Source organism: Delphinus delphis, chromosome 1 (genome assembly GCF_949987515.2).
Source record: "Delphinus delphis chromosome 1, mDelDel1.2, whole genome shotgun sequence".
NCBI classification, from domain to species: Eukaryota; Metazoa; Chordata; class Mammalia; order Artiodactyla; family Delphinidae; genus Delphinus; species Delphinus delphis.
Window position 1 is genome coordinate 118,098,027 of NC_082683.1, and position 144,179 is coordinate 118,242,205.

Sequence of the window (144,179 nt, forward strand, 5' to 3'; positions counted from 1 at the left end):
AATTAATTTTTTGGATGGTATTTTTAAAATGTTTTGCCAGTTATCTTTACTACACAGCTTTTTTGTAAAAAAATCTGTATGCACCATTTTTTGTAACATTGACAAGTTGCTGCCTCTTTCACATGATAAGACTCAACTATTCAATCCATCTTCCCTGTGGAACAGAACAAAACCACTCATGACTTTACACTTATGCCTTTTTTGGATGAAGAAACACAGTTGCTATAGGATGTCCCCTGGAAGATATCATCACTTGGCACTTATTTCACTGCAGAGGGAAGAAATTTGGGGCCTAGATCAGAGCACAATCAATATCTTTCTACATGTTCTCTCCTATAAATTATAATATTAAACAAAATCATTATTTAAGACTAATATTCATATATATATATGCTGATTAGCATTGTGAATCTATAAAATGAGAATCCTCTATGAAATGTTTCCTGAGCATTCTTGTTCACTGGGACTTTTTTTTTTTTTTTCTATGTTTGCTTTACTAGACATCTCCTTCCCCGGATTAATATCACCCCATACAATTCACTTTGGGAAATAATGCTGGGAGAGGTGCGAGAGGTGCAGAGAACCTGGAACCTTGATGACATCATGGAGCCACTGATGGAAATAATTCTGAACCTGAATTCTACCATTGTTTGAGACTTCTTATGTGTGATTAATTAATTCTTATTGCTTAAAACTGCTTGAATCAGGGCTTATGTTATTTGTAATGCAAATCAACGGGTACAAAAATTGGTACTCAGAGTACGGTGCTATGAATAACAAATCCTAAAATGCAGAATCGAGTGTAAGAGGTTGGACATGGGGCAAGGAGGAACACACTATTTATAATGGTGGTTTGTGTTGACCATTTATTGTAGATCTGCACAAGATTAAGAAAAGCTGACTCTAAAAGTGTCCAATCTAAAGAGTGAGGTGGGAAACGTGACTTAACTATAGTCTGCAGACCAGGTGGACTTAAAGTCTGGTAATTTGGAGCTATGCAAAACTGGTTAGAAAAATTGAATCTGACCCATTAGTTCTTAATCTGATCTCCATATATCTTAGGTGCTTTGAGGCTCTGTTAACAAAATTCAGAGCATATATGTATTTGGATGGAGAAAAGAAATTACATCTTTCTTTTCACTAACCTCTAAATGAAATTTAGCATTTCCTTTAATTATAAATGTAGACCAAACAAACAAACCAACTCACAGGTGGGTCTGTGTGATTTCATTTGTTATCCATAGAATTCACAGATACTTTCATATCATATTATAGTTATTACAGATGTCTCAAAATATTATTTAGTTAACTACTTTGAAATTTCAGTAGACTCACTGCTAGATATTAAATTAATTTTGAGTATCCTAAGTATTAAATTTCATGAATTAGTAAACAAATATTTATCAGAAATATGTTTTTAATATTTTCATGTCTATATTTCAATCTCATTTTTCTTGTAACCCTATGCATTTTATTTTATGAACTTAAACACAAACACATTATTCCATGTCTGTAAGTGTCACCGAAGTTCCAAAGGAGTTAGTGGCATAAAAAAGGTTAAGAACAATTACCCACAGTAAAATTAGTGAGAGAGGAGATGGGGAAATAGGAAATTTAGGAATGGGATTGTGGTAAAAGACAAACATTGCCTCAGGCTACTCCCTAATAAATGTTCTCCACCCTACAAAAGGGACAAAGGTATTTATTGTGAAGATGCATCTGGGAAAGAGCTGGGGACCAAGAAGTGGATTATGGCGGTGCTTCCACACCCAAAAGTATTGTTTATAATCCCTCAGACTGAGGTCATTCATGCGAAGGCCAGAGGTCATGGGCTGAAGTCAAAAGCTTGTTGCCGGGAGCCTGGAATTCTCAGACTCTATCTGGACAGACTTTATGACTCTGAGTGGTAAATAGACTTGCAGCTTAATAAGTTTTTATAATATTTTTGATTATTTGTTTTGTTCTTTATTGAAGTGTAATAAGTATAAAGAAAAGTGTTACAAGGCTACAGATCTATAAATTTTCAAACTGAACACACCTATATAACCAGCGTCCAGATTAGGAAACAAAGCGCTAAGAGCACCCCAGCAGTGCCCCCTTCAGTTCCCTTCCAGTCATACTCCCCTATTGTCACTTTTAATAGCATAGTTTAGTTTGCCTGCTCCTGTACTTTCTATATAAATGGGATCATACAGTATGTACTCTTGTGTCAGTCTTCTTCATTAAGTTTGGGAAATTAATCCACATTTTTGCATGTTTGTTAAATTGCATTGTTGCGTAAGCAGAGATTTTCAAAGTGTTTTCTAGGGATTCCGGGGGTTTCTGGGACCTCTTCAGGGTTCCCATAATGCCAAAAGCTCAGCCTCTGTGCACCGGTGCCGAATCAAAACTCGGAGACAGAATTTTGGGTGAAGTAGAAAAGAATAGCTTTATTGCTTTGCCAGGCAAAAGGGGACACAGCAGGCTCCTGCCCTCGAAAACTGTGTGTCCCAACCTGGAAGGATTTGGTGAGGAGTTTTATAGCAATAGTTCAAGGGTGGGGTTGCTGATAAGATTAGGGTTATGCCGGGCCTGCATTCCTTTAATCTGGCCTCAGGTAATGTCTTGATGAGCTTATCTGGTTACTTTAATGTGGCCTCAGGTGGTCTTCTCTGGAATGAAGAATGCTACATCTTCTATTTGGGAGATTTCAGTTCCATAAAGAGCTCAAAGGTATTGTTATGTGTATCCCTTGAGATGGAACAGGACCCTGCCCCAAGGTTGCACTATTGTTTCTTGACTGCTCCTCCCTTGTCTGTGCATTCCCTCCCTTCCTTGATTAGCAACTATTTGAACCTGTCCTTTGGAACTCAGGGAAGGTCTTGGAGGCTGAACAGAAAGGCTTCCTTGCTCAGGAGCCCCACAGCGTCCTGCTCAGTTTCATCCACAAAGTCTCAATCACTTTTTTAGTAAAACTAAAATATCATTTGCCTTTTCACTCACATTCTCTCAGGAGTGTACTGTGGAGTTTCCTAGAGGCTACATGACATGTAAAGGTACTTACGTACTCCCATCTTTTAAAATTTCTGAGTCTTAATTTCCAATAATGTAAAGACTGATAGATATAACCCACATAAACAAAAACTCCTTGGGTTTTGCAGTAATTTTTAAGAATTTAAAGAGGTTCTGAGACCAAAAAGCTTGAGAACCATGACTGTAATTGTGAGATTATACCATAATTTATTTTTTCATTTAGTGTTGATGAGCATTTGGGTTGTTTCCTGTTTTTAGCTGTTATGAATATTGCTTCTATGAACATGACTTTTGGTGAATATATGGACTCATTTCTGTTGGATATATATACCTGGGAGTAGGATTGCTGGAACATAGAGTATATATTTAGTTTCTAGTAGATACCATCAGTTTTCCAGAATGTCTATATCCACTCCCACCACCAGTTTATGAGTTTCAATTCTATATTCTCACCAGCAGTAAGTACTGTTTATCTTTATCATTTAAATTATTCTGTTGGTCATGTGGTGGTAGTATATCAAGGTTTTAACATGCATTTCTCTGATGACAAATGAAGTCAGGCACCTTTATATGTATGTTGACTATTTAAATATTGTTTTGTAAATTGTTCAATTATGCTACTGGGTTGTGTGTCTTTTCTTATTGATTTGTAGGAATTCTTAACATTTTAAATGTTTTTTCTGTACCTATTGAAATAATCATATGTTCCTCTGTCCCTTTTTTTTTTGTCAATGTACATTACACTTATTAATTTTTTAAAATTAAACTACCCTTGAAAAATTGGGTGAATTCTACTTGGTTATGATGTATGTCTATTTCTGTATATTGCTGGATTTGATATGCTAATTTTTCAAAAGGCTTTTGCATCTATGTTCATGAGAGAATTTCATCTACAATTTTCCAGTTTTGAAATGTCCTTTTCAATAAGGTTAGGTTGGATTCTAAAAATGATTGTAAAATGTTCCTTCTTTTCTTATTCTCAGGAAAATGTTGTGCAACATTGGTGTTATTTCTTCCTTAAACATCAGAAAGAATTAACCCATTAAATCATCCAGGTTTGGGGTTTTCCTCTCCCCCTCCAGTTTTATTGAGATATAATTGACAAGTTAACATTTTATTAGTTTCAGAAGTACAGTATAATGAATATATATGTATATTATATATAGAAATGATCACCACAATAAGTTTAGTTAACATCCATCACCTCACATAGTTGCAATCTTTTTTCCTTGTGATGAGAACTTTTAAGATTTACTCTCTTAGCAACTTTCAAATATACAATACAGTATTATTCACTACAATCACTATGTTGCACTTTACATTCCCCAGAAGTTATTTATAATATAATTGGAAGTTTGTCCCCTTTGACAACCTTCACCCATCACCACCTGTGGCAACCATCAATCTGTTCTCTGTTTTATGAGTTCACTGTTTTTAGATTCTACATATAAGTGAGAGTATACAGTATTTTTCTTTCTTTATCTGACTTATTTCACTTAGCATAATACCTTCAGGGTCCGTCCATGTTGTCCAAAATGGCAGAATTTCCTTCTTTTTATGACTGAATAATATTCCATCATATATATATATATATATATATATATATATATATATATATATATATATATATATATATATATATATATATATATATATATATACACCACATTTTCTTTATCCATTCACCTAACCTAAGCTACTTAGGTTGCTTCCATATCTTGGCTATTGTAAATAATGCTGCAATGAACATAGGGGTGCATATATCTTTTCTAATTAGCATTTTTATTTTCTTCAGATAAATACAGGGGATGGAATTGCTGGATCATATGTTAGTTTTAATTTTAATTTTTTTGAGGAATCTCTATACTGTTTTCCATAGTGGCTATACCAATTTAAATTTCCACCAACAGGCACAAGGGTACCCTTTTCGTCATGTCCTGGCCAACACTTGTTATATCTTGTCTTTTTGATGATAGCCATTCTAACAGGTGTGAGGTAACATCTCATTGTGATTTTGATTTGCATTTCCTAGATGATTAATGATGTTAAGTGCATTTTCATATACCTGTTGGCCAACTGTATGTCTTTCTCGGAAAAATGTCTATTCAGATCTTCTGCCCATTTTTTAAAAAATTGGACTGTTTGGGGCTTCCCTGGTGGCACAGTGGCTGAGAGTCCGTCAGCCGATGCAGGGGACATGGGTTCGTGCCCCGGTCCGGGAAGATCCCACATGCCGCAGAGCAGCTGTGCCCGTGAGCCATGGCTGCTGAGCCTGCGCGTCTGGAGCCTGTGCTCCGCAATGGGAGAGGCCACAACAGTGAGAGGCCCTCATATCGAAAAAAAAAAAAAAAAAAAAAAAAAAATTGGACTGTTTGTTTTTTGCTATTGAGTTGTATGAGTTCTTTATATATTTGGATATTAGCCCCTTATCAGATGTATGATTTGCAAATATTTTGTGATTTTCTTTATAGCAGATCTTATTTTATTTTATTTATTTATTTTTAATTTTTTCTTTACTTTTTTGGCTGTGTCGGGTCTTTGTTGCACCACACGGGATCTTTCATTGCAGCACTTGGGCTTTTCTCTATTGTGGCACGTGAGGGTTCTCTCTCTAGTTGTGGTGCGTGGGCTCCAGGGCACGTGGGCTCTGTAGTTGTGGTGCGCAGGTTCCAGATCATGTGGGCTCTGTAATTTGCGGCACATGGGCTCTCAATAATTATAGCACGTAGGTTTAGTTGCCCATGGCATGGGGGATCTTAGATCCCTGACCAGGGATTGAACCCACGTGCCCTGCATTGGAAGGCAGATTCTTTACCACTGAACCACCAGAGAAGTCCCTATAGCAGGATTTTAAATGACAGATTTAATGTTTTAGTAGATATCAGTCTTCAGATTCTACTTCTTTTTTTTTTTTTTTTTTTGTGGTACACGGGCCTCCCACTGCCACGGCATCTCCCGTTGCGGAGCACAGGCTCCGGATGTGCAGGCCCAGTGGCCATGGCCCACGGGCCCAACCGCTCCACAGCACATGGGATCCTCCTGGACCGGGGCACGAACCCGCGTCCCCTGAATTGGCAGATGGACTCTCAACAACTGCGCCACCAGGGAAGCCCCTCTACTTCTTTATTTGTCTGTTTTAATAAATTGCCTTTTTGTGGAAGTTATTTTATCAAAATTTTCACAGGTATTTGTATAAAGTTCTTCACAGTATCCTCTTTTCATCCTTTTGATGTTCATAGGATCTATGGGAATATTGCATTTTTTATTACTGTTATTGTTAAATTTTTTACCTTAAAATAATTTTATTTCAAAACAGTTTCAAGCCTACAAAGTTACAATAATAATAAAAGAATTCCCATATTCCTTAATCCAGATTCCCTAATTGTTATTTTTTTTCACATTTGCCCTCCATTCTCTCCCTCTACACACACACACACACACACACACACACACACACACACACACAACTTTTCTCTGCAATGATTTCCCATCAATGTAAATACTTCAGTATGAGACCAACCAAAATAAGGACACTTACCGACTTCATCACCCTCCTAATCAGGAAATCAATTTTAACATAACACCATTAACCAATCCACACACTCTATTCAAATTTTACTAATTATCTAAACAATGTCTTTTTTCTTTTTGTTACAGAATCCTTTGTGTCAAATTTAATCGTGTCTTATTGATTTCCTTTAATCTGCAACAGTTCCTCGTTTCCTCTTCTCATGTATTTGACAATCTTAAAGAGTTCAGCTCTTTCATTCTATAAGATGCCTTTCAAACTTAGTCGATCTGATATTTTCACATGGTCAATGCTATGGAAAACCATAGAATTAATGCTGTGCTCTTGTGTGTAGTCTGAATAATGTACCCTCAAAGATGTCCATACCCCAACTCCCTGTGAACCTGTAGCTTTACATGGGACTTTTCAGATGTGTAGCAGACATTTGGTATCCTGAGGCACTTGCCTCAGTAGGTGCATCAATCCAATCAATCACAGGCAATAATTTAAGTGTGATATCATTGCATTCTATACATTACTAGCATTCCATTTATCATGGTCAGAAGCTCAGCACTGAGTTCAAGCCCAAAGACATGACCAAACCAATCTCAAAATTCTATCTTTGAGCAATTGTTTCTGGGGACAATCAGTTTCAGTTTCTGAGTCAATTAGGATTCAGTTAGGAGGTAAGAATCATATGTAATTTTTAAAGAATGCAATATGAAAAACTGTTAAACAAGTTTAAAACTGTTCACAAGGTATATTTAGAGACAAGAAAAAGCAAACAAAATTATCACTGAGGTAGAAACTGCAGGAAACAGCTACCAACTCTAGGAGGACAAAGAGGTAAGGCTGGAAAGACTAAACTGAACAGCTTAGAGGAGTAGTCTATAACTGGAACCCACACATCTGAGGAGGGAACACTGCTCAATTGGTGTTTGTGTCTCTGAGCTCCACAGAGGGGCACTTAGGACTCAGACCAAGACCTCTGAGGAGCAAGCCCGTTCCATGAATCTATCATGGTTTCTGAGATGTCCCTCAACTCTACTAAACATGCTCAATATGTTGGCCACGGAATGTTCTGTGACTTGATTTTGCCCATGAAACAAACACCAATCATGTGTACAAAGAACAGCTAAACAGCAGGATTACTCTCTTCTAATCAACAATAGAAAAATGATTACAAATGGTGCTGAGTTTTATGTGACGTGAGTCTTTGAAGATGATTGCTGTCATATCCAGCTGAAAATAGGGTTTTATTGTTATCTGTGCTTAATTCTCCTAAGAAAGAAAACTAAATAAGCTTCTTGCTTATTCCATAATGGCCCTTCAAGGCCAAAAGTTATTTTGCTTTTCTCATCCGCTTCAGTTGTTTTGAAAAATCATCATTATAAACACTGGTCATTCACTTAAGTGATGTGAGTGACAAGACAGCAGGAGTGATAGTCCTAAGTGATAACCAGAATACACCACTGTCACTCTTTCCACTGCTAGCAGCCTGGTCCAAGACACCAGCATCTCACATATGAATTAGTAACTTAGCCTCCTAGATGTTCGCCATTTCTACACACTTCTAAGTGTCCCTTTCAATCTGTTCTTGACACAGCCACCAGGGCGATCATGCTGTGTTAAAAGCTAGGTCAGAGTATGGTTATTCCTCTGTTAAAAACATCCTGATGACTTCCTATAATGCTATAGAAAAGGCAATGCTGGGGTCACAGTAGCCTTTAAGGTCTCACGAGACTTGCAGATCTCCCCTCCATTCCCTGGCTCAGTGACTGCTACCTGTCTGACCTCGCTTTCCACTCTTCTCTCCTCACTCACCTGTCCTAGCCACACTACCCTCCTTGCTGCACACTGTCCACAGAGGCAGGCATGTGTGAACCTCAGAGCACGTGACCTCGCAATGCCCTCTCCTGGAAAACTCTCCCCAGATATCTGCATGGCTTTCCTCCACATCCTCCTTCGGAATTTTACTCAGATATATTTTCTAAGTGAGACTTTCTCTGTGATTCTAATTAAGAATTTAACACACACAGACCTTCTGTTCTTATCCTCTTCCTGCTTTATTGCCTGACTTCTCCCCAAAAGATCTAAGTTCCACAAGGTCAGGGATTTCCACCTCTCTCTCTCTTTTTTTTTTTTTCATCACTGAATTCCCAGTATCTTCCAGATACCTGGCTCATAGTATGGCATTAACAAATATTTACCAAATTAATAATTAGATGAGCGAATGATATATAATAAACTAACAATTATTGGCTGGTTGGAAGCAAGCCTCTTCCATCTCTCTCTGTTTAAACATTAAATCATAACAGGTGGTACTGAAGAAATTTACCTCTTAGGGGGCCCTGACAACCATATAATCCTGTGCATTTGTACAGTGTCTTAAGAGTTGTAAAATACCTTTACATATATTTATGTAACTAGAGTCGCAATAACTAGAGCAGTTACGATTATTTTTCTCATTTTCCAGGAAAGAAGATAGAAGCACGGCTATGAGGGGGCTTGCTGAAGTTTGTGTACTAATAAAAGACAAAGCCTGAGTTCATATTATGAGGAACTGGGAGGGAAGGATGACTTCTGGGAATGAGGGAAGGAAAACCTCAGATTTTGTGATCCCCAAATGTAATCTCTTGGGAAAAAACACTTTGCCTGGAGTACTTAACAATAGTAAAGCAAACAATGTTCCAGGAATAAACATTGGGTCTAATTTTAGTCCAGTGGTATGCACAAGGCTACAGTAAGTCTGAAGGAATGTGTTTTGTATGATGAAGAATAAACTGAACTTATTTGGTACTGTTTCCTTTTATCCACTCCCTCAGCCTTGAGTCCCGAAGACCATTTATGCTTATTAAGGTTCTGTTATCTTATGCACTGGGAATAAACAAATGGTAAAATGAGACAAAGGCTGAATGGGAAATCTCTTTGGTGTTAAAATTGGTGACTTAAAATACATGGAGAATATCAGAACTTCCACCTTCCCTTGCTATTACTACATGTGCAGAAGTAGAGTATTTCCACAACTATAGTAGTTGATAGAAACTAAAAGATGTATTTTTCATATTTAAGGGCAAAAATCAGAGAAGTTGAAATGCAGAGAAAATTTTAAAAATAAGTTATGAGACCTAGATTCTAGACCCATCTTTCCTGATAATTGTGTACCTTGAGTAATTAATTTACTCTTACTAGACTTCCATTTGTTTTGTTTTGTTTTGTCTTGTTATACTTCGCTTTGTTTTGTTTTCCTGTAAAATGGGGTGGGGATGGGGGGACAGCGAACTAAGTGTCACTTAGTTTGATTTAAGATGTACCACTATAATTCTTTGATAGGTTGTTTTATGGAAAAACTATGGGATGGAGACTGGTCAATTTGTCTAAAGTTTAAAGTAGGCACACAGCTTTGGTATCTCTTCATTCATTGTTCATACTTAGTGATATCTTCCTGTACCTTTTGAAGGAAATATGTCTGATATAGTTCTGGTATTGTTTTCTCCAGACTCTTAAAGATCAGTAAAAACTGGTTATGGGACACCTAGTTTTGTACTCAGTAAGTCTGGGTACAATATTGGCTGTGATTGGAAGTTTGCCATGTGTATTAGTATAGATAGGTATATGCCTCTTGAGAGATTGGGGGTCAGTGGGCAACAAGGGAGTCCACTAGAACAAAGTGAAGCAACATGTAAGAGTGAAAGTTATTAAACAGAAGACATGCCCAGGCACTGAATCTCTTCAGTCTCCTGGTATGCTGTGACTTCCAGTTGATCAACTAACCAGTCAATACAATAATGTATTGCACACAATTGATACTACAAGAGTTCTGAGGAGGGAGAGATGATTATGGACTGAAGTCATTAGAAAAGATTTCAGAGAAGAGGTAGAATTTAAGAAGGAACTTGAAGAAACAGGAGAAAATGCATAGATAGAGAAAATAATAATAATGTTTCTGATGTGAAGGACAGCATAAGCCCAGATGGAAAGAACAGAAATGTCTCTGGGAGTACTGGGGCAGATCAGATTAACTAGTATCAAAGATTAAGAGTGGAAAGCAAGAGGGAGGAGATATGGGGATGTATGTATACGTATAGCTGATTCACTTTGTTATACAGCAGAAACTAACACACCATTGTAAAGCAATTATACTCCAATAAAGATGTTAAAAAGAAAAAAAAAGAGTGGGAAGCAGTGAAGACATGTCTGTAAAGATAAATTAGGTTGAGACTGAGGATGGTTTAGAAAAGAAGTCTGAACTTGAGATTGTAGAGTTTAAGAGGTTGCAACATCGTGACCCACGACTTGGAACTGACTTTCTGATATCATTTCTTCCTTCCTCCCCTCCTTCCTTCCTTCCTTCCTTCCTTTCTTTTGCTTTCTTTCTTTCTTTTTTATTTTCATAGGATTTTTAAAAACAGGATTTGAATGCAGTACGCTAAGCATGTGTTATCCTGTTTATGATAGTTTCCACCATTTTTTAGAAACATTTTTTATTTTGAAATTATTTGAAAGTTATGTAAGAGTTATAGGAACAATAAGGCACTTCTTCATATCCTCCATCTGTACACACACATAGAGACATCTACTTTATTCTGAATCATCTGAGGGTACATTACAAATATAATAACCCTTTATGTCCTAAGAATTCAATATGCATTTCCTAATAACAAGGACATTCTCCTATAAAACCACTGTACATTGATCAAATTCAGAAAATTTAGCATCAATATAATAACATGATTTATTATACTGCCTATATTCAAATTTTATGTTCTCTATATCACTTTTTCCTTAATTCAGGAGCCAATTCAAGAGCTCTATTTTTTTTTTTCATTGTCATGACTCTTTAATCTTTTAGCCCATTATGACCTTGACATTTTGGGAGAGTAAGGGTCAGTTTTTAGAATGTTACTCAATTTTTAAAAATATTTCTTCATGGTTACATTCAGGTTAGGCATCTTGGACAAAAATACTACATGAGTGATGTTTTGTTCTTTATGGTACCTCATATCAAGAGGCACATGTTTGGTGACATTAACCTTCTCCCATTATGTGCCCCATTATTGGTGATATTAGCTTTGATCACTTGATTAAAATGATGTCTGTGAGGTTTCTCTGTAGTAAATTTAACCATTGCTTAGCTTTGTAATTGATAAGTGATATGTGGGGAGATGTTTTGAAATTCTGTAAGTATCCTGTTCCTCTTTAAACTTTCACCAAATAGCTTTGCTATCTATTGATGATACATGAGCAGGTTATTTCTTTGCTTGAGTGGTGGCAGGATTCTTTGGAAATTTCTATGTGAATAATCATGTTATTAAAAATATATATATTTAAATCAATCAATATTTATTCATTTCCCACCCCAAACCTTTTATTTATGTTTCTTGACCTACTATTTACTAGGACCTCAAGTACAATGTTGAATAGAAGGGATAAGAGCAAATATCCTTGTTTTTTTTTTGGATCTTAGGGACAAAATATTCTGTCTGTTCATTGTAGGATTTTAATAGATGTTCTTTATCAGAGGACGTTCTTTTCTATTACTATTTTTCTCAGTGTTTCTTAATCATAAAAAGGCATCAATTTTCAAATTTTTATGCATTGATTGAGATGACCATATTTTCCCCCTTTATTCTACTAAGATGGCAAATTATTGGTTGATTATCATTAGACCAAACTTGCATTCCTGAGATAAAACTCACTTGGAACTAATGGATTTTTCATTTTATAAATTTTCTGATTCAATTTTCCAATATTTTCTTAGGGATATTAGCAGGTACGTTCAAGAGGGATATTGACCTAACACTTGTAATAAATATACTTTGTTACATCAGTTTTGCTGACATCAAAAAACTAGATGTGAAATGTTCCTTCCTCCTTTATTTTAGGAAGAGTTTGTGTAGAATGGCTTTATTTATTTAATAAATATTTTATAATTTACTTGTGAAGACATCTAAGCCAGGGGTTTTCTTTGGGAGAAAAATTTTGATAAAATCAATTTCTGCTTTAGTTGTCTATTGCTGTGTAATAAAGCACACATGCATTTACGGGCTTAAAACGATGACAATTTATCGTTTCTCAAATTTCTGTGAATTGTCTGACTTTGTCTGGGCTCACTCATAGGTTTGTGCTAGGAGTCCCAAGATGGCTTCACCCCAAGTATGTTGGTTGGGGCTGGCTGATGGTTCAGCCTTTTCCTTCATGTTTTCTTTCATCCTGAGACGTCTCAGAAGGATGTTCCAAAAGATTAAAGGTGGAAGCTTCATGACATCACATTCTGGAATTCTGCCAGGCCTCAGTAGTTACACACCATCACTTCTGCACATTTTATTGATCAAAGCAAGTCACAGGGCCATTCAAGATCAGGAGCAGGGGAAGAGACTCTGCTTCTGAATGGAAAGAGTAAAAGGACATACAGAATATAAAGAGTTGTTGCAGCTAGCTTTGCAAATAACCTACCACAGTCAATTAAGGCCAGAATCATCCATACCCCTTCCACATGCAAAGCATACTCACACCTCTTTCAGACCCCAAAATTTCATCCAATCAGAGCATCAAGCTTAAAGTCCCTGATCTCATCACGTAAATCTTGTCCAGATATAGATGAAATATTTTGGATGTAGTTTGTCATGTAGTTCCTCCATACTCTTAATGCAGAGACCTGTGAACTAAAAATAACATTATCTCCTCCCACTCACACAAGATATAGTGTTGAAGGAGGGGTAGGATATTGGCTATAGATACTCCATTAAAAAGTCACAGGAAACTCATGGAACTGCTGGTCTGTAGCAATTCTCACCTCTAACCATATATGTGTTAATTCTACCTTCTACAGGCGTAAAGAATGTTTCTTGATTAGGGCCCAGTACTAATCCCTGAGAGGAGTCCCCTAACTCATAGTTCTTCTCAGCTCTTGGTTTTTCTCTCTGGGTGTCAGTACTGTGCTCTAGATATCTTTCTTTTTTCATAGGAAATGGCTGTGCTTGTAGCTGACTAACCTTTCCAGCTTGCTTTCAGCCTGAAGAAAGTTAGGGTCCCAGAGATCTCTTTCATTTTCCATTGTCTTTGACCCTTCTTAGTATAATCTAATAACCTTTCCTTAAAAACTTTTTGTGATTTCTATGTATCAGGTTCTAGTTCATTCCACAAGATAAAATCCGTTTACACAATCTACTTTCAGACAGACTTCCCTCTACTTGGAGCAGCATGTCAGGACAGTGCCTTTGAGGTTCTTAGATGCTCTTTTGCTTAGCTGAGAGAGTATAGCAAATATCACCTTAAATCTTTCAAAGAATTTTTAAAAAGGGTTTTACACTCTTGCCCTTGATTTTATCTGTATCCTGGGGTGATTTCTTACTTTGAGAAACTTACACTAATTATAGAGACTCGAAATGTAAAAAGTTTCATTTTCTAACCTTATGTATCCTTGGTCCATATTTCCTCTGAATTGTTTGGAAACTATTACTGCTCTAGATTGTTTCTCTTTTCTCATACCTTATGCAACTTAAAAAAAATGGATACTTTCAAACTTCTGCTCGAGAAACTTCTTATCCTTGCTTTGCTACAATCTATTTTTCACACAAAATACAGAACGATCCTTGTGAAAGTTCATGACAGTGGTCCACCTCTAACACAAATAGTGTTTTTGAGTGAGTTTTAAAAAGCTGTCTCTTCCTGAAGACATTTGCTGGTATCTTATGGAGAATTGTAATGGATATACATATCTATGATGTCTACAAATGTGAATGGCAGCCTCTGAAGTTGTACAGTGCAAAATCTGTATATCTCTATGACTGGTTCTGCATTATTCCATGCTCAAAACCTTCTGATGCCTTCCCTTCACAGTCAGAAAGCAATAAAGTTGAAAGTCCCATGTACACAGAATATATAAATAATTCCTACAAACTAATAATGTAATTGGTAAAACACTTGGATAGACTCTCTACAAAGAAAGATATAAAAATCGTCAATATGCACAAAGTATTCAACATCATTAGATGTCAGAGAAATGCACATTAAAACTCCAATGAGATAGTTCTATGCACCCACTAGAATGGCGAAAATGAAAAAAGGCTGACAATACCAAATGTTGGAGAGGATATGGAAGAACCAGGACTCTAATGTTGCTGAAGGGAATAAAGAAGGATACAACTCTTTTAGAAAGCCATTTAGCAGTTTTGTTTCATTTAAAGTCAAAAATACACTTACCCTATGACCTAGCAATTTCAGTTTAAAATATTTACCCAAGGGAAATGAAAAGATATGTCAACACAATGACTTGTACGCAGTAACGGCCAGAGGAAATAATTCAAATAAATACTAATGAAAATAGATAAATAATTTTGGTATGTTCATACATTGGAATACTAATTAATTAGAAGTAAAAAATAGGCTAATCATACATGCAAGAACCTGGATAAATTTCAAAAAACATATTGAGCAAACAAAGACTTACCAAAAGAATGTATACTCTGTGATTCCATTCATATGAAGTTATAGGATGGGTGAAACTAATCCATGATAGAAAAAAATTAGACTGTATGCTTCAGGAGGCAGTGTGGAGACTGACTGGAAGTGGATATGAAAGAACTTTCAAGGGTGATGGAAACATTCTATACCGTGTTTGAGATGGGGTTACAAGGGTGAATATAATTATCAAAATGTATCTAATTCTCTACCTAAGATCTGTGCATTTCACTGTATACTAATTTTATTTAAAAAAGAATCAGGGGCTTCCCTGGTTGCACAGTGGTTAAGAATCTGCCTGCCAATGTAGGGGACATGGGTTCAAGCCCTGGTCCGGGAAGATCCCACATGCTGCGGAGCAACTAAGCGCATGCACCACAACTACTGAGCCTGTGCTCTAGAGCCCCCCAAGCCACAACTACTGAGCCCGCGTGCCACAACTACTGAAGCCCACGTACCTAGAGCCCATGCTCTGCAACAAGAGAAGCCACTGCAATGAGAAGCCCATGCACTGCAATAAAGAGTAGTCCCTGCTCACCACAACTAGAGAAAGACTGCGCTCAGCAACAAAGTCCCAATGCAGCCATAAATGAATAAATTTTTAAAAATTTAAAAAATAAAAAAGAATCAGTGCCTGGGTCCAACACGATCCTTCTCCTGGCTGCTTCCCCCGTCTCATATCCTACCACTCTACTCCTAACTTACAGTGCCCCAGGCACTATGCCCTGCTTGTTCCTCAAACCTACCAAATACACTCGCTCATTCTCTTTTTTTTGTGTGTGTCTGTTCAGTTCTTCTGCCCATTTAAAAAAAATAATTAATTAATTAATTTTTGGTAGGCTTTCTCTAGTTGTGGCAAGTGTGGGCTACCCTTCATTGCGGTGAGCGGGCTTCTCATTATGGTGGCTTATCTTGTTTCAGAGCATGGGCTCTAGGCACACAGGCTTCAGTAGTTGTGGCACACAGGCTCAGTTGTTGTGGCTCACGGGCTCTAGAGCACAGGCCCACTAGCTGAGGCACATGGGCTTTGTTGCTCTGCAGCATGTGGGATCTTCCCGGACCAGGGATCGAACCCATGTCCCTTGCATTGGCAGGTGGATTCTTAACCACTGGTGATAGTATTTACCAGAAGAAACTTGATGTCTACAGTCAGGAAGATAAAGCCCATGTGCTCCATGACAATGGTTTTACAGTTTTAACAAATTAATATCCATACACAGAACACAGAATCCTCCAAAGTCTGTTTCAGGTTTAATTCCCAGAAATTACTTCAATGAGTAAATACTTTCTAGCTCACTTGCAGCTTCACTATGTCCTGCTAATTCATTGTGCTGCTCTTGCTCAGGAATGATCTTCAAAGCATTTAACCTAACAAAGTTAGGTTAAATATTTTTCCCCAACTGCTTGAAGCTTATCCTACAACAGCTTCTATGACTCATGGAGAAAGCAAGCTATAAGGATTACAAGTGATTTTTTAACCTTTTAAAATAACAACAACAAAAACTTTAGTAGAAACAGTAACATTTATAAGAAGTAAAAAATAAAGCAAATTAAAGAACTCAGAAACTAAAATGAGCGCAGTTTTTCCTCAACTCTAGTTTTGACTCACTGCATTCTTGGTGCCAAAAAGCAAGCAACAAAATATATTCATGGAAAAGAGTAATCCATGAGAGCAGGACTGAAGACTGAAGAATCACAGGACTCCGTATAACAGAATCATCCAGGGGGTTTAATTAATTGAAGGCTTTCAGGAGAAAAGGGAACCCTCTTGCACTGTTGGTGGGAATGTAAATTGATACAGCCACTGTGGAGAACAATATGGAGGTTCCTTAAAAAACTACAAATAGAACTACCACATGACCCAGCAGTCCCACTACTGGGCATATACCCTGAGAAAACCATAATTCAAAAAGAGTCATGTACCAAAATGTTCATTGCAGCTCTATTTACAATAGCCCGGAGATGGAAACAACCTAAGTGTCCATCATCGGATGAATGGATAAAGAAGATGTGGCACATATATACAATAGAGTATTACTCAGTCATAAAAAGAAACGAAATTGAGCTATTTGTAATGAGGTGGATGGACCTAGAGTCTGTCATACAGAGTGAAGTAAGTCAGAAAGAGAAAGACAAATACTGTATGTTAACACATATATATGGAATTTAAGAAAAAAAATGTCATGAAGAACCTAGGGGTAAGACGGGAATAAAGACACAGACCTACTAGAGAATGGACTTGAGGATATGGGGAGGGGGATGGGTAAGCTGTGACAAAGCAAGAGAGTGGCATGGACATATATACACTACCAAACGAAAAATAGATAGCTAGTGGGAAGCAGCTGCATAGCACAGGGAGATCAGCTCGGTGCTTTGTGATCACCTAGAGGGGTAGGATAGGGAAGGTGGGAGGGAGGGAGACGCAAGAGGGAAGAGATATGGGAACATATGTATATGTATAACTGATTCACTTTGTTATAAAGCAGAAACTAGCACACCATTGTAAAGCAATTATACTCCAATAAAGATGTAAAAAAAAATAGAAGGCTTTCATTATAATAGTTCATGTGTAACAAGTTCAATGACATGGACACTAAAGAATCATTGTCCCAGGCTTCATTGTCATTGGGGAAGGCTTGGTTCCATAACACCCATCTAGAGTTCCACCTCCTGACTATTCTCTCTCTTTTTGTACCCCATAAAGGCACACAGACCTTAGATTCATTTCCTTCTCCCTGACTCCCCTATTATCTAGGCAGATGGGGGTGAGAGAGTACTGGAGAGAGATGATCTGAGAAATAAAACCTTAGATGATGACATTATTGAATGTACTCTGCTGAATAGATTTCCTCCAAATAGCAACAGTGAAAAAGATGTATTCCTGAAATATATCAGCAATTTTATAGCTTTAAATCTCTTCCAATATTTTTCTTGGGAAATAATCTATGGTCTTGCTCTTTTCACCCACCTCTACCTTTCAAGCCTTATTCTCTCTGATAATCACTCGTGTACCCTGAACTCTATTCATTAATCTACCTATTGACTTCCAAGCATACCCTATATACTTGTTCAAGAACCCTTGCCCAGAATTCTCTTCTTCCTCCATGATAACTTGTAGGAATAGTTCTTTTGAAGTTTCACAAAGCTCTCATCTCTTCAAAAGAGGCTTCACAGTTGTCTCTTTTTCTTTTAAAATACTACTGTAAGACTTTCTGCTTCTAACAAGTTAGCACTGATGTCATTTTGCTTTCATAAATGTCTGATTCCTCAAACATTGTAATACCCTAGAAATCAGTAACCACAACTTTTATATTTTTGCATCTCCTGAAATTCCTGACATAATATTTATTGAATCAGTATTGGGAAGGCAAAATCAAATCCTAGCTTTTACCACTGACTACCCATGAAAATTTAAGAACAGTATTTTGCCTCTTGGAAACTCTGATTCCTCTTCTGTAAAAATGATTACAAAAATGTAAATTTCAAAGAGGTGCTGTAAAGACTCACTATGACAGTATATGTAAAGCACTTGGAATGGTACTTGACCCATTGCGTGTGTTCAACAAATGATAGCTTAAACAACTTCTGTGTTCTGTACGGTTGAGGTGTAGTAATTATATTCTCCAGATAACTCATTCAGATAATGTCCTCAATTTGGCCTGCAATTAAAAGCAGGACAGCCACCTGTGAGAAAGAATACCTAAGTACTTAATGACAGCTCTAATCTACAAGAAGAACAGCTCTTCTTAAGGTGACTTATTGTCACCAAACCCACTTGTCTCTATGAACAATTTACTCTGCAACTAGTCTAGTATTAGCTGCCAATTCCTCTGGGATTTGTTGCAATGATAAACTTCCCAAACAATGGAAAGTCTTCCCAAGGGACATTAAATAGCTATCTGGATAATTTAAAGAAAAACTTTGATGGGAAAATGCGAGTTTTGTTCTAGTCAAGTGAATTGGTGGGGTTTCAGGGCTCTTCACAGCCTTGCAGTATGGTACCATTCTTAAGCCATGTCTTTCCAACCATATTGTCTGTGACATGGGTGAATTTCTATTTCAGATCAATTTAATATGTAATCAGTAACTATTAGGATTGACTATCAGGCAAATATGTTCAATTAAATTACATTTAACTGTACCGTAACGTTTCAAATCATCTATATACTTCTTTAGTTTTTGAAATTATATTGCAATTGGATTGAAGTATGTACATATTTCCTTTCCTGGAAAAATGGCTACTCCTTCCTGGCTGATCCCATTGTATATTACACAAAGTTCTTTCACAGCACTACCAATACATTATTGCTCCTGGGGAGCAGGCAGCAACTAATATTTACTCATCTTTTAATCCTACTCTTAGAGTCTAGCACAAAGCTGGTCCATGGTAGAGGATCAACAGCTTATTCTTTCAGTCAATTCATACGCTTTCTCAGTTGCTCCTACTCCATCACTAAGTTTCTCTGTGATGTCGAGTAGATCATTTCTCTGGGTAATGCCTCTGTTTCCTCCATGGAAAAGGAAGGACTTGAATCTCTGAAATTCTATAATTTTATGAAAACAAGAAAACAGAATGAAAAGAGACATTCAATACAACAGGTTTATCCCTAGGGCACTCACAGATATGTGGGCAAGACAGTCCTGGTGCTCAGCTTTCCAGATCTCATTTTCTTCCTACCCATATTATCTCCCTCAGGACAGAGAGTGACAGTGTTAGTAAGAGCAGAGATAAAACCACCTTCTTTATTAGATCTGCGTGAGACCAACAGGCCTCCCATACATGTAGAGAGTCAGATCTTCCTTGGCTTTAATATGGTTAGAGAGCGTTGCTGGACCTCACCCTTTAATTTTTTAATGAACTGATTACCAGGCCCAGGGATCAAAGACTCCTGTTGTTTATCTTTACTCTTTTAGCTTAATGATTGCTGACACTCGATCAGGGTGTCCTAAAGACCCAGATGAAGTTTGATTGCCATTCAAGATCAAATAATAAAAAAACTCACCAAGCTCTATAATGTCCTACTATGAACCTAAGGGGTGATGGACAATAGCATTGCCCATGTTTAAAATGAGCTATCCCTGATCCTTATTTGACAGATAAGGAACCTAAGGCTCAGAGACAAACTGATTTCCTTGTTCTGGGCACTAGTCAAGCAGGGAAGCAGGGTTTCCTCAAAATATTAGGAAAGGATTTTCCTAGAAAAACACTGCTTGATGAATACAAATCTTTTATTTTTATCCCCACTGATGCTCCTCTTGGAATCCCAGGTGTTAATGCTTCCTCTAGGATTATAGCAGGTATATAGAGATAAAAGGTGGAAGGAATCAGCTTTACTGATGGCTGTTCAGTAAACACAAAATTCAGAACTTCTTGATTAGTTGGATTTGAAATTGCTGCTAGGATCTTGGGCCAAACTAGGACCATCTTAACACTTAGCCCTAAATGTAGACGTTGACATCAGTGGGAATGGTAGGGTTTGATTTACTCATTCAAATGGCAAGGAAGAAACTGGAAAATGGTCCACCTTCAACAAATGGAGGAACATCTGCCCTGTTTATCTGCTTCATGATGGGAGGAAGAGTTGTCTCCTCTTATAAAACCAGGGGCAGAAAGTACATGAGAGAAGGAGAATGAGAAAAGTACTTACAATGCCATTCAATTTAGTAAACATACTGCAAGTGAAGTTACCCCACTGAGCATGAGGTTCTCAAATTTCAAATCATCTGCACCTGCTCCTTGAGTTGGAACAAAAATGGGTGGAAAGAGACAGGAAGTGTCCACTCCAATAATCTACTTTATGGAGAGTAGAGTAAAAGTGTCTCTTCTATGGAAATGTAAGTAAGGAAGAATCAGTTCCTCCTTCTGGAAGCTTTTAATTTAGGTCTTCATTTCTCTCCTGTAGTATGGCCAATAAGCCTCTTAGTATGTTTATCAAGATTCTTCTAATTTATGTTTTTCATGACATGAAGGAAGGTCTTCTTTATAGAAGATTAAATAATACCTCCAACTTTCTACCAAACCTTCAATATTTCCTTGAGAAAGTCTTCCACTCTTTCCTCAGATTCCTATTAAATGGGGGAATGATGGTAATTTCTGTGCAAGGTTTTTGTGAAGGTTAAATGAGTTAATATCATAAATCACTAGTTAGTACTAGTTATTAGTTTCCTCATTATATTTACCTTCCACTGCCTTCTCTCAGCTACCCCTGGCTCAGTACATGTTATTCCAATCAGTAGGTACAATACTACCATTGTTCCTAGGGAAACATGGGCTTGAGCCTGGAAGTACTTAGCTCATTCATTTAATTTAACAACACCTTATAGATCTCGGCTGACCCAGGACACAAGGCCCCAAAGACATCCATTGGGTTCTCCAGTTGAGTCCTAAGTCTTTCTGCAAACATGGGTTAGGCTATGGTGTTGCAGAGCTAACTGCTGATCATCTAGAACTGAGGCACTAGTAGACAACATGACTAGAGACACAGCTGTGAATTTAATATTTTGGAAACAATCACTACAGCTATGAAATTATCATAAACTGAGTGCAAAGAAAAAAAAGAAAGCCAAAGACAAATATGTAAAGAATATCTATTTTTAGAGCAATGACCTTTAACCATCTATGTGTCTTGAACCAATCATGAATATTGTCTCAAATGTTCCCACAGCAAATTTAAAAGGTGGTTAGTGTGAGTCGTTATAGCTTCAAGATTAAATGGCTTGTCCAAAGTCATACCGTGAGCTAGTTGCATAGCTACGAATAGAACCTAGGTTTCCTAAACCCCTGCTAAAGAAAAGCTGCTAAAGTCAGGTATGGTGGGACTGGAGAAAGCCTTACTTTTGCTGATGCTAGGGTGAACTTTCAAGATTTGGTCTTTGGAGCAGAAATGCCTTTCCCTACTCACCTCACTACTTTTAAACTCTTGGCAGAGAGAAACTGAAAACATAGAAAATATTATTAGTGTTAGAAAAGTGCCAATCTCAGCTAAGCTCTGTTGAGTCAGTAATTCAACATAAGAGGATTGGTAGAGAGGGTAAGAATAAATAACTTCTAAGGTTCTCTGAGCATTTGAATTTATGATCTATAAAATTCCATCCATAAAAGGGAAAAAATTTGGACATGTAAAATTATAGACCAGTTCTGCCCAGGGCTTAGTCATTAGCAAGGGAGTTTTTCATAAATAAAAGGTTAGGGGTGTTTCTGGGTTTTTAACAGACCTAAATGTCTCAGATGTTATGGAAACTTGCTAAGTGGAAGGCACTGTGCAAAAAACTTGATAGGTACTATCCCTCACCTTATGAAGCTTAGAATCAAGAGGAGAAAAAATTCAGTGCTAAAAGTTGTCCAGTAATGCATTCAGATTGTTTTCTTTTTTCCTCAAGTTACATTTATGTAAGACAACATAACACATACCCAGAGGAACTCAATTCTCTGTCATGCCTATTAAACATCTTAGCCAATATATTCCTTGATTTAACAAGTTCTTTGAGAAGATGTTGGTTTCTCAGTGGAGCCAGAGTATATATAAGGATCACTGAGCAAGCAGTAGATTTTTTTTCTTTTGTCTTTAAGGAGATTAGAAACATAACAAAAAAGTTTTAGTTGTACTTTTTTCATTTTTGAAGGAATAAAGCTACACTGAGAAAAATATGAGAAAGAAAAAAAAATGTCACCCCATAATCCCACTATTCTAACACTCTCTGGTCACATCTTAGTTTCTTTTGCTGATCTCTCCTTTTCTCAAGGATTCTTAACTATCTTGAGACCTAGGACTTGGTCCTTGAACTTTTCATCTTTTCTATCTTAACTTTCTCCAAAGTGATCTCACTTAATCTCCTGGCTTTGTGTGCCATCTGTATGTTGATGACTCCCAAATGTATAACTCCAGCCTAGATTTCCAGCTAACTCCTTTATAGTTATACCCATCTCCCTCCTTAGGCTCCAGCAACCAATAGTATGTTCACTACCTCTATAATTTGGTAATTTTGAGAATGTTACTTAAATAGTATCATACAGCATGTAACCTTTTGGGATTAGCTTTTTTTTTTTTTTTTTTTTTTTTTTTTTGCGGTTATGTGAGCCTCTCACTGATGTGGCCTCTCCCGTTGTGGAGCACAGACTCTGGACCCACAGGCTCAGCGGCCATGGCTCACAGGCCCAGCCGCTCCGTGGCATGTGGGATCTTCCCGGACCGGGGCACGAACCCGTGTCCCCTGCATTGGCAGGCGGACTCTCAACCACTGCGCCACCAGGGAAGCCCCTGAGATTAACTTTTTTTGTTCAGCATAATTCCCTCGAAATACTTTCAAGTTGCTACATATATCAATTGTCCATTCATTTTCTCATTATGTATGTACCACAGTTTATTTAAACACTCATCCATTGAAAGATACTTGAATTGTTTATAATTTTTGGCTATTACAAATAAAGCTTACAAATAATGTTCTATGAACACTCATATACATTTTTGTGTGGACATTTCATTTCTCTGCAATAAACCCCCAGGAATGTGATTGCTGAATTGTATGTTAAGCATATATTTAGTCTTCTAGGAAGCTGCCAAATTATTTTCCAGAGTAGCCGTACCATTTTACATTCCCATCAGCAACGTAGGAGAGATCTAGTTTCTCCACACGCTTGTCAACACCTATTATTGTTTGTCTGTTAGATTATAGCCATTCTAGCGGGTGTATAGTGGTATCTTGTGGGGTTTTCTTTTCCTTAGTGTTTAATGATGTTGAACATCTTTTCATGCATTTACTTGCCATCTATATACTCTTCTTGATGAAATATCTTTTTCATGTCTTTTGCCCATTTTTCCAGTTGTAATTTTTTTGGGAGTTCTTTATATATACTTGATAAATCTTTTGTCAAATATGCGGTTTGCAAATATTTTCTGCCTGTAGCTTGTGTTTTCATTCTCTTTACAGAGTATTTTGCAGAGTAAAAGTTAAAAATTTCACTTAACTGTGTTTATTCCAGTATTTCTCAATTGATTTTACCATGATTACCTTTTTTGGCCCATAATTAGCATCTTAAGATAATGAGCATCTGCAAAACACAGATTTAGAAATGCTGTTTCAGCCATTTCCTTACTCTACCTCTGACATCCAAGTGTACCTGTCTGATGCACCCAATTCTCTCAGGGTGGGGGCCAGGAGCTAATCTGAAATCCAAATTTATGGCAGTGAGCGCTATGAGAATGCACCATATCCCCAGTTTCATATTGTATTCTGTCAGGGGCTTTCTAGAGGCAAACTCAAAGCAAGTAGGAAGTGATTTGGAAGGTGAAAATTTTAGTCTCCATGGAAGCTGGCAGGGAAAAGACTTCAGATTGCTAAAAGAGAAGCACTAGATATGGATTCTAATCCTAGATTTTTCACTAATTGTCTGTGTAACATTAAATAAGCCACTCCATTCTGGGCCTCAGTTAGTTCATCTGTAAAAGTGAAAGGGCTAGCTACAGCAAATTTAATATTCTATCATTCTAAATTACACCAATACACCAGCTGATTGCAAATATGAATCTCATCTTTGATGAAGTTATTTCATGATTCTACTTGGAAACTCTTAAAGGGGGATAATTTGAGCATTGGGTGTGTTTAAATAAGCCCTTAGACCCCTCCAGGGTGAGTCAATTTTCTGTACCACTTTTCTAATAAAGACATAAGGTTTTCACTCTGCTTCTTCTAGGATCAAAGTGTTGAAGCAAGCCTCCACTTCTACAGGTTGCCCATGTCAAGATACTCTGAAATCTACACTCTGGTTCTTTGATGTTTTATTTCTAATCTAAATCAACATTGAAAATCAGTGATCAGGAATAAATTAGGACAGAATGAAACCATCTTTTCTAAAGTTAAATGGAGCTTGAGGATAGAGAGGGTACAAGAATGGGAGAAGAGGAAGAGGAAGTTGGTGAAAAGACTAGGATGATGATTAATTAGCCAGTAGGCAGATACACATCCATCCAATAAAAAAGTGTCATTAAGATTGGTTTATAATTAATTGCAACAGCATCTTTGCTTAAAAGGAACTTCACACAAAAACAGTACATCACTTAAACAATTTGGTAATCAGTTTCAAAAGATGCTTTTTTCCCAACCTGTCATCCCAAGACAGGGGAACAAAGAATACTGTCCATATATGGAGGGGAAAGAAGGATGAAAGTAACTGTCAGTCTAACAATGCTGATATCCTGGTGCGGGAGTAGAGAAAGGCAGAAATGTTAAGTGCAAGAAACAGGTACATAGAAGTCTAAGAAAACAGACAGTGAGGGTTGATGCGGAAGAACATCATCACAAAATCATGCTGATATTTAGAAAAATAGTAGTTAGATCAATAAAAGTTTAACAATCTCAGATCTGAAAGGATTTGGAAGGTAATGTTGTCAGCCACCTTTCCCTTTTTCGTGTGTTCACATTTCTTTTCAACACAATCATTCATTCATTCTTCCATTTAGCACTTATTTTTTTGAAGTCCTACTATGCACCAAGTACTACCATGAATCCTGAGAACACTGAAGTGATTAAGACACAATCTTTTTCATCAAGGAGCTGTCATTCTAGTCCATTCTAGTCTAGGTTCGACAACCAAAGAAATATTTATGAAATTATGTGATGTGTTTTTTGGCAATACCGACTGGGGGCTATTGAAAGCAGAAAGGAAGAATTCTGCCTGGGTGAGTGGGAAACCCACAGGAAGGGGATTTGTGGTTTGGGAGGGTAAGATTGGAAAAGGATTCTTAGGATTATTTAAATCTAGAATTCCCTTTAGGAATCTAACAGCATGAGTTTTGTTCTCTCTTAAGTATTCAACTGGTGAATGTGAGGTGGGGAGGATGGGGGATCTTCAAATTACCAGCCTGCCACCAAATGGCAAAATATTACCCTCTTTCTGTTCTTGAGAGCAGCACCATAGAATGTTAGCACTAGAAAGTATCTCGCAGAAAGTGACATTTCCAGAAGGAAACTGAGGTCCAGAGAAAGATAGCAACACACACACTCGAAAGTCTAACAGAGTTGGGACTAAACTCCTAATCCAGTTTTTTTTTTCCATTACCCCTCTCTCCCCCACCCCATGCCCCTTTTCTCTTTTTCAGGCTATACTTATAACCTCCCTAGGGTGCTAGATAATACTTGCATATTCTAGCTATTTTTATTTTCACGTATTTTTCCCATGAAGATTTTGTTGTTTCCTCTTTCAGACATGGCCCAAGACCACAGACTGGCCTCATTAACTGATCCCTGTGGCACCTTAAAGGACAGTCCTCCCTAGGGAGACACATGGATGGGGATTACTAGTTCCCAGTTACTGCATTCCCACCAGCCCTGGCCCTTTCTGCAGAGCTAAGATGCAAGCAATTTGCAATCCATGTTGAGGAAAATATTTATGCTTGCAGCCAGTTTGGCTTCTTCCAATGTCGTTTACAACCTTTGTGGTTTGAATCTGTTCACAGAAGAATTAATTGGTGGTTTTGAATGTTATTAGGGAAGAAACCCAACTAGTTCTCAGGATACTCATCTGGGAAATTTTCAGCTTCAGGAAGAATCGTCAGATGGTTTCAAAAAAATAACTTGACAAATTAATGCCCTTTACAGAAGTTAGCTGTGGGTGGGTGGGAGATGGATATAAATCTGGAGTAAAGAGAGATGGCTTAATAATGGCAAAGCTCTTTTCCCTTCTGTATCTTTGTCTTTCTACAGTGACATTCAGAATCCTAAAGCCAAAGCCCATATTACACAGAGGAAGAAAAATGCAGCTATATTTACATGAGATTTGGGAAAGCTAAAAGCCCTCATCTGCTAAAAGTTTCTCTCTCCACTGACCCTCCCTCTGGTTTGGCCTGATACATTTCCCTTTTAGATGCACACACTTTGAGTTATTTAAACCAAACTCACAACCTTATCTTCAGAAGGAGAATACTAAAATGTATACTTTACTACATGTAACATCACCAGCATCATGCTAGGCATGGAGCCAAAGTGTTCTATGCATGTTAAATAATGATGATGGTTTATTCCTTCATTTGCTAAATTAAATATCTGAACTCCCAGTTTACATCCAGCACTGTGGTTAAAGATAAACTAAGACAATTTCAGCCTTAAAGCGCTTACAGCCCCTGAGGAGAGAGAGATCTATAAACAGATGATTGCAATACAGTGCAGCAAATAATTATAATGGAGGGAGCCACAAGTATGATGGAAGATCATTGGTACAGCTGGAGACAGGGAATGGCCTGTGATATCTGACTCCTAAAAGCCAGTGGGAGTTATTATTATGTGAATCCTGGCAGTTGCAGAAGTTCTCCATCACTCATAGAATTATAGTCTGGAAAGGGAGAGAGAACATGGCATCAGCAAATCTAGAGTGGCCAGCAGGGGGACAGGGGCTTGCTTGGGAGGAATGCATGAGGGGCAGGGCAGGAGCCCTGAGCACTGGGTACTCAGGTAACAGACTGACTATACCCTCTACCAGGAAAGGAGGTCACCTAGATAAATGTTGGGGAATGGAGGTCAAGTGCAAATTCCAAAAAAGAACACTGAAGGCATCCTCTGGTTGCTTCAAAATATCCCCGTGTTCCACTCTGCTCTTAAACCAGTGACATATTACCAGTATACATTCTTTCTGTTCCCACTTCTGTATGTCATCCACACATATCTGTGAGGGGCTACATGGAAGGGAGCTAATTTTTTTTAATAATTATCATTTATTGGGTGCTTACAGTATTTTACAATTATAATTTATAATCTTCCCAACAGCAAATCAGTGAGTTTGGAATTACTAATCTCCTTTTATGTTATAAGACTGAAAAAAAAAGTTAAGAAAAGTTAAGTAACTTGCCGAGGTAATATAACTGAAACAGGAATTCAGATCCAAAGCCTATGTTTTTTGTTCATGATACGGTCACACTTCACAAGTTTTGGAATCAGGCATGTTTGGATTTAAATTAATAAAAATATATTTGTTCCTCGTGTGATTTTTACTTTTATTTCCCTTTATTTTATTAATAGGGTCTTTGGCTGGTTTGTTTTATTTAAGAATCCTACATAAATATTTGCTTCTCTCATTTGCCTATTTTGGCTTCCTTGAGAAAATGTTCTTAGCTTATTGAAATGATTGTCAGTGCTCCAAAAATCGTGAGTTCCAGTCAAGTCAGTTTAACAGCTTCACTGGGCAAGTATCATGTATTCAAAACTGGTGAATACTCTAGATACCTCTCTTGCGCTGATTTATAATTTTCACGTCCCTAATCACCACCTAAAACGTCATATAGTTGTTCATTTGAATATTGTTCATCTCTTTTTTTCAGGCTGTGCAGACTCTTTTATATTCTGCTTTTAAAATATTCCTTAATCTTAATACGTGGAATTTAATATGTGCGTTAATTCCCTTACATAATGCGTGGTACACTTTCACAGTTGAACAGACCACATAGTTGCCATTTTTAATGTTTTAAATGTTTAATAACTTATTAAATATAATAAATTATTATATTTATTGTAATATTTAATAATTTATTAAATATAATCTTCCCAACAGCAAATAATAATTAGAACTTCTGCAACTGCCAGGATTCACATAATAATAACTCCCACTGGCTTTTAGGAGTCAGATATCACATGCCCTTCCCTGTCTCCAGATGTACCAATGTTCTTCCATAATGTTTGTGTGCTTCACTGATTTCCATGCCACCAGAAGCAGAACATCCAAGGACAGAGGAGATGAAGCAGTCTGGTTCTGAGCCCAGACCAGAAGAATTTCTGTGATCTTGAGTCCTTGAATGGGGTGGATTGTACATTCCTCTGAGGGCCAACAGAATGTTGTCCATCTCTTGCACTAGACTGTGAACTCCATGAAACCAGGAACATCCCCAGTTTTGTTCAAAGATATACCCTCAGGAACTAAGCAGTCCTGGAAACCCATCGGTGCTTTACAAATATGTTAAATGATTGAGTGACTATTAAATACTGAAGGAAATATAAGGACGTGTAAGACACATTTTGGTCTCAATATGTGCGCCTGGTAGGGGACCCAAGACATAAATGCACGAAGTTGCCAACTGACATAAGTGGCAGTTTACCTATTATAAATCTGAGGCCTCATATTCAGATGTGAAGTAAATTTAACATTTCTGTTTAATAACTCAGCCTAAACTGGATTTCTAGCCTCTATTCTGCTAGTGTGGCAGAGACTTTATGTGTTTCCTCTCCTTTCCCCAATTTGTGTCTAGGACTTGATGAGAGCTTGTGCAGGCCAAGCCCCAGGGGTGAGGATGCTGTCTGGAACTCATTTATCTATGCACACCAGTCATCAATGTGATGACCTTTGGTCCTCTCTCTGTGGCTCCTCCAGGACTGGAGTTCTCTCTGTCCCTTCTTTTCTTGTGCATAAAGGCACAGAAATCCTTGTCCTGTTTTTCAGCTATCTCTTAAAGTCTGCCTTTGGACCTCTCTGCATCCATACCCTCTCTGAGGTTTTGTCACCTTTCCTGGGCTCTGTCTACAGAACTGGGTCCATTCTCTGCTCTTGAGAGTGCCACAGCCTTCATACCACCTCCTGGGATTATGTCAGAGAAGAAAGGTATAGGGCCATTCTCTCTCTCAGGCCCACAGAACTCTGTTCTCATAAACTCCCCTGCATTGCTGCTTCCTTTCCCAAGCCTGGAAGAGTATTTTTCTAGTGTAGGAGGGGGGGAACACCTCATTTTTCTCAATCCATATGTTTTCCAAACATTTTTGTCTCTCCTCTAACCCCTTCCTGTAAGGTTTTAGGAAAACAAAGCCAGGATCAAGAGACTTACAAGCTTTGTGCTCTTTCCTGGAATGATGAACACAGATAACTAATATCTTGTATAGAAAGAAGAGAAATGGGGAAATATCAGGGGGGAAAAAAAGTTAATATTTCAAAAACATTATTTTACTATATTATTCTCCTAGTAAACCTCTGCATTCCTGTGAAAAACAGGTATTTTTCATCCAGTCGTTTTATCTCTACTCCCTCCCCAAAAGGTTAGGACCTGGGTCTGTCCTAAATTGGGCTCTCCAGGGCAATAATATCATAATCAAAACAACCTACTCAAAAGAAAATAACCTAGTCTGTATAATGGAGCTAACAATCTATAGGTCACAAATCAATAGCCAGACTGGCCAACGTGACTAACACTGGAATTGAGAAGCCAGTTCACATTCTGGGACAAGAGGTGAGCACTCTGTGTTTAATTAGATTTTACTCAAGTACATTGCCTTCTCCTCATAAGGCATTTACTCAGAACATCCATTAGTGTCAGTATTTTAGTAGTTATTTTAGTAATAGGACATGATTTCTTGAGGGTTGGCATGCCCATCGGTGTCCATTCTTGCTCTTGGATGGCACGTTGCTAGAAAGTCTAAGACATCATCTATTTCAATGGTTCTATGTAGGGCCAGTTTTCTAGGCAGTTGTCTCTGTGCTGCAGACACCATGGGACTGGATTGGGAGGGCATGGTCCTCGGATGGCAAACATATTGCTTTATGCTGCTATCACCCTCATTTTCTACATCCGCCACTGTGTGCGAGGTAGTCCCCTTTCCCGTTGATTAGAGGGTCCCCCGCCTCTTTATTCAGTCCCCCAGTGATTGCTCCCACTGTACCTAGAAGAAGCCCTCTCTCCGAGTCACACAGATTGTTGAGCCTTTTTCCATCACTGCTACCAACATCAAAGTTCTTTCTCACCTTAGACATCTACATGGGCTGGCGATTCCTGTGTCTCTTAGAGTAGGAGTGAATTCCTTGCTGGGAGGAAGAACTTGATTTCACAAAGTGGTCTAGGTGGTATCCTGTGCAGCTCACCTCTCAGGTCAGCTTGTCCCCTACTCCCCACTCACACCCACACCTTATGCGGTAAAGAACCTCAGGGACTTCATTACCTGAATTTTACAACTCAAGCTCTTTTCATAAAGTGTCATCTGAAAAATAGCTTGCTTAACATTTGTGGATCTTACTATTTCTATAATTTTAATTTGCTTTTATCTTGCCATCTGTAGGTTCACTCCATCCAAATTCATGGCAATCTGACCATTATGCATTTCCCTAAATGAGGGACCCTTTCTTGAGTCCTCCAAATATTCACTCTAACCTATAGTCAAGAAAGAGATTACTTCCTCAGATTCCCGAATTCAGTTCTTTTACCTTTCTAACCTCTATAGAAGTGGTTTTGAGTATATGTACCTCCCACTGTTGAAATGTTTTTTCTCCTGATGGACAGTCCCCTGACTTAGTTACTAGGTTAAATGTAACTTAGTTACCATTTCTTGAGTGTCTCCCATATTCCAGGTACTACTATTGGGTAGGGAAGGAGTGCCAAGGACTCCCCCAAACCTCATTCCTTCACGGATAAATGCTGGATGCAAAAATCAAAGGAAAGTGGTAAAGAGAAATTAATTCTTTTTTTCGTTTTTAATTTTCTGCCTTCATAGTTATGGTGAGTCAAACAGCAGGAATACATGGTCATAATGTTGTCCAAAAGAACGGAGTGTGATTCTTCCTCCCAGAAAGCTTGGTGTTTCAAAAACATTTTGTTTAAATAATTATCAGTACTTTTATCTTTGAGAGGAAATTGAGAGTCATTAGAGAGAGATAAACAACAAGATCTGAGCCATCCACTTTTTTTTTTAAATCCACTTTTTTATGTTGTTGTTTTTAAGCAGAAATACTTTAAGTAGCATATTGGATGCTCCATCCCTTAGTTTGTGACCTCTTCATCTGACAACTTAAAGGTGTAATCAAGCTGAGTTCAACATCAAGTAGCATGTGTGACGTGGCAGAGGGTCAGTTCCACTCTACCTCAGGCATCTGAGGAAGGGTTATGCCTCCTGTGTATACATAAGCCTTTTTCCTTGGTACAAACTGGCAGAAACACTCTTCTCTTCAACCAGAGGCTTCTAGGAAACCACCTTTTACTTAAACCAATGTGCTTTAACTTACATATTTTTGTATTTTTGGTTTGGATTAAGGCCTTATATCTTTAGAGTACCTCTGTGAAATGTGTGCCGGAAGGGGTAAAATTTTATGTTTGTTAAGGCAGTATCTTACCCTGGAAAGAAAAAAGGATGTGTAGTCAAAAAATGTGGACTTGAATTCTAGCTTTATCACTTACTGGCTGAGTGGTTTTTGTTTGGGGCGCTCCAACTTAAATCTCTATCTGTAAAGTGAGACTAATAGTCATGTCTGTGTCATATGTTGTAAAGATTAAGTAAAATAATACCTGAGTAACATGGTGTAAACTCTGAGTTGAATAAATGATCATCTGTTCATTATTTATCCCATATTACATCCCACATCTCTTGTCATTAAGCATTCTGGTATGACTCACAATCTTCATTTTCGCCCCACCTCCTGCCAAGATCACCTATGATTGCATCGTGCATGTGGATGCTCAACCAACAACATGGTCTTAAGCTCCTTGACCTCAAAATTATTCCACTTCAATAACCCAAGCACATGACTGAACTTGGACCTTGGAATGCCCTCATCTCTGGAATGGTAAATTGCAGTATTCCAAGATCTGACTATTATATCCTATCCTTATAGCCATTTTACTCCCTTACGTCAACCTATTCTTCAACCTCCTTGAGACTTTTTTGCTTACATTCTTCCTTTTTGTTCCCAATTCATCATTTTCTTTATGCTTTCCCTTCTTTTCCTGCTCAATCTAAAGCTCTAGTAAGTCTCCTAAATTACTCTCACTAGTACTTCAATGGCCACAGACTCAAACCTCTATATCCTCCCTGTCAATTCATAGCCATGGGTAAACCCAGACATGTACCCTCACCACTCATACACTTGAACTGCTGAGCGTTACAAAAGGCTATTACATACGTATGTGTATTGTTACCACTAGAAATGTGTGGACTCCATCTCAGTGGTACCCCCTGTACTCTGTGACAAACCTTTTACCTGTCTCTGTTCAGTCTCTCTTCCATCCCTCAGAGGAGCTGGCTAGTTCATGCTTTCTTTACACTCCACAGATCCTTACTCCATCTCTCTCGCAACTTCAGCAGATTTTTATAGGGAAAAAATGAGGTTATCAGAAGCTAAACCCCTTACCATCTTACCTCTGACCCTACAAACCTACAACTTATTTAAGTGTATATTCGCCCTTGCTGTTTCTGCTTCTATATCAAAGGAAGCAGTTTCTCTTCTCCAGTTTAGTACTATTTTCTTCACATTTTCTACATCTGATTGCCTATTCCTATAAGTGAGCTTATACCTTCATTATCCTCTTCTATCATGTATTTACTATCCTTTCTGTTTCTAACTCCTTTCAAATAGGATATAAACATGATCAAGCTCCTTTAACCATAATTTTTAAAACATCTTCTCCTTAAACCTTGCATCCTTCTCTATCTGCACCCTATATCTATCCTTCCTTTTACAACTCAAGGCAAGACCCAGTCATTTAACTGAGAGTCACTCTAGTCTCCTCCCTTTTGTTGATCTGCTCACATTTACTCACCCATTAAATTATATGGATATTCCTTATTTTATATTTCTTGTATTCATCCCCACATGCAACTCACTGCCATCATCATCTCATCATCTCTGTTTTCATTCTTACAATTGTCACCTAACTTGACTTGCATCCCTCAAATAACCACCAGAATGATGTTTCCAAAGCATAGTGTTTTTCTTCCATGGTTCCCTACATTTTATAGGCTAAAGTTCAAACCCTTTAGAAGGTGATAAAGGGCTTTCAGTGACCTATCTCCATACCTTGCCTCAAAGTTTAATGTCCACATCACTCAAATCTTTCAATCAAATACTTTATACTTGAATATTTAGCTAAAAATTACTTCTCTCTGTGAATTCTTACTCTACTCTTGATGCCCCACAGGCATCAGCTCCTTCTGGTAGAATGAGTCATTTTCTCTTTTGTACAACTAATTTTCTTTGTCTAGACTTATATCTCTGTGTCTTAGATACTTTATTATATTTAGCATTTACTCATCTAATAGATTGCAAGGCAAGAGAAAGCAGGGACATATCTCATTTGTTGTTGTATTTCCAATACCTACTACAGTGCCTGGAAAATACCTAGTTCTCAAGTTTTTGTGTTTTTTTTTGCAGTACATGGGCCTTTCACTGTTGTGGCCTCTCCTGTTGCAGAGCACAGGCTCCGGACCCACAGGCTCCACGGCCATGGCTCACGGGCCCAGCCGCTGCACGGCACATGGGATCTTCCCGGACCAGGGCACGAACCCATGTCCCCTGCATCCGCAGGTGGACTCTCAACCACTGCGCCACCAGGGAAGTCCTCAAGTATTTTTAAAGAAATAAGTGGAGGAGTTGGAACCCTAAGTGGGCTTTGGAAGATGAGTGGAATAAAGTGATATAGTAAAAAACAAAGTTGAAAGATGCTCCAGAGAGAGAAAGAGACAATAGTTGTGAAAATTATGCACTTTATGATTCTAGGAAGTGCTATTCACATGGTGTTGTGGAATAAATGTTTGTGTTCCCAAAACATTCATATGTTGAAGCCCTAATTCTTGATGTGATAGTATGTGGAGGTGGAGCCTTTGGAAGGTAATTAGGTTAGATGAGGTCAGGAGGTAAAACCCTCATGATGAGATTAGTGCCCTTGTAAGAAGAGCCACTAGAAAGCTTTCTCTTTCTCTCTCTTTCTCTGAGGATACAGAGAGAAGGTGGCCACCTATAGGCCAGGAAAAGAGCTCTCACTGAAAACTGAATTGGCCAGCACCTTGATCTTGGACTTCCCAGCTTCCAGAATTGTGAAAAAATAAAAATCTGTTGTTTAAGCCACCTGTATGGTGGTATTTTGCTATTTTGTTATGTCAGCTTGAGCAGACTAAGACACATGGTGATTATTGTTGGCATGTAGAGCTTCTCTGGTCAACCAAACCAGAGGTTATTTATCTATCTTATGAGACTCTGAAGTGCCTTTCCCCTCACAGTTTCTTACACTTACATGTTGCAAGATGTACATCTGATCTAAATTGAAAGCATCTGGAAAGCCAGGATTAAGTCTGATTATGAACCATGGCCCCCTAGATTTGTATAGCCCACAATCCGCACAACCACACGTGGCACTTCTATTCTAAATCTATTCCAAAGTTATAATGTATGCAGCCAGGTGAGCGTTACTGGGGAGTTATGTGAGTTGTGTAAAGGTTAGGGAGGGAGAATAAAGATTTAAGATCATAGATCATAAACAAAAACCATGAAATGAAAATTACATCTTCTGAACTTCTAAACTTTTAATTTATGTGTTATAGAAAATAATCTGAAAATAATACTTCTAAAATTACCTGAGCGGTGCCTGGCCTCTGTAAGTTTCACAGATAGACATGTGACCATATTTGGCAAATGAATCAAGGAGTTGAATATTAATTTTGTCCAACTAAAAGATTAATTTCATTCCTAGTGATTTATATATAAATAATATACCGTATCTGATCCAACTCATCCTCTAATAAAATTTGCATGAGATTTGTCTGACACTTTCCCCCACTTCCTAAGGTTTCTGTGGTTTTACTAGATAACTCAAAATCTTTACCTGCTCCGTTCCTATTGAGGACAAAAATGTGTAAATGAGACACTAAATATTTTGGTGCTAGAGTTGTTAGGCTTATCTCCAAAAAATATAGTTATTCAAACGTAAACAATACCTTCTAGTGAAATAGAGCCACAGTTTTAACTGTAAGAAACTATTGACATAAGAAAAAGCTTGAAGTACGTAACCCAGAGCCAAGGGGTTTTTCCTCATTATCAGAGAATACTAGAAATGCATTAGAGGCCACTTCTTTCAATACCTTCATTTTACAGACAAGGAAACTGAGGTCCTGAATGTTGAAGCAGCTCAAATAAGGTCTGTATTGACTATATTTTCTCATTTTCTATATCCTTGATGCTCTTGCAAATGAGGCCTTGATACTGGAGACACTGCCCCTCCTAGGGCTGGCTAATTCTTAAGAGATAGCAAATGACTCCCCTGTGTGTATGCTTTTGACACACAAATCAATCAATCCAGAGCCCCCAATCCCAACTATCTCCTTTATAAAACTCTCACACACCAAGTCAATATTCCCTCTGCCCTAAATTACTCCATGGTGCTGGGACTGTGACTGTAAACTTCTTCCTTCGTGACAATCATTTCCGTGTCTGCTGTCTTATACATACCTGATTAAAACAAATCCTAGGTACATTTTTATTTTATTTATTTATTTACTTATTTTTATTTTTGACTGCACTGGGTCTTTGTTGCTGTGCGCGGGCTTTCTCTAGCTGCGGCAAGCGGGGGCTACTCTTCGTTGCGGTGCATGGGCATCTCATTGCAGTGGCTTCTCTTGTTGTGGAGCATGGGCTCTAGGCATGCGGGCTTCAGTAGTTGTGGCACGTGGGCTCAGTAGTTGTGACGCATGGGCTTAGTTGCTCCACGGCATGTGAGATCTTCCCGGACCAGGGCTCGAACCTGTGTCCCCTGCATTGGCAGGCGGATTCTTAACCACTGTGCCACCAGGGAAGTCCACCAGGTACATATTTAGAAGAAAGTCACTTACACTAATAGTAAAAGATCTGTGACTAGGACTGGAGTCTCCAGACTTCCAGACTCTGTGCTTTGTACTAGCCCCCTGGAGCACCTTCTGCAGTTCTAAAAGAGATGAAGACACCAGAGATGTATCTCCGGAGGAGAGGAGCAAAAGAGGACATAAAGATACATTGCTCTTGGAAAATAAAATATTTTAAAAAGTTCTATACAAGTGTACTGCATTACTACAGTTTCTGGGAATATCTAAAGAAATCTAGGAAATATTTATGTGTGGGCGTACTTGTGCTTACATGTGAAAAAGCGTTATTATGAAATTGGGCTGGTGCTGGAGTAGGGCATCAAGTTTGCTCATTTGTGTTTGTATCTATGCAAGGTTCTGTGCTAGGCATAGTGGTAAATTAGAAGATCAAGGGGTCCAATCCTTGCCTCCAGTAGTTTTCAGTCCAGATAATACCTAAACATCTTTTTAACATATCAGGGTCAGAGGGATGTGAGAGAAAAGGCACTAAAGGATTACAGAGGAAGGAGAAATCCATTCTGGTTGGGATAATTCAAGAAGGTTCTATGTCCAAACAGTAACTTCACGTATTTCATATAAACATTGTTTACCGTATGACAGGGTCACACTTAAACTTACCCTAGAAATCAGTTTGGTTGTTTTGTATACATATGGGAACGAAGATATCCAAGTATCCTCCTGCATGTGTTGATATGCATGGGGTAAAAGAGTCTTGAAGTTTTTGTGCTCCATTCCTGAGACAATTAAAAGATGCTGTGTATTTCTAACCAGGCCCAGGAAGAAGATCTGACACCCGTTAGAGATAAAAGGACAAGGAAAGCGCTAAAAAGGCTGTCTTTATGAGGAACACTGGAATTTGAGGCCCATGAAGTACTGCTTCAGGCCTCAGGTAACAATGTGATGCAGAGATGGGAAAAAGAACTACCGATTGCTCTGAAGAAGCTGGCATGTTTCTAGGAACACCATGAAAACTAAAGGGAACAGAGCTTTCAAGCACATGAAGGGTTTGTGATGTTGAAAGTACAGAAAATTAGTAGTCAAGGCAGTAATGAGGGGTCCCACACAAGTGACAGACAATAAGAATGAGGTGAGGACAGAAAAAAGATGAGAAAACTTATTCCTGAGCATTCATGAGATCAAGATTCCTCGACTGGGGTTGGAGCCTTATGGTCCTGAATCATTTTGGGATTTTAAGGCAGGTAAATTTAGGTTATTAATATTAATATTACTTCATTTGTATGTACCCTAGGGCTATAGGACCTGGAGATGTGTTGGTTAAGTTAGGTTACACATTAAGCTTTTCATTTTATCATCACAGTAGCACCATACAACTATTATGTTATTATTAATTCCCTTTAATATATGGAGAAAAAAGAGAATTGAAGATTTTAAATGCCAGAATCACAGTTATTAGTAACAAAATGGAAAATAGCCTCACAGTTTTTTGACTTCTGGTCTACCATTGGCTTCTGTTTCATGTTGTTTCTGAACTATCATAGTCAGCCCTCTGTATCTGTGGATTCTATACCCGTGGATTCTACATTCATGGATTTGAACCGCAGATCAAAAATACTTGAAAATTTTTTTCAGAAATTTCCAAAAAGCAAAATTTGAATTTGCCTTGTGTGGGCAACTGCTTACATAGCATTTATGTTACATTTACAAATATTTACATGTTCATTCGTATGTTGAATTCACATTGTTTAAGGTATTATAAGTAATCTAGAGTTGATTTAAAGTATATGGGAGGATCTGCATGGTTTATATGCAAATTCTATGCCTTTTTTTTTTTCTTTTTTTTTTGCGGTACGCGGGCCTCTCACTGTTGTGGCCTCTCTCGTTGCGGAGCACAGGCTCCGGACACGCAGGCTCAGCGGCCATGGCTCATGGGCCCAGCCACTCTGTGGCATGTGGGATCTTCCTGGACCGGGTCATGAACCCGTGTCCCCTGCATCGGCAGGTGGACTCTCAACCACTGCGCCACCAGGGAAGCCCCCTATGCCATTTTTTTTATAAGGGACTTCAGCATCCATAAATTTTGGTATCCACAGGTGGTCCTGGAAAGAATTCCCATTGGATATTGAGGGATAACTGTATTTGGAACATAAAAATTATTATTTAAGCTCCAATCTGCATGCATGTAAAACTGACTTGACTGCTTTACTTCCCTAGAATGATTTTTCTTTTCCCCTTAATGAATTCAGTGAATGAGCCATTTATTTTTGACATATTTGCCTCTATCAATTCTAATTGGAAAAGGGGACATAATCTCAAATATAGCAATAAAATAGGAGATCTATATTATTAAAGTCTACAGAGTAACTATTTATCAATATATAACTACTTACTATTTTGTGAATGCATAAAGTTATCATGTATGTGCTTAGGGTTACTCTCCCTAACCACTCAGAGATCTTTGAATTCTTGACACAATTCTTTTTCCTTGCCTAAAGAATTCACAAGGACATTATAGCCTGCTATAATTTTGTGTGCCCCCAAAATTCATATCTTGAAGCCCTAATCCCCAATGTGATGGTATTTGGAGATGGAACCTTTGAGAAGTAGTTAGGTCATGGAAGAACCCTCAATAATAGGATTAGTTCTCTTATACCAAGAGGCACCAGAGCAATGATCCCTCTGCCATGTGAGGATATAGCAAGAAGGTGACCACCTACAAACCAGTAGGAGGGCTCTGAGCAGGAACTGAATCAGCCTGCATCTTGATCTTGGACTTCCCAGCCTCCAGAACAGTAGGAAATAAATGGTTTTTTTTGCTTAAGCCACCTGGTGGTTATTTGTTATAGCAGCCCAAACTGGCTAAGACATAGCCTTATAGTTAATTTAGTCTGTGGGGGTTTCAGAAAGTGAATTTACCTGTTGAGAAGAGAGATTACTGGGCAAATAAACAGAACTACTGGTGCTCTGTCTTAAATTTAAAAAAAAAATTCTACAGTTTTCATCATTAATGAAATTTGTGCCTCTGTTATTTGGATGTTTCTCCTCTGAAGACAACAGAAAAGCCAGAAGTCCTCTAGGGAATTAAGCAATTAAATTTCCCATAAACTTTTAATATTGAAAGCAGAGTTAATCAAGTCAGACAAGAAGGAAAAAATAATCTTTTGCAACCCAGTCTTTTTCTAAATATACAAAGCCAGACTTGCTCAGAGATCTTGGTCTTTGTCATTCCTCATGGGTTTTTAAAACTTTTTTTGGAATAGCTATATTGAAGTATAATTTAAATGCTATGAAACTGTAAGTATACAATTAGATGATTTTTAGTGCATTTATAGAGACTTTCAACCCTCACCACTCACCAGCCTTAGACCTTTTTTATTACGCCCAAATTTTCCTGCAAGGTCATTTGCAATCTACTTTTTCACTACAGTTCTCACTAGCCCCAAGCAACCACTCCTTTCTGTCTCTGTAAGTTTCCTTTTTTGACTATTTCATATAAATGGAACCATGGAATGTGTAGTCTTTTGTATGTGGCTTCTTTCACATATCATATTTTAAGGTTAATCTATGATGTGGCATGCATCATTATCTTTTTCTTTTACAGCTGAGTAGTATTTTATTGTACAGATGTACCAGACTTTAATCATTCACCAGTTGATGGACATTTGGCTTGTTTCCAGGTTTAAGCTATTATGACTAATGCTTCTGTGAACATTTTCAAATGACTTCTTTTGTGGGCATATGCTTTTATTTCTCTTGGATAGATTCCTACCAATGGAATTGCTAGGTCATATGGTAAATTTAAGTTTTTAAAGAAACTAAGTAGCAAATGCTCTCTAAATTGACTATAGCACTTTACTTTCTCACCAGCAATGTATGATGGATCCATTTGCTCCATTTCCTAACCAATGCTTCATATTGTCTTTTTGACAATAGACATTCTTTTGGGTGTGTAGTAGCATCTTATTGTGGTTTAAATTTTTATTTTCCTGACAACCAATAATGTTGAATACATTTTCCTTCATATGTCTTCCTTGGTAAAATGCATATTCCTGTATTTTGCCCTTTTTTTTTTTTTTTTTTTTTTTTTTTGTGGTACGTGGGCCTCTCACTGTTGTGGCCTCTCTTGTTGCGGAGCACAGGCTCCGGACGCGCAGGCTCAGCGGCCATGGCTCACGGGCCCAGCCGCTCCGCGGCATGTGGGATCTTCCCAGACCAGGGTATGAACCTGTGTCCCCTGCATCGGCAGGCGGACTCCCAACCACTGCGCCACCAGGGAAGCCCTTGCCCATTTTTAATTGGATTATTTCTTCTTACTATTGAATTATAAGAGTGTATATCGTGGAAAAATGTCCTTTACCAGATATATAATTTGCAAATTTTTCTCCCAGTCTGAGGCTTTCCTTTTTGTTTTCTTGATAGTGTCTTTTTTGAAACACAGAAGTTTTGATTTAATGAAATCAAATTTATCATTTTTTTCTTTTAAAACTTGTGCCTTTATTCTATTATGTAAGACATTTTTGGCTAACCCAAGGTCACAAATATGTTCTCCTGTATTTTCCATTAGAATTTTATAGTTTCAGCTTTTATATTTAGGCCTATGATCTATTGTGAGTTAATTTTTACATGGGGTGTGAGGTAGGGTATAATAATAATTAAACCATGAAGTATAATTTTAGGTGTAGGTACTTTGGAGATGCCCTTAAACAGGTTGAGGAATTTTCCATCTATTCTTACTTGTTGAGAGGTTTTATCATCAGTAGGTATTGGATATTGTCAAATGCTTTTTCTGTATTTATTGAAGTGGTCTTGCATTTTGGGTCCTTTATTCTATTAATGTGTTATAATACATTAATTGATTTTTTTCTAATGTTAAACAAACCTTTGATTTCTGGGATAAATTCCATTTGGTCATGGTGTATAGTGCATTTTATATGTTGCAAATTTGGTTTGCTAACATTTAATTAGGGAATTTTGTGTCTTTGTTCATGAGATATTTGGTCTGTAGTTTTCTTTTCTCATGATATCTTTGTCTGGCTTCAGTACTGCAGTAATATTGTCTCACAGGCAGGCTGGAAAATGTTCCCTCTTACCCTGTTTTCTGAAATAATTTATTATAGATTGATATCATTTCCTATTTAAACATTTGATAGAGCTCAACGGAATTCACCAGATAGAAGTCATCTGGTTCTGAGTTTTACTTTGTGGGAAAAATTTTACTAATTCAACTTCTTTACATGGTAGAGATCTATTAAGATTTTCTAATTTATGCTTTTCTAGAAATTGTCCATGTCACCTAAGTTGTTTAATTTGTTGGCATGAAGTTGTTCATAATAGTCCATTATAATGCTTTAAATTTATTTAGGGTCAGAAGTAATATCTCCTCTTTCACTTGATTTTGGTAAATGGTGCTCTTATTTTTTTGGTACAATCTAGCTAAGAATTTGTCTTTTTTTGTTTGTTTGTTTTTTCAAAAAAACTTTTGATTTCATTAATTTTCTTTACTTTTTTTTTTTCTTCTATTTATTGACTTTTGCTCTGACTCTCATTATTTCCTTTGGGTTAGATTCCACCTTTTTAATTTTTTAAAGGGGGAAGCTTAGTTTTTTAATGTGATACTTTGCTTCTTTTTTGATATAGTTGTCAAAAGCTATACATTCTCTTTAAGCATTGTTTGAGCTGCATCCTAAAGATTTCGATGTTTTAGGTTTTTGTTTTCACTCATTGAAAACAAAAACTGTTTTTTTTTTTTTTTTTTTGGTGGTACGCGGGCCTCTCACTGCTGTGGCCTCTCCCGTTGCAGAGCACAGGCTCCGGACGTGCAGGCCCAGCGGCCATGGCTCACGGGCCCAGCCGCTCTGCAGGATGTGGGATCCTCCCGGACCGGGGCATGAACCCGTGTCCCCTGCATTGGCAGGGGGACTCTCAACGACTGTGCCACCAGGGAAGCCCGAAAATAAAACTTTTTATCAGTATGAAATATCATAGTAACATTTTGACTACAGGATTTTCACTTGGTTCTTTTCTATAATTTCTATCACTTTGTTGAAATTCTCTATTCATTGAATCATTTCTATCATACTTTCTTTTAATTCTTGAAACATGGTGGTCTTTAGTTCTTTGAACATATATATAATAGTTGCTCTGACGACTTTGTCTGCTAAATCCAACATATGGGGACACTCAGAGACAGTTTATATTGACTGCTATTTTTCCCTAAGTGTGGCCACACTTTCCTGTTTCTTTGTAGCTCTTTCAATTTTGTTGTTGTTGAATATTAGGCTTTTTAAATAATATATTGTAGGTAGTATCTCTGAATTCTGATTTTCCCCTCTGATGTTTGTCATTGTTTTGCTTGCTCAGTAACTTGCCTGGAAAGTTTTGTGGAGCCTGATTCTCTGAAATGCTGGTCACTGATGTCTTTGTTTTTATCTTTTTCTTTTTCTTTTTTTTTTTTTTTTTGTGGTACGCGGGCCTCTCACTGTTGTGGCCTCTCCCGTTGCAGAGCACAGGCTCCAGACGTGCAGGCTTAGCGGCCATGGCTCACGGGCCCAGCCACTCCGCGGCATGTGGGATCTTCCCGGACCGGGGCACGAACCCGTGTCCCCTGCATCGGCAGGCGGACTCTCAACCACTGCGCCACCAGGGAAAGCCCTATCTTTTTCTTTTTATATTTGAGTTTGGATTCCTAGTGGTCATACCTGTATCTGCATAGTTCAGTGTTTAGCCAAAGATTTAGTCAGATATTGTGCTCAAACACCTCACTCCAAAAAAGCATTCAGTCTCTGCTGATGGATTGTGTGTTTGCTGGTGTCAATCTTCATTTTTTCCTCTGAGATAAATAGAAAATTAATATCGTTCACAGTGAAATTGCTTATGTCACAGGTTCCCTGAGGAGAGGTTTACAGGTTTTGGTCCACAGCTGCAAGGTGGTTGCTTTTTCCCTTCTCACCTTTACTCCACTTCACCTCTAGGCAGTTTCTCTGTGTAGAAGGCTAGGTCAAAGGATATATAAGAATGGCTCCTCTTTCAGCTTTATTCTCCTTGTAGTCTTTATCTGGAACCTGGTCTTTATAGAGAGGTTCCCCAACCTCCCCCGTCTCCCCAACCCCACTGCCAGTTATACTACTTTCATACTACCCACACTACTGGGTCTCATCGGTTCAATTAAAGAATCACTGATGAGCTGTCAGGACCATGCCCTGTACTACTTAAGTTCATTTATACCCTGGCAGATGTCTAAAATAATGGTTATACACTGGTCCATGCCATTGGATTACATGTTATAGCTGGTGGCTACAAGCGTGAAGTTTCTGAGAAGTTATTAGGGGGCCAAAGATCCACCCACCAAATTCCTTCCACATGCCTTCTGAATAGACAAGACATCAAGTACCTCTTTAATAGGATTCCTCCAATATAGCCTCCAATGCATAAACCTCATTACTTTCCACCATAGCTTTCTCATTAATTTGTCCAAATGCTATAAAATTGAGTGGACTGCCTTCATATTTTAAATCTTCCTCATGTCCTTCTTTCAGTTTATTAAAGATGGAGTTTTATTCTAAATTTTTGATTGTTTGTTATATTCACTGCATTTTCTGAAGGCAGACCTTCAGGGTGTCATTGTAACTTGAAGTCCCCAAATCTATTAACAATCCTTTCTGAACATCCTGATAATTGAGCATCTTGTAAGCCATAAAGACAGAAACTAGATTAAAATTTTCCTTTATAAATTAGATAAATTTAAAAGCAGAGTTTCTATCAGCCCTTTCCTCCTGACGCTAATGCATTTTATTTTCTTTTCAACTAATAGGCACAGTAGAAACTGTAAATTTAGGTCCAAGAAAGAACTCACTGAACCTATTAGCTCTGAAGTTATATGCAACAGTTCTATATTTAGGCAAAAATGCATAGCAATAATAATCATCTGTAAATGGATTTTGAGTCCTTGGGAGAGAATAGAAATGAGAGAGAGAGTTTAAAGTTTTATAACGATATTGTATAGTGGGAAGAGCTCTGGACTGGGAGTTACTTCAATCATTTGTTGTTCCACTGTGTAATCTGATTTCCAACACCATGGTTTTGGCAAAGATCTCCAAACATGACCCAATAGCCAAATCCAGTGATGCTTTTCAAGCCTTATCTTTCTAGCCTTCGCTGCAACATTTGATATTGTTAACCACTTACTTCATGAGATTCAATTCTCTCCTTTAGCATCTATAATCTATTCTATTGATTCTCCCTTTTTCTTCTCTGGTCATTTCTTGATAGTTGTGTTTATGCTTTACAGATTTTTTAAACAGGGTCCAATAGTCTTCATTATTTATGCAGTCTCTAGTTATCTCATCCACTCTCATCATTTTAACTAAGATCTATAGGTTGATGATTCTTGCATATATCCCCCTAATCTGATTATCCTGAACTGGAGACTGACATATTCTTTTGGGCATATCAACTTGGATGCCCCACAAGCACCTCACACTCTATGTTCAAAACTGAATTCATTTTTTCTTCCAAACACAAACTTTTCCTGTTCCAATACTTAGACACCATCATCTATGCAGTCACTCAAATTGGAAACCTGAAAGCAATCATAGACTCCTTACCCTTGACAATTTTACCTCCTCATATTTCTTGAACTGCCTCGCTTTGGCATTCCTATGTTGGCATATTCCAGTTTTATTACTATTCTAGATCATGGCCTCATCACTACTTGCCTTGGTTGCTCTAATCACTTCCTAATTGGTCGCTTTTCTTCCATACTGCAACCAGATCAAATAAATTCACATTCAAAATATTCTCGGGCTTAAACCCCTTTGAATGCCCCATATTACGTTCTAAAGAATAAAGTTCAAATTCTGCCAATGTTGCCCTCCGAGACCTTGTGCAACAATCTTAGCAAAGCTCTTGCTACCTTCTTCTTCCACACTCTTCTGCTCATTATTTCCTGTATACAAAATACCCCTATGCCTTTGCTCCTGCTCCTTACTTTTCCCCAGAATGCCCTTCTTGTCATTCTTGGCTTGGCTAACTCGTGTCATCTTCTCTAGAAACTTCATGTCAGGCACTTTGTACACCTCTATCATAGCACCCATGATACCATACTCAATTTTTAAATCTAGGGAATGCACGGAATGCATGGCTCTCCTGTCAGATAGTGGGTAATCAGATCAAAGAAAGGATTTGTCTTATTTTAAAAAATCTTTGTAAGTGGTTAATATAATTATGTTGCATTAAACTTAATTGTGGGCTTCCCTGGTGGTGCAGTGGTTGAGAGTCCGCCTGCCGATGCAGGGGACACGGGTTCGTGCCCCGGTCTGGGAAGATCCCACATGCCGCGGAGCGGCTAGGCCCGTGAACCGTGGCCGCCGAGCCTGCGCGTCCGGAGCCTGTGCTCCGCAACGGGAGAGGCCACAGCAGTGACAGGCCCGCGTACCGCAAAAAAAAAAAAAAAAACCTTAATTGTGATATTAACTCTGACCTTGTAAAAGTCCATCTTTCTGAACTTTATTTTTTATACTTTGAAATGCTATGGTGGGTTTAACTGATCTTTTAGATCCCTTCCTGATCTAAAATTCTGATTATACGATTCTATTACCTTCTGGTTCAGTGCAACAGTATCCCATTTCACATCTAATCTTACAAACAACATATGACCAGTGTCTCCTTGTCTCCTGTAAAACTCTTGCCAGGATTACTGCATAAAGTTTCTTCATTGTTTACTAAGTCATCCCAATGTATTTATAGAGATGTCTTTTTAATAATCTAATTATGCCTTTATTTGTTGCCAGCAGAGGTTTATATATTCTCTTGTAATAAATATCATATTAGTATTATATTCTCTCTCATGGCAATACATCATATTCAGGTATCATGTCCAGAAGACACCTGCAGCTCACACAGAAAATAATAATAAATCTTTCAAAAATTTCAGACTTTAGGGTTTCCATAGTTGGAAGAGAAAAAGATAGGCTTTCAAATATCAAAAAAAGGTGCTTCTCTTGATTCCTCTTTCATATCTTCACTAAAGAAAGGGTACATTTGATATTCTGAGATCAGCCCAATTTGAAATCTTCTACTCACAATTAAATACAGTCTTAAAAATGGCTGTTATAATAAGAAATATCACTTGAATAGAATTCTTTGGGTTTAAGACTAGGGAGAAAAAGGACAAAATTATGCTTGTAAGTGGCAGCAGGATTTTAATAATTTAAAATAATGGAAGAGCTCAAACTATTTGTTGTTCTCCCATCTCACGGATTTTATTGACTTAACCAACTGAATAGAAAGATTTCTTTTGATACCAGATAAATCCTTAGTGCTGCAGATAGCTTCAAGGCATCCATTCTGAGACAGAGAAACCAGACCATTAAAAAAACATAGGGTCCTCTGTTGAATCAAAGAACCGTCTACTACCTCAATCTCTAGTGTAGCTTTATTTTCTTTAATGTATTGTGAATTCCAAGGATAAAAGACACAGATGTGCCAACACAATTACTTTCCAAACCCAAATGGAAATGATTTTGATGTTATATAACATTTAGGATTGAACTCATTTCTATCTTCTCTTTTCTCATTATTCTGAAAAATCTGGAATTGTGAACAGATCCAATGTAGAATAACCATTTTACTTGTGGGACTGATAAACAGTCTTTGTGATGCGAACTAAATGGTGTCAAAGAAAGAGAAAATAGCATGTGTTCAGGTTCTATCAGCCAGGGTACTCTGATAAAACAACATTTGAAACATATTGATATCATCTATTTTTACCATTTAATCCTAGATTGACAGTAAAATCACTGGCATTAGGAATCTGGAGGATACATTCCAAAGGAAACCAGGCGCTTCTTTTTAGTTTCATTTCTGCATGTATAATTTAGTCTGGATAAGTTTCATTTTGGAGGGGACACAAACACTTAAAATAATGTTTTAATTATTTGTCAAAGTAATCTAAGCATATTTAGGTAATTTAGAAAATATTCAAGAGTATAAAGAAATACACAAAAGTTCCCTATGATCTTACCCCGGAGGAAACTCCAATAGATAATTGGGGTTAACCTGTACCTATAGTGTTATGTTCTGACTTTAAAAAATGTAATAGTGTGTTGTGAGTATTTGCTGTAATGGCACTTTGATAGAAAAGGCAACACAAGATTTTATGTAAAAAATATGACTGAAAACTAAAAATAGAAAACCTGTTCCATTAGTGAATTTAGTTTAAGAAATAAATTATGTAGATGTGAAAAAAAGCGGGAGCTTGAGCTATTTCCTCGAAAAGAATTATAGAATCAGCAAAGATAGTGATAGTCTCCCGTTAATGGGAAAACTAAACTCATGGCTGTGCTATGTAGGGAATTTGGAAACCAAACAAAATCGGGATTGTCACTTAGGACCATAAGCGAAATTTTTGTTAGCTTATCCAACATACATATGTAGCCCAGAAGAGGGGTCAAAATACTTGCATTCTTTCCCCATCAAAACACCACCAATTCAATAGAGACAGACTCAGCTAATGTTGGCTAACATTTATAAAATAACTACTTATCACCCACTATTCTAAGGAATTTACATGGATAATTCATTTAATTCTTAAAATAACTCTTTGAATTCAAGGCTATTATCTTCCTTATTTAATAAGGTGACAGATTTAAACTTAGGCATCTAATTCCAGAGAATCTGACATTAACCACCATACAGTACTGCTTCCCAGATCAGGATATGCAAGTTGCTCTATCCTTCTGTTTCCTCCCACTTTTTCTCTTCCTAGTCTGCCCATCCCCACTCCAATCTCACGCACTAGAATCCATTTTGAAGGTGCACCACCAAGACATCAAGGTTTTAAGCAAATCTCCTAGCTTCATCCTTGATGGATGACATCAGATTGATACTGTGGATGTTCAGAGGAGGCTATTTGATCGTTAAATTCTTCAGAGCATGGTATTTACAAGACAAAATTTCTTTCTCTTCATATATTGACTCCCGCTTGTTATGCTAGCCAAGTCTCCACCTTTGTTTTTTTTTTTTAAATCACATTCCCCTTTTCACAGAAATGGGCAGGGCAGAGAAAAATGAATAAGGGAGAAAGAGAATTCCATCCTACTACAAGTGTAAATCAGAACAAGGAGCAAAATGAAATATATTCCCAAAAGTATATTCAATCATATGATTGAAATATATTCAATCATAACTGAATTTATGATGAACAAATTATTCTGAAGACACTTGTAACAACAGAGCTAATGTTTTGTTTTATCTTATTTTATTTTTTGAGCTGGTAATTGTTGATTGCCAAATCATTTAGGAACATCAGCAAGGTTGGTTTTGCTTGGAAACTATTGATTTGTTTTTTTGAAAAAAAAAATACTGCCACTACTGTTTACTATGGATGGGTTTGTAGATTGAAGTTTTTCTTTCATTTCGTTTCTGATTGATTTGACAAATATTTGTTGAGCACTAAAAATACACAAGGCCCAATGCAAGGAATGAAGGGGAAACAGGACATAGAGATATGAAATATCTTTTATACATGTATATCATTTCATTTGGAGTGGCAGGACACATACAAGCATATATGTATATAACAGTTAAATTCCAAATTACTCTAATGACTGCTATTATGTAGTTTAAGTAGATCATTACTTACCTGTGGCTGCTGGCAGGAAACACAATCCATACTTCCCTTTAAAAGAATTCTCAAATTTTTGTGATAGAAACACACAATTGAGAGGATGGCCAGTTGTGTGTTTCCCTTGTCCCTACTCTGAAATCCAAACACTATGTTTCACAAGAATTATTAAGCCAATGGCATGTTCTCCTTTTTCTTGGGGTAGGTACTGGAGGGATGCAAAAAGGAGCTATACGGTATAAACTCTTGAAACCATATGATCTAAGTGGACAGTGCAGCTGTACAGCATTGGAAGAACAAATTATCCTCTTCCATCAGAGAAGTGAGTTCTCTTTGAGCAACACCTCAGTGTTTCAAATGCCAGTCTTCCTTCCTTTGTAGCTTTTAAATATTGGGAGGAAATGGCTGTAGAGAAGCTAAGTAGAGAATAGCAACCAACATTTCTCCCTTCTTTTTGCATGTCTTTCCAAAACTTGGAGGGCTTCTGAAATAATAATACGAGCAGAGGTTTATTATTATAATAAACAATTAAGGACCACATGTGAAAATGCCTTGGAAAGCTAGAAGCATATTATATGTACAAGGTACTGTTCTTTGTTGATGGAGAATCTAAAATAAACACTGGGATGTTTTCTCATGGAAGGAAACTATCTACAGATCACTGAGACGTGAACATTTTTGAGAAATAATGATTTGGATTCTGTTTCCTAGAGGCCAGTGTTAGAGCTTCTGAGTAAACATCATTGCTGTATGATTTTGATCTAGTAGGGTTATTCTTTCCTAACTGAAAGACAGGAAAAGAGTCTTCTACCAATGGTGTTTCCATTGTTTTAAATTACAATTTTACTCTGTCATTGTTTGGGAAATACAGGCTTACCTCATTTTATTGTGCTTCCTATATTGTGCTTCACAGACACTGTTGCTGTTTTTTTTACAAATTGAAGGTTTGTGGCAACCCTACACCGTCAAATGATGGTTAGCATTTTTTAGCAATACAGTATTATTTAGTAAAGGTATGTACATTGTTCTTTTAGACATAATGCTATTGCACACTTAATAGACTACAGTATAGTGTAAACATAACTTTTATATGCACTGAGAAACTAAAAAATTCGTGTGACTCGTTTTATTGCAATAGTCACTTTATCCTGGTGGTCTGGAACCCATACTGCAATATCTTGAAGTTATGCCTATATTTGGAGAGGTGGCAGAAACTAACCTTTCTAAAATGACTCATACATGTTTTGTTTTAAAAAAAAAGAACAACACATTACTCCAGCGTATCAAGTCCCACTTTCAACTTCATAGCATGTAATGCTGGTTTCAACCACCATTTATATTTACCATGTTTAACTTTCATGTTTCCCAAGGTAAGCAGTAAAATTGTCCCTTTCCTAGAGAGGCAGAAAGACAAGTAGAAAGGAGGTTTTCACTCAGCTATCTCACTACCAAAGTGAGTGACTGACTTTAGTGAGCCCCAGGGAGATTAAGACTTGGAGACTAGATGGGATGGAGGCCAATGGTCTTGCAGTCAGCCTCACCCACATAAGAGAGTGTTCTCTCGTACAGGGAGACAAATGAGAGCTAAGTTCTAAAGCAGCCTGATCTCAGTGTTCCCAGACATTGAATATGATTGGTCCTAATTCTATGCTCTGTGATTAAGCTTTCTTCAGTTTCTGCATCTAACTTTAAATTCAGAATGTCAAGCACTAACCAGGTTTTCAAATCCTAACCCAAATAATTTGATGAAAATGTGGTGTGATGTGCGTGACCATCTTGTTCTTCCTTCGTGTCACAGTCTTATTTTCATGTCGGCTATTTTAAGACTGAAGGTGCTCTAGCAGTTAACTAAGGACAGCCGTGATAGGCCTCAACAGGATTCATGAGTCTCACGGGAGATTTAGCTTGGAGAAGGGGAAGGTCACCTTTATGTAATTGGAAATAAATTTGAGTCTCACAAACACGAACCCAGAACGTTATTAGAAACAAGGCAGAGGCACTGCCAAAAACGTCACCCAAGCAAATCACCCAGGGGCTGGTCTTCTGGGACTGATACCCACCTCTGTGTGTTTAAAGTCTGTAGGAATCCTACTGTGTCACAGCTGTGCACTTACTGAGTTTATTGACCCCGAATACAAAGTGTGAGAATGAACCTAAGACACAGCTCACGTTGTGCTGTGCATAGGAATAAGCTTGAGAGCAAACTGTAGGCCTGATGGGGAGAGACAAGGGAACAGGTAGTTTTTCTTCAGCTGCAAATCTATTTTGGATACTGAGCAATGGGGACCGGAATGAGGTCGAGGAGAAAAGATATGAATAAAGGTAGCTACTGAGGAGAATTCATTTTTGGAAGAAAAATGCCCAAATGGGGAGGCATTATCTGTAAACACACAATTCAGCAATGGTGGCTATTTCAGACCATGACAGGGCACTTTGGGTAACCATTCCTCTAGGTGCTGTTCTCAGAGAACAAATTTATCATCAGTCTTTGTGGCCCATTTTACACAAACAACTGAGAATTCTAGGGGAAAAAAACAGAAACCAGAATAATAATCTAGAATGAATCTTTACAAGGGATAAACTGTCCTATTATTCCTCAAGTCTCCCCTTACCTCTGGCTGTCATAGGAGACACACACTGTTATTCCAACAAGCACAGAGCATCCCTGAGACTCCCTGGTTCACCAGCTGAGGTATAACTTTCACATTGTTTGGTTAGGCCATAGATAAGTAAGTAGAAATGTCTGCTTTCACTTAATAATTACCCAGAGACACTCAAGCTCTTCCCAGGATACCCATTCTACCCACGCAATATTTAAGTTAGGAAGGAAACCTATTTTTTTTTTGTTTTGTTTTTTTTACATCGAGGAACCAATTTAAAGCAAATATTTGGCCCCGATATTCCAAATATTCGCTACTTGGTTCTTCCTGTTTTTTTCAGTTCAGATGGGTATGCTGTTCTTTATTTTAAAATATTTAATTCTTTATAAAGAGAAAAAATAAATATTTTGAAAGGAAGTTTTCTATTTACTGATAGCATCTTCACCTGTTACAAGAAAATAAACTCTGGAAGCTAGAGAGGAATAAGTATTTAGTAAGCAAAATAATAAAGCAGTAACTAGTATCTGGTGAGCTCCTACTGTGTTCCAGGTACATGTTGGTACCTACTCACAACATCTAAGCATTAACAAGAGCATTGTTAGTCCTGTTTTACAGTTAGGGAAACCACACTTCAGAGACAGGAACTAGCTTAAGGTCAGAGGGGAAATGCAGATTTGAACTCGAAATGTTTTCACAACAAAGCTTGTGGTTTTCCCACTTTACCACATTTCCTTTTAACTTAGTGATATTTTAAGATATGTTTTTTTCTTTTGTGGACAAAGATGACACCAACGGGCTATGTTTTCTTGGAGATGATTGGTTTGGGATGATTCGCCATACTCTCCTTGTCTCTTTGGTATGCAGTGTCACCCTGGATCACAAACCTTTAAGCATCAAGTCAAACTCCTTGGCCTATTCAGACTTCTAGCCTCCATCTGTCATATCTCTGTCTAGGTTCTCTTTGGCCCAAACTCACCTTTCAGATCTTCTCTGCTATTATTTCCCTTCATTAATCAGGCTGCAGTCAAACTGAGTGACTAGCGGACCTCTCTCACTCTGTGCTGTCCCTCCAAGACTTTACTGAAGCCATGAACTCTACCAGGAATGCCTTCTCTCTCTCCCCTACCACATTCATGTGCCTTCATCCTGCCATCTTTCTCAGCTCAGCTCAGAGGCTTCCCTTGCTTCTCAAGCCTGGAAGTAATCTCTCCCTCTCGCCAACTTTTATAGCCTTCTCACTGTATGTTTCTGATAAACTTAACACCTTTTGCCTTGTAATATGGTTTTTCCATTTGAGTCTCTTTTGACTCAAGGGCAGGATTCACTGTTTCATCTTCCCTGGAGCCTAGGTTTTAATAAGAAGAATGCAAGATTTAGAAAAAAAAAAATTAAAGATACCTAGTTAAATTTGCTTCAGTTAAAGATTAATTTTAAGCCTAATATTTGAGTATGTAAATATTACTTGGAGCATACTTATAAAAAGTCATTGTTCCTTATTTGAAATTCAAATTTAACTAGATATCCTATAATTTATCTGGCAACCTTACTAATAGCTGCTCTCACCAAATAGTTTTCAACTGAATGAATTTCACCTTAGTGCTCCAAATCTGACTATGATATCATTAGCACTGATTGAACTAGCCTCAAATACTCATAAATTACAGATAGCCTTGGAAAGGATCATAGCGGTAATTTAGTCCAACCTTCTAGTATTAGGATTATTTTTAAAAATGGGATCTCTTGGGCTTCCCTGGTGGCGCAGTGGTTGAGAGTCCGCCTGCCGATGCAGGGGACACGGGTTTGTGCCCCGGTCCGGGAAGATCCCACATGCCGCGGAGCGGCTGGGCCCGTGAGCCATGGCCGCTGAGCCTGCGCGTCCGGAGCCTGTGCTCCGCAACGGGAGAGGCCACAATAGTGAGAGGCCCGCGTACCACAAAAAAAAAAAAAAAAAAAAAAAGGGATCTCTCTGAGACTTGCTCCAAACCACACAATTAGCCGATGTCTTAGCATATACCTCCTTGAAACTGGAACTTTTAAAAACATAAAGTAGATCATCAAAGCTTCAGAGGGCTATAAGGATGAAGAGAACTTCAACTCTACTTCTGTATGTGTTCACTTCCTCATTCTGAGGTGAACACTTGCACCTAGGTCAGCTCTTGTTTTATTGCTCTATGCGTCTGTACATCTGCACATGCTTTTTCAAATTGGAAAGCCTTAAGAGTCAGTGACTGTCCTATCTGGTCACTGATTAATTCTGCTATATGAAATATAATTGTAAAAAGAACCCTGAAATAGATCAATAGAACAAGGACAGACCCAAGTAAATTGATCTAGGCTACAGCTTTGGTTCCCCCCACTTCTGGCAGAGCTTCTCTTCCTGGTATCCCTGCTACTCCCCTGGGGAGGTTCAGGGAGCCCTGTTTTCCAGGCTTCCCTCCTTGTAGGGCCTTCTCTCTCTGGCACTCCTTCCTCCCATCAGAACTTTCCTGCCCTGCTCTCATCGAACTGCCAGGTGGAAAAACAACCCTATAAACTAATCTGAGCAAGATATTAAAGGTTGACATGGATTTCATAGTCTTAGTATGCACCTACTCCAAGAACCAGCTTCATGTCTTGCTTTCTGTGACACTTCTATTGAGTTCCCCAGGAGGTCAACTGCTTCCTTCTGAGAGTTACTCTACACTTCTCTCCACTCTCTAGTAGGTCTAGTAGTTCTATGGTTGAGGTATAATTAGCTGTTTATAAACACACACACAGTGACCTAAAGGACGGGGCAATACTTTCTTTGTATTTATAATGCCAACACCTAATATGGTTTCTGCCTAATAATAGGCCGCCAATATATATTAAATAAATATTTTTTGTTAAGTTTATTCAAACAGGGATTCCTAGATATACAACAATCAAATAGTGACTCTTTGATGATTAGAGGGTCAACCACTGAGAATAGCCAAAAAGGAAGGCTTTTTAAAAAAAGCCGTGTGGTCTAACAGCAGTCTTCAACCATGCCTAGCATGTCAGCCCTGAAGATCCTTCTGGGACTAGGACTATGTCTGATTCAAGAATGTTTACAATGTAAATATTATAAACCTTAAACTGTTTTGTTTCTTCTAATTATTACCTCCAACTAGGCTATCTTAAATCTCTCATTTCTTTAATAGTATCTTGAGACAGATTCCATAGTTTTTTGGTCACTTTTAATTACTAAACACAGACTTGTCAGTTTAAAATGGGAGGGGAGCAAGTGAAGCATGGCATGTCTTCCACTGCTCCCCTCCCTTCTTGGGTCTATTTTTTCTGAAGTTGGGGGCAGGCGAGAAGGAAAGGAGAATCAGAGGTCATCTTACAAAACCATCCATATAATAGACCAAGGTGTAAGGCACTTCTAGAATCTCCCAGGCTTGGAATGGCTCTATACTGTGTTGGTGGCTTCAGTTGATATGATGGTCTCTGTAAGGATGGAGTGCTTACTTCCTGAAGAGGTGTTCAGTCGTCCTAATGCTAGTCTCCCTCCAACCCTGCTGAAATATTCTTTTCTGGATGGGGGCTCCCTCCCTTGGTCCTGTGGCTGTCTGAGCTGCTTTAGAGGGTCTTGTCCCCCACCCAACCACAATATCCTTTCCCATGAAGTCTCATAACCCATGGGTTCTCTTACGAAGTATTCTTTACTTTGGTGCCTTTAAGCCCTACCGGTACAGGCTATGCTTTCTGTTTTCAGAATATCTAAATAAGTAATAGGCACTTTCTTCCATGTTTACAAACATGATCTGTCTCTGAATTCCTTGTCAAGCTTTCCTATGAATTCTCTCACCACACTCCACTGTGTTCCAGTGGGAACTCTCAAGCAGGCCTGTAGTTTCTACAGATGAACACGGAACAAGAGAACAAGCTCTCCTTTTGGTTGGCATATCTACCTCTACTTGTGATTCTCTTGTACCATGCCTCCCTTACTTTATCCCCTTAGCCAGATTTTCTTAAGTAGGGTCACTGGTCTGCAGCTGATCAGCTGTGAGTGACGCTACAAAACTGTGGTACAGGGTGCCCCCCCTGATATATAACTACCTTCAGAATAATATGGATGTAACATGGTCATTGAAAGCTGACTACACATGTTAAAACAAACTTTTTCACTATTAGCAAACTACCATGTTATCAGCAGTCTGGAGTATGGGCTTATTTTTAAAGTTGTTTCTAAACTGATACATGCTCACTCTGTTATGTTCCTTTCAACTTTATCTTTGTGTATTCACTAAGTGCACAGTTTTAGAATTCATAGACCCTGTCAGTCCTCAGTAAATTAGGAGAGCCCCCTACGATCTGTTGAATGAAACCTACTTTTCTCTATGATGACTCAAAGTGTCACCAATTCAATTACCTTTGTTTGTTCCCTTTGAAGATATTCAGACAGTGCTTTTTAAGAGTTCTGTTTCTAAGAAAAATAAAATGAACCACATGTACTGAGCATGTTGCACTCAAAGGACATTAGTAAATATAAAAAATAAGTAATTAGTATTCAATTTAAAAAGGAGGTATAAAAAGGGATTGTATTCTGCTCTGAGGGGAGCTGGCACGGTTGTCCTGGTTTGAACCCTCAGGCCATTTATAGATCCTGTTCAGGAAGGCTTTTGTTTCACGGTGCTGTGAATCATGTTTTTATGGATTGAATTATGTCCTGCCAAAGAGCTATGTTGAAATCTTAAGCCCCCAAATCTCAGAATGTGACCTTATTTGGAAACAGGTCTCTATAGAGGTAATCAAGTTAAAATGAGGTCATTAGGGTAATGCTTAATCCAATATGACTGGTGTCCTTATGAGAAATTTGGACACAGATACACAAATAGGGAGAATGTCATGTGAAGATGAAGGCAGAGATTGGGTGGTACATCTGCAAACCAAGGAACACCAAACATTGCTATCAAACCACCAGAAGCTAGGGGAGAGGCATGGAACAGAGTTTTCCTCAGAGCCCTCAGAAGGAACCAACTCTGTTGACACCTTAATCTGAAACCGAGTCCCCCCAAAACTGAGTTCCTCTGCTGAGTTTATGATTAACCTCTCTATCTGAAATTGTATTGCCTTTCTGGTCCCAATCCTGTTCCCCTCAAGATTGAGGTGTATCAAACAAAAGGGGGGATTGAAACCACATACAAGCCCCTATGTCCCTGTCCTTTGAAGTAAAAGGCTTTGCTTTAGTCTCCCAGGTCTCCCCAGAGTCTCAAAAGCCTGTCTCAGGAGTTAATGATTAGGAAATGTGAAGATGTAAAAATAAAGAATAGTTGTTGGGTTGGAAACTAGGAACAATTTAGACTATAAACCAGCCACATAGCAGAGTCACTGAACTCCCAGTTCCCTGAAAGATATAGATAAAGGCCTGACACACGTTCTTAAGTTGTTTTTATGGGGAGCAGACCTCCACCAGATGAAAACTGCTGACCACAAGCATGTACACCCCAAATTGGTTGAAACCAGAAGGCTGGTGATGCTCAAAACTTCACCTGGATTTCTTCACCAACCAATCTGAGAATTGTGCACAAGCTGATCATGTACCCTGCAGCTCCCTCCCTCACACTGCCTTCAAAACCTTTGTCTCCAGTCTGCAACTTAAAGATGGTCTTAGGACCTTAGTCCACCATCTTCCCAGGTTGCTAGCCTCCTGAGTAAAGCAAGTTTTCCTTTCCACTTTTCAAACATTGGCCTTTCAAGTGGTGAGTAGCTGAACTTAGGGTCAGTACCAGCCTTGTTCAGTTACAAATCTTGTACTTCTTGTCTCCAGAACTATGACAAAATGAGTTTCTGGTTGCCAAAGACACCAAGTTTGAGGTACTTGTTACAGTAGCCCTAGCAAATGAACACATAATGACTTTTTTCTAATCTCTTAATTTCCGAATTCATATATAAAAGAACTCATCCCACATTTGCAAGCAACTCCTATAAGGGGTAAGGCTAAAACAGAGGAAAGAGCTACTGGGATTTTGATATCACCAGGCTACTCAAAGTGTGGTTTTCCCACCCTTATCTCTCTAGCCCCTGCTATCTCTCCTTACCTCATCCCCTTTCAGAGCCAAAGAGATGTCATCATTCAGTAAAAACTAACTCTAGTATATCCTTTACTTATTATTTTTCCTGAAATAAAATAGTTTTCTCCAATATAAATCTAGAATTCTACATTGGAAAAGTGATAAATAGTTGGAGAACTTAATGAAGTCGTCTCAATTTTTATTTATGACATGAAAATGAGAAAATTTTTGTCTTTTTTTTTTAAGCAGGAAGGACCTATCAAATTATCTAGAAAAAGTTCCTATTTTATTGAGTAGGAAACTGAAATAATAGATGCAATATATTGGTCTTTGCCCTTGCTTCCTGGAACAGAGCTCTTAACACCCTTGTAAGTTAAGGGTTTCCTAAGGGATGAGAGCACTAGGAGCATCTTTTGTTCTAGTAATTGGTCTTTGACCCTGTTCCCTGACACAGAGCCCCTAAATCCCTTGGAATTTCCTGGGTGATAATAAGGTTTTCCTGGGTGATAATAAGGTTTTCCCAGCACCACTTATTGAAGAGACTGTCTTTTCTCCATTGTATATCCTTGCCTCCTTTGTCATAGGTTAGTTGACCATAGGTGTGTGGGTTTACCTCTGGGCTTTCTATCTTGTTCCATTGATCTATGTTTCTGTTTTTGTGCCAGTACCATATTGTCTTGGTTACTGTAGCTTTGTAGTATAGTCTGAAGTCAGGGAGTCTGATTCCTCCAGCTCTGTTTTTTCCCTCAAGACTGCTTTGGGTATTCAGGGTCTTTTGTGTCTCCAAACAAATTCTAAGATTTTTTGTTCTAGTTCCATAAAAAATGCCATTGGGAATTTGATAGGGATTGCATTGAATCTGTAGATTGCTTTGGTAGTATAGTCATTTTCACAATATTTATTTTTCCAATCCAAGAACATGGTATATCTCTCCATCTGTTGGTATCATCTTTAATTTCTTTCATCAGTGTCTTATAGTTTTCTGCATACAGACCTTTTGTCTCCCTAGGTAGGTTTATTCCTAGATATTTTATTCTTTTTGTTGCAGTGGTAAATGGGAGTGTTTCCTTAATTTCACTTTCAGATTTTTCATCATTAGTGTATAGGAATGCAAGAGATTTCTGTGCATTAATTTTGTATCCTGCAACTTTACCAAATTCATTGAATAGCTCTAGTAGTTTTCTGGTGGCATCTTTAGGATTCTCTATGTATAGTATCATGCCATTTGCAAACAGTGACAGTTTTACTTCTTTTTCAATTTGGATTACTTTTCTTTCTTTTTCTTCTCTGATTGCTGCAGCTAAAACTTCCAAAACTATGTTGAATAATAGTGGTGAGAGTGGGCAACATTGTCTTATTCCTAATGTTAGTGGAAATGGTTTCAGTTTTTCATTACTGAGAACAATGTTGACTGTGGGCTTGTCATATATGGCCTTTATTAGGTTGACGTAAGTTCCCTCTATGCCTACTTTCTGGAGGATTTTTATCGTAAATGGGTGTTGGCTTTTGTTTGTTGGAAGAATTTTAATCACAGTCCCAATTTCAGTACTTGTGATCGGTCTGTTTATATTTTCTATTTCTTCCTGGTTCAGTCTCGGAAGGTTGTGCTTTTCTAAGAATTTGTCCATTTCTTCCAAGTTGTCCATTTAATCAGCATGTAGTTGCTTGTAGTAATCTCTCATGGTCCTTTGTATTTCTGCAGTGTCAGTTGTTACTTCTTTTTCATTTCTAATTCTGTTGATCTGAGTCTTCTCCGTTTTTTTCTTGATGAGTCTGGCTAATGGTTTGTCAATTTTTTTTATCTCCTCAAAAAACCAGCTTTTAGTTTTATTGATCTTTGTTATTGTTTTCTTCATTTCTTTTTCATTTATTTCTAGTCTGATTTTTATGATTTCTTTCCTCTGCTGACTTCGGGGATTTTTTGTTCTTCTTTCTCTAACTGCTTTAGGTGTAAGGTTAGGTTGTTTATTTGAGATGTTTCTTATTTCTTGAGGTAGGACTGTATTGCTATAAACTTCCCTCTTAGAACTGCTTTTGCTGCATCCGATAGGTTTTGGGTCACCATGTTTTCATTGTCATTTGTTTCTAGGTATTTTTTGATTTGTTCAGTGATCTCTTGGTTATTAAGTACTGTATTGTTTAGCGTCCATGTGTTTGTATTTTTTTACAGATTTTTTCCTGTAATTGATATCTGTCTCAGAGCGTTGTTGTCGGAAAAGATACCTGATACAATTTCAATTTTCTTAAATTTACCAAGGCTTGATTTGTGACCCAAGATATGATCTATCCTGGAGAATGTTCCATGGGCACTTGAGAAGAAAGTGTATTCTGTTGTTTTTGGATGCAATGTCCTATAAATATCAATTAAGTCCATCTTGTTTAATGTATAATTTAAAGCTTGTGTTTCCTTATTTATTTTCATTTTGGATGATCTGTTCATTGGTGAAAGTCCCCTACTATGATTGTGTTACTGTCGATTTCCCCTTTTATGGCTATTAGCATTTGCCTTATGTATTGAGTTGCTCCTATGTTGGATGCATAAATATTTACAATTGTTATATCTTCTTCTTAGATTGATCCCTTGATCATTATGTAGTGTCCTTCTCTGTCTCCTGTAATAGTCTTTATTTTAAAGTCTATTTTGTCTGATATGATAATTGCTACTCCAGCTTTCTTTTGATTTCCATGGAATATGTTTTTCCATCCCCTCACTTTCAGTCTGTATGTGTCCCTAGGTCTGAAGTGGGTCTCTTGTAGACAGCATATATACAGGTCTTATTTTTGTGTCCATTCAGCCAGCCTATGTCTTTTGGTTGGAGCATTTAATCCATTTACATTTAAGGTAATTATTGATATGTATGTTCCTATTACCATTTTCTTAATTGTTTTGGTTTGTTATTGTAGGTATTTTCCTTCTCTTGTGTTTCCTGCCTAGAGAAGTTCCTTTAGCAATTGTTATAAATCTGGTTTTGTGGTGCTGAATTCTCTTAGCTTTTGCTTTTCTGTAAAGGTTTTAATTTCTCCGTCGAATCTGAATGAGATCCTTGCTGGGTAGAGTAATCTTGGTTATAGGTCTTTCCATTTCATCACTTTAGATATGTCCTGCCACTCCCTTCTGGCTTGCAGAGTTTGTGCTGAAAGATCAGCTGTTAACATTATGGGGATTCCCTTGTATGTTATTTGTTGCTTTTCCCTTGCTGCTCTTAATATTTTTTCGTTGTATTTAATTTTTGATAGTTTGATTCATATGTGTCTTGGCGTGTTTTTCCTTGGATTTATCCTGTATGGGACTCTCTGCACTTCCTGGACTTATTTCCTTTCCCATATTAGGGAAGTTTTCAACTATAATCTCTTCAAATATTTTCTCAGTCTCTTTCTTCTTCTGGGACCCCTATAATTTGAATGTTGGTGCATTAAATTTTGTCCCAGAGGTCTCTGAAACTGTCCTCAATTCTTTTTATTCTTTTTTCTTTATTCTGCTCTGTGGTAGTTATTTCCATTATTTTATCTTCCAGGTCACTTATCCGTTCTTCTGCCTCAGTTATTCTGCTATTGATTCCTTCTAGAGAATTTTAAATTTCATTTATTGTGTTGTTCATTGTTTGTTTGCTCATTAATTCTTCTATGTCCTTGTTAAATGTTTCTTGTATTTTCTCCATTCTATTTCCAAGATTTTATCTTTACTATCATTACTCTGAATTCTTTTTCAGGTAGACTGCCTATTTCCTCTTCATTTGTTTGGTCTGGGGGGTTTTTACTTTGCTCCATCATCTGCTGTGTATTTGTCTGTCTTCTCATTTTGCTTAACTTACTGTATTTGGGGTCTCCTATTCACAGGCTGAAGGTTCGTAGTTCCCGTTGTTTTTGGTGTCTGCCCCCAGTGGTTCAGGTTGGTGCATTGGGTTGTGTAGGCTTCCTGGTGGAGGGGACTGGTGCCTGTGTTCTGGTGGCAGAGGCGGGATCTTGTCTTTCTGGTGGGTAGGACCGCATCCAGTGGTGTGTTTGGGGGTGTCTGTGACCTTATTATGATTTTAGGTCTCTGCTAATGGGTGGGGTTGTGTTCCTGTCTTGCTAGTTGTTTGGCATGGGATGTCCAGCACTGGAGCTTGCTGGTCATTGAATGGAGCTGGGTCTTAGCATTGAGATGGAGATCTCTGGGTGAGCTCTTGCTGATGGATATTACATGGGGCTGGGAGATCTCTGGTTGTCCAATGTCCTGAACTCGGCTCTCCCACCTCAGAGACTCAGGCCTGACACCCGGCCGGAGCACCAAGACCCTCTCAGCCACACATCTTACATGTAAATGGGTTAAATTCTCAAATCCAAAGGCACAGGGTGGCTGGCCGTCTGTGCTCCACTCAGTCCTCCAGCCGGGCCTTGTCCTCTGGGGCCTGTTGATATGGATAGCCTGCTTTGGATCCAGGTCCAGCTGCATTCCCTAGCATCTAGAAGAAGCAGCTGATGCCCCCCATCCTCCCCTATCCCTGCTGCAAGTCATTACAGTCCTGGAGTGCCCAGAGGGTATGTTTTAAAAAGTAGTAGAAGACAGAAACAGACTCACAGACAAAGAGAACAGACCTGTGGTTGCCAAGGGGGAGGTGGGATGGAGGAGGGATGGACTGGGAGTTTGGGGTTAGTAGATGCAAACTATTACATATAGAATGGATGGACAACAAGGTCCTACTGTACAGCATAGGAAACTATATTTGAAGTCTTGGGATAAACCATAATGGACAATAATATAAAAAAGAAAGTGTATATATATATATATATATATATATATATATGTAACTGAGTCACTTTCTTGTAGAGCAGAAGTTAACACAACATTGTAAATCAACTATACTTCAACAACAAAAAAAATGTAGTGGAAGATTAAGTTGGATAAGAAAAGTGGATTGGATGATGTGAGAAATAGACTAGTACCAGAATAAGGAGTCTAAATTTGAGCAGATAAAAGGGCATTGCAGTTTCTCACTGTGATATTGTGATATAATAGGAAATATATATTTGGTCTTAGTCCCTGGCTCCTGGCTAGAGCTACTAAAAAACCTACTAAAAAACTGATAAAGGTGCTAGGAGCATCCTCTGTTCTAATAATTGGTCTTTGACCCTAGTTCCTAACACAGAGTTCCTAAATACCTTGGGTAATAGGAGCATCTTTTGTTCTGAGGCAATTTTTGCTGAGTTCCTGGATAACTTCAGGATGAGGGCTGATCACCAGAAAGACCAAGCCATGATTAGAAGCTTGGAACTTTCAGCCCTGACCCCCATTCTCTGGAGAGAGGAGAGGGGAGAGGGGAGAGGGGCTGGAGACTGAGTTAATAATCAATAATGTCTATGGGATGTAACCTCCATAAAAATCCCTAAAGTATGGGGTTGTGAACACATCAATGTGTCAGGAGTATGGGGCACCCCACCTCCATGGATACACAAGCTCCTGTGCTCAGGACCCTTCCACACCTCACCCTATGTATCTCACATCTGGCTGTTCCTCTTTATCCTTTATTATATAACTAACCGGTAGACACAAGTGTTTTCCTGAGTTCTGTGAGCCATTCTAGCAAATTACTGAACCTGAGGAGGGGGCCGTGGGAATTCCAATTTTTAGTCCATCAGTCAGAAGTAAAGGTGACAACCTGGGACTTGCAATTGGCTTCTGAAGTGGTAGCAGTCTTGTGGGACTGAGCCCTTAACTTGTGGGCTCTGACACTAACTCCAGCTATCAACAGATAGTGTCAGAACTGATGCTGGTATCAGAGAATTGGCCGTATGGGAAAAACCCCACACATTTGGTGACCACAAGTGAAACAGTGTTGAGAGTAGAAACAGAGATTTTCCTTTTCACTCACCTAGAGAAGGATACAAAGTTAAAACGTTATTTTGCACTTGTAGGCAATCTGTCCTAATTTTGGGTTCTGAAAGTAGAGTGTCTGACACATACAAATATTCAATGAATTCCTGTTGATGGTATCATGGCCGTTATCTCTAAAATTTAGACAAAATCTTTGCAATCTTGTCAATTCTGATTAACCTAGGGGTTAGAATCTTAGTTTAAATTTCTATTCCCTACTAAGCTACCACCCTATGTGGTTTGCCACTCTGCTTTCTGTCTCCAAGTCTAAAATGACAACATAACACAGTGAAGTAAAATGTCCTCACCCTTCCCCCCAAACAACCACACCCCCACTGTGGTTAGGGAAGAAATAAAGTGATTTTGAGATAATTCATTGTCACTCAAGTTGGGAATGATCTGCTAGCATAATATAGTCTGGTTTATTCCTAAGAAATAAGTCAAAATTATGTTAATACTGTGATTATGAATTTCTCATGTAGAGCAAATAGTTGTTTTCCTAAGGAAATTAATCGTTGGGGTGGAGAAAATGCATTAAATGTGTTGTTTTAGTTAATATTAACTCCACGAAAAAGCTTTTGGTGGAGCCCACATCAATGAGCAGAACCAGAAGCAAATGACAACCAACAAATGGCTATAGCTGTGAAATTTCCTGTTAAGACAAAGGCAGAAACAGAAAGCCTGGAACTTTATTCTTTTTCTTTGGAATGATCATAGGTCCCAGGGAAATAAGGGCTGGGAGAGACACTGGAAGCTGCCAAATTGTCAGAAAAGAGGGTTAGAAATGTGAGAATACCTACATAGGACATCTCTGAAAGCCTGGAATGCCCTTGTGAGGTAGGCTGCCAGTCTACCCAAAAGCCTACAAGGGGACATAATCCCTAGAACACAAGGGAAAAGTAGTTCAAAGAATCCAATCAACTAAATCCCACCTCAAAGAACCGCTCAAGGCTTCATAGGTATTTTGTGAGTATTGCAGGGGGGTGGTAAAGGGTGGAAGGTATCTAGGGATACAATCTTTCCTAGAAGGACCCAGGGATACAACCTGAGGAACATAAAAAGAAGGGGTCTACTGCTCACCAAAATTAACACTGTCCCTACCAGTTACAGGGTTCAAGATTAGGTAGCACAGTACAGCAGATAAAGACAGAGCTTTCTCCAATTAGATTACGTGGGTTCAAATTTTGGCTCCATTTTTCTAGATATATGACTATAAGCAAATTAAGTTTTCTTTAGTAAGTTAAGTTTTGGTTTTTCATCTGAAAAATGGGAATGGAAACTACTTCATGCAGTTGTGAGAATTAATGAAATAATACATGGAGAGGACCTAGCACCCAGAATATCTTCTATGAATGTGAATTATTATTTAAGTACTGTAGGCAAAAGGTATATAAATGGAAATTGTCATAATGGGTTATCTTAGGAGCAATATTCAGGTATCAATTTTGAATTTATATGGTCAACCTGTTTATCAGGTTGCCTGCTTAATAGTCAGTGAAAACTGAAGGGTAATTTTTTCAAATACTAACGATGAAATTAGATACTCTTACTTGGTATTTAATGTAGAAATGTTTTGATAAAACACTCAGATACAGTCTCCTTCTTGAGAGAAAACAGGATTAGGGGCTATGAAAAGATGTTGAGAACTCAGAAGTTATTTCCTTCTAAGGGTTCATTAAATAAAGTCCATACTAGAAGATTTACTCTAGATAATAGAAATCACTAGTAAAAAAGAATCTATAGGAATGACAACATGACACTAACACTCTGACAAAAAAAAAAAACTAGTTATCTCCAGAGTTTTCTGATTTGTGATACTCTGTCATTATTGGTTCTGTTTTTAACTTTCTTTTCCAAAATTTGTTATAAATGATTAATTTTAACATAAGCGTTCATTAACACTTTCCCCCATGAGAATCTTTTAAACTCCTTTGAAATAACTGGAAACACCACAGAATATTATGATACCAAAATCGGTCATACCCAGGGAATAAAAATTGCATTTTAAAAAGTCACATTGGACAAATATTTTTATCAATATCCAACTTTTTGGGCTATTAATTCCTAAGGCTCTCCATACTGTGTTAAAATAATATAGGTTGACGTGAAAGCTGGGGATAGGATACTAGGAGGTTAGGGTATAACGTACCAAATTTTTGCTTCCTTAAATCTGCTTTAGAGTTCATCGTAAATTAACAAAAGATATATATTTTATGGTTTCAAACTGAAAATTTCATCTGAATCCAAAACAAAGATACTGTTTACAGTACCTCAAATGTATAGCTCAGTTTCCAAATCTACTAACAAAGATGAACACAGCTGAGGAATGAAGTAGATTAACAGGTCTAGAATGATTAAAAGGTAATAAAAAGCAGACAGCTACTTTGAATTCAACGCTGCTTGTCTTCTTAAGCCTGAACTCTAAACACGTATCTTAAAGCCAATAAATTCAGAATCTAATTTTTTCCACCTAGAACATTGTGTTCAATGTTTATCACTCTAATTCTATTTACTTATGTAAAGGAAAATGAAACAGAACTTCCAAATTGTAAGGTTAACATTAATACAATAGCGCCACCCAGTGAATATGCTGTGCAAATAAAAATGTTACTAGAATTTACCACTTTAAATATTAGTGCATCTTCAGTATACCTATAACCCCAACCTTTTAAATAAAATTATACACTAAAATGTCAATTCACAAATATATAAAAGCATTTTTACCTATTCATTCATAATTAACTACAGTTAAGATGTGTAAAGGATATTCCAATATCCTTTTCCAATAAAGGTTTTGCATATTAGATACTACTTGTAATGTTGGCAAGCAATGAATGTTAGCTGCCAGGTCAAACAGGCATGCTGTTTCCTCTCACATGAATTGTTAGGCAGATGTAAAACTATGCCACTCAGTTGCTTTAGTAGGTTTTACCTATCCCTCACGATACATCGTTTCAAAGATTTTTTGATGCCCTTAATATAAAGTATGTGTTCATAATTTCACTTTAGCCTGCTACTCATGGTTAGTCATTATTTTTAAGACATGAATAAATATTAATTATTTGCGTAAGTGAATTGAACAATGGCATCAATGATAGTCATCAAATTTGTAAACCAACTGATAATGTGATGTCGTCAAAAATGCTAGTATGACCTTAGATATCATTACTATTCTACTCTATACCAATCAGATCATAGTTGGAGTAGTTTTCAGTATAAAGTTCATAAAAATAGAACACTTCTTTCTCATCTTTTTATTCTTCATAGGAAATATAAGCACATGGGGGAAAAGTATAAAGAACCAAAGTATATTCAATAAAAAGAAAATCTTTTCACTCTGAGCCCCAGTCTCCCTCCTCAGAGGCTACTACTATTACTAATTTCTCCTGTTAGATGGACCATGTTTAAAAAGGAGTATTTCAATTCAATAAAAAACATTGACTGGGTACCCAGTTTGTGCTAGACACAAGTGTTAGGTGCTAGGGAATCAAGTCATTTAGCATCAGCCCTGTGCAATAGTGGAGACAGATACAAAACTGATCATTTCAATAAAGTATAAACTTTTATTTTTTTCAGTATACAAAGAATACACGTGAGATCTCTCCCAATCGCACTGTATCTATCATTTTCATGTGTATCTCCCACAGGCATCTTGAGCTATACATGTCCAAAACTCAATCATCAGTCACCTCCCAAAATGAGTTCACCTCTATATTTCCTAAATCAGAGAATAGCATCCCATTTATCTAGGGGCTCAAGCCAGAAAACTCTCACTCAGCAGATATTTATCAAGCATCTACAATGTCTAACGACGTCTAGGCCATGAACATATGATAGCAAATAGGGTCCTCACTAAAACTTGTTTATGGAACTCTATCCTTGATTCCTCTCACCTCTGCCCTCCCAATTCAGTCACCAAGTCCTGCCACTTCTACTTCCTGAATTCCATCCATGCTGGCAATACCCTAGTATAGGCTGCCGTCTTCTTTCCCCTGGATTACTACAATGAGGTCGTAACTGGTTTTCCTTCCTTCAGTCTTGCCACTCTTCAATTCTATTTTCTCATAGCAGCCAGTCATCACCTAAATACAAACCTAATCTTGTTGAAGCCCTTCAAACTTCCTATTACTTTTAAGAAGTCCAAACGCCTTAACATGACTAGTAATACTCTTCATGATCTGGTGCCTCTTTACCTCCCCAGCCCTGTGTCTAGAATCTCTGTTCCTAGGCTGTGCTCTCCTCTTATGTCTGGGCCTTCACAGTTGTTACCTCTTTCTTGCCCTCCACCCTTTAACCTGGCCAGTTCCTAGCTATTCTCCTGCATGGAGCCACTCAGACTAAACCACAATTTTTTTTTAATTACTTTTCTCCCTTCCCTATGAGAATATAAGATCTATTAGGTCAATTATTAGATTGATTATTATCACATTTGCTTGTTCATTATTATACTTCCAGTACCTAGCTTAGTGTCTGGCATAAAATAAGAGGATCAATAAATATTTTTGAATGAATAAATCTATACCTAGAAAGTCAGAAGGAAAGTCAACGAGTTCAGACTGTGGATTAGGGAAAGGCTTCTTAGAAGACATCTGAAAAGTAAGTAAAGAAAGTAGGGATCAGGCAAAGAAAATCAAGACAGTCCAGACGGAGTCTACAAGAATAAGAAAAGGTCTCAAAGTATAAAACAGCCTCATGAATGGGAAATGGGTGTGATGGGAGATGACAGTGGAAACATAAACAGTGGCAAGATCATGGAGGTCCCAGGGTGCAGGCTATGGAGTTGGATTTTGTCTTGGAGTTGATGGTGGGAGGGGTTGTAGAAGTTTAACCAGACCAGTGAAATAGTCAGATTTACATTTAAGACTGATCATTACAGCAGCTACTTAGAAGACAAAGTGGGGGATGCAGGTAAGGGTTGTAAGGCTAGAGACAACAGTGAGACAGATTGGGCAGTTGAAAAAAAGAAAGGGATAAATTAGGATTTGAATGGCTCACGAGCCCTCCCAAATGCATCTATCTAGTAGGCAAGAAAATAAAAATCTGAATCTCAAGGAGTAAGTCAGAGATAGCAGTAGTTTTTGGATCCTTGAGCAAATAGATTAAAACAATGAGAATGGATGGTACTCTGAAGGAGAAGATTTATGCAAAAAAAAAAAAAAGAAAACTCAAGGTTGAAACTTATACTGTATAAAGGGCAGGCAGAGAAAGAGCCCCCTAAGAAGCACACGATAGGCAGAAGATACAGGAGAGAAGCAAAGGGACTTAGGTTTCAAGGAGGGTCTGATTAATGGTGTCAAATGTAGCGGAGAGGTCTAGAAAGAGGCACTGATCAATAGCACAGGAGAAGTAGGCACTATTCATCTTCTGAGATCAGTAAGAGAGAGGCAGATAAATGTGGTGGTAAGGGAAATGGGTGGGCAGGAAGTTAAGGAATATGTTGCATGATGGCTTGAATTTTCTCAGTTAACCGGGAACGAGGTTGCTGGAAATGTCTGTGGCCCCTGGGAAATCTCTATATTCAAATAAGTGGGTTTTTGATGGCAAGGAGGGTGTAGGACCCAGTCTGAGTATTTTATCTATTCCTACCACACTAGACCAAGTGAATCAACTGTTCATCCTCACTGACCCACTTAAAACAAAGCAGAAACAACAATCTGGAATTCTTGTCACTTAAAAAAGAGATTTAAAAAATTTTAACCCAAAGCACTAGCTACCACAGGACCGCCACCTGAATTAAAGATAAAGTCCTAGTTGCAGGCTGCCATGGTCTCACTGAGCATCCCATCTTGTCAGTCAAAGGTCTGCTCAGTCCTTACAGGTCTGTCATCCAGGATCTAACGTGCAATCTAGAAAAGGAACATGGAATTAAAATTAGAAAAGAAACTGGCATAAAGGTCACAGATGCATGTGAATGTGTGTTAAGTGCTTGAAAAATATCTTTTACACTACTCTAGTCACCTTCGAATAAAAAGAGAAGTTGAAACTGAGGACGAAGGTAGTTATGAGCAATCACTGCAAGTTATAAGACAGGGAACTGACGAATGATAAAGGAGTGTCAAGAATTGGGGGTGAGCTGAAGCTGCAGACCAAGAATCTGTTGTACTTCGGGTGATTTTCTCCAGAGTGCCCAGCTGGGGATTTATGGGACAGATTCAGGGCGGGGATTTATGGGACAGATTCAGGGTTAGGATTTTGACAGGCACTGGGGTCAGAGGCAAGGGATGCAGGGAGTTTGGATGTTGATAAGCCATGCAGTCTAGGCTGGGAAGGGAGGTAATGGCAGGAGAGCTGACAGGGAAAATGAAATATAAGAGCAGATATAGAGCATGTGAGGGTATATAGGTCCAGGGGAAAAAAGATGCTACACCCATAAAGAGTACTGGAATCTAATTTTCTGCTGTAGTTAATGTCTTTATGGATAATGACAAAACTCTAGAAAGTTTAGGCTGGGATTTCTGGATTTCTGCCCTCTAATTCACAATGACCAGTAACAGACAACTGAATTTTGAAAAATCAAATCTACCCTTATAATCGAGACAATCTGAATAAATACCCATTCGTTTTTTCTTAATTTTACTTCTAATATAACTATCAATTTGCAATATCTACAGTAAAATTATCCGCCAAAGAAACAATTATTTTATTGTAAATACAGTCATCCTGCTCTTCCTTCTCCTCATTTTTCTCTCTCCATATGGTCCATTCTATTCTTGGTTTACATATAGGTCACGCTTTCCTTGTCTGGACTCTTAACAATGGTTCAGGCATTTGTCGAGTACTTACCATTTGCAAGATATTTTACTAGGACAATGTATAAATAATAATAGTCAAAATAACAGGTAATACTTACCGAGTGCTTACAATTCTGCCAGACACTTTACATGAATGAATCCATTTAATCTTCATGACATCCTATAAATAAGATATTATCGCTACTTTAAAGATGCAGAAACCAGTTTAGTTAGGTTAAACAACTTGCCTGAGTTCATACAGATAGTAAGCAGTGTGATGAGGGATTTTTTTATATTTTTTTGTTTGCATTGGGTCTTCGTTGCTGCGAGCGGGCTTTCTCTAGTTGCAGTGAACAGGGGCTACTCTTCGCTGCGGTGCGCGGGCTTCTCATTGCGGTGGCTTCTCTTGCTGGGGAGCACAGGCTCTAGGTGCGCGGCCTTCAGCAGTTGTGGCACGCGGGCTCAGTAGTCATGGCTCGCGGGCTCTAGAGCGCAGGCTCAGTAGCTGTGGCGCACGGGCTTAGTTGCTCTGCGGCATGTGGGATATTCCTGGACCAGGGCTCGAACCAGTGTCCCCTGGGTTGGCAGGCGGATTCTTAACCACTGCGTCACCAGGGATGCCCCGTGATGAGGGATTTAAACCCAGCTCTTTCTGACTCAAGAGCTGAGCTCTCAGTCATTACGCTAGCTATGGTCCTTTACCCTGCCTCTAAGAAGATACTGCCTAGTGGAGTATGCGCATGCACAAGTAATCGGTTTGATTTGGTAAGTGCCAATGAGAAAGGTCTTTTTTTTCTCCTCTCCTCACTCCAAGTATTTTTTTAAAAATCTATTTTCTAACTCACTTTTGAGTTTTACTAGATTCTGACTTTTGAGAATTACATCAGTAAATGGTCATAGAAAAGGGAAAAGGAAGCCCTAATGAATATGAAATGTATTTTTATTTCAAATCGGTATAAATTTCTATATCAATAGGTATAGCCTCCACCACCCCCCTACAACAAAGCACCAGAATTTGTGTACTTTCAATAGTATTTCCAGTATATTTTTCACTTGATTCAGTGCAGACTTCCCATCCAATACACCACCCTCACTAGATAATACTGTACACTGCAGTCAGAAGCAAGTCCTACTACGGCTTCTAGGGCTCCAAGCCATAATAAAACTAAATGGTTTCCCCCCGCTGACAATTAGGCCAGTCGTATCTTCTGCTGCAAGACCCAGACTTGTGATCATGTATGAAGTGCCACGCATCATTTGAAGAATGCAACTCACTCGCGGATGTGCAAATTTGGGGAAGAGTTCAATGTTGTTAGCACCGGGAGTGCCTTGGTCCTGTAGAGGGATGAATGAAGGGAGGGAGAACAAAGGACACGGGTTCTACACTAGATAGTGCCACTTACTATCCAAATGGAAACAAATCACTTCTGAGTCCCAGGTTTCTTGCCTGTAAATGTGAAAGGATTTGACCAGATGAACTGTTAAGACTGCTCCCACCGCTTGAAGTTGGGCTCACCAACGCAGAATCAGATGATCTGTGTCCAAATCCTGGTTATGCTACTTGTGAACTACTGCGCACAGCTTTGGGCCAGTTGCACAATCTCCCTGATTTAATCCCTCATTTGATGATAGTATCTATTAGCCCCCTTCCCCTTTTTAATGAAGCCTAAATGAGATAATGCCTATAAGCATCCAACACAGAACCTGGCGTCTCAATCAACGCTCAAAAAACATCGGTGTTACTACTCTGAGACTCTATGACTTACCCGGTCCCACTGCCCCACGTCCTCTTTCCCTTGTCACCTTGAGTTTAGCTCGTCTCCAGAAACCCTCTATTCACTTCCGCTCTTCACCTCGGACGCCAAAACCGTTCAAAGGTCTAACGAAACTTCGTATTAGCCTCGGACTCCTCCCCCAAACCGCGGCGCTCCCATTTCCTGCTGAATTTAGATCCGATAGACTCCAACTCCGCGAAAACTAGTTCCGCTCGTAGCCCAGCGTCCTCTCTCGCAACTCCAGCACCAGCCGTCTCGTGTCTATTGAGCCCAACCGGCACCCGGCGCGGCGGAACGCAGGAAGTGGGCGGGGCGGAACGGGGCGGGAGTTCCAGTAGGAGGCGGCAGGTTTGAAAAGTGACAACGGTCGGTGTTCGCTGATTTTTGAGTTCGTCTGTAGCTGCTCCGCGGACTCGCAGCCTTCCTGTGGGCGGCTGGTGCGGTAGGTGAGCGCAGACACTCGCGGACAGAGGACGGCCGGAGCTGGGACGCGGAGCCTGGCAGTGTTTTCGTTACGCGCAGAGCTGGGGAGGAGGCTGGAGAAGCCAGCCCCTGGGAGGTGGGGGAAAGCTCATAGATCGTGTTTATTGGATTTTAGTCCCCCAAACAACCTGAGCCCAGTTGCTACGAAACGAATGGGTCTTTGCTGGTACAACATAGACTACGGGTGCAGCTGGTCAGTTAAATCTTGTATGTGTATATTTTTAACCCAGTTATTTAGAAGGTTATGGGGTTGCAGATGCTGGTCCACTGTCTTTGTAGATAAGTCTCCGTTGCTCAAACATCGCTTAACCAAAGTCAAACCCAAAAATCAAAAGGCAAAAATATCATACTTAATCCAAAAGTCAGAGGAAGAGAGCGGTGTATGCATGGCGCTTTGCATACGTGGCACGATCATTTTCCCTGATGAGTTCAGGAAACTGTTTACCTAATTTTTTGATGTTGGGAATCTTTGAGTCTTTTCTCTTTGTTTTTGTTTAGCCTCTGCTTCCTGGGATTTTGATTTCCACGATCTAGTTTATTTTAGAAAAATGAAGTGTCTGAAATTTAATCAGTATTCTTTCAATACCTACTGTGTACAGGATCATGGTGTTGCAAATAAATGAGGAACGGAGGGGTAATTTAGTAGTAAATGCCTGCTACTTGGTAGGCGATCTGAGGGTCACTTTACATATACTAGGTCACTTATATACTTTATCCCACCAGAGCTCAAACTGTATTGAAAGGCCTCTCTCTCCCTCTCTCCCCTCTGTCCTTTTCTCTCCCTCTCCTCTGTCCGGCACTCCCTCCCTCTCTACACACGTGAATGAATTGGAACTGAAGTTGTACTATCAAAGAAAGGTAGAATTTGGATATGGGAGGTGGTTCCAAAAGGAAACATTGGAAGTTTGGGAAACGTCTTGAAGGAAACTAACTTGTAACAGAAAATTCATTAGGTTATTTGATGTGGTAGGTAGGATGAGTAATTAAAGTATTTTTGTAAAGATGTTACATGATGCATTTGGTGTTCTATACAGATTCATCTGATAGCGCAGTGTGCAAGACTTTAGAAGATAAGGATGTGCGATAATAATTAATGAAGATATTTTAGACCTCTTTCTCTATTGTGATCATCTCTGATCCAGATATAGTTTGTTTTGGAAAGTTGACTTTTTCTGCAGTCTTTGGGCAATTGATGATTTTTAAATCTATGACTTAGGCGAAAACATAGAATGCATATTTATGTTGAAAAGGACATATAATATATGAGGTGTGAGAATCTGGATCCAAAAAGATTCTGGCTGTAGAAGGAAAGCTTGGAATTATGAAATTCAATAATAGGAAATAGGAATAATAGGAAATTCAATGATAGGAAATGCAAATTACAAAATTCAATAATAGGAAATAGGAATAATGGGAAATTCAATAATAGGAAATGCAAATCCTTGCTTAAGGTTCAAATAATCAATTATGTAAAAAGAACATGGAGAAGTCCTGGCTTGTTGGCTACAAAGTGATGTAAGAATTCATGGAGAAGCGGGCTATGTTGAAGAAGTTCTGGGAGTTTCAGTCAATCACACACACATATATATATTTGTCAGTAAGTGTTATAGTAGCACAAGATCAGCAGTGACCATCATCAACTGTGTTGATATTCTGCCCTAAGCAGACCATATCTGGAGTATTGTGTTCAATTTGAGCATTACACTTTAAGAAGACATTGACAAAACAGTTATAGAGGAAAGTGAGTAGAATGGTAAACTTTCTAAAACAAAGTCGTAAAAGGAGTGGCTATTCTTAAATTATACTTACCTTAGACAAGACAGGGCTAAGCAGAGATATGATAGCTTTCTTCATGTTTTTGAAAGTGGAGTCATAAAAACAAGGATTATTATATTCTATGTAGTTGCAATGACTAGAAGTAGGACCAGAAGGTAAGAGTTACAACAAACATATTTCTACACAGTATGAGAGAGAGTTATCTGATTATTAGAGACATACTAAGGTAGACAGAAAGTTTCCTTGAGACAGTGAATTCTGTGATGTTTGCAAGTGTTTAAGCAGAACTGAGAAGTTATTTGTTAATCATCTTTTAGAATGGCTTCCTGCATTTGTCAGTGGTTAAAGTTGACAAGGCTGCCTTTTAACCCTGACATTCGGAGAAACATTAGGAGCCTAAAGAAATAGATTTCCAGAATTGTGGGTCATTTCAGTTTGTTTGCAAAAGTGAGTGTATTCACTTTGTATCTCTGGGATCACACTACTTCCCTAGAGAGTAGGAGATCCATAAGTAATGAACGAAGTATTGTTAACTGAGTGGCGGAGAAAGTGGCTTCTGTTGCTGCTGCTTCTACTACTACTGTTACTATTGCTATTCTGTTAGGCATAGCTAGAGATATGGAGAAAATGAAAGTGTCTTAGCTTACTGTTGGCTCACAGTGCAGTGCCAGAGTTCTATAAACATTATCACAATACACTGTGGCAAGTAGTATAACAGAGTTCAGTGCTAGCTGTAGGGTAGGATTTCTTAACCTCAGCATTATTGACATTTTGAACTGAGTAATTCTTCGCTGTTGATTGGCCCCCTTATGCATTGCAGGATGTTTAGCAACATTCTGGGCCTGCTACCCACCAGATTCCAGTAGCATCCTCACTCTAGTCCTGACAACCAAAAGTGTCTCCAAAGTTGTGAGAACTACTGCTCTAGGAGAACACAGGTGGGAATATTTTACTATCTAAGGACATTAGGGGAAATGGTTTTTTGTTTTATTTTATTTTTCAAGTTCTCACTCTAGTGATTGGAATTCCTGCCAATTACAGTTGTTGTTTTTTTCTCTCTCTTCCTACTTACATCTCAAACCTTATTAATCATCTCACTGTGTGTACATTGAATAGAATGTTAAATCATAGTACAGTTTTATTATTTATGCTGTTTTGCTGTTGTTTGTGTCTAGATTCTGCTGATAGTGTTGCCTATATATCTTGCTTTGAGGATTAATTCTCAGGATAGATCTTATTAAATTCTGTGCCCCCCAGATTTAAAGAAGTTTCTCATCTGTCTGTTCCACCTGTCTTCTTTCCCATAAGAAAGAAAACAGCATTAGGAAAACTAGAAAATGACTGTGTTGCTTTAGAATAAAAGTTATTTTAGGATATATATATATGTATATATATATATATATATGTCTTTAATGTTATCTTACTAGGATGTTTGATGATTTGGTGGTAGTTAACACTACTATGAATATAGTTCAACCTTGGGTTGTTAATTTTGTCCTTATATTTATCATCTTCTAGATAATGAAAACTGCTAGTTGTGCCATGTTTCTGATCTTTGTTTTCAATTCCTTCAGACTAACAGGAGACTCCCAAGATGGAAACTTTGTCTTTCCCCAGATACAATGTAGCTGAAATTGTGGTTCATATTCGAAACAAAATCTTAACAGGAGCTGATGGTAAAAACCTCTCCAAGAATGATCTTTCTCCAAATCCCAAGGTAAAATGTGGTTGTGTTTGCATGTGGTTAATGTTATTTGAAAAGAAATTAAACTACTAGGTCTATAGAATGTGGAGAAAGACATGTATATTACTATTTGATATAGGCTAGTCATCTTAATCCAGAGAAACTCTCTCATCTAGTGTAATTTTAAAATAACATTAAGTTTATATGTGAGGCAACTTCTACATTCCCATTAGGAATTCAAAAATTTAATATGGTTGTTTTCTCCCCCCCGCCCTGAAAAAAAAGCTTCTAAACCATAGGCATATTAAAGTATATTAAACTTTTCATTATTGGGGTAGTGGTCTGAGGGTATCATTTATTGGTAAAGCTTGAAGGAACTTAACTCCACAAGTGGTTTCCAATCAGAAAAAGTGCTTAGAAACAGTCTTCTTTGGAAGCTTACAGATTAATTTTCTTGCATTATGCCCCAAGGGGGAATTGACTTGTTTTGACAGATACTGTTCTTTATATCTTTAGTTATTAAATGCAAAAAAGAACTATTCGTGTGTCACAGAAAATCCCAAAGTCTCCTTCCAGTTTCCTGTGTTCATCTTGAAGTGATAACATAATAAAACCTGGTTTAATGATGTAGAACTTAAACTTTTGATATTGATGCCTCTTTAATTCTTTAAAATAGAACAAATAATCTCAGAATAAATGAACTTGTAAATGGATGAGAACAGGTTGTATAGGCCAGCATTTGGGAACCACTGATTTAGAAGATAAAAGTTAAAAATCCCATACTATCCTATTAAATTTATACCTCCTGGATCATAGTAGTCACTGTAACAGCTAAGGCATCTTAGCCTTAACATCTGAGGCATCAAACAAGGTTTCCCATGTTCTTTTTAAAAAAATACACCCTCATTATTTTTGTCATATGTCTGACAACCTGTTCTGAAAGACTAACCCATCTTCCATTCCCTAATGTGGATAGATTGCCTGGAGTGGATTTGAATATACTTGCTAACATTCTGTATATAAGCTTAAACAACTGATCTTATTGACACTTATCACATGTGAGCAAACTGATAAGTATATAAGGTGTTTTAAAATTTGGAAAAATTAAGAAATATTTCAAGGGGAATGGAGTAATGTTATCACTCTTTTCTTCTTTGTATCCATTTACTATAATATTGGACAGTAATGGTGATAGTGGTGCAACAGAGTATTAAAAGTTATTTTTCTCTTGTAGCCTGAAGTCTTGCATATGATCTACATGAGAGCTTTACAGATAGTATATGGAATTCGACTGGAGCATTTTTACATGGTGGGTTTAAGATGAGGCAAAATTATGTTTTTTGCTGCATTTCTCGTGCTCACATCGAGTACTGGTTTTCAGGACGGGAAGTTATTGACTTTATTTTTACCAAAATCAAGGCTTATTTAAAATTAATGTCACTTACACGGGAATCTTAGGCATAATAATGGCCTATACTGATAGCTTTAGTAAGATGAAAACATTACTAAAGACCTAAATGACACAAGTTATTGATGCTATGCAGTTATTGACAGATTTACAGTTTGTCTTCAGAGACTATAGTAAGCAACAATGAAGTCTTTACAGATACTGTTCTCTTCTCAGTAAGGACTCCCAAATTAGAGTAGGAGATACACACTAAGATTGAAAACAATTGAAATAAGGCAATTGAGCTTTTAGCAAATTAGGTATTTCTAGTAGGAAGATTATTTTTCTTAATCTTTTTTTGCTGTTGTTGTTAAATCATCAGGGCATCATCTGAAGATGTACAAAAATGTAATATCTGTAGAGTCTCACCAATATTATATATTATTTAAAAATCAGAGGGTTTGTCACTTATTTGCTATGAAACCTTGCTAAAGCTTAGTTTCTTTGTCTATAAAATAGGGATAGTACTCTGTCCTACTGTGGTTATAAAAATTAAGAAAGAATATATTGAAAATGCTTAGCATAGTACCTGATATTTAGTAAATGCTAACCATTACCCCTTTATTTATTTATTTTTAACATCTTTATTGGAGTATAACCCCTTTATTTTTTAATTCATTTAAAAAGTCTTTATTGAGCACTGACTGTGAACCTAGCATTATTAATATTAATGACAACTCTAGTTTTGTGCCAGGATCTGTATTGTTTGCTTGTTTGTTTTAAATTAATGATAATAAGTTAATATATTTTGATTGTAATCTATGATTAAGATTTCTTGAGGTTGAAGATTTTTCTCATTTTGTCTAACCAATGTGTAACTTAGATTTTCTGTTTATTACATTTAGATGCCAGTGAACTCTGAAGTCATGTATCCACATATAATGGAAGGCTTCTTACCAGTCAGCAATCTGTTTATTAATTTGTGAGTAAAGAGTCATTATTTTCTTAGTCCACATTCGTATTTACATTACATTCAGCTTTCTTAAAGACATGATTTTCTTTGGGAGGGAATTTCTACTATTTTTCTTTCCACTCCATCCCATAAATATCCAAGATTGTACACTTTCAGCAAACACATCTAACTGCCTCCACCTGTGGCACCTTCAGTTCTTTCAACTGATGTATTAAGATATTGTGAGTCTAAAATCGTTGGAGGGTTTTGCATTCTTAGAGAGTCCTAGTACCTCAAAGAGTGTGGGTTGTTTATTAGAATCTATAACGATACCTTGGTATTACATGAATATTTGTGTAATATACAGAAAAAGTAGATTTCAGTGCTGTAGGATTATATATTGTAGTAGACTTCTGACTTGGTCCTTTGACACTGAGAAATATATCCAGAAATCTTTTTGAAAATAAGATGTTTATGCCCTTTGGCTTAGTATGTAATTCACAGTACACTTTTCAATATGCTTGCTCCACTTTATCTTCAAGGGACTCATTTCTGCCCATCTGTCGGGTGAATGACTTCGAGATTGCTGATATTCTATATCCAAGTAAGTGAGAATTTAAAACAATTTTTAACGTTTGGCTTCAATCTAACATTTTACCTTTCCATCAATAAATGTGAAAAAAAAAAAAGAGAAAAGACTTCAAGGAACTTGGATTTAGAAAGTGTATCTGATTCTCAAGGATGAATTTTTTCATATCCTATTATTGGAAATTTTTCCTTTGTAAAGCCACAGAGAAGCTGTTTTTCTGATTAGTTTTTCTTAACTCCTTACATTTGAAAAATGTCCTGTAAATTTGAGAATATGAATACAAATAATATGCAAGCTATGATGTTGCATAGTGGGTTAATTATACCAGTTTTATCAAATATAGTAATTACTTTTTACCATGAAGAAAGTACCTTTTAACACTGATAATAGCCGTGATATTATATTAAAATGTAAAATTCTCCTAACTTTGTGTCCGTTTATTCATTTGACCCTTTTGTATATATATCAGGTTATCTTATGTTGGAAGATATTTGGTGTGCTATTTAAAAATTTGTTTTTTATCCTCTCTTGGATCTCCTCCTTTTTTTGTTGTTGTTTATTGACATATAATTTACACAAAAGTTCACCAATTTTAATGCATAATTGAATAAATCTTAACAAATATATACTGTTATATAACCAGTGCCACAATCATGACCCCCCGAAGTTCCCTGACATCTTTGAAAAGATGTCTTTTCAAAGCAAAATATATTTCAATTTTGAATATTCTAATTGATCATTGTTTTTCTTTTGTCATTCATAAAACTATTTTTTGGTTTCTAGCAAGAAATCTTGGCCTCAAGGATTTATTTGGCTAAATTTTATCCTATATTTTGCTGTAAGTGTATTGTAGTTTCAGCTATTATTGTTTAATGCCTGAATTTTTGTATATCATCTGAGGCAAAGGTCAAGGTTCATTTTTTTTCCTTTATGCATATGGTTATAAAATTATTCTAGCACCACTCATTGAAAAGATTATCCATTCCCCATTGAATTACCCTGGCACTTTGGTCAAAAGTAATTGATTAACCACCGTACATCTATTAGAATGGCAAAAATCGAAAACACTGACAATACCAAATGCTCATGAGGATATGGAGCAACAGGAACTCTCATTCACTGCTTGTGGGAGTGCAAAGTGGTATAGTGACCTTGGAAGACACTTCTCAGTTTCTTACAAGACTAAATGTATTCTTACTGTATGATCCAGTAGTCATGCTCCTTGGTATTTACCCAAATACCAAGTGTTGAAAGCTCACGTCCACACAAAAACCTGCAAACAGATATTTGTTGCAGCTTTATTCATAATTGCCAAAATTTAGAAGCATCCAAGATGTCCTTCAGTAGGTGAATGGATGAACTAGTACATCAAGACAGGGGAATATATTCAGTGCTATAAATAAATGAGCTATCAGGCAATGAAAAGACATGCAGGAATCTTAAATGCATATTACTAAGTGTAAGAGATCAATCTGCAAAGGCTATTTACAGTACCATTCCAATTATGACAATCTGGAAAAGGCAAAACTTATGAAGATAGTAAAAAGATCATTGTTTGCCAGGGACTGGGGGAGGGAAGAATGGATAGCCAGGGCACAGAGGAGTTTTAGGGCAGTGAAACTATTGTGTATGATACTATTGTGTCATTATACATTTGTCAAAACCCATAGAATGTGCAACTCCAAGAGTGAACCCTAATGTGAACTATGGTCTTTGGCTGACAATGATGTGTCAGTGTAGGATCATCTTTTGTAACAGATATACCACTCAGGTGGGGGATGTTTATAGTGGAGTAAGCTGTGCGTGTACAGGGACATAGCGTATATGGAAACTACTTTCTGCTCAATTTTTCTGTGAACTAAAGTGCTCTAAGAATTCTGTTTTAAAAGGTCAATGATCATATATATATATATATATATATATATGAGTATATTTCTGGCTTCACTCTTTGCTCCATTGATCTATATGTCTGTCTTTACACCAAGCATACTACCTTGATTACTTTAGCTCTATAGTAAGTCTTGAAATCAGACGGTGGAAGTCCTGCAACTTTGTTCACTTTTTCAAAATTGTTTTAGTTATTCTGGTCTTTTGTATTTCCATATAAATTTTAGAATCAGCCTGTCACTTTCAACCCCCCTCCACTCCCCATAGCCTAGTGGAATTTTGACTGAGGTTACTTTGAATGTATAGTTCATTTGGGGGATAATTGACAACTTGATAATATTGGGTCTTCTAATCCATGTGTATATCCCTCCATTTATTTAGGTTGTCTTTAATTTTTCACAACAGTGTTTTATAATTTTCAGAGTACAGGTCATGTACATTTTGATAAATTTATCCCTAAGTACTTCAATTTTAAGGGATATTGTAAACTTCTTTTAGTTTAAATTTCTGATTGATTGGTCGTTGCTAGTGTAGAGAAACAATTGATTTTTATATATTGACCTTATTTCTAGTAGATTCTTTAAAATAGATTCCTTAGGGTTTTCTACATGGGCAATCATATTGTTTGAGAACAAAGACAGTTTTACTTCTTTTCCAGTCTAGATGTATTTTACTTATTTTTCTTTCCTTCTGCAGTGGCTAGGACTTCTAGCATAATGTTGAATTAAAATGGTGAGAGCAGGCATCATTGTCTTGTTCCTGATCTTAAGGGGAAAGCATTTAGGCTTTCACCAGTAAGTATAATGTTAGTTTTAGGATTTTCTTAGATTGCCTTTATCAGGGTAAGCAACTTCTATTCCTAGTTTGTTTCGTGAATGGGTGTTGACTTGTTTTAAATTGCTTTTCTGCATCTAGTGAGAAAATCAAGTGGTTTCTCTTTTTCAGTCTAGTGGATTACATTGTTTGATTTTTGAATGTTAAACCAACTTTGTATTCAGGATGAACCCCATTTGATTATGATACATTATGTGTTTTAATATATTGCTGGATTTGATTTGCTAATATTTTGTTGTGTTTTTATGATGATGTTCATAAGGCTACTGGTCTGTAATTTTTTTGTAATTTTACTGCACTGACAGACTTTGGATATCAGGGTATCGCTGGCCTCTTAGGATGAGTTTAGAAAGATTCCCTTTCATTTCCAGGAATAATTTTGTAAAATTTGTGTTATTTCTTCCTTAAATGTTTGGTAGAATTCACCAGTAAATCCATCTGGGACTGAAGTTTTCTCTGTGAGAAGGTTTTAAATTAATTAATAATTCAATTTTTTTTTAATAAATAAAGGGCTACGCTGTTTGTTTATTCCCAAAGCTACTGAATGAGCTTTTGTAGGCTACCTTTTTCAGCAAGTTTATCCATTTCATTTAAATGGGCAAATTTATTAACATAAAGTTGCTCCTAATTTTCCCGTATCATTTTAATAGTCTTTGGGGTTAGTAGTGATGTCCCATCTCTCATTCTGACATTAGTAATCTGTTTTTTCACTCTTTTGTTTTTCCCTGATCAGTCTGGCTAGAGGTTTATCAATTTTGTTGAGCTTTTAAAAGAACTAGATTTTTGTCTCACTGATTTTTATGTATTTTATTTCTGTTTTCTGTTTTATTGGTTTTTGTGCTATTGTTATTCCTTCTTTTTTCATGCTTACTTTGGGTTTGCTCTTCTTTTTTTTTTTCCTCCTAGTTTTTTAAAGGTTAGAAGCTGAGACCATCAGTTTGAGATATTTCTTCTTTCCTAAATAGGTGTTTAGTGCTAATAAATTTCCCTTTAGCCCTGCTTTAGCTGTGCCCCACAGACTGATTATAGACGGTTTCGTGTGTGTGTGCGAACGCGCATGTGTACACACACACGTGCATTTTGGATTATAAATTTAAGCTCATCTTCAGCAGGATAGTCCTGTGCTCCTTTGACTTCTGGGGTTGAGGCCATATCCCTCCTGAGATATCTTTTGCTTTTGGAAGTTATTCCAGGATTATCATTGGCTAAAGACCACTTTTTATCTTAATTCCTAATTTCGATAGTTCTTGGGTCAAATATATAGTTTAGTTTAAACCAAAAACCCATATGGCAATGGGCCCAAGGTTTAGAATTCTCAGAGGAGACTATTTCCTTACTAGAGACAAGGCTGAGCCACTAGTAACTTTGTCATTTCCCTGCACTGTTATGAGAAATTTTACTTTCCTTAATCTACCTTTTCTCTAAGGATGTAGCCTTTCTAGAGTCCCACGTCTAGTAGGGATCTCAGTTCCATTTCCCTGTGTCATGTGAGTCCAAGGCATCATCAGCTGTTTCTATATGAAAGTTAATAATCTAAACCACTTGCTTACTCAACCTGGAGTTATTCTCTCTTGGTTCTCCTCCTTTCTGGCTGTTTTTTTTTTTTAAATAAATTTATTTATTTAATTTTTGGCTGCGTTGGGTCTTCGTTGCTGTGCGTGGGCTTTCTCAAGTTGCAGCGAGCAGGGGCTACTCTTCGTTGTGGTGCGTGGGATTCTCATTGTGGTGGCTTCTCTTGTTGTGGAGCACAGGCTCTAGGTGCGCGGGCTTCAGTAGTTGCAGCACGCAGGCTCAGTAGTTGTGGCTCGCAGGCTCTAGAGCGCAGGCTCAGTAGTTGTGGTACACTGGCTTAGTTGCTCCGTGGCATGTGGGATCTTCCCAAACTAGGCCTCGAACCCACGTCCCCGGCATTGGCAGGCGGATTCTTAACCACTGCGCCACCAGGGAAGTCCCCGTCTGGCTGTTTTTAATAAGACTTTCTCTTTATCACCCGTTTTCAGCAATTTGATTATAATGTGCCTTTGGAGATTTTATTTTATTTTATTTTTTTACCCCCACTTAGATTTGCTCACTTCCTTGGATATGTTTATAGTTTCTATCAAATTTGGAAGATATTTAGCTATTTTATAAAAGTTTTTTCTGCCATTCGTCTTTGTAGGACTCCAATTACACATTTGTTATGCTGCTTGATATTGTCCCTCAGTTCATAAGTTCTATATTCTTTTTTTTCTCTCTGGCCTTCATTTTAGGTAGCTTTTATTGCTATGTCTTCGGTTTCACTAATCCTTTCATCTGTATGCCTAATCTGCTCTTAATCCTATCTAGTGCATTTTTCATTTCAGGTATTTTATTTTTCAATTGTAAAATTTGATTCAGGTTTTCCCTTTCTCTCCTTATAATGCTAATGCTTTTCTCTACCTTCCTGAACAAATGGAATATATTTATAGAATATATTCATAGGCTGAATGAATTCAAAGGCTGAATCAAGAAGATAGAGTTTTTATAAATTCTAGTTGCCTTGGCCTCTTCAGACTCTAAAAATTATAGTTGCTTTGGTCTCTCCAAACTCTGAACTCTATCTTCATGACTCAGCAAAACCCATGAGTTCTGTTTATATTCTACCTCCCTGGTTTACAGCCTGAAAATTCCCTTAAGTGGTGGACTAGTGCATTCATTAATAGGGTTCACCTCATTTACTTCTCTTGTGGATTGCTGTCCTATATTGCTTGTTGTTCAGTGTCTAAAATTTGTTGTTTTATATATTTTTTCCGGTTTTCTGGTTGTTTAAGATGGGATAGTAAATCTGGTTGGTCTCTGTTGTTCTTTCATGGTCAAAGTGCTTTTTTTTTTGGTTAAGATAATTCTGATCATCAAGTTAGAGCAGTTCTTCACTTTGGTTAATTAGCAAACACATATTTTTGTTCTGTAACTATGAGCGGAATATATGGTGGAAAAAGGATAAATTTTCACTTTTATATTATATTGTTTCAAAGATTTATTTAAGGAGTCTTTCTTTGTATTTTAGAGGCAAAACGGACAAGTCGGTTTTTAAGTGGCATTATCAACTTTATTCACTTCAGAGAAGCATGCCGTGAGACATACATGGAGTTTCTTTGGCAATATGTAAGATTTAAGTGTATTTTTTGGGTCACATACCAGATCAATAACATCATTTGTGCACCACTAATCTATTTTGAAATGGTTGTCACAGATACCTAATTGTTTTATGGCCATTAGAATTAAATTTACATATCAATATTATATTCATATGAAATTGCAGATTTTAGTAAGCTGATCTCAGAATGAGATTTTCTTCTATATTTGGTATCATTAGGGAGAAGCTGGGGTTTTTGTTTTAATTTTGTAGCTGAGACTCCTTTTCCTTTATTAGGAAATGTAAGGGAAGAGAATAGTGATAACACATTCCTTTTCTTTGAAGTTTAATAGATAATGTAGTGTTCTTTAAATAATTGAGATATTTGACGTTTATATTTGCTTTCTAAATAATAGCCTAATTAGGTGTTTTGTTCTGTTTATCATGCTTGCTTGACATTGCATTATAAGATTCAGTTCAAGTAAATCACTTTAACAGATAGAAACTCATTTCATCAACAATTTAGGGAATTTGGAAAGATTATGGGTCATCTGTGTGATTTGTTCCCATCTGTCCACAGTTTGAGGGTACCATACTTTTAGAAAAGCACCGGAGTGACACCAGAGAATTAGGCCTTTAGTGACTGAGCTTCATTGATAAATATTTCCTTGTACAAATCATGTTCAGCTTATACCACCTAAACATCACATACTCTCCAAAGTGTACAGATGTATGTGCCAACACAAACAAACACACAATTTTGTTTGGCTGATTTCACTTCATTTTTTTAAGACATGGCTCAGACATCTATCATTTCTATGAACCCTCTGTGATACACCTTCCCAGACATTGCCCAGGTTGGATAGGATGTCATTATAATCAGTTCTATGACAAGTTGTTTTGTAGTTTTATATTCATTTTTCTGACTCATCAAGGAGACTGAACTACTTAAGTCGAGGAACTACAAGTTAGTCTTCTTGGGAATTATTCCTGGTACCTAGCACAGGGCCTAACTGTAGTAAGAACTCAACATTTGTGTGTTGGATAAGTAAAGGAATTCCTAAGTCACTTGTTGTAAATGCCTAATTCTTTCTTAAATTTCTTATTTCTCATGGTGAAATTTGTAGAGTGAGGAAGCATTTTGTAGCCAGTACCGGTAGATATTTTTTTAAACATGTCTCTGATTATGTTGAAAAACACTAATATGAAATTGTTAAAATTGCTTTAATAGAAATCTTCTGTGGACAAAATGCAGCAGTTAAATACTGCCCACCAGGAGGCAATAATGAAATTGGAGAGACTTGAGTAAGTAGGAGATTTACAAATAAAATAAATGCAATTTCAAAATGCAAAATGAATGTAAGTAGTATTTTACAGTCTACAGTCTACTTCATCTCTTTTATCTTCCTTATTAAATAGCAGAGTGTTTAAGTTTACCTTTTTTGAAAAAGAAAAACTAGCTTTTCTTCTAACTTTTAGTGCATAATTTACTCTTCTACTTTTTTTTGTTGTTAATGCATCAGCCAGACATGTTTAAAGCCATTAACTTAGTTACTCTCCTAAATTATATCTAGTGGTATTTATCTTAGTAGGTGAGCAGTAACTGACAGGATTCTCTTTTTTCCTTCAGATCAGTTAATTCTGTTAAAATTTTTATTCCTTCCACAGAGGTTTTCTGTTTCGTTTTGTTTTGTTTTTTGGCTCAAAGGTCAAATAGGAGAAGGAATCATTCAAGGGTTATGATTTCTTGGCTTTATATGTATTGATTTTGAACAAAAGGATTTTTTTATTTTTATCCCTTCTAATATGTTGATGTCTTTGGATTTTTCTGTTTCAGGTGAGAGCTCTTTTTTAGCCTGTCCTGGCATAAATTGCCTTTAGAGACAGCAGCAAGCTGAAAAGACTGGGAGTAGGAGGCAGATATTAAAATTTAACATGGTAAATTCACCATAAACCAAGTCAAAAGAGAAATGACAAACTGGAAGAGAATATTTGCAACATATGCAGCAAAGCCTTACTATCTTAATAACAAAGGCCATGTAATATTCTTAATATACCAAGAACTCCTACAAACTGATAGGAAAAAAGATAATGGAAAAATGGGCAAAGGCTATAAACAGGGAATTTACAGAGGATTAAGTACAAATAGCTAATTAAAAATAATGTAAAGATCGTTAAACTCAATAGCAGTCGAGGAAATGAAAATTAGAGTAACAATTCTATACCATGTTTTAAAAACTAAAGTTGAGAGCATTCATAGGGAAGAGACTGAAACATGTGGAAGTGCTGTTAGGAAGGATTAGTAGAGCAGAAGAAATGGGTGATACAGGAGAGAGATGTGAGAAAATGAGAGCCAGAGCAGAGGCGGAGGAATCAGCACTAAAATTAGGAGTGGAGTTAGAAAGGGTAGGTATGTATGCAGATGAGTCCACACAGAGATTTGGTGGCAGGAAGTTGAAGGAGCTCATCTGATTTTTATTTTCTGTTTGTAGTAGAGGCCAGCCAGGTCATGGATTTTAAATTACTGTCATTTGGAAGAATGAGAACTCATAAACATGAAAGCAGATAGTTTTCTTCATTTAGGTTATTGGAGGGAAGAGACTGTTTTTGGCCTTTCAAGGTTAAGAACTTGATATATGTTATTTTAATTTATTTTGCTGTGTTCAGTTCTGTTCCAGTTGAAGAGCAAGCAGAGTTCAAGCAGCTTTCAGATGATATTCAGGAGCTGCAGCAGTCGCTGAATCAAGAGTTTCGTCAAAAAACGGTATCTGTTGTTGGACACCTTAAACTTTTTTAAAGTTTTTTTGTAGATATGGAGGAGCTAAGATCACATGGCTTTCAATTACTAAAGAAATGGGGTATATCGCTGTGTCCATTTGTGCACCTTATAACAGATATATACTTCTGTTGACCAGGTCAAACCATGATTATTTATTGATGTTGTCAAAGGTATATGCTATCTTGTTGACTAGAATTTTTTAAGATTTTTCTGTGTCTAAACCTGATGTTTCCAAACTGTGTGCTGAGGCGCCCTGGATACTGCAGCAAACCCTCAAGGGTGCTTCAGGTTATTTTCAATTTTAAAGGGAAACAACATTCAGCATCTGTCATACACTGCTTGAACTTTTCTAGCTCAAGGTAGTTCACAGTTGCAACATGAACTCACGTTACCTTCCTTTCGTATCTTTGTGAACATGGGTTTTTGGCTTTTGCCATGATAAAAAGCAAGTGCTATGCGAAAATCATCGTGCAACAAGAAATAAGAATTGTCTGTGTCCAGTGATTATAAGATGTGTGAATTTGTGTAGTGCCCAATTTTTGCAGTACACACATCCAATTTGGAAGTAGTTGTGGCTGTTTAAGAATAAAATAAAAATAGTATTTTTCTTTCAATTTGTATGTATTACTTTTTCAAAGGGCTACTAAGTTATTAGGACATAAATACTTATTCAGTTATTTGGATTTAACTACTTAATAAAGGAACTGATAGGTGTTTCTTTTGGCCTTAGGGTCATAATGAACAGAAAGTTTGAGATTATCTGGTCTAATCCATTTAATTCCTGTCCTTTCTTACTTTTATTTTATTAAAAAGCATTGACTAAATTTAAATCTGTTTTGAATCATTATAAAGCAGTTGTTTGCTTCTTTCCCTAGATAGTGCTGCAAGAGGGAAATTCACAAAAGAAGTCAGATATTTCAGAAAAAACCAAGCGTTTGGTAAGCATCTTTTCATTTAACTAGCATTTAAGGTTTGAATCTTTTGTTTGGAGGAGTATTTTAACTGTGTGTTATTATTGTTAAGTGTTTCTCTCTTTTTCCCTTAAAGTGAAACTAATTTAACTTTTTACAATTTAAATATAATAGATGACTATTGTTTTAAAAAATGTGGAAACACAAAAATGTGTGACAGAAGTGAAAATCACCTGAAAGCTCACCACGCAATCAGATACATGTCATAGATTACATTTCTCTGTGCAAATATACACATATATGTGTAATTCTACATAAATGATATTACTCTCTACATGTCTCAAACCTGCTTTTTTTTCATTTTACAATATAGTGTAAATAGTTATCACGTCAGTATATAGCCTCATTATTTTAATAACTGCACATAGTTGTGCATTCTATGTATATACCTCAAATGTAGATTGTTTTAGTGTCCTATTGATAGACATTCACATTGCTTCTAATTTTTTTGCTATTGAACAATATAGCACATGTGTGTTACACACCTACACATGTACCTGTATATTTGTGCACCAGGCTGCTTTTTATCATACAGTAGATTCCTAAATGTAGGATTTCTGGGTTAAAGGAAATCACACTTAAATTTGGCCCACATTGCCAAACTGTCTTCTAAAAAGATATCAATTTGCACTTCTACCAGTAGAATATGAGAGTATTCTTTTCCCTACATTGTAGCCAGAAGTGGATGTTTTTATTTTTCTTTTTATCTTTGCCATTCTTATAGGGGAAAAAAAACACCTCATTTTAATTTTGATTTTTTTTTTTTTTTAGTGACTTAGACCACCTTATTCAGTGATTTGTTGTTATTTCTTACTTCATGAACTACCTGTATATGTTCCTTGTTTATTTCATTTTTTTTTAAGTCCATAAATTAGAGGAATTAACTCTATTTGTCTTTCAAATTCATCATTTTTTCCTATTGGCAGGTTTATGTGTTTATGTAGTAAAATTGATAGATACAGTGTTCTACATTTGGGTTTAACTCTATACATAGAAAGGCCTATCGCATTCCTCATTTTTTTAATCCCATATTTTCTCTTGTACTTTTATTATTTCCCTATTATTTTTTTTTGTTTTCTTTAATGAATTTATTTATTTATTTATTTTTGGCTGCGTTGGGTCTTCGTTGCTGCATGTGGGCTTTTCTCTAGTTGCGGTGAGCGGTAGGCTACTCTTCGTTGTGGTGCGCAGGCTTCTCATTGCGGTGGCTTCTCTTGTTTTGGAGCACGGGCTCTAGGCGTGCAGGCTTCAGTAGTTGTGGCTTGCGGGCTCTAGAGCGCCGGCTCCGTAGTTGTGGTGCACGGGCCCAGTTGCTCCGTGGCATGTGAGATCTTCCTGGACCAGGGCTCGAACCCATGTCCCCTGTGTTGGTAGGCGGATTCTTAACCACTGCGCCACCAGGGAAGTCCCCCTGTTATTTTAATGTTTATACTTTATAGCTATCTGAAATTTACTTTGGTATAATATATTCCTTATTTTTCTGTCACTTCTTATTGGCAGATGTTTTCATCAGAGTAATAGTGACTATGATTCAATTTTATTATTCATTTCTCTCTGTCCCATTTAAATCTATATTAAAACAAAATCACTTTGTAGTTAAAATAGCAAATTTAGGCTCTTTGTAAAGGGAAGAAAGTTGATGAAAGTCAATGCTAATGTAAGGAAAATGATCTCTAATTCTGTGGGGCGTTAAAAGAGTAGATAATGTGGTGGTGTGCTAAATTCTAAGAAAAAAGTAAATAATATTGTTTCAAACATTCAGTTTTGGCCTCTGAGTTAGTTGATGAAAAGGTAAGAACTTTTTAAAATTTTTTAGTTAGAAATAATTTAGGCAAATTATACAAGCTGTATAGTAATACATTCCTATTGTAAAATACTCCGATAACACACATATGCATATATAAAGAGAGAGAAAGAGGGAGAGAGAGAGAGAGACATGAAAGGCCCTCTTCTCTCTGCCAACTGTACCTAGAGGTTACACTTTTCCAGTCCTTTTTCTGTGCTGTTACATGCACAGATATAGGTGTATATAGTCATTTGTTGCTGTTTTGTTGTTCTGTTTTCATAGGAATGGATTTGTGTTATATAAGAGAATTCTCAGATACCCTTCATCTTAATTCCCCCAATGGTTTTAAATTCAGGAGAAGGAAATTTGTTTTAGTTTAGTAACTGTGTACTGAGTACCTTCTCAGTGCTATTGCTTTCATTGGGTTCTGGGAAAGCAAAGATAACTGTTCACAATCCCAGGTTGCTCAGTTAATTCAGAAACACATATTAAATACATAGTTATAGTATCACATGTACAATAACTGTTTATAGAAGGAATACAGGGGAAGTAGGAACAGGATTTTCAAGGATTAATAGAAACTCACTTGCAGTACAGGAATGGGATGATGGTACTCAGGAGGACCATACTATCAGAGAGAGATCACTTATAATTGTCCAGACATAAGACTGACTATATTACCAGATTGTAGAGTGTAGTAGGAAGCTGGTGGAAGATGACACTGGAAAGGAGAGTAAGAGCTACATAATGAAAGATCTTGAATGGTGTGTTAAGGAGCCTGATCTTTGGCCTGCAGACAAAAGTGAGCAATCAAGCAGGGGAGTGATGCGGTCAAAATTTAATTTAACCCCCACTACAACAAACACAGACCCATTTCTTTGTTCTTTTCCATTACCGTAGTGGCTAATCACCAGTTTTATTATTATATCTAACATATAAAAATGTTTTCTCAACAGAATGAACTAAAATTGTCAGTGGTTTCTTTGAAAGAAGTACAAGAGAGTTTGAAAACAAAAATTGTGGATTCTCCAGAGAAGCTTAAGAATTATAAAGAAAAAATGAAAGATACAGTCCAGAAGCTTAAGAATTCCAGAGTGAGTTTCCTTTTTATTTTAATGCTTTTCTCTTTTTCTTTTTAGCAACTCTTGTTTAATTGTGTGTTAATTTTCTGATTTCCAGATTATCTATACATCTCTTCTTCTTAGGTTTTTTGCCCTTGTCTTTAATTTTTAGCTCTTCTCTAAAATGGATGTAGGAAAAGAAGTATAATTTCAAGACATTTGTTTAATTATGCAACAAATTTTTGAGGCTTTTGCCCTGGGTGATCAAAACAGAAATGACCTGTCCTCATGAGACTTAGTTACTTTATCTTAAGTGAGAAAGGTGTTAAACAATTTTAAAATCAGTTCTATAATTATAAATTATAATATGTATTATGAAAAAGTATAGGGTGTGCATGTGTAGAGGCAGGAAGTATATGGGAACTCTCTGTACCTTCTGCTTAATTTTGCTATGTACCTAAAACTGCTCTAAAAAATAAAGTCTATTTTTAAAAAAGCACCAAAGAGAGAAACAGACAAATAGGATAGGGTGCTTCAAAATAACATAATGAGAGTAGCCTAGTTTAGTATTGTGGAAATCAAGAGGTGGAGGTGGGAAGGAATGGAAATTTATGTTAACATCTGAAGGATGAACAGAGGTTATATTAATAAATTGATATTGAAAGAGCATTCAAGGCAGAGGGAACAGCATATGCAAATTCTATGAGGTAGTAGTAGAGAGTAAGTTATATTCAAGGAAGAAAGCATGATGTATAAGAAGGAGAATGGCATGAGATGATGATGGAATGGGCAACGGGCAGATTATTCAGGGTGCTGGTTTACCTTAAAAGCAAGGGCATACCACTGGCTAGTTTAAAAGGGTAGTGTTGGAACATGGTATGATTTAAGTTTAAAAAGATTATGGGTTACTCTGGGAGATGGATTGAGGTATGTGGGACAAAGGTAGAAGTGGGTAGACAATTTAGCATCCTTTATGAGGAAAGGTTTTTAAACTGTTAATTAAAAAGAACATTTCTGGTTTATCTCTGAATTTATTATTCAAGTCATTCCTGATAATTAAGAATTATCACACGGGAATAGACAAAGATTACTAGAACAGAAATGAGAGCTCAGAAATAGACCTGAGTATTTATGAGATCTGTTTATTTAATAAGCAATTCTGATTCAATTGGCAGTTCATCTAGACGAAAAGCAAGTTGGGTCTATACCTTGCACCATTTACAAAAATAAGTTTTAATTGGATTGAAAATTTAACCAGTTTAGAAATTTTAGGAGAACACTTGTATTATCTTGGACTGGGATAGAGTTTTTAAATTAAGATTGGAAACTCAAAGCTATAGAGAAAAGTAGACGTGTGGAACATATATATAGTGCATATGACAGGTAAAGGGATTATATCCATGATATGCAAAGACACAAAAGAGTATTTACAAATTAGTAGGAAAAAGACAACTTAATGGAAAAATGAGCTGAAATATGATTAAGCATTTCACTGAAGACAAAATCCAACTGGTTAATAAGGTGGGAGGAGAGATAGACTAGTGGGGAAAGGAAAGAAGCCTTTGTATTGTTGCAGTGCTTGTGGTAAACATTATGCTCATTTCCTAATTTTAGGAGAAGAATTAATCTTTTTGAAAGAATTAGCTGTAGTAATAGTTATTATACAAATGAATAGGAAGATTATAATTGGTAATATAATTGCCCAGGAATAATCAGGAGTAGTTTGAATATTAGCAGAAATGAACTCTTTAAAAATTGTTATGAATAACCTTTGGAAGGTACTTCAATGAGTGATTTAGTAAAATTATGGTAGTTTTTCTTTGTTCAAGGATATTTGGCAATTAGGAAGCATAATTATAGGTGCTTAGACACATGTCAGTAATAGTGCTTTGCTACTGACCTAGAAACTTAATTGTTCTCTGCTCTTTAGCTTTCAGTATCAAGCACAGAAATTATTTAAGAGCAAACAAATTGACATTACTGCAGTTTCCTAAAGGAGAGTGCCAACCTGGTTTCTGTGTTTTTTTTCTTTCAAAGCAAGAAGTGATGGAAAAGTATGAAATCTATCGAGACTCTGTTGACTGCCTGCCTTCATGTCAGCTGGAGGTGCAGCTATATCAAAAGAAAATACAGGACCTTGCAGATAATAGGGAAAAATTAACCACTATCTTAAAGGAGGTTTGTATTGTATGGAGTTTTTAATGTCTTTATTATGTAATAGTTTACTGTAGTCCCTTGAATTTGCTTTTACTTTCTGTTGCTGTTTTCCTACAGAAAAGCTGGGTCATTCTACATTATAATAGATGTGGCAATGTGTGCTCAAGGATAAAACAGTGTTCTTTTTAAACATAGCAATAGTAGACCCATTTTAACCTTCAGATGAAATGAATAATAAATTAATTAACATAGCATATTACCATGTATATTTTGGAAAAAAGTAATGAATTTTAAACTTGTTCTGACAGTTGGAAATGATCTTCTAATCAGTAAGCATAAAGTCCCAACTTACTGTCTAACACTGTAGCTAGGATCTATAAAGAGATTTAAAGTTTACGACACAGACCCTGCCCTGAGTGAAGATGGACAGCTAAGGCCAACGTTTTTAAGTTTCTTAGGCTAGAAACTTGAAAATCCTTTTCACTTCATTGGCCTAATCCAGACTGCCCCCAGGATCACTGACATAGCATTTAATGAAAGATTTCTTTCTTGAGGGAAGAAGGGGTTGAACAGTGAGTAGCCTGAGATATTCTTTCCCAGCTACACACTTCCCTTATCTCCCATCAAGAGTCAGCACAAAAAAGGATTGAGAGCCACTGCTTTTGTTTCTAGGGTCTACTCTTTCCTCTTTATTCCTACTACCTTAGTTCAGACCCTCACCCCCTCAACTTAGCTAGTTGGCTGATCTTATTAACGTGTTCCTCTATTCCAATCCTTGCTGATAAACTGACATGAGAAATAACACGTCTTTTGGTGTCAGGTTCTTTCTCAGTATCCCTAGTGCCTTCCTGTTGTCTGTTTTGTTCAGTCTGCATTCTTGTGCTGGGCTTTCAGTGTTTAAACAGTTTTATCACATTTTAAAATTGTATTTTATTACAGCGCATCCTAGAAAATAGTCCTTCATTTTATTTGTAAATCCTAATTGGTTGTATTGACTTTAAATACATCTCATAAAATACAGAGCCTGAACTTGGAGGACAAAATTGAGAGTGATGAGTCAGAACTGAAGAAATTGAAGACTGAAGAAAATTCCTTTAAAAGACTGATGATTGTGAAGAAGGAAAAACTTGCCACAGCACAGTTCAGAATAAATAAGAAGCATGAGGATGTCAAGCAGTACAAACGCACCGTGATTGAGTATGAACTTATTTTAAATTTAATGTATTAGAAAGTAATTAGAAAAACCTAATTCACTTTTTCCCTAAGATTCCAAATCTCCTATAATTTCAAAAAGGTATTCCACTGTTAGGTGGCTAAAACAGATGAGTTAATTATGAATCTCATAATGTTGCTATATCTAGATTTAGAGATGTTTTAGGTACTAGTTTTTTTTTCTTTTCCTGATATCACAATTCCAAATCCTTTGCACAATTCTTCAGAAGGGTTCTGGTGCTACTGCTTATTTCAGTGCACTTTAGAGACAGTGGTCTAGAGTTGTATTAGAGTGAATCAACTGGTTCATTTTACTGTCCAGCTGGTCTATAACATAGCATATTTTGAGAAAAAGTCTTATTTTTTTATTCATATACGAAGTAGTACTTTGCTAAGCATTTTGTCATGGCTGTCGTCATCGTTGTTGTTGACCAGTATGTTTGGGTGTTTCATTGGTAGAGTCTTCTTCCCATCAATTCCAAAAATGTGTTTTTAGAATAAATGCCCCAGATATGTCTATGAGATGACACTATTTCAGCCTCTAAAAGATGTATTAGGATGGTCTGAAGATTTCCTTTGCTCTCCTCATGTAGATGAACCAAAAGGGCAGAACCTGAGGGTTTTAATTTGTTGCCACACGCCTTGCAGGAAAGTTGTGCTGATTCACACTGCTAACAACAGTACATGAGTGAGCACAACTGGGGAGATGTGACTTAAGATCTCCATGTTAAATAACAGCTTTGTGTGGAAGAGCTTACTCTATGCCATGAGCTGAATATAGCGCCACGCTGTGATTCGCGTATTTGCTTTCGTATCTTGAGAAGAGTTTTAGGTGTGTCAGTCAAATACAAACAGTCTCTTTGGAATCAAAATTAGAGTTAAATGCTTGACTGTTTAGATGCTTAAGAGGAATTATAATTTAGCTGTCTCTATTTTCCTTTAGAGATTGCAATAAAGTTCAAGAAAAAAGAGGTGCTGTCTATGAGCGAGTAACCACAATTAATCAAGAAATCCAAAAAATTAAATTTGGAATTCAGCAACTGAAAGATGCTGCTGAAAGGGAGAAACTGAAGTCTCAGGTGAGTGTATGTTCATAAGAAATTAATTTCAGATAATCTCACAAGTTTAAAATGTAAATTATGTCATCCTCATTTTGAAGATTTTGTCAGTTCTCCAGAGTAGAAATTGACCCCTCAGGTCTGTTGCTTTTATTTCCATTTATAGCACCTTTTCCATTACCCTGGGATAGTTTGCATGTATGCAACTATAGTTTGCATACCTTTTTTTTCCTTGCATACCTTTGCATACCTTTTTTTTCCTTGCCTTTTTTCCCTGTTGGCACCTAGAATCGTGCTTTGCAATGCGAGTAGGTGCTCCATAAAGGTTCTGAATTTTTTTGATACATGAATTTAGATAGTGATTTAAAGTAATGTCTTCTAAAAAATTTTTGCATTTTTTCCTGATAAAAGGATCTCAAAAGTATTTCTTATCATCAGTGTTGAATGTATTTGAGTTGTTACCGGTATTTTGAGATGTTTTTCTTTGATGATAACTTTATCATAATTACCTAAAGTTACTCTGCTTGTTTCAAGTATATTTATTTTATTGTTTCATACACAGTCTCAAGTTTAATGAGGACAGGCATCTTGTCTTCTACATTTTTATCTTCCAAAATGTCAGTATAGTGCCAAACATAATATGTTTATTATGTTTATTTCTCTTTTTTTTGTTGACTGCCAAAGACCCAAAAAAGTAGTCTATTCCTGCTACCTTTATCACATCTCATTCTATCCTTAGCCTTTAAAGTTTGTTCAGTGTCCTCAAGATTGTCCCAAACTGCTCTACCAGAAGTCACTAAAAACAGCCCTTTATCATGTAAAATCCCTTGGCCTCCTTTTTTCTCATTCTTCATCTTGCCTACATTGATATCTTATCCTAAACCTCTGAAACCTGAAAGATATTTAAACATGCTATCATTACCTTTCACCATTCACATTTAATTTGCAAGGATTCTTAATACTAAAAGAACTACAGTAGTCAATCCCCTCTCTTGTTCTTAGGAGCTTTTATCCTCTGAAATATTAGATTGTTAGCACGTGCACATGTAAGTGTATATATACATAGTGAGGATTGTCTCAAGGCTACTTTAAAAGGAAGGGAAGAAAGAAAAAGAAAATGGCTGGGTTTCCCCTCCCATGGTCTGCCCAGTACACTGTCCTGATTTTTTCTATTCTTCCTTTTCTTTCTACATTCCAATCACTTTTTTTTTTTTTTCCTGTCCCTTAACTGGATATCTACCAAGCCTTTGGCCCTCTGTTTATCTCTAGAATGGGGGTTAGAAAGACCTTAGGAGATATTTAATCCTACTTCTTAACCAAATCAAATGAGCAGATATTTATTTGTTATCACATGGTCAGATACAATTAATGAACCAGTTACTAATGTAAGTACCTTTTGTCTATAGGTCATAAAAGGTGCCCGTGCCTGCCTTAAATTCCTTTTAGTTTTGTGCATATATGTCTTGCCAATAACATTTTAAGTTTCTCAACAATAGCAATCTTATTTTTTACCTTAGTATGTCTTATCAAACCATGCCTAGAATGCTGCCTTATATGTAGTATGCTTTCCATAAATATTTGTAAAATTGGAAAGCCATCTGGCATGCTGTTTCTTAAAATTAGCCATGTAGTAGAACTCAATGAGGAATTTAAAGATGAGCAACCCCCCACGAAAATATATTGAGTTAGAATTACCAGCAGTGGGGCCCATGAGCCTAAATTTTTTAGCATGGCTCTTGAGAACCACTGATGTGTTCTGCTTCATTGTTTTCAATATTACAGAGCTCATCACTACCCAAGCTATTCTACTAGGACAGCTATAGTTTTTAAAATGTTACTTCTTATTTTGAGTTTAAAAATGTTCATTTCTGTACTCTCGTGAACCAAGATCACCTCTCTGGAACAAATCTGTATCCTCTTCTACTGAATAAAACTGTACTTAAGACACTTGAGGGTAAAGATCATGGGTTCTTTCAGCCTTCTCATCCAGGTTAATTAGCCCTAGTTTTCCAGCCATTCTTTATATAGTTTAATTTTCAGATTCATTATTCTGTTTTCTGTCCTCTCTACTCTGTTTCCTGCTTTTTTTATTCTGTTTAAAATGTAGAACCCAGTACAAAACATAGTCTTCCAAGTAATGGTGTGACCAGCCCCAGAGCACAAGGCTGCTGTTAATGAAGCGTAATATTGGGTTGGATTTTTAACAGCAGCATCTTGCCCTTGGCTTATACTGTGCTTGTGATCAATTAAAGGACCTCTGTCTTTTTCATATGAGGTTCTGCCAACTTAAAATTTTTTCACCACACTTTCATGCAACTAGTTTTTTGAAATTTTAATTCTGGATTTTACTGTTATTTATTTTAGGTTTCATGTTATTTATTTCCACCTTGATTTCCAAAATGTCAAGGTCAGTTTAAATCTATGTATCATTCACATTAACTATTTCTCTTGGCTTAGCATCACCTACAAATTTGACCAGCATGCCTTTTGCTCCAGGGGAGATAAATGTTGAGTAGAACTGGGCCCTTTGCTGTGTTGTATTTCTTCCTTCAGAATGGCATAGAACTACTGATCAAAACTTTGGATACAGTTGTTCAACTTCCTAAGTTGTTCTAACCATACCTTTACCCAGACAACACTGTGGTATCCATTTGTTCCAAAATAGCTTGGGAGAGTCTGTAAGTCTCCTGGTGAAATCAGAATATATTTTGTCAAAGAAGCCTCCTTAACTTACTTCATAATCATCTTTCATGAAAAGGAAAGAAGGATATGTTAAGATTGCCAAACTGTTCTTTGTGTAATTCTTTTGGACCCTAATGATCATCATATCCTTTTTTTCACTAATTATTCTTTTCCATAGATATTTCATCTCTTCTAGTTTCAATCATCGTCTTTATTTAGGTAGCTTTCAAAAATCTGTTTCCTGTTCTGTCTTCCTCAACTCTACTCCTTATTTTACCTGCCTGATGGATATTTTCAATGGATTAGCTTATCACAACAAAAATAAACAATTATTAAATTACATTCAACATCTCTAGTGTCTTTCCTCTTCCTCACTTTCTCCTTCCCCCTCTGTCTCTCTCTCTTTCCCCTTCCCTTTCCCTCTCTCTTTCACTTAGTTTCTTCATATTCTTCAGCGGCATCATCATTTTCAAAATATCACAAAGAATTGCACTTTTGGATTTTCTTTAGATAATCCTGATATCCAATCACCAAGATAATGTCATTGATACTGTTCATAACAACCCGTTTCTAATCATACTTCTATCACATAACTTTCTAATACTCATGAATTCCAGCAAAAATTGGCTATATTTCTTCCTTGACTTAAGATCCTCCTGCATCAAATCTGCCCTGAATCCTAAGTATTGCCAAATTTAACCTGCTAAAATATCACTCTTATTACTACACTTTCTCGTTTAAAACAGGAACTCCCTGTTCTCCTGTAGTTATTCATGCATTTAGTCAGTCATTCAACAAATGGTCTATGCACCTACTAGGTGCCAGCCTTTATATTTGATTCAGGGAGTAAGTATGAACAAGGAAGGCATGATTCCTACCTTCTAGGATTTTTAAAGTTTTGTATCTAAGCTAATCATTTTCATTGTTTAAGGTTTAATGAAAAGTGTATTCTCAATATAACTTTCTCTGGCTCCTTTCAGGTATCTTTGATTTCTCTCCTTCTCAAATACTATAGCATTTTTAGTCTTATTCTGATCTGTGCTGTCCAATGGGGTAGCTACTAGCAACATGTGGCTATTTACATTTACTTTTAAATTAATTAAAATGAAATAAAATTTAGTTCCTTGTTTATACCAGCTCTATTTTAAGTGCTCAGTATCCAGTCTGGTCTGGATTGTATGGTTTTTTAGGGTAGAAAGCATAATTGCATGTTCCATCGTGCTGTTGTACTATTTACGGTGCTACTTGTAGAAGGTACTCAGTAATATAGTGGTTGATAAATTAATACAGACTTGGTGGGTAAATGGCTACACTGGCCATAAAATTCCATGGATGTTATGTCATCTTGAATTTCTCTGATTTGAAAAGTGAGATAACTACCTAGACCAATGCTATCCAAAGAACTTACGGCTGGGAATGTTCTGTACTGCTCAGTACGGTAGCCATTAGGTACACGTAGCTGCTGAGCACTTGAAGTGTGGCCAGTGCAACTGAGGAACATGTAGCTGTTTAAATGTAAATTTAAATAATCACGTGTCCCTAGTGGTTGTCATGTTAGGCACTGTAGAACTAGAGTTTGAGTTTAAAAATATTTAACTTCAGCCAAGCTATCACAGTAAGACTTACTTATTATGTGAATGAATATGATAAAGTTCCACTTGGATACAGAATTTAATTGGAAATTGAAATATATAGCTTTCGTGAGGGCTGTGATCTATTGCTATTAATATCCTGCGACGGTTGGCTTAGAACTTCAAATGTTTGTTTGCTTCTGTGGATGTGCCAGTGGAATTGGGCTTTAATGTTTCATTCATTTATTGTGGCTCTACCTGTAGGATTTGGTTCCTCCTTGAGAATGTAGGTGTTCTCAGGAGAAAATTGTTCCTTTGAGTGTGTTGAAATGGTTGGTTCAGGTATTTACAGATTGTATATCTTTATTTAACCACACTTCATTTTAATAGTTTCTCATGAGTAATGTCTTTCTACCAAATTTATTCAGCTTTCTTTTTGGAATGAATAAATACATATCTCTGTAGAGCCAGGAAATTAAATTGATCTGTAGCTGCTGAAATGTGCTGATTTTTTTAAAAAAATGGTGTTTACATAAGATAGCAACTAATTCACCTTATTTTTCCTACAAGATTTAAGAAATAAAGGTATCAAAAACTTTTGATTTATTTTCCTAATGATTAATATTCCATCATAGTTGTAGTAATTTGATGCCTGATTTAGATCTTGGGAATCTAAATACCCTCTTCTATTTTTGTATTAGGATTTAATGATCTATGTTTAGATTTTGGGAAAATGTTTAGCCTTAAGCTAAACATTTATATTCACTTAATCTAGAGCAGTAGTTCTCAAACTTGCATAGGTGGCAGTCTCTGGAAATAGTGTTGTTCTTTTTTGGAACATTTTGAATCCATACTATATTAAATTATAATCTATATAATTTGCTCAAAATCAGACAGTATCTACACTAGAATTTAAACTAAGATAAATAGTAGCCAAACTGTGGGTTTAAGAAAAGTTTAATGGGAGCAGCACTTAAAATTGAGAACATTTGTACCCATTATACCCATTTACTGCTTTTTCCTTCCATTGGAAAAGGCCTGCTATTCTATTTCAGTGGTGAAACACCTTTTATAATCTTTCAGAATACTACTTTTTCTTGTATCAAGGTTTGAGAATTGTTTTGTTTAAGAAAAATCAATAATAAGTGGATCAAAATTGCATTTGATGAGTATGAGATAGAATAAAATGTATGCAAAGTGGTTCATTTATTATTTCATTCAGTCTACAGAAATTGTTTTGTAATTTTTTCTTAATTCTTAACACATCCATATAGGTTTATATGAAAACTCACTATTGCTTATAGTAGGACTGCCTGATCAGTTTGTTAAAACAATTCTAAAAGGTATTCCTATATTTCTCATTCCTGTAGATTACCTATTAAATCTGTTTACATATCATTTAAATAATGATCAGGGTTAAGTGCAGAGTACAGTAATCTAGGTATTTGCCAAGTAAACCTGAAAAGCTCCAAAGTAAAAATTTTTCTTTGATGATTAAAAATATGTTCTTAATGTCTTGGGATTCAAGCCATTGTTAATGTCTCTGCTTTGTCCTTTCTAAGCAGCTGAGTTTCTGATGCATCTGCACAGCTTAATAAGAGTAGGCGTACGAGTGTGTACATGTGCATAAGGTACTTTAGGCTTTAAAATATTATTAATAAACATGAACGAGACTGTTGGAATTCTTGTGACTCATTTTTAGTTTAGGTCGTTGCATGGAATAATTCTTATTATATTTCATTTTCTACTTAGGAAATATTTCTCAGCTTGAAAGCTGCTTTGGAGAAATACCATGAAGGCATTGAAAAGGCAACAGAGGACTGTCACACTAAAATAGATGAGAAAACAGCTGAACTGAAGAAAAAGATGTTCAGAATATCAACCTGATTAACAGAATTAAACGTCTTTTTGTAAATAGCTTGCCAATTTTTAATTTTATATTCGGAAAGGGAATAGTTAAGTTAATGGAAGCATCAAAAGTACCAAATAATGTTGGCTCAGTTATTTTTTATATACTCTCATAGGTTATTATTTTGTAAGATAATGCATTTAATGTAGACTTTTGTGAACTTACAATTAAAATGGCTTGTGCAGCCATTCATGTCTCTACTCTGCTCCTTGTTGTAAGTGTTGGTTGGAGTAAAACAGAAATAATTGCATTTGAAATATATAATGTTTCTCTGTTATTATCATGGCTGTTGCTGCTTCGTTTGTCGACATACAGAGGTGTAGTATTATTGAGCCCTGACTTTGCACTAAGCATTGTGGGATCTCATTTGATCTTCACTCAAGCAAATCTAGGTAGACATTTTTGTAACTACTTTATAGATGAAGTAACTATGAAGGTCCTGAGCCAAAATTTGAACCGTGCTCTGTATGAGACTGAGGTCTGGAATGTTTCTGCTGTACCACACTTTCTAATGTAATTATTTAAAAGAGAAAGTTATGAGTGTGGTAGTCTAATTCTTCACTGATGCCATGGCATTTTTATGAGGAAAATAAGTTACAATGTGCAAACTGCTTAGAACAGTGCCACGGTAGACATATATATGTCTGGTAGACATATGTATATGTTAAGTATGGTATTTGGAGTTCCAGGTACTTTTCTCTTTGTCAGAAATACTAAAATACTACGGTAAGTAGAGAGTAGGCTTTCAGTGACAGGAAAAGCCCTGGAATAGGAGGAGTGGAAAGAGCTAGGTGTCCAGGGAGGAAGAGTTGGGACAAAAAAATTAAGCTATTGCTCTATCCCTTTCTTGCTTTTTTAAAATAGAATTTTAATCCATAGAAAGGTCTGTTTATGAGGCTAGGTAACGGGTGTAAACAGGACCATGTCTCTCATTTTATATTTAAAAAAGTTTAACTCCCCTGGACCCATCTCCACCTTCAGCTCTTGCTCTTTTCTTTTTCCACAACCAAATTTCTAGAAAACCTAATCTATACATGTGCTTCTACTTCATTCCCTGCCCATCATCGCATTGTTACTTCTCTCCATACTAATTCACTGAATTTTCTAAGATCACATTAATAGTTATCAAGATTCCCTGGATGTGTTTTAATCTTTATCGTCCTTACATTCTACCTGTCCAGTACTTTTTTCCCTTTGTCTCAGTAACACTGCTCTCTTGGTTCTCTTAATTCTGTCTGTTCCTTTTAAATGTTTTTCCATGAGGGCCTCACTCTCTGTTCTTCTCTGAAGTGTTTGTGTTCTCTAGACTTCTGCCCTGGACCCTCCTTCTCTTCTCAACCTCTGTACCCCTCCTTGAAAACTTTTATCAACACCCACCACTTCAATCACGAATTAAACATCCATGCAACTTTTACTGCATTATATACATTTAGTTACACTTGTCATATTTTTCCGGAATTTCAGACTTGGGTATCCAATAGCCAGTACAGTTTACCCTTGACAACCCTGCTTTGAACTGCAAGGGTCCACTTTTACGTGAAGTTGTTTCAGTAGAACTACATGATCCACGGTTGGTTGAATCTGGATGCAGAACCACAGATACAGAGGACCAGAGCATAAGTTGACAAAAGCTGAGGTGGGTCCTGGGACCAATCTCCAGCAGACACTGAGAGATGACTGTAAATGGTTTTAACCTTTTGGCATTCTGGTGAAGCCTAATGGGCCTTCTCAGGGTCATGTTTTTCATGCATGAAATAAAACACAGGACTGCAAGCGATTAGATTCAAGTATGATTATCGAAATACTTAAAAACATGTTATGGAAAAGGAACTCACCCACTTTCCTTCTTATGCCACTACCCCTCACTCCTTTATATCCATTTAGTTAGCAAGAGCTCCATTGATGTACCCAAGCCTCCTTCTCTCACATCTTTGCCCATGTTGCAGTTTACATCGTCATCATTTCTCAGCTGGTATACTTGCAGTAATCTTTGTTACCAGGCTTCCAGTCTCTAACCCACCTCTACAAAGATATTAGGTTATTCTAAACAAGGAAATTAGATTATGTCAGTCATTTTTACAAAGATTTTTAGATTTTCAAATTGTGCTGCTCGGGTGCCGTAGTGAACTCACAGAGAAACCGTGCAATATTTAAATTTGCAAAGAAAACAGTGATAGTTGCTATCTGTTGGACACCAATGCAAACTACTAGCTCAAGGCAGTTCACAGTTTCAATGTTAGATCACACTACCTTCCTTTCAATGATATATCTTTATGAAGCTGGGTTTTTGACATTTGCTGTGATACAAATCACATATCACATGACAATCATTATGGAATAAGAAATGAGGGTGGCAATATCCATCTGATTTCAGGGTTTGAGAATTTGTACGGTGCCAGATAGGCATGTACATTCAATTAATAATCGGCTCTCTAAGAGTAGAATAAAAATATTCTTTCAGTTTGTGTGTTTTTCTTTCTTAAATACACGTTGCTAGGGTATAAATGCCTATTAAGTTGTTTGAACTTAGGTTCAACTTGATACTTGAAACTGCTTGATAATGGAACTGTTAAGTTTCTTGTTTTTTGATATTTTTGGCCAAGGGGCACAGTAAAAGAATTTCTGATACACTAAGGGCTTTATGAACTGAGGAAGTCTTGGGACCTGTCACTTACAGGAGAAATTTGCATGAGTTTCAAGACCCTTCATGCTCTAGACTCTCATGTCTTTTCTCTTGCCAGTTCTCATTTGAACTTTATCCTCAAGTAATACTGAACTGTTTTAGCTTCCTTAGCACCTCACACTTTTGTGTGTGTTTTCACATTTCTTCTCACGGTTTTTCTTTTGTATGTCCAACTGGAAAATATGCATTTTTCAAGTCTCCACCCGAACTACAGCTGTAATACCTTTTTAAATGTCAGGTTTTCCTTTTCTTCTGTTATTATTTTCACTATAACTTGTATCATTATACTACAATTTTTTACACATCCTCCACTGTGCTAGGCTTCATGTTTCTTGAGGCCAGTGACTGTGTCTCTTTTTTTAGTACTAATAGTATAGCATAGTGCCAGGCACCTGGTTAGCCACTTTGTTTACTTAAGGAATAGCCATTTTTCTCTACTGTGACCAAATAATATAGCCATTGAGGCCAAGTTATCTTAATCCAAGAAGAAATACTTATCTTTCATGCATTTTTTTTCACATCAAACATCAACAGACCTGCTAGTAGTTCAGTATCTTCACTCACCTTTTTTTGCCCCCAAACAGATAAAAGCCTTAAGAAGCCCTCAGTATAATCCACATTAAAACCTATAGTTGGCTGTTTTGATTGGAGAACAAATGACAAAATGTAGAACTTTTTTTCTCACACCTTCTTGGAAATGACTATTTGGGCTATGTAACCTTTAAAAGTTTATTAATATAGGGAAATGAATGCTCCGAAAGAAGGCAGTGGCATCGTGTATATGCGACATACGCTGAGGCCTGATCTTGAAGGAAATTCTTTGTCTATATAGACTTTAGTTATCTTTTATGAGTCCAGCTACTTATTAGCTATATGTAGAGCAAATATTTAATTTCAAGTTCAACTGACATATTTCAAGGAGCTAATCCATTTTATGACAAAGCAAGGGAAATTGAAATATGCACCTTCATAAGAGGCTGAAGTTAATACATCTGATTTTAGTTTAACGGGATGTTTCCTATTTTTAGTAAGACCAGAAAAGTTTTATATGAAATTCCATTTCAGGTTCAGGGCCTGCCACGTATTTCAATTAAGTTGGCTCTCTTGATTGAAATATGTTTCTCATCTCCCTATCTATATTGCCACCAGGGGGCATAACACAACTTGTATAACCAATGCTAGAATAACTCGATTTTAATATTTGAAGCATCAAAGCTGAAAAATTTTAAAGTGATAGTAACTTAAAAAATTGTCAAAAGGAACTTAAAGACAATCTATTGGATTGTTGAAATCTATAGAATTGAAATAGGTTCTAAACAGTATCTTAAAATTATTTTAAGTTTGCTAAAAGGATGTTCCTTAGGCCAAAGCTCCATCCCTGACCCTATTTTGTTATCTTTTTTGGATTATCTTGTCTAAGTTATCTTCCTAGTACTTGCTCAGGATTTCTAGCTCAGATTCCATGCAACTCTTAAAACTGAACTTTCCTGAGACAAGAATTTGAGATACTTAGGGAATGAACCCTAGACCACCACCTGGCATTGATGTCTCAGTGTGACATGCTTTTTTTCTGATAAGATGATAAAGTCAGTCTCTACTACCACCATCCTCCTCTAATCCATTCGTACTGCCACTACATAGATCTCCCTAAAATACAAATTTAATCATCTCTTTGCCACTGCTTTACAAATCTTTGATGCTAACCCATTTCAGGGTAAGATCCATAATACTTTGAAGGCCAGTACTTTGATGGAGGCAGTGTGGTGTGGTATAGTAGTTCCCAAACTGTAGTGTGTGTAATATTTGCCTGGGATACTTGTTAAACATGCCTTGATTTGGTGGGTCTCTGGGAATCTACACTTGAAACAAGTGCACTAAGTTCTTGTAACAATGATCTTTGGAGATCACTTTAAGAAGCTCTGCTGTTTGATTAAAAGCATACACTTCAGAGTCAGTATGTACATTTCTTATAAAATGAGGATAATAAATAATAGCTCATAAGGATTGAGTGAGTTTTATGAAACAGCACACCGCCTGCTACACAGCGAATACTCACGTGGTAGCTGGTGCTGTTATAAACATAACTGGTAGTAGATTGCTCCAGGGGCCAATCTGATATGTTTTCTGCACAACCTCTATTGGCAGTCCTTTACACCTACTTGGTGATGAATGAATAAATGTTTGATGAATTAAAAACTCTAGTCTGCCTCACCAAAATGAATGCAGGATCCTGAAGCAAATAGTTTACAGGGAAAGAAATCAGCTTTGTATTTTCAGTGCAAAAAACACAGATCATGACGGTTTTATCTTACCAGGGGAAGATAGCAGGTACACTCACAGAAAACGTGCAAGCTTCCCTTGGCTCCACAGGGTGTCACTGCTGACTCCTCTTTCCAGGTTGAGCATAAGTGTGAGTGAGGACTGTGTGGCGTTTGGAGGAGGGTTCTCAAAGCTCAGCTTTCATCAGAATCACATGGAGGGCTAAGACAGATTGCTGCCCCAGTTTCTCATTCAAAAGGTCTGGGGTGGGATTCTAGAATGTTCAGTTCAATCAAGTGCCCAGGTGAAGCTGACACTCCTGGTTTGGGGATCCCACTTAGAGAACCACTGCAGTAAAGAAATCCACCCACAGCTGGGGATAGGTTTTTTTCATAGGTCTTCCACAGCAGTAGGAGCACATTGATGTGCTTACAAGTCACCTAGAGATCTTGTTAAAATACAGATTCTCGTTCAGCTGGTTTGGGTGGGACCTGAGAGCCTGCGTTTCTGAAAAGCTCCTGGGTGATACCGATGCTGCTGAACCACAGACCACACTTTGAATACCAAAGTCAATAGCCCTCCTGTCTCTCCTCATTGATTCCACATTCATATCACCAAGTTCTTTGCCCTTCAAAAGAGATGGCATATGTAAAATCCTTGACACAGCACCCAGTGCATAGCCCAGCACTTTACATTGTGTTAGCAATTATTAGGATGAGGTATTTAGTGCAGTGGTGACGAATGTGCGTTTTGGAGAGACTTTCAAATTCCATGTTTGCAACTTGCCAGCTGTGTAAACTGGGTCATGTTACAGAATGGCATTGAGCCTTGAGTTCCTCATCTATAAATTAGGGATTATAGTAGTCTTTATTCCACAAAGTTCTTGTAAGAATTAAATCAGAGAATAATTGTGAGCTACTTAGCACTCTTTGTAAATGGCTATTATTACGAGTGAAATCCAAGAAATGGATGTGACAAAAATGGCTGCAGCAGATGCTAGGTGAGATTTGAAACAAATATAATCTAATCAGAAAAAAAACACAATATACTCATGATTATGACCTACCCACTAGTAATGTTTATTTATTGCTCTCAGGTATGTCACCAGGCATACCTCAGAAAGGATTCAGAAAACACTGAGATGCTTAAAACCATCTTTTAGACTAGACTTGAAGAAGAAAATGTTATAGAAATATTAATATCTTTTTTAAAGTTCTCAGAAATCAATTGCATTTTATCTCAGAGGCAAATTTGTGCTCATGTAATCAAGGCAAATTTATATCAGTGCTCTTTCAAGCCAGAGACTGTAATTTATCTTTTTTTTTTTTTTTTTTTTCGGTACGTGGGCCTCTCACTGTTGTGGCCTCACCCTTTGTGGAGCACAGTCTCCGGACGCACAGGCTCAGCGGCCATAGCTCATGGGCCTAGTTGCTCCGCGGCATGTGGGATCCTCCCGGACCGGGGCACGAACCCGTGTCCCCTGCATCGGCAGGCGGACTCTCAACCATTGTGCCACCAGAGAAGCCCTGTAATTTGTCTTTAATCTACAGAATTTAGCATACAATGGAAGCAGAATAATATTTGGTGAAGAAACGAATGAAGAAACCCCACTGTATTCAAAGGTGCTAAGGCTGTCCCTTGTTAAGTTCTCCTATTAATTTTCCATTTTTCTTAGAAGGGTTCCTTTAGTTCTCTCACCGTCCCAGTTTTAGCTCTGAATGCCCCACATTCCAGGAAACCGGCTTCTGAGAGAACCCAGATGGTTGGTCTCCCTAGACATATATATTACATGAAGCCCTATTTGCTCCCTTACTCGTATCCATGGTTGGACTCCCTTTACTTTCACAGAATTTAGGTCTCATCTTCAATCAATATCTCAATGGTCATTTACTAAGAGTCCACTTTATACCAGATGCCATATGAGTATGTACACTGGAAGAAGTCAAGTGAAAAAGATAATTCCTGCTCTCAAGAAGTGTCCGTGGACATTGTCAACTCTTAAGGACTTTCTCTCCATCCAAATGTTATTAGTCTTTTTCTGCCCAAATCCTTAATTATCCATTGCTGTGTAACAAATTAGGTTACCAGGTCCCAGACACTTCTGGAGAAATGTTTCCCATCCTCTACCAGTACAGAGAAGGCTGACATTTTTTTTTTCTTCTTTTGCTTACCTTTTATGTTCAGGGTGAAGGAAACTACCAAACTTTCTATAAGCGAAGATTATTTTTCCAGCTGCTCAGAAAGGCAGGTGGGGAACAAAAGCCAGAGCTCCACATGCCTTACCCACCCAGAGGTATGCCTCTACAGGACATCTGCCCAGAGGTATGCTTCCTTCCCTCACTCCCCAGCCATCTGCAGAAGCCAGGGAAAACTTAGCCCCAAAGTCACACTTAGCCCTCCCCTTTTGTAGGTATATGAAAAGGAAAAACAAAGCAAACCATGGGGTTTGGGCTTGAGTTCCCCCAGTTGTGACTTTTAACTATGTAACAATGTATGGAGGAAATAGTTGATGTTCTAAGGCCCTCTGTGACTGTACATTCTCTATACTTGTGCTTAGAAATATTAAAGATTTATTTAGTTATTTTAAAAACTTGCTTCCAGATAGGATCTGATCTTCTTTGAACTTTTAATAAAAGCAAACTCATATTAGCCATCTTTCTAGAATTTAGGAACCCATAGCCTGAACTCTACAAACCAGGTGAAATTCCAGAAATTTTAGATCTGAAAACTTTGGGAAGCTCTGTTTGGCTCTTTAGCTGGGGTGCCTATATAAGAAACACAAATATGGTTTGGGGATGCCCAGTTTGACGCCTTTATAAGATACAAATATGGATATTTTCCCACCCTTGTTTCTATTGTGGCAGTCTGGGATTACCATGTCCCATATGTGTCTTGGTTGTCTGCACTTTTTCCTTGAGGACTCCAGACCAGCCTGCCCTACACTAGTCCCAATGATTTGATAGCTACATACCAGGTCCCAAAGAGTGACTCCTCCCAAAGGTGATCGCAGAGTAAACTAGTTCCTCCAATGTAGTCCTGCTTTCATCCACCCCAGGAGACGTGTCCCCTCAAAGTCTTTAGACTAGGTCATCGCCATGCGAGGTTAGGTGGCACTGCTATAGTGGAAGAAGACGAGGAATCATAGTCACATTTGTAAGTATCCACTGAGAAGTTTTCCCTAACTCTTCCGGATAAAATTAGTTTTCATTTTCTATTTTCCCTAAGGTCACCATCTTTTTTTTTTTCCTGGTTAAAAGTGAATTTCTACTAAGAAATTATAATCATCTGACACGGGGCCCTAGCCCAGAAACCCTGACACAACGTCAATGAAGGCTATGTTTTAATTCATACTTCACCAAATCACAGTCACCAGCACTGTTCTCAATGTAACGAAAAATCTCTAATGTGCTTAATTTGTCATCAGCAGGCGGAATCTACTCTGGATATTCAGAATGTCAGGCAGACTCTTTAGTTTGTTTTTTAAAAAATTTGGTTGTAACATTTATTAATCAAAATCTTTACATAACGACTGAGCATAAAGATGTTTTTGTTTTCCTTTAAGAAAGGTTTTATATTTCAGAAACATACAAGGCTACTACATTGTGAATAATAATGAACATCCATGGACCATCGCCCAACTTAAAGATATTAGCAATATAATCGAAGCCCTTTCCATAGACCGCCATGATGACAAGCCCCAGTCACTGCTCTCAGGTAACTATTATCCTGAAATTGATATTTATTATTTCCATGAATTTCTTTATACTTTTACAGCCTAGATGAAGCATCCCTAACAATATGTAGGCATATTGTTGAATGGCATACTCTATATTCTCCTGTAACTCACTCGTCACTTAAAGGGAACAACTTGAGAGTGATGACTTTTTTGTTCAATGCTGTCCATATTCACAGCACCTAGAACAGTGCCTGACACATGGGAAGCCTGCAAATATTCTTTGAATGAATAAGCATTCTATTTTTGAGCTATGTTCGTATTTATATATGCAGCTATTTTTGTTTCATTTTCCACTTCTGTATAGTATTTCATTGCATGACTATATCACATACTCCTGTTGAGGGACAGGAGTTTGATTCCTTCCTACATTTTTTTTTTTTTTTTGGCTATTGTAAATATGCTAAGCACTAAGAAAATTTGTTTACATATTTCTTTATGCACTCATGGTGAAATTTCTCTGGGATATATACCAAAGAGTAGAATTCCAGGGTCTCCAAAGTGGTTTGCCATTTTTCATGAGTACTCACAGCATTTGTGTGTGCCAGAGATTTCATATCTTCATCACCACTTGGTATAATCAGACTTCCTAATGTTTGCCAATGAGATGAATGTGAAATGGCATTTCATTTTAGCATTCATTTTCCATTTTCCTGTTTACTAGTGAGGATAAACGTCCTTTCATATATTTATTGACCATTCAAGTTTCCTCTTTGGTGAACTACCTGTTCATGTATTTTGGTCATTTTTCTATTTGGTTACTTAGTTTTTTCCTTATTGCTTTCAAGGATACATATTCTTACATTCTGGATACTACATCTTGTCTGTTGTATGCTTTGCAAATGTCTTCCATTTGTGGCTGGTCTTTCATGTTCTTCTCCCCACAGCACTTTTTTTTTTTTTTTTTTTTTTTTTTTGCGGTACGCGGGCCTCTCACTGCTGTGGCCTCTCCCGTTGCGGAGCACAGGCTCCGGACGCGCAGGCTCAGCGGCCATGGCTCACGGGCCCAGCCGCTCCGCGGCATGTGGGATCTTCCCGGACCGGGGCACAAACCCGTGTCCACTGCATCGGCAGGCGGACTCTCAACCACTGCGCCACCAGGGAAGCCCCACACACTTTTTAAAAACTTTCACTGTTTTACTTGTTCCACTGAATTGTAATTTTTTCATTCACTACATCTATTAAATCCATTAAAAGTTTACTCCACTAGACTGTGAGATCCTTGAAAGCCAACTATTTATCAATTATGATTGAGGACCTTGTACTTACTGGGACACAATCAATGCTTTTTGATTTTGAGTTTTGATTTTTGAAATGAATAAGGCTCTTTTTCCTCAGACAAGGTGAAAAGTAGCTGGTAGGGGTAGTGCTGGGTTTGGTAAACCAGAGCCCATGGGCCAAACCAGCCTGCTCCCTGCTTTTGTAAAAAAAGGTTTATTAGAACACAGCCAAGCTCATTGCTCACATATTGTCTATGGCTGCGATCATGCCAAGATGGCAGAGTGCAATAGTTGTGACAGACAGCATATGACCCACAGTTCCAAAAATATTTACTATTTGGCCCTTCACAGAGGAAGGTTGTGAGCCTGGTCTAGTAGATAAAGGTGGATGCACTGGGAAGCATGCTTACATCACATATTTATGGCTTCAAAAGAAAAAGTACACCTCATCTCTTTTCTGTCACTTTCTTTACATTGTCAGACTATGTATGTTGCAACTTCTTACCTCATCCTACCTTAAAAGAATGAATAACAAATTATATAGAATAGTTTAAAATAATCTGGATTAATGTAGGTCCCAAATAATGCCATCAGCCCCCAAATAATGTCATCATCCTATCTCTAATCCATCATTACAGAGATGGGTCTTATTTCATAAGAATGTTTACCAAAAATTGCCTCCTGGGTCGTCAACTACTCAAGGACAGAGGGAATGTCTTTGGATTCCTTTGTAATCCACCTTCCCCCTGCCCTGCTCTCCTGGCACCTCATTCAGTGTTCTGGTCCCTGAGGTCAGTCCATAAATGTTGACTTGTGACTGGTGATGTTACAGTGGGTTATTTACCTTGTTGTGCTTTGTAAGAAATAATTGTGGCAGACAGACAAGGTGTAGGATGGGTGTCGGGCAGGCAAAGTGACAGGGGGAAGCAATGGAGAAAGTCCTAAAAGCATTTGCTAATTTACAACTCCTGGAGCTGCTGAAACCACTTTCAAATTTTGCAGCCTTTGACATTTTTGCAATTTTTCCATGTCTTTGCTGCTGTTCTAGCACCACAGATAAGAAACCCTCAAACCTTGCTCTGTTCTTGAATAATGAGATTGGAAAGAAAAGATCTTTTTCATCTTTTTAACATTAAAAAAAAAAAACTAGTCAAAGCCCAGCAGTTCAACAAATATTACTCATGTCACGGCAAGAAGAAAAGGGGACTTTTGAATAAAAAAAAAATGGAAAAGACGAACACAAGAGGCATTGTTTGCATATCAGAAAAATTAATCTACATAGGAAAGTGTAAGAGCCTGCAATTCAGAAAGCAAAGAATTAGGACAGCCCAGCTGAGAATAATTTTCTAGCCAGTTAATTTAATTGCATAAATCATTCCTTTGTTAGCAATAAAGAGATATAATTAAAATGAGATTGCCTCTAGTTTCTATTCTCTAGAAACTAAAGGAATTGATTTTGGGCAAAGCATTCTTCCAAATACCAGATCGGCAAATTACATTTACCTTTTTAGAAAAGCTAAATTATTTTGCCGTAATATCATGGTGGGTTTAATTAATTATAGATCTGCCATACGATCTTAAAGAAATAATTTATTTAATGTCCTTATAACAGAAGTTTGCAATCATGTGTGTATCCCTTTGGTAGATGGTGTGCAGATTTTTACAAACAGGTCAGAAGTTTAACAGGCAGCTGTCAGGAGGAATTTGAGGCAGTATAACGATTGTTTGGGGTTTTGGTTTGCTGTCCTTGTTTAAAATAAAAAACGCCACTGCTTAGTATTGCATAATTTAACTGAACTCATTTAGATTGGCTTTATTCTAAAATTGCTACTGGTAATTATTTGCTGTCTCTGAACCTTTGGGATTTAAAGAGCCTATAATTGTCTATTAAATAGGGGGAAATCAGATCAAAGAGGATTGCAAAAAGTCTCCTACTATAAAGCCCAGGTCTGCTGATCAGTCAATTGAATGTCAGAGAGAATTGCAAGCTGTGACAGAGAAGAGGCTCATTTTTATGGTAATGAATTTGAATTTTTTTAAATGTACTAAACTACAGTTGCTTGCTCCAGATTTTTGAAATTCATTGGCATTACTTAGCAACAGGGATTTACACAGAGGTGGGAGGGGATCCCACCAGCCTTCAGAGGGCCTGGGCTCAGGGAAAACTATGCCCCTGCACTATGGCTGCTGTCAAGTTTCCATACGACATCCTACACCCCGCAGAGACCGGTGACCCTCTTTCCTGTTTCAAACTTTAATTTCTTAGTAATGTTTACCTGAGAGCAGTGGGGGAGCTTGTCATCTTGGAGGGTTACAGAAAGTGTTTCAATTGTATTGCTGATGTTTTCTTTTAAGTTAGGTGTGGAACATGGGTGGTCATTATTAGTCACTCCATAGGATGGTACAGATGGATCTGAACTCTCTCTGCTTTAAAAGTTGCAGAAGATACCTGTCTCTGCTGGGCAATCTCTGTTTATGGACATCTTCTAGGTAGGTACTGCTAGAGCAGGTCCAGAACTTAGGTCCCAAATGCTTTGTAGACTTTTCACCTAATGCCACAACTTTCAGTCTCACATTTCTTCTCTTGGCTCATGGCCTGACACCATGAAGATTGGCTGGTCCCTCATCAACCCTTTCAATGTGCTCAAAGCTGGCAATATCTCCTTGTCTTTGTGACTAAGACCATTGACTCGAGCAGGATATTGGTGCAACTAATAACTAAAATGTAATGTTGAGGTTAATCAACAAATGTCCTGATTTATTTGGAAAGTCTGGACTGGAAAATTCATCTGGAGGCATATTTAGTGTTGAAATCATGGCATCAGCCAGAATGGATATGGAATCTAAATAATATTACAGTGTTAGCATTAGAAACAGCTCTTTACCCTCCAGTAGTTTCAAACTTATCACCTGATTCTGGATAATCTCTGTTAATTAATTTCAATTTTAGTCCCTCCTCCTACATATTGTTTGTCTTAATCCACGTCAATCAGATGAGGATTCTGACCTGCTCCACCAATAATGTGATTTTGGTTTTACTTGCTATTCTGTAAGTTCATTCATGGGTGGTTCAGATAATGTTGCTAATTAATTGGGTATATCAAGGGACATGCCAAGATGCAAAGCCTAGTCCCATGTACTTCAAATGTAATGCCTGTCCTGAAGATACATCTAAAAGACATATTAGTGTCACCAGGTGTAACAAGAATACTTAGGGTATCTTGGGCCATCCCCTGAGTGCTTGGTCTGCTTCTAAGACATCATGACATTCATCCTCAAAACATTCAGAGTGTCACATGCCGTTAACTAGATTACTGACTGGGGACCTTAGGGTCAGAGCAGCTTAATATCACACATTTAGCCCAGGTACAAGGAGCAAATTATCAGCAGTTCCTAGTAGCAGTCTCTGGCTTTCCTGCATTAAAACTTAGACCCCATTCAGTCAGCTGTCCTGCACCAGGTAATGGTGAGCTGATATTTAACCAAATTATTTTGCATCAGTACCATATGTGGCTCTCATTACTGTAGTGTTTGAGAATAGGTTCAAAATACCCACAAGCACACAAGTGTTTTTTGAACTGTTAGGAGTTTTAAGGGCTTTATCTTTGCAAGTACTGATAAGGGTTAGTAAAATTACTTGATATAACCTGTCCTAGGGTTAGGCATTTGGGCTGCAACCTAGGATGAAACTCACCACCTCCTCTCCATGGTGTTCCAAACCATTACTACCACTTCTCTCTTCTGTGTCCTGCAATTCCTTTACCTACCTCTTCATGTCTCACAGTAGCTTATTATTATTTCCCTGTATGAATAACTTCACCACCGTCTATGAGCTCTTGTGCTTATTCACTGTTTAATCTCCAACATCCAGCACAGTGCCTGGCATAGAGACACTCGGTTACTGTTCACTGTCGTTATTAACCAATAGGGAGTAGAGGGGTGCCACATCCTTGGCCTCCGTGGCATCCTATTCACGGCCTTGTCTTCTTATACACAGTTCTCATCAAGAGGTATGTTGAATGCATTATACCATGCCTAGCACAGGACCTTTCTCATGCTGGGTATTTAATAAATTTTGCAGAATGAAAGTCATCCTGCACCATGACAGGCCTTTTAACATCCACCAGGAGATATGTTTCGAGGTTGTCTAGAGTACATAACATTGGACATGAAAAACCGCCATGCTCCTGTGTGGCCGCAGCCTGGCACTCCTCAGGCTGCGTCTGAGGCCCTCATTTCATGCCCTGCACTTTCCCTAGGCTTTGTCTGCTCTTCTGATAACTCCCAATTCCACATGTCCAACCCAGACCTTTCTTCTGAGCCCCAGGCCCATGTATGCAACTTCCTGCTGGGCACTTGGATGTCCTAGGGGCCTCAATCCAACACACCTGAAATATAACTCATCATTTTCATCTCCCCTTCTTAGCAAGCAGTACCACCAGCCACCCAGTTGCACAAGACAAGGGAGAAAAAAGCCTTCCCTCATTCCTTTCTCTCCCTCATGCCCCACAACAAACCAATCAACAAACCAACCAACTCTCTTTTCCAACCTGATATTTTTTTCTCATCCCTTGGGCCCATCCGCCACATTCTGTCTTGCTCTTCTCCATTTCACATCCTACGGCAAAGCCAAAATCATCATTGTTTTTAAAAAAATTACTCATCTCCTTAAAACGCTCCGATGTTTTCCCATTGCCTTTGGGATAAAGCCTAAACTCCCAAACATGGCTTTCAGAGCCCTTGGTGATCTTCTTTGTCTCATGATCTTCTTGCCTTCCCCAAGCTTTAAACGGTCGCTTCCTCTCAATGTGCAGATCTCGACACAAATGTCATCTCCTCAAAGATATACTCCCTGACCACCCTGGCTAAAGCAGCCCTGCCCCTAACCCACTCAAACTCTGTCTCCATTATTGTATTATTTTTTCCTTTGATGAACTTATCAGTACATGAGGTTACCTTATTAATGTTTCCCTGTTTGTTGTTTGTCTTCTACTAGGATTTAAGCTCCTCTTCAATGCCTGTCATACTCAAAGCTGCACCTCTAGATTCTAGAACAGTGCCGGCACATAGTAGACACTTTGTAAATATTTGTAGATTCTCTGAAGCCGGCTTTATGTTCTGGTTATTTCCACGACACATCATACTCTGTCTCTCTCATTAGGGGCCTTTATACATGCTATTTCACCCCCCTACCCCATGCCTAACACCCATTTTTCTTTTAAGCTTGCTAGCTGCATTATTTACAATATACAAGATATGGAAGTAAGTTAAGAGAAGGTGTGGTATGTATATACAAGGGAATATCACTCAGCCATTAAAAGAATGAAATCTTGCCATTTGCAACAACATGGATGGACCTAGAGGGCATTACGGTAAGTGAAATAAGTCAGGAAGAGAAAGACAGATACTGTATGACATCACTTAGATGTGGAATCTAAAAGACAAAACAAATGAGCAAACATAACAAAACAGAAACAGAGTTATAGATACAAACAGGAAGTTGCGGGGGGTGGAGGGAAAGGGGGATATTAAGAGGTACAAACTTCTAACTGCAAAATAAATGAGTCATGGGTATGAAATGTACAATGTGGGGAATATAGTTAATCACTAAGTAATATCTTTGTATGGTGACATATCATAAGTAGACTTATGGTGGTGATCATTTTGAAAGGTACAGAAATACTGAATCACTAGGTCATGTAACAGGAACTAACAGTGTTGTAGGTCAATTATATGTCAAAAACAAACAAACAAACAACGCATAGAAGAAGAGATCAGATTTGTGGTTACCAGAGGCGGGGTCTAGGTGGAGGGGGAATTAGATAAAGGCAGTCAAAAGGTACAAACTTCCAGTTATATAAATAAGTACTAGGGATAATGTACATAATGTACAATATGATAAACATAGTTAACACTGCTGTATGTTATATATGAAAGTTATTCAAAGGGTAAATCCTAAGAGTTCTCATCACAAGGAAATTTTTTTTTTCTGTTTATTTTTGTATCTATATGAGATGATGATGTTCACTAAACGTGTCGTAATCATTTCATGATGTGGGTAAGTCAAATCACTATACTGTACGCCTTAAGCTTATACAGTGCTGTATGTCAATTATATCTCAATAAAAGTGGAAGAAAAAATAAAGTAAAAACATTATTTCCTCTAGGAAGACTTTCCAAACCTAGGTAAGGCCCCCTGTGGCATCCTCACAGATACTATACTTTTCCTATTGAAGACATTCAACGCTATTGAGATAATTGAAGAATTAACTGCCTTCCACACTAGACTATAAGGGGCATATTTATGTTGTTCACAGTCCTATTCCTAGAGCCTAGTATAGTACCTGGCACATAATAGGCTCTCAGTAATAACGGGACTGGAAGAATGCATGAATGAAATCTATGTTTCTACTCCGTGTTTTCAGATCAGATCCCAAAGAGAAAGCACTGCTTCCTCCCAGGAGGGTGGATGAATATTCTCCTGTCATCCCAGCATGCAGACAGTCCACTGGGCAGAATGCTGATTGCACAGGCAACTCAGATTAGAAAGCTGCAGCACCAAGCAGACAGATAGAGAAGCTATTCCCAGGGTGGTAAGTAATTAGCATACACTTGGCAGAGTGTATTGGAAGGAGCAAACATCCTTAGCAGTACTCTTGGAAAATGCTCAGAACTTAAAGCTGAGAACAAACAATGACCAATTGCAGACAGACACTAAGAAAAATCTTCACATAATAATAAGAGCCTTATTGTTTGAAGGCATCATTCCAGAAAGACTTGTAGGACAAGAACAGAGTGTAATAGATGGCAGAATCTCCAAAATTAGAACTAGGCAGAAGAGGAGGAATCTGGCTGTCACTAGAACAGAGCTATTTTTCTTCTCTTGGCCACACCAAGCTAAATAATTTTTTTCTAATTCCTTTATGAGGAACAAATTGAAGAGGAGTGTTCCAATCCTATTTTATGTTTGCTCTGGTTGACGTACAGAGAATTCTTCCTAAATTGGTCATATTCCTTAAAGTGAATATTTTCATTTGCAGTTCATACTTTTTTTTTTAATAACATCTTCACAGTTTTTAAAAACTCCAATACCGTTGTACATTTAGACCAGGTAGCTGCTACTGTGACTCTACCAGTCAAAATGCTGGCTCTCAAGTGAGCAAATGAGGTAATTTGTAGTTTTGCTTAAACAAGCTTATTTCTCTCTGAGTAAGCTACATAAAATTCAGTGGAATCATTTGGTAGATAATGAAATCCATCAAATGACTTGCCCAACCAAAGCATTCTAAGGTGTACTGATGAAAGAAAATGCAGCTGGGGCTCGAGAACAGGAATTCTGCCCTAACTGCATAATTCAGACACAACCTCTCACCTCCGTGTTCTCCTATGCCTATTAATAGTCCTGTAGTTTCTCTAAAGAAGAGTCTTTGCCATCCCAGAAAAACCTTAAAATTAGGGTTGACAGATAAAATATAGGGTGCCCAGTTAAATTTGAATTTCAGGTAAACAAAGAATTTTTTTTTTTTTTTTGGTGGTACACGGGCCTCTCACTGTTGTGGCCTCTCCCACTGCGGAGCACAGGCTCCGGACGCGCAGGCTCAGCGGCCATGGCTCACGGGCCCAGCCGCTCCGCGGTATGTGGGATCCTCTCAGACCGGGGCACGAACCCACGTCGCCTGCATCGGCAGGCGGACTCTCAACCACTGCGCCACCAGGGAAGCCCAACAAGGAGTAATTTTTTAATGTAAGTATGTTCCATATTTATATTTATTGTTTATCTGAAATTCAAATTTAACTGGACATTCTCTTGTTTTTATTTGCTAGGAAATCCTAATTAAAATTCATTCATCATTAAAAGGAAAATACCGTTCCTCTCAGTTCTTTCTACCCATAATCACATGAAACCGCAGAAAGTTAGAGAAGGAAGTGAATGAAGGTTCCTTGAGCTCTTACTAAGTGCCTATTGCTGTCACATGAAGCATAAATGTTACATTACATGGACTTCTTAGGAAGGGAGAAGAGTTAAGAATCTACTGAGGGAGGTGGCATTTGTGAAGCTGGTGACTGGATTTCCACACGTGGTTTTTCATTGTTCGTATCTCTGTTGGCAAAGCAGATTGGTGTGTTTTGTAGCATTTATCTCCTTTGATAAAAGCCAGGTACTGATGAAGCTGTGGACTCAATTTTCAAGAGTATAAGGTGACTCATTCTCTTAGTTTAGGGACCTCAGTTACATTACAGTGGAAAAAAGAGGGGCCCTTTGATAAATCGTAAACAACCAGCTGATTGATTGGTCCCAGGAATTTAAATATATAGGCATTCATTATAATTAAACCCTTCATTGGAAAACACATACCATAGACTATAGTCTCTAGAACTGTGACAGCTATATTGCAGTTTTATAACCCCAAATTTAATCAGCAGGTGCTGATTAATCCTGCTCTAAAACTCTTCCATAGCAAGGCAGTTGCCCAGATTCTCTGTGCTTCAAAAGGGGAAGCGGGGGTGGGTGGATGGGGGGTGGTCAGTGCTAAAAACATAGATGGTCATCCTTTTATTTTTGCTCCCTCGTTCTCTGGGAGTTTTGATCTCAGCTGAAGGCAAACTACCCTCTTTAGCACATGTGTTCATATAAACATCATTTAATATTTTTAAAGACTTAAAGAAGAGTCCCCTCTTAAAATTATCCAGCTTGGAGTTTATAAAGACTGGGTTCAAATTTTCATAGCTCACTTTCAATCAGTTAAATATAAGACCCCTCCTGGCACCACCTTCCCAGACTGACGCCCCTCCTCATTTCGGTACTCTTCCCCCAAACTGCACAGGGTTTCTCCCCTTGACCCGTTCTCCTGCCTAGAATGTCCTCACTTTCCTTTGTTTAGCCAAATGGTCTTTATACTTCTGTCAATCTCCAGCTCAGAGGCCACCACCTCCTGAAGCCGGCTCTATCTTCCCCTTCAGCCTGTACCAAGTGCTCTTCCTCTGTGACCCCACAATAGCTTTGATGTGTCTGTATCACCAGGTGCATGTACACTAGATTCGCATTTTAAAATATTTATTTTTATCTGCTTCTAAAAGTAAAGTTTGCTTGTAGAAAATGGAAAAGTATAAAAAACTAAGAATCACCAGTAATTCTGCCATTCAGAAATAACAGCGTTAATATTTGGATGTATTACCTTTTGGACTCCTCTCCACGTACCTTGTGATGCGTTAATTACAAACATTTCCCCAATTCTTCCCCCCCTGCGTGCATTCTTGTCATTTGCAATGTGACTTTGAGGGTCCTTCTGTCAAGAGGTGAGGTCTATTTTCCCTCAGTTCTGTTTAGGCTGATCTCCTGACTTTATTTGGAAAATAGAATATGACAGAAGTGACAGTGTGCCAGTTCTGAGTCTTGTACACTTCCACTGTCTCTCGGAATCCTGATTCACCATGAGAACAACCCCAGGCTAGCCTGATGAAGGCTACAAGAACATTTGGAGAGTAGATGAGTCATTCGAGCTGAGGCCATCCTACATCAGCCAGCTCCCAACTGACCAGCTAATCAAAGATGCCCAAACAAGCCTAGCTGAGATAAACCTAGATGAAAATCGCCTAGGTGAGCCCAGCCTAAAGCGACTGCAGAATTATGAACTAAATAAATGGTTATTTTAAGCCACTAAGTTTGGGGAGTCGTTTGTTATGCAGCAATAGCTTACTAATACATATATATGGACAGGGACCTATATATGCAACAGTAGTTTACTGATACATACATACATATGTATACATATATACATTTACATAGTAGAGAGTACAGCAATTACAACAAATTTGTATCCCGCTCTCCCTGAACATTTGAATTAAAACCATACCATTAAAAAAATCTTGCCAAGGATTATATTTATCACTATATGATAGTCTATTTTTTGAATGCAGCATATAAAACCTTACATTTTTCTATTATTCTGTATCTATATTGTTTTTTTTTTTTATTTTTATAATAGCTAGCAGTTTAATGGACATCTTTAAGGTAGAAGTAGAATTACTGGGCTAAAAGCCATATGAACATTTTGAAAGCCCTTGATACACACTGAGTAATTTTTTTCCAGAAAGATTACAACTATCTACACAGTCACTGATGCTGCCAGAGACAGCTCATCTTACCATGATCTTGCCACAGTCAAATATTACTTTTAAATAAATTGTAAATTTTCATGGCCAAGAAATGCATTAAATTATATTTAAAAAATTATTTTATAAGTGAAGTTGGATTGAAGTTCTTTTTTTTAATTAGCTATTTGTATTTATTCTTTTGTGAGTGGTCTCTTCATGCACATTGTTCATTTTTCTTCTTTTTTGTATTGATTTGTATGTTCCATATATTAATAGCGTATATTACCAATTACTACTATTTATTTCATGACTATGAAGAAGCAAACACTTCATATAAAGTATCTCATCTAAATTCTCACAAAAATCTTTTCAAGGTAAATTCTAGTATTTTCCTTTTTTACAGATGGGAAAAGTGAGGCTGGAGAAATTTAGTATCTTGCCCAAGATTATACATAGAAGATCCAGGTTCTAGAGTCTGACTTTTACCTTTAGACACTGTTACTTCACTTTGTTCATCACAATTTTGCAAGAATTTTTTTTTTTTTTTGGTCCTAACTTGTCAGTTATGATATTACATAGAGATTATCTCTTTACAAGTTCATCTGTCTTTCCCACTATACTGTAAACTTCTTGTGGTTGGAATCATATCTTTAAAACCACTGTACCTAACATGGTCCCTGGACATAATATACATTCCATAAATATTTGTTAAACTAAATGGTTTGCTCTCACATTGGCACTGATACTTGATGGCCAGAGTCTTTGTCTAATAGGCTATTAAATATATTAGAATTCCCTCTTCCCCAACCAGATATTATAAAATTAGCAGGCTGATTACATTAGATCATTTTACTTAGTCAATTTATTTTTCCCAGAATCAGGTAGCAAATGATGCCAGACCCACAGTCTATAATCATGATTGAAAGCAAATAACATTGGGTTTTAGCATTCCCCAAATGTCTACGATCCCGAATCACCTGAGGTAGAAAATCATTCACAATACTCCTCAATCCTCTTCCATATGACTGGAATTTGGTCAAAAGTACATTGGTGGTAACTTTACCCCTTCTCCTTAAAAATCGTTAGTAGTCAATCCGACTATTCCTTGAAAAATAGTTCTGGAAAAAACAAAACATAGTTACTGAATACAAGATCTGTGCACAACTTTTATGGTCTTTTTCATATATCGGTCACTTTGAAAATAAGATCCAAAACTATGTTTAAGAAGATATTAAGCTAACATAATGATACACTGAACTGATGATTTGTTTTACAGTACCAACTTAAAAACTGTGCATGATTCCCCTGCTTTTAAATTTTAAATTCACCCTAAATTGGCCCAATTTTGGACTTTGTAACTTTTCTGAAAGCCAGATTATACCTGTTATTTCTGTGAAATAAAATATTCGAAATCCTTGGTCAAAATAGAAAAGTTTCTGATCAGATTCATAAAAGAGAGCCTTTCCAATCTGCACACATATTGTCTGTGGGTACAGTGAAATCTCCTTGGAAACAGGAAGGATGATGCCATATATATTTATACAATGAAATAGTTACTAGGTTAACAAATGAGTTCTCATAGGCACTTACTAAAATTTGTGTGTATATGCTTTCTAAAGCAAATCAAAATTAAATAAGCAACACTCTTTTCTTTCCTGGTGGGATGTTTAGCAACCTTGGGGATAGATTGACAGAACTGCTAGCTTCAGCCTAGGGAGGGGTTTGAATAGCCTGGAAATGCTGAGCTGTGCCTTTGTAGAAATGTGCAGCACCTGGCACTAGTATTTTAAAACCCCCTGGAGAGAGTCACCAGTTTTTTAAAAGCTGAGCAACAACTTGCTGGGCTCCAAACTAGGTCAGGGAACGTAGAAGGTGGGAACTTTCTGTTAAGATCAACTTCTCATTATATTTAATAAGAGTTTCAAAAACAAGGTGGGGAGGGCATGCACATAGGATTTCTCAAATGGAAAAGACCACCTGGCTCCAAAATTCTGAAGTCTATTTAATGATACTCCAATCATTTTTTTTTTCTATGTTTTACAGCAGGGTTATTAATCAGTAGATTGGAATCCTTTAGCAAATACCTTTTTCTCTTAAAAATGAATATAATATCAGCTCAGAAATATGCAACTAGATCAGCTCAGTGGTATACCACTGAGCTGATCTAGTTGCATATTTCTGAGCTGATATTATACTATAGTATAAATAAATAGCGTAGAAAAGATATTGAAATATATATGAATTTATTAGATGATCAGTGTGACATTTCAAAATGATGGGCAATGGCTGGTGTAGATACCAGAGGCTACTTATCTATCTTGAGGACACAAAAGCCAAATTCCTGTCTTGTACCTTGCATAAAAGTAAATGTCAAAAGAACAAAGCATTGAAAGTCAGAATTTAAAAAAAATTTACAAATCTCGAGCTGTGTTCTTCATTAATCCTGCACATTGCCTTACATATTTATTTCTGGATACTTTATCTTTTTTCTGCCAATGGGATACCCTTTTCAATTATACTTTCCATCTGATTATTAAAGTTTTTTTTTTTTTTTTTGCCGTACGCGGGCCTCTCACTGTCGTGGCCTCTCCCGTTGCGGAGCACAGGCTCCGGATGCAAAGGCTCAGCGGCCATGGCCCACGGGTCCAGCCGCTCTGCGGCATGTGGGATCCTTCCACATCGGGGCACGAACCCGTGTTCCCTGCATCGGCAAGCGGACTCGCAACCACTGCGCCACCAGGGAAGCCCTAAAGATTTTTTTGATGTGGACCATTTTTAAAGTCTTTTTTGAATTTATTACAATATTGCTTCCGCTTTATGTTTTGGATTTTGGCCGTGAGGCATGTGGGATCTTAGCTCCACGACCAGGGATTGAACCCACACCCCCGGAATTAGAAGGCGAGTCTTAAGCACTGGGCCACTGGGGAAGTCCCACCACCTGATTTGTTAATATCAAGGACAGCTGTTTAATGTTAATCTTATACCCAGCCACTTTCTAAATTCTCTTAGTTCTAATAGTTATTTTTATTTTTGGTAAATCTCTTGGAATATATACATATGTCATTTTATTTCATTTATTTCATTAGCTATTAACTCCAAAATAGTGTTTAACTGGTGAAGACAGTAGGCATTTCTCTCATTTTTGGCTTTAAGGAAATATATCCAGTTTCACTATGTAATTTTACGTTTGTTATTGATTTCTATTACATGCTCTTTGTTGTTTTTAAAAATTTTCATTGTATCACTATTTTGCTTATGATTTTTTTAATGAATTGATGTTTATTTTTATTAAGTACATTTTTAACAGTCATTTTTCAATGTTTTTTTCTGTTAAATAACAAACATATTTAAAATGAAAAACCACTGAACACTAAGATTTTTTAAAGCATTTAATAAAAATACACAAGTAATATCATTTATTGCTACTTTTTGCTCTTACTGAAGCTTCTCAGAATAAGTTCAACTTGGTCATGAATAATTTTTTAATGCATTGCAAGACATTGCTAATGTTTTATTTGGAATTTTTTGTATCTAAATTCATAAATGTTATTGGTCTCTAATTTCTATTTTGTGTTTGCTTCCACCTTTTCTAATCTTTGATATTGTATACAATATCCTCTCTTATTACTGGTCTATTCAAATTTCTATCTCACCTGAAATAAGTTTCGGGTAATTTATTTTCTTAGAAATATGTCTATGTCATATAGAGTTTTCAAATTAATTATTATGCTTTATATTTTTAAATAATTCTTTTTTATTTAACTGTATTTGTAACAACTTTGTTTTCTGAATTTGTATATTTTTGTTCCCCTCCTTTTTTTCTCTTTTATTTCCTCTTTGAAATGTGTTTATATATATTTTTCAAGTTGTTACAGCTTTGTCATTGTCTTTTTGTTATTTTCTAGTTTTATTGCATCATTCTTAAGAGAATTTTGGAGTCTACTTTCTTTGTGTGCACAAATGTGTATTCTCCTTCGGTTAGATACAAATTTCTATATATCCACTAAAACAATGCATTATTTGTGTTAATCAAGTTATTTCCTTATTTATTGAGCATCTACCATGTGTTGGGCACTGTATGAAGTTCCAGGTTCATAGTGGAAACCAAAATAGACATCCTTCCTGTTTCAGATTTTAATAATTTTAATGAGGTAAATTTTACATAAAATAAACTGTTCCCACTCAAAGCACACAATTACATGAGTTTTGGCAGGTGTGTATACTCGTGAAACCACAATCACAGTCATCATACACGACATTTTCATCCTTCCCTAAGTTTTCTTGTGCCTCTTTGCAATCCATCTCATCCTCCTGGTCCCAGGCAACCAGTGATCTCTATTCTGTCACTATAGGTTATTTTGCATCTTTTAGAGTTTTCTATAAATGGGCTCATACAGTATACACCGTTTTGTGTTTGGCTCCTTTCAAGCTGCATAATGATTTTTGAGATTTATCTAAGTTTCTCTATATGTCAATAGTTCATTCCTATTTAATGCTATGTGATGTTCTATTGTACGGATATACCACAGTTTGCTTATTGATTCACCTGTTAGTGGACATCTGGATTATTTACAGTTTTTTCTATGATAGATAAAGTTGCTATGAACTTCTGTGTACAAGTGTTTGTGTGGACATATGTTTTATTTCCTTTAGGATAAATAATTAAGAGTGAAAGACTGAATCCTAAGGTAGCTATATTAGATTAATCTTTATAGACAGCACAAACTTAGATTTTGGCTTTGGAACAATGTGTACATTTTTCTTTATAACAATAGAATTTATTCCATATATATTTATGGGCCCAACTGAACTATATAGTCTCACTTATGTTATTTTGTTTTTATATGCTTTCTTTTCATTTTTCTACTTAAATGTTTTTCCTGATAATTTTTTTCTTTCTGGTGTAACATTTCCCAAAATATGTACTGTAGAATAAATAGACCTATTGAGAAGCTTTACAAAAAGTAGTTTTCATAATCAAATAAACTGAGGAAATGCTGCTTCTTAAATATTTACAATTCATATTAGTGTTTTTTAACTTATTTTTTATTTATTTATTTTTGGCTGCATTGGGTCTTTGTTGCTGCATGTGAGCTTTCTCAAGTTGTGTCGAGCGGGGTCTACTCTTCGTTGCGGTGTGTGGGCTTCTCATTGTGGTGGCTTCTCTTGTTACAGAGCATGGGCTCTAGGCACGCAGGCATCAGTAGTTGTGGCATGTGGGCTTCAGTAGTTGTGGCATGTGGGCTCAATAGTTGTGGCTCGTGGGCTCTAGAGTGCAGGCTCAGGAGTTGTGGTTCATGGGCTTAGTTGTTCCGTGGCATGTGGGATCTTCCTGGAATAGGGATTAGAAGCACTGAGGATTCAGCAAAGTTTCTGTACCCATGTCGTTTACCTTTTGATGGGGCCAGCCAGCCAATAAATGTCTAAAAGTAAACAATATGTCAAGTGATAATGAGTGTGTGAAGAGAATGAATGGAGCAGGATAAGAGGATAGGGTATGGGACTTTGATTTATAAAGGTGGGCAGAGAAGACATCTTCTGTAAGGTGACATTTGAATGAAGACCCAAAATGAGTAAGCAGTGCTGCTATCTGGGGAAGAGAATTCCTGAGAGCAAAGAGCAAGGGCTAAGTCCCTGGGGTGAGAACTCATTTGGCAAAGAATTGAGTATAGCGATAGCAAGAGGACTGCCAGGGAAAATGGTGGGTGATGAGGTCAGAGAAGGTGGGAGGAGGGGCATGATGTTGTGCAGGACCTTGAAGGTTCTGCTGAGAGCCTTGAATTTAACTCTGAGGGAGATGTGACGGTATTGAGCAGAGCAGGGATATGATGTGATTTATTTTAGAAAGGTCACTGGTTCTTGTGTGGTGAATATCATAGGAGGAAGGAAGATTGTTAGAAGTCTTTGGTAAAAATATAGATGCAAGACATAACTAGGTAATGGCACACATAGTGGGAAATGGCAGGATTCTAGATATATTCAATATAGAGACACCAGGATTTGCTAATGGATTAGTTTTGGGGTGTCAGAGAAATACAAGAGTCAACCATCACTTGTGGGGTTTTTGGCTTAAGCAACAGTTCAAATGGTGTTGTAACTTATTGAGAATGTAGATTGTGAATGAGGAGACCTGAGTTTCGTTTGATCTTGCTAAGTTTGAGATGCCTACTAGAAATCCAAGTGGAGATGTAGATTAGGTAATGGCATATATGAGTCTAAAAGTCAGGGGAGAGATCAGGGCTAGAGATAGAAATTTGGAAGTCAGCAATACATTGATATTTTTTAAAACTACTGGACTGGATAAGATCACCAAAGAAATGAGAATAGATCAAAAAGAAAAGGAGTCCAAAGACTAAACCTTTGGTTCTTTAGTGTTATATCCTCACGGTAGTTAGAATTGACAACCTCACTATCTAAGAAAATAAAATTGCCATAAAAAGCTTTTCTCCTTGTTGCCCAAAATTTTTTTTTAATTGTATGAGAAAAATTTCTCTTCTCCTTTCTTTTTGAAAACATATTTTTGATAACCATTTAGATCAGTATATGCTCACAGCTTTCTCGTCTTTTTTCATTTTATATTGATTCATTCCTCAATTAATAGCACATATATATGTATATGTATAACTTATTCACTTTGCTGTACAGCGGAAACTAATACAACATTGTAAATCAACTATACTCCAATAAAAATTAATTTAAAAAATAGCAAATGACTTACACATTTTCAGGATCAGTACATAAATGATATCTTTTCTTAGTCCTCATATATTTGAGAGTATCTTTTTCTTAACACAGGTATTACAACTTCACTGAATATGGAATCCTTGAGTTATAGCTATTTCCTTTGTATGCAGCAGTTGCTAATCTCTTGTCTTCTAGTCTTCTGGCATTTACTGTTAGAAGGAGAGATCCTGTGTTTGTCGGCTTTTCTTTACTTTTTTTGTTGTGGTTATAGGTGTTTGCCTTTTTTTCCCCTGACTGGATACTCATGGGGTTATTTCTTCATTAAATTCAAAAAGTTACCACAATATATTGAGGTCTTGATTTCTGTAATTTTTTTTCAGATTTTAGTATTAAAGTTATACTTTCTCCATAATATAAATTATAGAACTTCCCCAATTTTTTTATGGTTTAAAACAGTTTAAACAATACCAAATATAAATGATAGAATTTTAATTATTTTCCAATTTTTTCTGTGGTATCTGGGCCTTTTCAAATTTTCTATTTCTTCACGGGTCATTTTTATTCATTTACATTTTATTAGTAAATTATACATTTTCTCTAGGTTTTCAAACATGGCTCCACAGAGGTGCATGTTATATTCTATTTCAATTTTCAAAATTTCTTCCTCATTTCTTCTTCTTTTTTTAAGTTTTATATTTTTACTCATTCTTTCTTTTCCCCTTAAACAAGATTGTGTGGAATTTTTTAAAAAAATTGTTCTTTCAAACAGCTTTTGGAGTTATTAATATTCTTTAACATTTTGGGGTTTAATTGTGGCATTTATCTTTACTGATTCTCTTCTACTACTTTCTTTTGAACCCATTTGTTTCTTTATAAAGTTCTTAAATTGTGTACCAAGCTCCTTTGTGACTATTATATATTTTAAAAAGAACATTTTATTTTTAATAAATTTTAAATAAATAAGTAACATTTACTGAAATTTTCCTTTGAGTAGAAATTTAGCTATTTCTCACAAGTTACAATATGACATTCTTTCTTTCTAGAGATTGTAATTTCAATTTTCACTTCCTTTTGGATCAATGCCTTTGTATCAATAGAACTACTTTTATTAATTTCTAATGAGTTAAAATTTTTATGCCATCTTTATTTCTATTTGTATTGAAATAGATTATAAAATCTGTTCTCTGAGAATTGTTAAAGTTTGTTTTACGGTAGTTACATAGAGTGATATTTATATATCAGGCTGGGGAAGACAGGAGGGTAGGATAGGGAAAGGATGATATGGTTAGATGTAGGTTCCGGTTGCTTTCTTGCCAGTTATTTTAGGTAGGGTTTCTCAGGTGTTTGTAACATAATTAAAAATAATGAACAAAACATTCAACTAACTAAATAAGAGTAAGCTATGAATGGACCAATGGTGATGAGAATATATCATGAACTAGGAATTATGAATAATCCACTTTTGTGAGCCCAGGTTCAAATAAAAATAATAAACTGGGCTTTTAAAAAATCAACTTTGATTTGTTAATTTGTTAACAACTCTTCGATTTGTTAATTAACTTTAAACAGTACCCCATCTGATATTAATCTTGATACTAACTTGTTTTGTTTGTTTGCATTTGCCTGGTACCTCTTTGCCTAACTCTCTATTTTCAATGTCATTTTATAAAATTGTTTTAAACATGTGTCTTGTAACATAATATTTCTCAAACTTTAATGTGCATGTGAATTACATGCAGATTCTTTTTAAACTACAGCTTTTGTTCAGTGGGTCTAGGGTGGGACCTGGGATTTTGCATTTTTAGTCCAGGCGATGTTGATGTTGCTGGTTCTACACACTTGAGGTAATAAGGTTGTTACAACTGAGCTTTGTTTTTTTGTTGTATTTTTCCTTTGAGCTTCATTTTTTTAACCAAGAAAACCTCAGTCTCTGTATTTTAACAAGGGACTTCAGCATATTCACATTTAACAAAAACAAGGAATATATTTGGTTTTAATCTTTTCATTCTACTTTATTTAGCATAATTTAGCATTTTATTTAATTCATTAATTTATTTATTTTTGTGGTATGTGGGTCTCTCACTGCTGTGGCCTCTCCCGTTGTGGAGCACAGGCTCCGGACGCTCAGGCCCAGCAGCCATGGCTCACGGGCCCAGCCGCTCCGCGGCATGTGGGATCCTCCTGGGCCGGGGGAAGAACCCGTGTCCCCTGCATTGGCAGGTGGACTCTCAACCACTGCGCCACCAGGGGAGCCCTAGCATTTTATTTTTTATGTTAGTTGAATCAAGTTACTATTTATTCACTTATTCTCTTGTTTGGAAGTTCTAAAATAATTTTCTATTCAACTCATGGTGTTTTTCTCTTTCTCAACACCTGCAATTTATTACTTCATCAAATATTAATAAATGCCTACAATTAGTTGTTGAGTGTATTTCTTTACTATTCTTTGAAAATAAAATGCCAACTATTTCCTCCTTCCATACAGGATTCATCCACTGATTCTCCCACTCCAATATAATTAGACCTTCAGACTATTTTCTTCCTCTTTCCCCAAAAGGGAATATCTTTTTAATTCATTCAACCCATCCCCCTAGTCTATAACCCGCAGGTATTACTGAAGTAGTGTTATACCTTTAAGTTCAAGCTATATTTAGGTTTTCCCTTTCAGCATGTGCCTTTTATTCTAAGAATTTTAGCTTCACAGTGATGCTGCTCATTATCATCACTCTGTCATTATTCTTTTAGATTCAATTATACACATTGCAAGTTTCATCCCTCACTTTGTTTTCCTCTCCTTTTTGTCTTCCCCTGACTTAACTTCTTTCTTGGGATTCATTCGTAGTTTAAAGTCCCTTTCATTTATGTTTCTCTCAGGGAGGGTATGTGAATGGTATATTTTCTAAATTCTTATATATCTTTCTCTTATTCTGATAGATAGATGATTGCTATCTTGGCTGGGTATAGAATTCTTGGGTTGCATCTACTAACTTTTAAAATTCACAACTTACATTTCAAGTTCTAGGAAGTGTCTGTGCTTTAATTTACTTTCCTTAAGTGTTCATAGTATTATTTTACCATTATTTTCAAATTATGTTCAAATTGCCATCTCTCACCTCCAAGAGTTCTTCTTCACTAGGAAGGAGTTTGTGTGGGTGCTTTGCTTGTTATTCTTCTCTTTAAATATTTGTTTTTATCCCTTTTCCTTTTATGTCATTGCTCTTTTAGATATTGGGGCTCAGGTTCAGCCACTATGCACTCTCCATGGGGTCAGTGTTGGTCATGAAGTTAAAATAGTTATGTCTATCCCTATGGACCAGGACCAGGAGTACAATGGCCAGCAAGTCAGCTCTCCATCTCTCAGCTCCAAAGGCTAGGGCTCTTTAAATTTAGATGCCAGATACTTCTGCAGTTTTTCAGGAGCTGGGGAGACCAGATGGTCCCAACACCACTTGTTCATGTTCACTCTGTTCTTTCCCTTGTGGGTTCATTCTACAGGAAGACTAAGCTCCCTAAAGACAGCGTAATCAGGCAGTTCTCCTATGATCATTCACCTCCACATTATCTTCAACACCAGGATCCCTACTACAATGATTTTCAATCCAGAGCTTGTTTCCTAGATCCAGATGGCATGAGTAACTGTCCAATTGGACCGGGCAGTTATCTGATTACATTAAATTATGTCACACATCCAGGTGCTCAGGGCTCTGACATGATATCAGCATAGAATAGAGTTTTAATAAGATATTTTTCTGAAGGAGTGCCTTTGTTAGTTTCTTAGAGATTAAAAGCAAGAAAACTACTGGACTACCATGGCAAATTGTAAAAAATACAGAAGTTAACCATAACATTTAGACAAACAAATCAACTCTTACTCCTCTTTAATGTTTCTAAAGCAGTAGCTAGTGGAATATAATTGTTTTTATTTCCATTTTCAACAGAAAGATCTGTATTGACCACCTTGATAGGAAGTTATGGTTAAAACAGTTTTGGAATGAAAAACTATGCTGATTGCCCTGGGAAATTCATTGATTAATTTATTGTGACATCAACTGCACAGATACCTATTGAGTATCTGCTTTGGGTCTGCTGCAGCGGTAATAGCTTGGACTTAACACTTATGTCCACCCTCTGGATCAAGTTTCTTAATCTGAACAGTTAGGGATGTTGATATAATTTTAGCTCTTATCACTCAGACTTCATAAGTCTTTGTATTTTGTCACTCTTAATATTTATATGACATCTAGTGAGTGATTGATCTTCTGTAGGACCCTATGGTCATTCACATTTGCTTATCATCGGCACATGGGGTCAATCCACAGATTTACGGCTGCCAATAAAAGTTGCTACCAAAAGTACAATTTCTTTTTTTCTGTGTGTTAATTTCTAATAACTCTTGTGCATGAGAGCAATTACTGACAAAAGTCAGCCTCTGTTAATAGAGTTTATCACACTTCATCATATATCCTTTGTAGTTGGAAGCATTTTGACAAGCCCAGGGTTAATTAAAACCAAGAAGACAATAAGATACACCTAATCAAACATTACAGGTACAGAAATCAATTAGCAGACTTATAGCACTTTGGAGGTTTCCACAATGTATAAAATTCAAAGAAACTGTCGTTTCCATTTCCTCAGGACAGTGTAATTAAATTTCTAATTGAAAGTATTTTTCAGTAGGTAATGTACAACCCACCCAAGTTTGATTTGCATTAAAGTGGTGTCTACAGAGGTTGAAAGAGCCTAAGAAATTAAAGAGATCATCAAGTCATTTCCATTACTGTTATTTTGTCTACCTGAAAGTTAGGAAAAGTTATACTGGATAAAAAAGAGAGGAGGGAAAGTAGTGCTTTACATGATAAAGAGAATAAGTGAAGTCATCGTATATATCAAGGATCTCTGTCTTTACACAGTGCAAAAAGAACATCAAAGAGGAGTCCATATCTCAGATAATTCACTAGATTTGCCGGCATTGTTAAATAATAAATCTGACTTATTTGTTTTCTCTAACTTGATTGATTCTTTTGACTGGATTGATTGCAATGATTTGTTGCTTTGGTATCATGTAGATGTGGCTTTAAGTAGATTACATCTTTTTGCAGTTTTATCCCCCACCCCTACCCCCGCCGCAGCTGGGTTAACTGTGGTGCTGATTGCCATGCCTGGAACACATTGTCTCAATGGGGAGTGGGCAGGGGGATCGGGCAGGCAATGTGTATTTGTTGAATGTCTGCAAGGCTGTGTTCAAACTCCTTGTGGGCTAGCTGACTAATGGGCACATTTTCCCTTACTGTCTGGGTTTTTTTCCTTTAGCCATTTGTAAGAGTTATTAACAAATATCTTACTAGCTAAGCATAGAAATGATCATATTCTTTACCCTGCATTCAAAATGATCCCTGTTTTGAAATTTCTGTGCAATTGACATTTGATTTAAAGAAAAAAAAAACTTCTTTTTCTTTTAAGTACTGTCCTCAAATGTAATTATTATATTAACAACAACAAAAATAACTTGTATTTATTTCCTGAATTCAGAACCAAACCACACCCATTTTCAGAGTTTTACTTTTACACTCTTAACAAATCAAAATTTACTATTCCTTTCATAGAATGATTGCTATAGAACAAACCTCAAGGTTAAATTTAGGCTTTAAATATTTCTTTTGGTTTGTGGGGTTGTGCCTACATAACGTCAAGAAAATCCAGATAATTTGAATAATTTCATGGAAAAAAATCAGTTAAAACATTTTTGGGGTTAACATAGACAACAGCTAATTAATTATATTTTTCTGTTAAGAGTTAAGATATGTTGTTAACAAAGTAAAACAGATGAAAGATCCAAATGTACATAAGCCAGTTTTAAGTCAAGCAAAGGCAGATATAATAATGTTTTCATAAATCAGACCTCGGGCTTCTTCTTCTTCCCTAATGCTACCTGTTTTCTGGCCAGTTCATTATTTTCAACAACTTCAGTTGAGTGCTAATGGGCATTCGATAGATATGAAAGAGGCAATGATCCCGTGGTGGCTGATTTACACTGCAACATGTCCCTGGGTTTAGAATGGTGCTGTTTTCTGGGCTTGCTCTGCTGTTGGTCAGTGGACGATGCATCAGGACCAAACTAAGGCCAAAATTAGACTTTAAGCTTGAGCAGTCTTTGTTATTTTCATATACAGTCATCCCTCGGTAATAGGTTCCAGGAGCCCACCCACCCTGGGGATACCAAATTCCATGGATGCTGAAGTCCTTTTTCTTTTCTGTGGTACACGGGCCTCTCACTGCTGTGGCCTCTCCCATTGCGGAGCACAGGCTCCAGACGCGCAGGCTCAGCGGCCATGGCTCACGGGCCCAGCCGCTCCGCGGCATGTGGGATCCTCCCGGACCGGGGCACGAACCCGTGTCCCCTGCATCGGCAGGCGGACTCCCAACCACTGCGCCACCAGGGAAACCCTGAAGTCCTTTTTATAAAAAGGGATAGTATAATAAATACAGCTGGCAGTCTGTATCTGCAGGTTTCATTGCCACAGATAAGGAAGGCTATCTCTAAACCTTTCTCAGTTCTTCACTGGCCCTTCTTCCTTCTTCCACTCCGTACCTATGAACATCTATTTAAGACTCAGCCCTCAATTCTTATTCTTACTTTCTTATACACTCTTCACCTGAGAATTCGTTTATTCTATGGTGTCAACAAATTTTACTTTGCAAATAACAACTCTCTAGTTCCTATTGAGTCCTTTCTCTTAAGCTTTGGTCCTGCTAGCTGCCTGACTTTCTGCTCTGTTTTAGTATTTTCTAAACCCCCAAATGAACATCCCCTTCCCAGCTCACTACTTCTGTTAGTGGTGCCACCATTCCTAAGATAATGGTTAGATCGTCTGATTTCTAAAATAATAGACAAAAATGTATAATGATTCAAACTCAATTGAAGTTTTCTCTTTACAAAACAGTATAGGGTAGGGAACAAGTCTGCAGGGTAACCCTTCTCCAAGCTGTCATTCTGGAGCCCTGAGGCTTGTCTCCATTGCAGCCAAGTAAAAGGGAGGAAGAGAATGGAAGATTGCCTGCAGGGGGTTTTATGGATGAGGCCAAACTTGACCTTAAAGCGTTTCATAATCTCTGATCTCTCAATTACTAGAGCTCCGTGTGTCATGGCCACACCTAACTGCCAGGGAAACTGGGAAATGTAGTCTAGCAATTTTCCCAGGAAGAAAAAAGCAAATGGGGTTTGATGCGAAGCTATCAATCTCTGTCATAGCCATCTAAATTTAAAACTGTAGATTTCAACTTTGTTTCATTTCCCATATCAGGTCAAAGACCAAATCCTACCATCTTCTCATTTAAATCATCTCTTATTACATTATCCACATACTCCTAATACTATCTCATGGTCCAGGCTCCTATCACGTCGCATCTAGATTACTACATTAGTTTTCTAGGTGATCTCCACAACTACAGCCTCTTCTTCAACTCATCCAACAAACCCTTTTCATACGTGTTTTCCTTATGTACAAGTTTCATTGCCTTATATCATAGTTCAAACCCTTCGACAGCTCTCTTGTCTAACATATCAAATCTCATCTCTCCTGCTTACCTTTTAAGAACTGGTGTAAGTTAGAAACTCCTCTTCCTACATCAGCCAATCTAGATCAACTGCTTTTATGTTTTTGCAGGGTTTTTCTGTACTACTCAATTTAGATGTAATATAAAGTGTCTTGTGTTGTTTAATATTACTTCATGTGTTTTAGAGCTGTCTTCCCTACTATGTTGTAAGCTCCTTGAGAAAAAAAAAAATGGATGTCTGGTATTCTTTTGTTTTGTCCCCCAAATAGTCTAGCATGCTGCTCAGCGCCTACAAGGTTGGTTTCCAGTGAATACTTGTTGATGACATGGCTAGCTCAAAGAAGGAGTTAATTATTATACTGAGTTTTATGAAATTTTACTCCCAAATTGTGCCAGTCATATTGGCAAATCTTTGTTACAAACTGCCATTTATCCATGGAAATCTATGCTTAATTTGTTTTTTTTTTTTTTTTTTTTTTTTTGCGGTACGCGGGCCTCTCACTGTTGTGGCCTCTCCCATTGCGGAGCACAGGCTCCGGACACGCAGGCTCAGCGGCCACAGCCCACGGGCCCAGCCGCTCCGCGGCACGCGGGATCCTCCCGGACCGGGGCACAAACCCGTGCCTCCCGCATCAGCAGGCGGACCCCCAACCACTGCGCCACCAGGGAAGCCCCACGCTTAATTATTTTTATGCTTAATTTTAATTGATGACAAAGTCTCTCAACATAACCAGATGTAAACTGAAGACATTTTATAACCTTGGGGAAACTAATTTCAATTAAGTATTTCTTTCATCAGTTCAACCAACAGTTTAAATTCTGGTCCCTGCCCTGAAGAGGCTCACAGACTGGAAGGGAAGTAAGGATTCCTGCACTTTGTCGAGACAGAATTCTAAGGTGGCCCTCCCAATTCCTGCCCCTGGTGTACACGCTCTGTGTAATTCCTTCCCATAAGTGTGAGTGGGACCTGTAATATGATGGGATATCACTCCCATAATTATGTTACATTATATCACCAACGAATTGTATAGATATAACTAGAAGTCCTTAATCAATTGACTTTGAGTTAATCAAATGGAAGATTACCTTTGGTGGGTCTAACCTAGTCAAGTGAGCCCTTAAAACAGACAGGAAGCAGCTTTCCTGTGGGCCTGAAAAAAAGCAAAAACCATGCTGTGAACTGATTATGGAGGGGGCCACATGGCATGGACCTGAGGGCAGTCTCTAAGAGCTAAGTGAGATCCCCAGTGAAGAGCCAGAAAGAAAGTAGAGACCTTAGTCCTACAACTGTAAGTAACTGAATTCTGCTAACAAACCAAATGATCTTGAAATAGGATCCTGAGCTCCAGATGAGAATGTAGCCCTGCCTACACCTTGATTTTGGCCTTGAAACACTAAGCAGAGATTATGCCATGCTCAGGTCCAACCCATGGAAACTGTAAGATAATAAATGTGTGTTGTTTTAAGCCACAAAGTTTGTGGTTACAAATTTGTTACATAGCAACTGAAAATTAATACATACATTTCCTATAACATGCTGTATAATTACTATGAAACACGGTTTTATATGAGTTTAATCATTTTGAGAGTCTATAAATTTTAATTTTTTAAGATTTGGATTAATTACAATACAGTCGTATATCAAACAAAAATACTTTTGGACTTGAAAATACTAATGCTATTTATTTCCATTTTCCTGACCTTGAGTCAGTTAATATCTAACCCACAACAAGGAAGTGTAGATTGACATCACCTGGTCTATTTTCAAAGACTTGTACGGACGACAGTTCCACCCTATTATCAGTGTTTTGTGCGTGGGTCACTCCTTCTCTCTTACCTACTCTAGCATGCATATTGTGCTGACTTAACATTATCTTCTGGGGAGTCCACTGGGTTAAATATTCCAAGAATCTTTGGAGGAGAGCCAAGGAGTCTTTTTGCTCTTTAAGAGGAAAGTGGTTTAAAGGAAGCTGCTGCTTAGCAAAGCCATTACTCTGTTGCAAAACAGGCATGTTTCCAAAGTACATTAACAATGCTAATGAGAAAACTAGCCCTGGAGTGAAAAAAAGAGAAAATGAAGAATTCATTTCATCATAGGGAGCCCTGGAGTGCTAGTTGAGATATGTGACCTCCGCTGGCTGGTCCTGTAGAGCTCTCTAAGCTTCAGTTTTCTGATCAGTAAAACAGGAGCATCAACTAGATAATCTCTGAGTTCTCTTTCAACTTTGACGTCAATGATTCACCAATCCAATGACAAAATGGAGGGAAAAAGTGAGAGATCTTGGTGGGAAAGGTAGCATGCTTAACGTTGTGGGAGGATAGTGGTGAATGAATATATACTCTGAAGACCAGTTCCCATGTGAAGACAGACTCTAGCTTGTCTTCAGCGTATCAACAGCTCTCTGTCTTCCCACTGTTAAAATTCCATAATTTAAAATGCAGAATCCCCCTAGCCACTTCCTCTGGTCTTGTCCATTCTTAAATTCATTATTTCCTTTAATAGTCTTTATGCTCCCTTCAAGTTGAATGGTTCCATATATATATATATATATATATATATATATATATATATATATATATATTCTATACTTTCCCACCTGTGCTTGGCTTTTGTGGTACTCATAACTGGATTGCTTTACTTTCCCTTTTCACCTGACAAATCCTGGTCATCCCTTAAGGTCTAACTCAAAAATTACCTTCTCCATAAAGCTTTTCCTGCTGGTTCTGTTCTGTGTCCAGCTATGATTGAGCTTTGGAAACTCCCTTATAATCTACCCTCCTCTGAGCACAAATCTTCCTCTACCTTACATGTTAAGTGTGCATTGCTCGTTCCTCAGGCTGCAAACATAGAGATGTAGGAGGTCGAACTGAGTGGTTCCCGAATCCGGGTCATAACCTGAAGGATAGCTCATATTAGCTTGTTTACCTAACACCATCTTGTCTTCTTGTTCTTCTTTTTCTTGTTACTAGAATGCAGCAAAAGTAAAACTGTGGTTTTATGACAACACATAAGTTCTCAGGAGGCCTTCCTGAAGAATGGTCATGGTTATAAGATTCGGGAGACCTGATACTATAGAATTAGCCATGTACCTTCACAGGGGTTGTGCATGAGCCTGAATGTTGGCCAAGGTAACAAAGGCTCAGAGAGCCTAACTGATTTGAGGAGAGTTACACATCCAGTTAGAGACTCAAACTCCTCACTCGTGACTCACAGTTCTGTAGGAGGTTTTTCTCCCCTCCTTTCCAACACAGGACACTGCTTTAGGGATGATACTGCTTTCAGGCCATCCATGAAAATTGCTCAGGGCTGCTATGATCCCTGAGGCAAAAGTATCTTCTGAATGAAGGGAACACTTATTTATTTCTTTACAAGTTTTACTCTCAGATGGTGACTCCAGACTTATAGAATCTCAATAACTTTTTATTCCTGCTCAGTCAGTGACTGATTTGCAGTGGTTTTCCATTTATAATTTCCAAGGTTGAAGACATAACTTTTCTGTTTCCTTTCTTTTTCAACTTGGAGCTGGAATCTAGAAAAAAATAGTTGTAAAAAAATAGTTGTAAGTAGTTAAGAGGAAATCGCAAAGACTTACAAACAGGAGGTTTAAAAAAGGGGGAAAAAAACCTAAGGAAAGAAGAAAATCAGAGGAGTAAAAAGACAGGTGGAGAACACGGTCAGTACTACTCAAAATTACAGAAGTTACGAGCTGTACTAAGTACTTATCTGCGATGCTTTGTTTCATTGTCATGGCAACCGAGAAAAATTAAATAATGTGCCCAAGATCCCACAGTTAATAAATTATGGAAACGAGCTTTGGATCAAAGACTGACTTCAGAACTCCTGTTCTTTGTACCACCCTTTGCTGGGGGGATGCTGGATAGCACAAAGGAAGGCTGCATATGTATCAAGTAGGGGCTGGTTGGGAGATGGAGGGAAAAGGATGGGCGCATCTTCCTAGTTTTGAAATTAAAACAGGATACCAGAGCTGGAAGGCACACTGAGACATCCTCTAATTTCCAGCTACTGTGACAGAAATCTAGAGAAAGACAACCAGTGGGCTTTAAGGAACTTAATTTCATATATGCTTCTCAGTTTCCACTTGCTTTGATTTTCCTGAGTATCGAATTAGGTATATTAGTCCAGAAGCTTTGTTTCAAGTGTTCTTCTTTTCCTTCCTCCCTTCCCTCCCTACCAAATATGACGTTTTCACTTCTGAAAACCTAGAGTGGCCCATCCACCCTGACTGAGCCCTTGAGGTCAGTGCTCTCAGACTAAGAGGTAATGGGGAAGTGTCTCAGCAGAAAACAAGGAGTGGAATCCATCCCAGCCCCAATCACTTGGGTGATAACATCAGGTTTCTAATGTTTTTGTAACGCATATGCCACTACCTATCCCAGAACTTCTTAGCTACCTAAAATTTAACCTTATGTCTTTTGACTTGCTGGAATCAGAAAAATAAGGTGAAAGAAAAGAAAAAGGTAGTTTTTTTTTAGTTCATTCATTTATTCACTCAAAGCTCTGCTACTCTGTGAGAGAAATATAGATGAAGTACGTGCACAGTCTTTGCTTTTGTGTTTATTGGAGACACTGACCTAAAATTAGAGAATAATAAGACAGATTTAAGGCAGTGAAACGAAGATGAGAAAGTGTCTAAACACAGTGTAGAAAATAGGTGATAAGGATTATCACGAAGGGAATAGGGCAGAGTGCACTGAATGAGAGGCAAAGAGGGGCAGTTGAAAGAGACAAGAACTTGGACACCAGGCCAGGGATGTCAGGTGGGGTGTCCCTGGAGCCTCAGTGAAGTTTGCCTGAGAACTGACTTCAATGCATGAAACAAGTGAATGATTAAGAGCTGGTATCCAGAGACAGAACCGAAGCCAGAAGAAGGCAGGCATTCTACCCAGTTGTTAGAGAGGGCTGCATGGGAGGGTGTCACCATGGTGACGCCCCAATGGTGATGTTCCTTCTAAGAGGTCCCTGGTGCCGTGTTTAAGGTAGGCTCTGGAGCCAGACTGACTGGCTTTGAACCCTGGCTTCTGAATGACCTCGTGACAGTTACTTGACCTTCCTGTTTTACAACTTCCTCATCTTTAAAATGTCAATAATTATTATGGTGCCCACGTGAGGAGTCGATTGAATGCATAATTGAGTTAACACAGGTAAAGTGCTATGAGTGGTTCCTAGCACTTGGTAAGTGATCAAAAATGTTAGATTTCTTTTCTAGTTTTTGCTAGTTAAGGCCACCTCTCAAAATATATGGACGTAAATTTTGAGAATGATTTTCAAGTCTGTTCCTTATTAATGCCTTAGCCCATTCCGAACAGACAGCTGAAGAGAAGAAAAGAGAGGAAATAAAGCAAAAAGAAACTAGAGGGGACTAAAACAAGCTCCCATAGTCCTTTGAGAATCTCTTTGTGGGTCTAGTTTTAAAGAAGAGTACATGAAGATAATTTGAAGAATGGAGAATGTACATACTGACCATCTTTTTATATGAAATTTGTTGACTCCGTCAATACACTTCTGGTGCCACCCTCCAGTTTTCCCTGATTTTCCTTATGAAGAATAAGAATTCTGTTCTGTCCTCTCCATCCCAGACTCTAAATGCTCTTTTTTTTCTCATGAAAGCAAAACTCCTAGGCTACATCCCGTGTAACTTCAGCAATGCGAGCTTTTGTTCACAGTATTGGCAGTGTTTCTCCTCCGTTCGTCCCCCGCCTGTCTGCAGGTCTCAGAGCTGCTTTGCTGTCAGAGATTGCACAGAGTGGGTGGACTCAAGCCATAGGGCTTCTTTTATGAGCCAACTGCAGAGAAAGGAGTCTTTCACACTCCAGCCTCACACTCAGGTACTCCCTGGTGGGCTCCTCAGAAAACGTAGGACCTTGGGCCTCTTCCCCTGGAGTTGGCATTTGTTTTCTTACAGGGCATGCTCCTGGCAATGGGAGAAGGAAGAAGCAACCCAAGTCAGCAGCTCCCTCTGCAACCACTGCAGGTTGCTTTAGCGCTCCACCCATAGAAGTCAACTGGTTTGACCCACTCCTCTCAAAAGCCAGCCTGAGTTCTTTATTAGCGAGCGTGAAAAATGCTTCAACCATGGCACCAGATGGTACCCAAACCAATTTGGGTTGTCAGCTGAGGTCTACTCAATTCCAAGGATTTGGTCTAACATCAGTGTTATTTCCCTTACTACCCATCCAGCCCTAAGAGATGATCCTGCTGAGATGATTTTGATGAGAAATAATATTTTCCTCTACACAGGACCACAATCACTATTTCTTTGCATCTTTATTAATTCATTCAACAAGCTTTTATCGAGTGCCTGCTGTGTGCACTAGATGTTGTAGGGAATACCAAAGAGAAAACCATTTCTATTCAAAAAATTATTAGTTGAGAATGTACAATGTACCAAGCACTATACAAGTCATCACTAAGATGAGGTACTTGTCTTTGAAAAACTTATAGTCATTGAGAGATGATCAGAGTTGCACAGTGAGTACTGAGGTGAGGCAGGTGACCCAATGTCCTGACACACCTTTTTGCATTTTTGCTGCTTGAGCTATAAGCCGAATTTTGTTTGGTAGTCTATCCTCTCTTCTACAAGAGAAGTTGTCTATAGCATTAATATACCACCTATGTGGGGCTGCTATCACAGAAGGAGAACGTTAAGAAAGGATGTAGGGGGGCTTCCCTGGTGGTGCAGTGGTTGAGAGTTCGTCTGCTGATGCAGGGGACGCGGGTTCGTGCCTCAGTCCGGGAAGATCCCACATGCTGCGGAGTGGCTGGGCCCGTGAGCCATGGCCGCTGAGCCTGCATGTCCGGAGCCTGTACTCTGCAACGGGAGAGGCCACAGCAGTGAGAGGCCTGTGTACCGCAAAAAAAAAAAAAAAAAAAAAAAAAGAAAGAAAGGATGTAGGGAGAGTCATGATTTGGTTCTCTGCTATCTTGCTACCAAAAGAGTGGGCCATGAACCAGCAGCAATGGCATCTCCTAGGAGCTTATTAGAAATGCAGGCCCTGCCCTAGACCTGATGGATTAGAATCTGCATTTTTAATAAGATTCACAGGTGATTTATGCCCATTAAAGTTTGAGAAGCACTGTTCTGCTTTTTATTTATTCCTCAGGTATTTCAACAATGATGATGGACTCAATGAAAGACCACCACATTCATTTTTTCTTTAAATATTTATTGAGCACCAACAACTCTGTACCTGCTAGTCACATAATCATTTTGTAAAAAAGAGGTGTAGGTAATTCCTTACACATGGGCTACTGAGTTTTGGGCCATGTCACCCTGACCTGAGGGCCACAGATGATAGGACAGGGTCTAAACCAAAAATAATTTGTTGATGGGCTAGGGACCTTTGCTGCAACCTGGCAAGAAAACTTTCTACAATCGGACTGCTTTATATTATATATAATTTTATATTATATACAACTAACCCAGTCAGAGGCATTTCCTTAGGGAATTAAAAAAAAAACTATATAAAATTGATATTCACCATAGGGAGAACTAGAGAGATACACAAAAAGAAGCAAGTGGAAACCATTGTAAAGAGTAAATAGGGAATATGAGAGAAACGTGCAGGGCAATACCACCACTTGTATGTGTTCATTTAGGAAAATGTTGAGAACTTCACATATATGACCTTTAATTCTTACTACACCACAGAAAGGGCAATGTTATTATTATTATTTTTTTTTTTCTTCTTTTGCGGTACGCGGGCCTCTCACTGCTGTGGCCTCTCCCGTTGCAGAGCACAGGCTCTGGACGTGCAGGCTCAGCGGCCATGGCTCACGGGCCCAGCCGCTCCGCGGCATATGGGCTCTTCCCGGACCGGGGCACGAACCCGTGTCCCCTGCATCGGCAGGTGGACTCTCAACCTCTGCGCCACCAGGGAAGCCCATTATTGTATTTTTTAAATTGAGCAAGCTAAGGCTCAGTAAAAGGAAGTAATTTACCTCCGATTACTCAACTGC

General features: G+C 37.5%; 1 protein-coding gene and 1 long non-coding RNA gene across 8 annotated transcripts; one reads left to right on the plus strand and one right to left on the minus strand.

The window, feature by feature from the left end:
• Positions 1 to 12,568: 12,568 nt before the first annotated feature.
• On the minus strand, positions 12,569 to 72,340 carry LOC132423368 (uncharacterized). Of its 4 annotated transcripts, XR_009518977.1 has the most exons (6): positions 72,093 to 72,340; positions 70,446 to 70,507; positions 69,324 to 69,441; positions 68,118 to 68,184; positions 13,034 to 13,185; positions 12,569 to 12,906 (listed from the first exon to the last, which is right to left on the minus strand). It is a non-coding gene; the product is annotated as an uncharacterized lncRNA (long non-coding RNA). The 4 variants fall into 4 exon arrangements; XR_009518978.1 differs by lacking the exon at positions 13,034 to 13,185; XR_009518976.1 differs by lacking the exons at positions 13,034 to 13,185; positions 68,118 to 68,184.
• An 83-nt stretch (positions 72,341 to 72,423) lies between these two features.
• Positions 72,424 to 102,211, plus strand: NUF2 (NUF2 component of NDC80 kinetochore complex). Of its 4 annotated transcripts, none has more exons than XM_060009044.1 (15): positions 72,424 to 72,543; positions 75,181 to 75,298; positions 75,935 to 76,077; positions 77,279 to 77,353; positions 78,337 to 78,413; positions 78,926 to 78,987; positions 84,719 to 84,816; positions 86,019 to 86,092; positions 87,455 to 87,551; positions 88,442 to 88,504; positions 91,280 to 91,417; positions 93,422 to 93,562; positions 94,563 to 94,738; positions 95,697 to 95,832; positions 101,817 to 102,211. In XM_060009044.1, the coding sequence occupies exons 3-15, from the start codon at positions 75,955 to 75,957 to the stop codon at positions 101,949 to 101,951; spliced, it is 1,395 nt and encodes a 464-aa protein (XP_059865027.1). In that variant the 5' UTR covers positions 72,424 to 72,543; positions 75,181 to 75,298; positions 75,935 to 75,954; the 3' UTR covers positions 101,952 to 102,211. The 4 variants fall into 4 exon arrangements, with proteins under 4 accessions (XP_059865027.1, XP_059865044.1, XP_059865037.1 ...); XM_060009054.1 differs by having other exon boundaries at positions 72,450 to 72,547; XM_060009061.1 differs by lacking the exon at positions 75,181 to 75,298 and having other exon boundaries at positions 72,444 to 72,547.
• The last annotated feature ends 41,968 nt before the right edge of the window (positions 102,212 to 144,179 follow it).

Excerpts from the sequence above, each read along its gene's own strand:
- NUF2 (XM_060009044.1), top strand. The coding sequence starts at position 75,955 with ATGGAAACTTTGTCTTTCCCCAGATACAATGTAGCTGAAATTGTGGTT. Across the intron at positions 76,078-77,278 it reads ATCTTTCTCCAAATCCCAAG|CCTGAAGTCTTGCATATGAT; the intron begins GTAAAATGTGGT and ends TTTCTCTTGTAG. Across the intron at positions 78,414-78,925 it reads AGCAATCTGTTTATTAATTT|GGACTCATTTCTGCCCATCT; the intron begins GTGAGTAAAGAG and ends TTTATCTTCAAG.